This window comes from Ipomoea nil, unplaced genomic scaffold (assembly GCF_001879475.1).
Source record: "Ipomoea nil cultivar Tokyo-kokei standard unplaced genomic scaffold, Asagao_1.1 scaffold1719, whole genome shotgun sequence".
Lineage (NCBI taxonomy): Eukaryota > Viridiplantae > Streptophyta > Magnoliopsida > Solanales > Convolvulaceae > Ipomoea > Ipomoea nil.
The window spans coordinates 298,828-443,006 of NW_017618147.1; the positions used below are offsets into that span (position 1 = coordinate 298,828).

Sequence of the window (144,179 nt, forward strand, 5' to 3'; positions counted from 1 at the left end):
TTAGGAAATTTTAGTGTAAAATTTAAATCTTATCAATCTTTTAATCAATCTGAGCCATTCATTTGATTAAAATCTGTGACCGCCATTTTTTCTACCCATTATAGGCCTAACTCTCTTGGACTCTTATTAGTATATATATAGTAGATAGATTATTAGTAAAAATCAATAATTGATTAATTAATTATTTGCGCTAGAACACTATGAAATGTTGGGAATTGAGGTTCCTAAATCGAATCGAACCAAAATCGAAAAAAATTAAAAAAAATCGAATCGAATACCGAAACACCAACCCCTAATAAAAATTATTTCACGAGAAACAGTCCTACCTTTTTCTTTGAAACACATTATTTACAAGGTAGTATAAGATGTCATCATACTATATAGTAGTTGGCCAAATTAAGCCGGCCTCTGATCTTTCAAAAACTCAAAACATTTGAAAATTTCATACAGTAATACACTTAAAAATAAAAATAAGAGGGTAAAATTAGTACAGAAGTTCTATGATGCTTTAGTATATTTATTAGATATGTTTATTATTTGTGAATCATAACATTGCACTGTACATAAAATATTTATAAAAATTAAATTCTAAGACAAATAAAAGTTCATGTGAATGAAAGTATATATTGGAAAGAGGGGGGAAAATCCATGATATAAGTTGAGATACACATGAAGAGTCAAGTTTCATGCCACCTTTTTTGAAATGAGCATAGGTTATACGCAATTGTTAGAATGTAGAATCTGCCAGAATACATACACCTATCGATGTTCTATATCTAATTAGCTAAATGGGCATAGCTTATACAGGATTATTGGTATGCATTTGTTTAAAAACTTATTTTATGACGACTTAAATTATTAGCTAATAGAAATTAAATTATTTAATAATTCAAAGTAGTATAAATAAATTATATATACATTTGTATTAACTTTCAAATATACAAAAAGTTGAAATTATTATCAATTTTATTAGAAATAGTAAAACTGTTATATATGGGTTAGGAGGCATGTAATGTATACAATAATATTAATATACAATATGATGAGCGAAGTATTGATGATGTTGATTACAAAAATAGTATTTCATTCTGAAAGAATTGATTACGTGAGTAAAATATAATTATCATATCAAAATTTTAAACGTTTGATTTTGTATATATATCTTAAGATTGACGAATGTTGTTTGACTCGATGCATACATCCATTTCGCTGGAGAATGTCATGACTTATCTTCCACTTCGTGCAACTTTTAATAAAAACTAAACACAAAAATTAAAGATACGCATCACAAACACTAATTTAACCCACCAAGTCCAGCCTCCCTCAGTCATTCGCCATTTCAGCGAAGTGTTAGTAACATGAATTTGAACCAATTGTTATGCCTTGGAAATGTGTCGACCTTGCCGCAAGATACACGCGATTCTATGTTCATAATTACTGAACTATATATTTATAATTAAAAAATTCTATGTTCATAATTTTTGAACTTCATATTCACAATTATTGAACTCTATATTCACAATTACAGAACTCTATGATCATAATTACTGAACTTTACGTTCATAATTTTTGAACTTCATATTCACAATTATTAAATTCTATATTCACAATTACATAGCTCTAGGTTCATAATTATAAAACTCTATTACTCATAATTTTTGAACTTTATATTCACAATTATGAGAGTTTTGGAACTGTGCCCACCTTGCAAGCTGGACACGGTTCCACGGCATAATTTGCCAATTTGAAGAGGTTATTAGTGTACTTCTTTCTTTCCCATTTTATATATTGACATTAGTTAATTTAATGAGATTATTATTTTTAATTTTTTTATTATTACTGATGGATTATATAAACCCGGGGTGGTTCGGATTATACAATTCGAATAAGAACACAAATAGTAAATAGATAGAAACGATATTTACTATTCGTGTTCTTATCCGGGTTTAGTAATTCGGACCACCCCGGATTAATTAAATCCATCAATTACTTATTTGAATAATGTGGATCAACTTTGAAAAAAAAGTAAGTCTCTCTAAAACTTTAAAAATAAAAATAAGAAAACTTCAAAACGATATATTTTATGATATTATTTTCCAAATTCATGTTATATTTGGTAAGAATTAGGTTCAAATTTAAACTTCTGTTAACATGTGAATTTGTGTACTCACCAAAAGAAAACATGTGAACCTATGTACCATTGCATCGTTGATCTTGTTTGGTCTTGTAGATTATAATGATTTTTGACTTGGTCAATATAAATCATTGCACCACATCATTGTACCATTGCACTACTGTACAACTGCACTGGATACACCACACTTCTCAGTCTCGACCATCCAATCTCACACGAATTTTATTATTAATTAGTATTAAATTTTGTAGTAGAAGTATTACATTTCTATATTGATCCGACTCGACCCGTTTCACGATAAGGATTCGTGAGACGGTGTTGTGTCCTTTACTAATTAGTATTTTAGCGAGGAATGCGAAATGTATAAAACATGATATGTTAAATGATGTGACAAATTATACGTTGAGTTATAATATATAGTATTTTCAGAATTTATGCACACTATATTCACCAACCCACATCAGGCGTATAGGGGGCCGGCATCTTGGAAAATACGAGCTATAATGTTAGTTTTTGTTAGAGGATAGACATTGACTTTTATGAAATGTAATGGTCCCAGACACAATGTCATCAACGAACCGCCCCGGAGAACCCCTCATTTTCTAAAACAAAGTCCTCCATATATAGAGAGAAGTAATATAATAAATCTATATGTGGGAGGAGTAATAAATCTATATTTGTTCACTCGATCGTGACCACCACAGTTTGGGCGGTTAATGAAACAAACATGAATGAGGGAACATTATTCGTGTTTTTTTGTTAAGATTCTTGTAGTGTTTGTGTTTGTTTGTTAATGTTTTTTAAAATCGCGTTCGTATTTCTTTATTAAACGTATATTAGTGTTCGTTAATGTTCGCAAACGTATTCAGTAATTAACGCTAATGAACACAGAACACATTCACGAACATATAAAGTTTATGAAAGTCATCTAATTTGACAATAAGTTAGGATAATAATAGAGTTAGAAATGATGAGTAGGGAGGGCCCAGTTATGAGACAAAATTCAAATTGCTCCGTCGTCGTCTACTCCTTGCGCCTTTATTTGAAGACCATATATAGGATTGTGTTAAAACATTTATGATGGGATGAATAATAATGCATTGCATGTATGTTTAAATGTTTAATAATATTCTCTGGAACTGGAAGCTAGCTGGGGGAGGTTAGTATGTATAATGTATGATTGGCACCTTTGATGGCCAAAACTCTTTAGGAGCCCAGCCTTCCTGTACTAAGTCGTACCTTGTGCGCTATTCACCAATCACCATCTCTTTTTATACTTATATCCCCCCCACAAACACTATGTTCCGTACCACCAATATTAGGTGATGTGAACTGCTTCATTCTTTCTTCGCCATTCAATCTCTCACACAAAAGATTAGGTGAAATCATGCGTGCCGTTGAAGGATCTCATCTTAGATTCAACTTTCTTCTTTTTCTTCTCATCTGTTTTGATAGGGAGAGAATCAGAGCTCACAACTATTATACATTCGTTGCCACTAGAAAGATCTTGTGTGACTGACTCTGTGTATTCTCGTAAGAGTATCATAATCTATCACTCGACCACCCCTCTCGGGATAAGATTCAATTTATTTTATTTGATATAACCTATTTAGAAACAATATCAAATTAAAGAATATGTTTGATGAATTACATATTTATTATTTTATATTTATATGCTAGGATTTAAGCTAAAACTAGATATTGAAATTTTAAAAGGGTTGACTATATTGGGTGAGTCGTCCTGTTAAAGGACCGCAACTAGCTATGAATGTATGATTCGATATCGAAAAACGTTGACCAAACTAATGTTACATAATAATATAATATATAATACGTTTAAAAAAAAAAATCTCAAACGACTTTTATGTTAATGTATTCTCTAAAAATTAAAAAGAAAAAAAAAAGGTGATGTATTTTGGTCATCCCCTGGTAGTTGGGAGAAGAAAGGAAACAAAGAGTTGCATATGGGCATGTGAGAAAAATCTCTCATTATTATTATTTTTTAAATATTTTGTTTGACAAAAAAAAAAAAATGGGGGTAATAAGGAAATGGAGGCATTCTTAAATTTTATACCGTTGCTTATATTTACTTGGCATTAAATCTCATTATTTGTTGATTTATTAATTTTTGTTGAGTCATGTGTTTCTATTTTATTCTAAAAATTACCTATTAATATTCACTCATAAGGTAACATTACCATGCAATTTTTTTATTTTTTTTTGTTTGTATTTGATTATTTTGTGACCTCTTTTGTATAGAAATACTGTCTAACTCATTATATGATTAGTTAATTAATAACTTTGATTTACGAAAAAAATTCATCATCACTATTCGTAGATACAATTTGAATAAAGACTATCAGTACCTTGTGACCCTAAATCGACAAAGAACCAAGAAGGTAAATATGTTTAGATTATCCATAACTGACATGCTTAAACTGAGAATGTCAATATACAACTTCAAAAGGGAGTAATAAGAAAGCTAATTAATAACTAATAAATATCAAAAATGAAAATAAAAAGTAAATTTAATACAAAGTGGAATAATGTTTTTTCTAATAAATACAAAAACAAAAAAAAAATAAAAAAAAAATAAACATATAATGATTAAATGTTAAGGACCTTGTAGTCTAATGGTAGGAAGTTGCTACTTCCTTTATAAGGGAGGTTGTGAAATCGATCCTCAGTAAAAGTAATATTGATTCTTTGTGAGATACTGTATTGTAATAGAGTTAGTAGTATCCAAAAATAAAAACAAAAATTGTCAAACATATTGATGGCAATATTGTGCCTTTTTCATGGTCAAAGTAGGCATTAAAACCCAAGAGTCAATATCCTTAAATAGAATAATTAGAAATGAAGACCCATGCATTAATTAATTATAAACCCAAAGTTTTACGTTTTTTAGCTACCTCGTGATGAATACTTTTCTTGATAAAATACATGGACCGCAAATGTGCTCATCATTTTGCTTTTATTTTCGTGTAGACATCGAAAAAATATGTTATGCGTCAATTTTGCTTTGTGATCCTAACTGATAAATAGTTATAATGAGGTAAATCAATTTAAATTGTTTATAGTTGACGGGCTCAATCAAGAAAGTCAATAAACAATTTCATGAAGAGTCAAATTTAGAATCTTATAATTAAATTGATTGGTTACCAAACTAACTACTTGACTAATTCGGTTGAAAATTGTCCTTATGAAATCATAATTTTCATACTTAAGTGTCACAAGATCGACTTCTGTCAACAATTTCTTAGTTAATTCTGTCACGCGATAAAAGTAGAATTTATATAATAATAGTTGCAAAATTTTCTCGTCACTAAAAAAAAAAAATTGCGAGGGAAAGACCACATTTACGTACTGTGATATACGTTAGGTGAGTAGCTTTGCAGAAAACTTTGGAGAATATATATACGTTCATAAGAATGTTTAGTCAGAACATATTGGAGTATATTACATTTATTTATTTATTTTATATTTTTAAATTATTTTATTAACAAACCAGTCAACCAATTACTTCATCTTCCAAATCATTTGTCTGACAAAACTTTGACGGAATAATATTGTGTTTAAATTAAAAAAAGACTTCACTTCCTAAGAAGTTACGTTTATTCTTCATTCCTGGCCGTTCTTCTCCGAAAATTAGTGAATTGCACCAATTATACAACATATATTTAATTATAATGGACTAGTATTACACGTGAGTTGCATGCAATAGATTTGTTATAGTATTTAAGAATATTTAGATCGATATACAATTATATCATATAAATTATAACAACGAATATTATATAGTGTAATTGATGAAACTGATGTTTTCTGAGGTTATCATTGCTTGAATTCGAGCAAATAATTGCCCAATTATTCGTGTGATGCACAAATAATATTTTTTATTATATATTTAGATAATAAAATTAAAGATGAAATTATAAACAATTTTAATATTTGAAAGTGTACATTTATTTGATTATAAGATTACTGCAAAAGTATCACTCAATTAATTGAATAATATATGACTCGTTTGTATGTAATTATTTTAAAAATTTGATATGTAATATGATTTATGTAATTATATTATTACTAAAATAAATATGAGAAATAAATTAATTGCAATCTATGTTGTTCTCGGAGATTCTACAGAACATGGAAGTCGGCGTGACCTTTCGCCACTCAGAACAAGTAATATTTGAACTAATAATGTCAAGAATTTTGATTGATCTGTGATTCTAACCAATGGTAAGGGGTTCGGATCAAGAATATTTGTGTAACATGGTAGTGTACAAGTGCTTGTTGGGAAGGTCGTGGGTTGTTTCTCTCTCGACTTTGGATATTAGCATTCAAAAAGTATGTCAGAAGATTATCGAGGCGGGTAAAGCATATTTACTGATAGTATAACAGAGTAACTGATTTTCTTACTAAAATAGTTATTATCCAATAAGATTGCTATTGGTGGTGGGTTGTTGAGTAGCTCAATTTCATACACAAATAACAAAAACAGTCATTTTAAATTAAAATTAATTTAAACTTCAAAATAAATTATTGATAATTAAAGGAAAAAAAAGGTATGATCTTAGATGAAAAGTCCTTGATTCCTTTGCCGCTGCTCAATCATCTTAAATTCCACAGGAAAAAACAAGCATCATCGTCGCCATCACTATCAAGCACGTACCAGCGTTTCGGCAATGGCGTTTCTTATTCCCCTTGCGTACCGTACGGAAGAATGGAAGAAAAACTTTGAAAAATATAAATCGGGTCCGTAGCGTTTGGTACAAATTTCTGCACAATGTACGGACAAGTTTGTCATGAAATGAGGAGACTCCACTTTCGTCTTTCTCGCTGTCATAAGTATGAACATAACGTTAAGTAATTGTATTTAAAATTAATTAAAAAAAAAAAAGAGTGAATTATGATGGGCACATAATGAATACGGCGAGTATCATGATGCTGTTGTTATGTAATTGGTGAGGTCAACCGTACAATGGAATTGTTTAGTGGGTTCACATGCGAGGTTCGTGGCTAGGTAGGCAGGCATGTACGTAATTATTGATTTGAATTGAAAGAGTGCTAATTGTTTGGATTATTAAGCTTACTTAAATTAAATACGCAGACAACGGCAGGATTAGTGGGTGTATATATATTATAGTGAGTAGTCACGCATATATGGTTGCGGTTGCACATGCCAGAAGGCAGGAGGCATGTGAGCATTTCACTAACAAAACCCACTCTGCAATTTTAAAGGGGACAGATACATAAATATTTCACAATGCAGGATTGGAATTGCCATTTGTTTGGCTTAGGCTTGCTGGAAGCATCTCAATAATGCAATTCCTTCAACTTTTCCTCCATCAAATCATTTTTTTTTTATATTAAAAATGCAATAATTCACTTATTTTTGCATTGTATTTTATTTCTACTTTCATTTGGGGCATCGAATTTTCAATCCGATATTGGAATTAAATATTAAAAGAAAAACCTGGAATGCATAAACAACTCAATATGAAATTATGTGCCTTGAGCTGTGAATAAAAATTGATAATTTGGTTTCTGGGCCTTCAAACTCTTACAAAAGGTATCTGAATCTGGTTCTTCCAACATCATCTTAAAATCTCTAGCAGACATAGAGGCAATTAGGCAAATCCAATCCATTCTCAGCTTGCTTTTTATTCCTAAATGGAAAGAGAGAAATAACCAATCCCAAAAAAAAGGAGAGTAATACTGCAGGAAAAATTGGATGACAAGGTAAACAAATGCAGACATCAAAATTCGAAAATCAAGATTGAAGCATAATACAAATCAGCATTCAGTAAGCAAAGAAAATCCCCACATTCTCTACCCGTAGCTGAACTCAAACACACAAGTTAGCAACTTTAGCCAGTCCCACAACACCAAGAATAATCAATCAACAAACTACTGCATGCTCCATCTATTTTGCTCTACTTTTTATGTACCTCTGATACATATCAGGCAGCTTATTCTTGTATGGTAACACGTAATCCCCCATAAACTTTGGTTCACTCAACACTATGGCTGTAAAGAGAGAGCACGCTCTCAGCTTATTTTCTTCAAGAGTTTTCAACACTTGACTCCTAGGGATGCTCTTCTTCTCCAAACTATATGTTAGAATGATAGGCCGAAAAGCCAGGTAATAGGATTCATACCCAAGTTCCTTCATAAAAAAATTCAGTACCTTTTTCAACCTAGCCTCTGATAGAGTTAAAGAATGGGGTAGTTTTTGCACCATGGTAGAAATTTCTGAATTAGACCACCCATAGCTCCTGAAAATTTCAAGTTTCTTGTCCACTGTTGACTTATTCAGTGCAGTTGCAACAAGTAATCCGCAGTAAAACATTGGGGAGTTTCGAGAAATCCCAAACTCCATTTCCACTCTTTTCAAAATATTGCCAATCCAAGTAGGCTTATTTGTTATATAACGTGGCCTTGCCATGACAAACTGTTGGATTTTATCATCTGAAAAACCAGCTTCTTGCAGCAACAGTATATTAGCTTCCATAGTTTTGCAACTACTGTAGGAAAGCAAACGACCAGATCTCTTTAGAGCTTTCACAGCATTCTTATTGCTACCAGCAGCTCGTCTGATTAAATGTAAGGCAGGTCTCAGATGAGTGTCTAATCCTCTAGCAAGAACGAAGGGATATTTTGCAATGAAATTGAAAAGATCTGACCCAGATAGCCCGAATTCTTCCAGGCACTGAATTTTGGGGTGAAGCTTTTTGTCAGGGTCATAGAGTAGCAATTTTGGAAACTTGGACACAGCAGCATTGATATGGGCCTGATCCATGCCTATCCGTTCCAGATAATCAACAACTAAGACAGCATTTGCTTGAGACTTATGTGGGCGTAAGCTGCTTAACTTAGCGACTGCAGAGATAGCATCATCTCTGGAGAAGCTGAGAGAGTCTGTGCTACAGTCCACTAATAAATGGTTCCCAGTCCGATTGGCTGCAGTTTCCCCTGCTTCCACTTTAGCAGTAATGGAGTAGTTAAACCCTGTAGAAGACCTCAAGTTACATTTATCGTTAGAGAAAAAGATGAAAAGCTGCCTGTGTCTGGAGCCATCGACTTTGCCACCAGGTACTCCAAGTATCTGAGCAAAAGAAAATCCCGCTGTTCTGATCATCACAACTATTAAAAAAAGATGTTTTTATCTGTTCTGTTTATCAATGTACAGAGCAGCAGGGCAGAAGCATCTGCTGGTTCTGGTAGGAGCCTTTTGTCGAACACTTTGCATGCAAGTACTTCCTTGTTTCCAACAGCCTTGGACTACTTTATGGAGAGTTTGAATTGAATCAGAAGGGTGGATATCAACACCAAATGCTTAATAGTATATGAAAATGAGAGAAGAGACGCCGGCCGCCGCTGCAGAAATGAGTACGATAAATCAAAAGATAGGAAGAGTGGAAATGAGGAAAACTATGGGATGTAAACAAGGGACGAGATAATCCTAAATCGTAACAAAATTTGCTCACCTCTCAACCGGAAGCAAAAAACTTGCTGATTTGATACTCAAAACGGGTAATTCTTCCCAACAGGGAAAGGATTCCTGGCTCTGAAATCAACCTCATCAACTAATAACGCTGGTCGACTACCGGTGCCAACGAGTGGTTTTAGGCAGAGTTAAATACGCATTACACCCAGGATAAACTGCAAGGGTTTATCAAATCCAGATTCTAACGTGAAAATTTATGGGTTACTTATGTTTAAGTCAAGACAAGAGAATTTCATTATCTTGCATTTGCTGTTTACATGGAATGATAAGCTTGTTAGAAAGTAATTGGTGGGAACTATTCCTTGTAAGTTGAAAATGAGACCTAGTAGATGGAAATATTAGTTCAAAGGTGTTTTTAATTGCCTTGAAATGCTGTGTGACTCTTGAATTTTTTTTTTTTTCAGTTAAATTTAATAATCAATTTAAAAGTGAAATTTCTTCCTCTCTAAAATTTCATGTCTTGATCCGATAAGATAGTGGAAAGATAAATTAAGACGATTTAAATGCACATTTAGTTGTCTAGTGCTCACCACAAATTGGTTCTGGTGTTTTTAATTGTCTTGAAATGTGGTGTGATTCTTGATTTTTTTTTTCAGTTAAATTTAATGATTAATTGAATTTTAAAAGCGAAATTTCTTCATCTCCAAAATTTCATGTTTTGATTCGACATGACAGTGAGAAGATAAATTATAATGATCCAAGTGCACATTAAGCCGTCTAGTGCTTATCACAAATTGAGCGTAACTCGTATTCTACGAAAAACTAATTGAGCCGCCCGTATAGTACTTTGCAGTATACTTAGTATCTAATACAACACATGTTATGCTTTATGTTAAATCATAGACAAAGAATACTGGGCTTTTTGACAAGGAAATTGATAGTCGCATAGTCAAATGACAAGCTAAACAAATGTAGCCATCAACATTTAACTGCATTTGAAATCTCTTCATTCTTGACCAGATCACAAACATGTCACAGAAATCAAAGACACAAGTAAATATAGAAAAAAGCAGAATGCAAGCTCAATCTATTTTGCTGTAGTTTTTATGTATCTCTGATACATATCAGGCAGTTTATTCTTGTAGGGTAGCACATAATCCCCCAAAAACTTTGATTCACTCATCACTATGGCTGTAAAGAGCGAGCAAGCTCTCAGCTCATTTTCTTCAAGGATTTTCAACACTCCACTCCTAGGGATGATCTTCTTCTCCAAACTATATATTAGAATGACAGGGCGAAAAGCCAGGTATTGGGATCCATACCCAAGCTCCTTCATTAAAAAATTCAGTACCTTTTTCAACCTCACCTCTGATAGAGTTAAAGGTTGAGGTAGTTTTTGCAGCATTGTAGAAATTTCAGAATTAGACCACCCATAGCTCCTGAAGATTTCCAGTTTCTTGTCCACCGTTGACTTATTCAGTGCAGCTGCAACAAGTAATCCACAGTAAAACATTGGGGAGCTTCGAGAAATCCCAAACTCCATTTCCACTCTTTTCAAAATATTGTCAATCCAAGTAGGATTACTTCTTAAAGAACTTGGTCTTGCCATTACAAAGCGTTGGATTTGATCATCTGATAAACCCGCTTCTGTTCGCAGCAGCAGTATATTGTTTTCAATAGTTTTGCAACTGCTGTATGAAAGCAAACGACCAGATCTCTTTAGAGCTTTCACGGCATTCTGATTGCTACCGGCGGCTTGTCTGATTAGATGTAAGGCAGGTCGCAGATGAGTCTCTAACCCTCTAGCAAGGAAAAAGGGATATCTTGCAATGAAATCCACAAGATCTGACCCGGATAGCCCGAATTCTTCAAGGCACTGAATTTTAGGGCTAAGGTTTTTGTTAGGGTGATAGAGTAGCAATTTAGGAAACTTAGAAACAGCAGCTTTGATATGGATCTGCTCCATGCCTATGCGTTTCAGATAATCAACAACAATGGCGGCATTTGCTGGAGATTTATATGGGCTTAACTTAGCGACTGCTGAGAGAGCTTCATCTCTGGAGAAGTTGAGACAGTCCGTGAAATAGTCCACCAATAAATGGCTCCCCGGCCCCGAGGTCCGATTGCCTGCAGTTTCCGCTGCTTCCACTTTAGCAGTCGCGGAGTAGCTAAACCCAGTAGAAGACCTCAATTTACAGTTAGGGGGCGTTTGGTTCAGGTTATATAAGATAATCAAGGGAATGTGACAATCCAAAGTTCACGTGTTTGGTTCATATTATCTCAGGGAATCTAACATTCCACAGGAATGTCACATTCCCTCCACATAGGATTTTGAAGGGAATGTGATTCCCTTCAAAATCTTAGGTAATCTAAGATAACCTTGGTTATGTTAGTTATATATATATATATATATATATATATATATATATATATATATTTGTAATTATATATATATATATATATATTTTTATTATGTTATGTTAGTTTATAAAATAATTTTGTTTCTCAAGTTCAAGATTTTAGTTAATATTTTAAAATCATGTGATTATATATGATACCGTTATCTTATTTATTTATTTTAATTTTTAAATTTATTAAAATATATGAAAATATGTTAAGGATATTATAGTGTGTATAAAAGATAACCCTAAACCAAACATCATTATATTACATACCCCAATTTTAACCAAACACAGGAATCTAACATTCCCAGTAATCTAACATTCCCAGCAATCTAACATTCCCTAAGGTAATCTTACATTCCGTGAACCAAACGACCCCTTATAGTTAGAGAAGAAGAAGAAAAGCTGCCTGTGTCTGGCGCCATTGTCTTTGCTACCAGCTATTCCAAGTATCTGAGCGGAAGAAAACCCCGCAGTTCCGATCATTACAACTCATAAAAACAGATGTTTTTTGTTTCTTCTTCTTCTTCTTATCAATGCACCGAGCATCTCCGGATTTTGGATAAGCCTTTTGTCGAGCACCTTACATGCAAGATTGCAAGAGAAGCACTTCCCTGTTTCCCACTTCTTTTTATGGAGAGTACGTTTGGATTGAATTAGAAGGGCGGATATCAACGTCAAAACACAAATAAGGCATATTACCATTGTATATTGTATAAATAAATACATATATTCTGGGTATTAGCTATGTCCACTACACAGTACACAATTTATTATTGTCCCTAAAATATAAAATTTTAGTTGTTTTTTAAAGAAAAATAATGTTATCTCGTCTAATAGAACACACACATGTTCTTTTGTTTATAGCATATATATGGCACAGTTTATGTTAAAGCACAGAAAAAGATAATTGATTGAGAACGAAACAAGTCAAATGCAGCCATCAAAATTCAAATTAATCAAGATTTAAGCATAATGCAAATCAGCATTCACTCAGTGAGCAAAGTAAGTCAACAATTGCAATTAAAATCCCAGAATCATATCCCAAACACGTATGTCACAGAAATGAAAGACACAAGCTAATTAGTGAGCAACATCAGTCATATATCCCCACAACACTAAGATCGAACAATTAATATAGAAAAAAACTACGTACTACTGCATGCTCGATCGATCTATTTAGCTGTACTTGTTGTGTATTTCTGATACATATCAGGCAGCTTATTCTTGTAGGGTAGCACATATTCCCCAAAAAACTTGGATTCACTCATCACTATGGCTGTAAAGAGCGAGCACGCTCTCAGCTCATTTTCTTCAAGAATTTTCAACACTTGACTCCTAGGGATGATCTTCTTCTCCAAACTATATTTTAGAAGAACAGGGCGAAAAGCCAGGTAATGGGATTCATACCCAAGTTCCTTCATTAAAAAATTCAGTACCTTTTTCAACCTAGCCTCTGATAGAGTTAAAGGTTGAGGTAGTTTTTGCAGCATTGTAGAAATTTCTGAATTAGACCACCCATAGCTCCTGAAGATTTCCAGTTTCTTGTCCACTGTTGACTTATTCAATGCAGCTGCAACAAGTAATCCACCGTAAAACACTGGGGAGCTTCGAGAAATGCCAAACTCCATTTCCACTCTCGTCAAAATATTGCGAATCCAAGTAGGCTTACTTGTTAAATAACATGGTCTTTCCACTATGAACCGTTGTATTTGATCATCTGATAAACCCGCTTCTCTTTGCAGCAGCAGTATATTGTTTTCAATGGTTTTGCAACTGCTGTATGAAAGCAAACGACCAAATCTCTTCAGAGCTTTCGCGGCATTCTGATTGCTACCAGCCGCTTGCCTGATTAAATGCAAGGTAGGTCTCAGATGAGTCTCTAATCCTCTAGCAAGAAAGAAGGGATGTCTTGCAACGAAATCCACAAGATCTCGCCCAGATACCCCAAATTCTTCAAGGCACTGAATTTTGGGGTGTAGGTTTTTGTCAGGGTGATAGAGTAGCAATTTAGGAAACTTGGAAACAGCAGCATTGATATGGGTCTGCTCCATGCCTATCCGTTTCAGATAATCGACAACAATGGCGGCATTTGCTTGAGATTTATATGGGCTTAACTTAGCGACTGCTGAGATAGCTTCATCTCTGGAGAAGTTGAGAGTGTGTGTGAAATAGTCCACCGATAAATGATTCCCAGTCCGATTGCCTGCAGTTTCCGCTGCTTCCACTTCCACTTTAGCAGCAGTGTAGCAGAAAAGCTTTCTCTGTCTGGAGCCATAGTTCTTGCTACCAGGTACAAGTATCTGAGCTAAAGAAAACCATGTAGTTCCGAGCATTACAACAGACGTTTCTGTTTGATCTTTTTATCAGTGTATCGAGCAGCAGAGCACAAGCATCTGCATGCGGGTTTAGTTTAGGTGTCTTAAACCTTTTGTCGAACACCTTGCATGCAAGTACTTCCGTGTTTTCCACAGCCTTTATGGAGAGTTTTGTTTGGAATGACTTTTTTAAGGGTAGGCAATTTTGTCAAATAAATTTATTGCAAGACTATGGAGCACCTTTTGTCTCATAGGGAGAGGGAAAAAAAAAATGAATTTTCATATTTTAAATCTAGACTAGAAAGAAATTTAATTTATATATAAACCCTTTTCATTTTAATTTTTATTGATTTCCACCCAAATTTATTGGGGCGTAATTAAACATATTACCATATGTAAATACATTCGGGGTATTAAGAATTCTTGATTCTTTATTGTGATCCTTTACCTATATCACAAAGGTCTGTTTCATCTAGAGTTCAGAATGTGATCCATTACCAATTAAGTCACAATCACAAAGAGGTGCTTCATCCATCCAAAGTGTACCACAAAGTTTTCAGCCACCACGCAATTTATTATCACTAAATATCAATTTTAAGATATTTAGTTATTTCAATTAAAAATGTTACCTCCTATTTTCTACCCTAATTTCAACAAGGAGTATACTTCCATGCTAAATTAACTCACGACAAATCAGTTTGGGCGTATAACTCAAACTGCATTATAGCATCGTCTCCCCCAACTACGAGCACTATCACTAATAGTGCTACTGGTTTTTATTACACACTTCTATTAGCTACTTGTATTACAGAATGCATAAAATGCCCGCACAGATTTAGCTTACTAGTTCAGTAAAAAATATTTAGGAGAAAAGACCAAGGTTCGACAACAGCAGTGAAGGGATTTTGTCTTGTGCACACCAGCATTTGACCCGATCAACTAAGCCATTGAGTGCTGTGCTCGGAAGAACCTGCACGCGAGCCCCCACCGATGCAAGCCAAAACAATAGGTACAAAAGAAAACCAAATTCCAACTAAGAGCACACCGCATCTCATCGCACCATTGAGTGAAAGCCCTCGCTCGAAGTCCTCAGGACTTCAACCACCCGATGCTTACCGGAGTGTGGAGACCCTTGGTGTTGGAGATCCAACCTTTTAGGGGAAGAATGCACAAAAACTGGTACTGCAGTGTACCCACCTTCTATCAATTAATAAAGCCAGTTGAATGCGAAGCAGCAGCTGCTGGCAAACTTGGGCATTGCAACCCGCATACAGCACAGCAGTTAAACACTGGATTTCAATTTGGACAGCTTAATGCCAATACTACTAAAATGCCAGTGGAAACAAAGAGCAACTTGAAACTAGTTGAATGATAAAAACATAACGCAATCAACTTTCTGGTTGCCATTGGTACTAAAATACCATGAGCATACACATATTACAAACATTTCTCAACACACAAATCTTATGAGGATGCCAGGAAAACATCAATTTTCAGCAGAAAAGCAACCAAATAGAAATATATATTCTGCAGAGCAATTCAAGTCATTCAAGTAGGATGTATGACGAAAGAACAACATTTAAGGGAAAAATAAACTGCATTAATTCTAACAACAAAATTCATTGAAAATCAAAAATAACAAGCGACATAGAATCCTCAAAACATCTTTTTCTTCAAATTATAAAAGCCATAATATAACTTCTGAAACGAGTCGAAGCACCAACTATCTGTATCATCTATGATCACAGATCTTGCACGCTCAAACCTACAAATAAGATATGTTTTCAATATATCAGATGCAGATTACCAGCTAGCAATGCATAAACTCTAATGCTACGATTTACTCTTAAAAAAAAAAAAACATAAATGAAACACTGTACCAGGAGGAAGGGATTGCTTGAGCTTGTCGGCCTTCTCGAAGTCGGAGACGCAGAGGGTGTAGAGGTATTTGGAGCATCGGACCTTGAACTTGACGGAGTCCTTGTTTTTCTTTATCTTCACCGACCTGGCATCTTTCCTCCTCGCTGTTAGGAGAAAGTCCTTTATCTCATGTATTTGCTTCGGCATCTTCACTGCAACTTTTTTCTCCGAGCGGCTGCAACTGCTGTGATACAGATATGGAGGTGGTGCCGTGGGTGCAGACTGCGCTCTATATATGACATATAAAACCCTAATCCCATATATTTTCAATGTGACTCTTTTGCCCCTCTTTCCTAGTCTCTTTTTAAACTTTTTTTTATTTTTTATTTAACTTGCAAATGTAATATACTCCATATATATATTAACGAGATGAAAGTCAATTGTTAATGTATATTTAACTTTTCTAGTGTCTCACCCGTGTGTATATTTAACTTTTGAGCAAATACTAATTTTGGTTCCACGAGTATTAGTAAAATGATAATTTTAATGCACATGTTTAATTTCTACCAATTTTCATTCACGACTATTGTTTTAGTACCAATTCTCATCCACGACTATTGTTTTAGTGCCAAAATTCATTACGCCGGTCACCTATTTGTTTAAGACATGTCGAAATACGAAATTATTAAGAGTATTTTCGTCTTTTACAAATTAAGATCTCAATTTGAGCTTGAATAAAGGGATTTAAGCCCCAATATCTATCTCAATTCGCAGTTCTTCTTCTCGAATTAAGGTTGGATGAGGAGAAGAATTGTGATCGATCTTAGGTCTTAAATCCCTTTATTCATGCTCAAATTGGAATCTTCAGTTGAAAAAGACGAAAATGCCCTTAAAATTTTTAGGTTTTGGCATGTCTTAAATGGAAGGGTGACTGGCGTGATAAATTTTGTTACTAAAATAATAGTTGTGGATGAAAATTGGTACTAAAACAATAGTCGTGGATGAAAATTGGTAGGAATAAAACATGTGAACCAAAACTGTCATTTTGCTAATACTCGTGGGACCAAAATTGGTATTTGCTCTTTAACTTTTCTAATGTCTAATGTGTATTTTTAAATGAGAAAATGGTCAAATAGGTTCCTAAATTTTATCCAAAAGTCAATTAGGCCCATAAACTTTAAAAATATACAATTAAACCCTCAAACATGTCACATTGGGTCAATGAAAAAAAATCGGTAAATGACATGTTATTATAGGTCATTTCAATTCCAACGACCAGCGACGAATTCTGGTGACTGGCAACAAATTTTGTCGTCGTCGGTCACCTTCTATTGCAGAAGGCGACCAACTAGTCACCTTCACAAATAGTAGGTAATCGGCAAACTGTCGCAGGAATTGAAATGACCTGTAATAACAGGTCATTTATTGATTTTTGGGCTTCAATGATCCAATTTGACATATTTGAGGGTTTAATTGCACTTTTTAACAGTTTAGGGACCTAATTGACTTTTGGGGTAAAACTTAGGGGCCTATTTGACTCTTTTCTATTTTTAAATTAGTGTTTCAACATTTATCAAAGTATCATTCAGTATCGTGATGCATATCAATGCAACTAGCATTTTGTACGCGCGATGTGCAAAAACTTATGCCCAATATTAAAATATTTGTAAGTAACAAAATTTAAAAAATTAGTTAAAATTATGTTTTGCAATTTCTTAAAGTGATGATACTTTTGAATTATCATATATTTGAATAATATAGTCATCAAAACAAAACAAAAAAATTATATTGTTATATAATAATAATTTACATATATGATATATTGATATGGATACACAAATAATATACATACATATTATATATATATATATATATATATATATATATATACACACACACACACACACACACACACGATACACATATATAATTTAACATTCATATAAATATTTAATTAAAATATAATTTATAATTAAATTAATTGTTATATGATACTTTTAATAAAATGATAATTAAAAATAGGAAAAAGATATGATAGATGTAGGTGTATGGTAAGATTGATAGATATATTAACTAACGGTGTTATAACGGTGTAAGGGTGATTTTGTCCAATGTAAATGAATGTACAACAATTAAAGCAAAATGTATATATTTATTAGCATATAAAAAAAGGACAAAAATCAAGGACATAACTTGTATTGACACTTATTATGTTTTTAGATAGATTAGATATTATCAAGTCTTTCATAAAAATAAATATTTCAATAATGCATAACTATGACATGTGCCATAATTTTTCATAAAATTAATTGTGCAAAGAAGTTGTAGAGAGAAACACCCTCATTGGATAGTACATAAGCGTAACTTTTGCAACATAAACCCTATTAATTGACGTGATCCGTGTTTCCTCTGGTTGCCACTTCTGCCATAAATGAATTTTTTATTTAATCTAGTTACATGTGTGCTTCACTGCAATTTAGTGTCTTGACGCATTGCACCTTCAAAAACATATCTAAATCCTCCTTCCTCAAAATGACAATGATAATATCTATAGTTTCTCATATGTTTTAAATATATACTGTAAATTAAGTGTACCATTTATCAATGTCCATGCGTAATTCTAATTAATTGACCAAAATTAATGTTAACTTTTATAGTAGGTTGCCCACTAGCTAATAGTGATGATGGTATTATATAGAGTAAATACCCAAAATGGTCCCTCGACTATAGCTAAATTCACAAATTGGTCCTTGACTTTCAATTTTAACCAATTAAGTCTTTAACTTTACAATTTTAACACGATTTGGTCCTCCGTCTATTTGACCGTTTGTTGACTGTGATTTTGAGGATATATATGTAATTTCATGGTCCATCGTCGTTTTTTTAAGGTTCCGGTTTCATTTCCAGACCTCACTGTTACATTTGAATCCACTGCCGAAAGCAATCTGCCAAATCTGTCGCCTTTCTTCATACTCCCTTTGCATTCAAAGTAGTTGAGTTCGTACCAGGGCAAAGAAGACGACGTGTTTCCAAACCGGTGCAGCGTCATCCTGGAGGCCTCCACGTGCTCCAACGAGAACTGCAGGTTCTTCTGGAGATCGTCGATGACAGCGCGGTCGCCGGCGTTGATGCATAAGTGTTTGAAGGCTTGTTTGAATTCGGGAATGTACGGTTTCCATTTGGGATTTAATATTTTCCGGTCGATTAGGGTGAAGAGGAAGAAGAGCTGCTCCGACGGCGGGAGAACGAACGGGCCGTTATGTTTGATTTGAGGGCTTCGCCGGCGATCACCATTAGGTATTTTGAGAGGTTGATTATGACTTTCCATTGCGGATCTTCCTGCCCGTAAACGCAGCGGTAGGCTTTATCGGCGGCGCGCTTGTGCGTGTGGACCACGGGCATGAGCGGTACTTGACCCGACCCGAAGCGCGCTTCTTGTTGGACCAAATCGTGTTAAAATTGCAAAGTTAAGGACTTAATTGGTTAAAATTGAAAGTCGAAGACCAATTTGTGAATTTAGCTATAGTTGAGGGACCATTTTGAGTATTTACTCTATTATATATTACCCACTACCCAGTCCAAGTCACATTGGGGACTTGGATTGGATCTTTTCCGCGGATCAGTTCTTAGCTATCTCATTTCATTTGTGTTGTTGCACGATAGTCCAGTTTGACATCTATATTTTCATTTCAAGATACCAAGTCCAACTTGATTTAGCCCAAAAAAGAAATGGGGGATTGTGTGGTTTTGCTATCATATGATTCATTGGCAAAACTCTTCGACAATAACCATTTTATTTTTTGGTACAAGGAAGATTATATCATTAAAGCCTTGCCTTGCTCAGTGTTTCTTTTTGGGACCACTGGACGTTATTATATTTCTCAAGAGTTGCTTAAATATTGAGCTTCCTGTGGACGTTTCCAGCGGCAATTCGGAGTGGTTGGTTGTGTTGGAAATGACCTTATTCCTCATGATCATATGTTGATCCTACTCCTTGCATCGCCTTTGCTTTGCCTTTTGGCTATGTTTTTCAGTATTATATGCAACTAGTATTTTCACCCGTGCGATGCACGGAATGGAATTGTTGTAATATATTAAGAATATTTAAATCGATATATAATTATTTAAGAGTTAATTTCATCAGAGGTCGTTTATTTTTCCTGATAATTTCAAATTTAATCCTAGACTATAGTTAGTAATTATTACAATTTATTCTATGTTACAACTCTTACGTTAATATTCTTATTATTATTATTAACACTTAATTACTTTTAGATATTATTATTACCACTTATATTATTATTATTATATTATTATTATTATTAGTTTCTTTTCAAGTACTGTTAGTATATAATGGTCGTGAGGCACAATAATAATATAACCATAATTAAATATTCTTGTATTGTATTCCGAAGTTAATGTCATTTTTGGTCCTAGACTTATTGAGGCATTGACACTTTTCATCCTCCATAATAAAAATTGACGCTCCCCAAAAATCGCATTGTCTGAGGTGTTGGAATGGCCGGTGTTGACTTCCTGGCTGCTGTAGCTTCATTCCCCAACCCGGATGATAAAATTCGGAGCACCAGCTTTGAGGTTCAAGGAGGTGGTAACACTCGCAATGCTTTGATAAAACCCGGATGATAAAATTCGTCTTGGTCTTAATCCAAGGATCATATCTAAGGTTGCTGATGACTCGCATGGCGAAAGAATACTTGCTGAGCTTGAAAGGGATGGTGTTGATACATCTTTTATGGTGGTGTCCAAAGGAGGAAACTCACCATTCACATATGTCATTGTTGACAATCAAAAAAAAAAAAAAAAAACTCGCATGCGCATTTTCACTCCAGGATATCCAGCCATGATATCTGAGGGTCTACATACCCAAATCAAAATTGTCTTCAGCGCTTGGAGTAAATATTGTCTACTTAGATGGAAGGCTGCATGAGACTGCTTTTGATTGTAGTGCAGGAGGCAAAGAGTAGGGGCATACCTATTATAGTTGATGTAGAAAGGTTAAGGGAGGGGTTGGGTGATATTCCTGACTTTGCTAGTTATGTTGTATGCTCGACAAAATTTCCACAGGCATGGACTAACGCCCTTTCTATTCCAACTGCACTTGTTTCCATTATCTTGAGATTGATGTCAAATGTAAAATTCGTGATTGTTAGTTGGGTGAAGATGGTTTCTTAATGTTAGAAAGGACTGAAGCGGATAACCTCGGTTTGAAGAAATGGATGTAGCAGTGACCAATGGATGGAGAAATACAAGGATTAGAACATAAAAAGACAGAAAAACCCTTCTAATTCACGGTCAACAAACGTCGTCATTGATGCAGGATCAAAACTGTCCAACGATCAATAACAGTGGCTACTAAATGACAATTTTTATTATGAAGGATGAAAAGTGTCAATGGCCCAATAAATCTTTGACCAAAAATGGCATTAACTCTTGTATTCCGTGAGTCACAATAATAATATAACAATAATTAAATATTGTTAAATTCTATATTCTTCTAGGATTTCTATTACCATCATTAATTATTCCCAAATTTACCATAATTAAATAATTTGACCAATTATAAAGAAAGATTATTAAATAATGCACGGGACAATTGTTTAATTAAAAATTTTAAAAATTCATTAATAAAACATAAGGTTCTCATAGTTTTTTCTTAGAAACTATTTAATAAAGTATTTTTTTTTATAAATTGGTGGGCCAAACCGCCTACGGCAGTTTGCGATGGATAGATCTCGAAAAAATACGTGATTTTAAAAAAACATTTGTCCAAAACAGACAACGGAGTCAAAAGTTATGCCTTGCCGAACTTTTGACACTTTACAACTTAAAAAAAATAAATAAAAATTAAAGGCCGGTTCAGCCGGCGAGGCGGCCGCTGAGGAGGCCGATTCCGGCCTTTCTCGCCGCGACCAGCGACACGATTTTTGCAACACTGATATATAAAATAGATATAGATTAGAATAAGAATAGTATTACACAATTTTATAATATTACAATAAAATTTTAACCCAGAATTATTGTAGAAATCAATATATTTTATTAGGAAGAGAGATTTTTTAGGAATTGGACGGGAAGTTAAAATTTAATCAGGATTTTGTTTTTATATATAGTATAGAATATAGATAGTATAGATTGTATTACACTATTTTCTAATATTAGAATAGAATTTTAACGCAGAATTATTGTACCAATGGGGAAGTAGAAATCAATATATTTTATTAGGAAGAGAGATTTTTTAGGAATTGAGCGGGAAGTTAAAATTTCAGAATTTTGTTTTTATATATAGTATAGATATAGATTTATATACAAACTCGTAGTTAGAGTTGCTTTACGAATTTTTCACTTTGGATCGGGAAATGTCGTGTGTATTTGTAAATTTGTAGGTACACACATATATAAAAATTAATAAGTGTAAATAAAGGTTATATTCTTTATTTATATCCATTTTTTCGTTACATTTTTCTTATACATTATGCTACAAGAGTTGTACTATACAATAATATTTTGGTGAAAAATATTCATACCGTTATAACTTCCGTTATCTTTTCCAATTATTGTTGTCATGTACATGCATCCACCATATATTTTTCTTATCTTCTTCAATAATAATAATATATGGACACTATATATTGAAGTACTATATAAGTTATTTCCTAAAATATAACCGAACCATGTATATGGGTCGAAGGTTAAGAACCCATACAACTGTACTATAGGAGATTAAGTGATCAAAGGGATGGTTTCTAAAGGGAAAAATGCACCATATTTATATTATTGAAGAATTTACGAATGATTGACAAACGTACGACATTGGACAATCTTCATTATTGGCCACAATGGTGTCCCTCTACTACTTTGCTTCTAGTGCACTTCCCATGTATAAGTGAGGTTCTTGCCCTTTAGTTCACAAGATCTTGAGTTGCTTGGATGGTTAACCCAGAAGTCATATGTTTGAATCTTGTTATTTACACTTGTTTTTTTAATATTTTACTCCATGCTTCATTCTTTCTTTAGCAATTTCTTTAATATTTTACTCCATGCTTCATTCTTTCATTGACAATAAAAATGGACGCCCCATTGAGCTAAGACCTATGTAGTAAAATGAGTCTCCGGGATCTCATATTCTCAACAATTATTATACAAAATAATATAAATATAAATAATATTAATATTGGACATCAATTTTTGCACCTTGCGCATAGAAAATAGTACTCCGTAGTATATATTATAACATTTGTCAACAATTTTGAATTAGGCAATGAACCAACTCTGTGGGCTGTTAATGCTTCTCGATCCAACAATGGGCTTCGGTCGCCGATTTTGATTTTTGACCAAAGAAATGTCAATACGCAATATATTATAGCATTTGTCAAAATTTTGGATCAGTATTCTCCTTCTGTCAATAGTGAAACACAAATAAACTTACTAATTATATCCTGAATATAAATTAATTATCATAAATTTAGACTTCAAATATATAGTATTCATGGCGATATATTTTTGATTATTTAACAATTAACTCTAATTAAAATAGTTGTCAATCGAAATTCTACGTATGAAACGTGATTTATTAGTATTTGTAGATTTGCGTGTAGTTATTGGGAAATTCGGGACTTCTAAGGTCTCACGTGACACTATATACGGTAATGGTATTGGTAAGACAAAGACAACTATGCTTCTGCTGACAAGGCCTTACCACTGATCTCTTCTCTTCATCTTCAAGCTTTAGCAATCGCCGTCGACACACCCATCTGCCACCGCTACCGCTACCGCTACCGCTACCGCCACCGTTACTGCCCAACTAGCTCATCTTCTTCAGAACATTAATTTGATTTTAGATCAGTTCGTGATTAGAGGAAGAAGCCATGGCATATGTAGATCACGCCTTCTCCATTTCCGACGACGACATCATGATGGAGACCTCTTACAACGTCAACAACCGGCCGCCGATAAAGGAGATCGCCCTAGCCGTTTCTCTCCTCGTCTTCGGTGTCCTCGCCATCGTCCTCGGTTCTTTCATGGCCGTCAACCAGGTCGGCGGCGACCGAGCTCACGGTACTCTTTTTTTCAATTTCCTTATTTTACTCTTTACTTTGCCTGCTTTCCATTTAATTCTCACCCTGCGTACTATTTTCCGGAAATAGATTTGTATTTGCTAATTGCTAGCCTAGGGTTTTGATATCCTCACTAATCTGGGGAAATATATGATTTTCGGTTGAAGAAAAGAATAGTAACTTTATCTTACAGATATTGCATACCGAGTAAATAATGATATTGGGGGTAAATCAGTGAATAATGCTAGTGAGCTGAAATTTGAACTACACCTCTAATGGTGTTTCTTTTTTAACAATTGGATTATACTACAAAGGAAAAATGATACTGCTTTTTATCTTTGTGAAAGTAAGGGATAAGTTTCATCATATTAGTGTTTATAGTTCTGCTTAATATTATGAAATGTAGCTATGCTTCTTTATTTTTTATTTTTTTAAAAAATAGAGCATCCACTTAGACAGTTTTTCAATAGTATATTGTGTCTAGAATATGCTTAAAAATTTCTAGAGCATAACCACATTTCAATAAAATAGAAAATTACCTTACTTGCCTAGAATAAAATAAAATGCCTTGATTCAATCTGCCAGGGAAATTACCATGCTGGCTTGCATGATGAGAAGAAATCAATATTTGGACAATGAATTGAGTTTTGCATAGTACTTTCATGTTTGGTAATCGGTATGACTTGAACACCAGTCTATTTGTAGCAAATTATTACTGCAAGGAAATAGAAAACAACACAAATCCCTTGTTTCTCTTGTTAGGACATGATAGTTTCTTATCACTACCAAATACATTTCTTCTTAAAAGAAACAGGAAGCAACACAGCTCCTCTGGCTTCTTTTAGGTAGTGTAGCTAGTATCTTCTTACTGTCAATTATACTTCTTGATGGTATTGTTGTTACTCTTATGGATTAATAAAAAAAACAAAAAAGGAAATATAGTTATCAATCCATGCCCTTGCGTGCTTAGGGTAGTGCTTAAAAATAGAGGATACAACATGTCAACATGTTTCAGTAAAATAGAGAAGCATGGGTCTGCAACATGTTTCAGTAAAATAGAGAAGCATGGGTCTGCTGTCCCCCTCTCTCCCTTCTTCTGTCTTCTTTGTTCATTTGCAGAGGAAAGTAACAACAAAAAAGTATTGCATTATTATTTGTTTGGATTAAAGAAAAATTAATAGTATTTGACCCATTTCAATATCTTACTATTAAAGAAAACTTTTCATATTACTTGTAGTCAAAGTTAAATAAAGGGGCATGCATTCATTACATTGGAAGTAAAGATTCTTTAAATGTTGGGAGATATTTAGAATTTTAGAAGTGTCAATGTGTCATTAGTTATCTCTAAATTTTCCATATTTATTATTAAAAAGGGAAAAGAGATCAATTGAAAAACTATTAAAAAAGAGTGCATTTGATAAGCCTCAATTTGAAGCTTCTGGCTTACAAGAGGTTTTCCTTCTTATCTAGTCTGAGGATCTTTTGTTAATGATTAATATTTGGCTGAAATTATAGCTTTTAGATTAGAAAAGCTTCAAATAAGTTGAGCTAAACATGTAAGAAGTGGGAAACTATAATTGAACCTCAACTTAGGAACCTTTCTTATGGGTTTCAGTGTATCTGGGTATAAACTGAATTTACATTGCACAAGACAAATACAGTCAACAGTACCTAAACCCAAATCATCAAATTAAAAGTAAGGCTATAAATCAGGATCCATTCCAGCTTCACTTATAAACTTACTTTGGCTGTAAATCAGGATGCAAACCATCCAACTAAATAATCAATAATGCATTGCTAAGTTGAATAGTGATTTGAAAAACTTTCACCCATTCTGAGCTCAATGTGACCTGGTCTGCTAAATGGCCTTGTAGTGACAGCATCTGCTTGCGGGGCTGAGCTAAGAGAGAAAAAGTTCTCTTTTAGGGCATACTAAGTACTAACATTCATTTTATCTGCATACAAACATTTTTACCATCTGTAGTTGTGCTTTTCTCTATTTGGATTATATTAGATAAATTTTTATGCTAATGCAACATGCAACTATTTCTGATTTCTGTTTTATGTATATATGTGGGTGTATAGGATATGTACCTACAAATATGGAGAAAATTTTTGTTTGGATTCTGGTTCCCACTGTAAAAAGATAATATGCCTTAACATACATCATTTCATAATTGATATGAAGTAATGTTTGTTTCTCTTTGACTTTGGGTTGTGTTTATAGGGCTGTTTTTTGCTATACTGGGAGGAGTTCTGTTTCTTCCAGGGTTTTACTATACACGGATTGCATATTACGCATACAAGGGTTACAAAGGTTTCTCATTCTCCAACATACCTCCCGTGTAGAATCAATCAGCCAGCCAGCAACACTTGTACCAGGTTCACTGTACAGATAGTCTCATTGTCTGCATGTTGCTCCTCTTCACACTGGGTCATGGTTGTGTTTCTTTCTGTTTAGCAGAGCTGTCTGTGTCAAAATATGATGATGTGATGTAAATAATGAAGTGAATCCCTCCGACAATAGACTACCCTTGTAGTAGCAAAAGCAAACTGTTGATCAGTCATCTTTCTGTTGAAATCTTGATCCTATTAATGCTTAATGTGCATCCCATAGCACTATAGGAGATTAGTCCAGGATGTGTCAAACTTGAAACTTGAAACTTGAAACTTGAGGGGTGTTTTTCCCCCCAGCCTGTGCTGTGCTAGTTAGAATTACTATTCCTCGTATAGACACTGTAGTGTGCATGATAAAGAGTTGTTTGATAGATATACATATACGCCAAAATATTGATTCGATCAAGTCTTGAAAGGGATCCATCCAATATTCAAATTGGGTTTGCCTGAAATCCAAGGATCAAGTCTGCCCACATTCACTCCAACTTACGACGTGTTATTATTATTATTATTTTTTAATTATTATTCCAGTTGTCTTGCTTGATGTTCATCTTAGTGTATTTTCATTGGTTTGATCTTGACGGGTATAATATCTACGATGAGTATGAACTGTGATAAATGGGATTAAAAGTAACTATTGTCTCTTTTCAATCAATTGTTATATCATGGACCATGGTTCACAGTGCATTGTGTAGTGTGTACCCTGATCCAATACACAGAATTTGATTTTATTAGGTACAAAAATCATGCTCATAATGCACATACACATCAACACAATATAATTAACATGAATTTTGTGCATTATGAACATAAATTTTGTGTATTATGTTAAATGTTTATGTGTCATCAGCTATATAATTCTGTACATTATAAACATGAATATTGTACTCTGTTTATTGAACACTATGGATCCCACGATATAAATTGCCTATATAAATGATTTGATTTTAATATTAGATCCATTAGTAACTTTTACGTATGTTATAATTTTTCAATGCTTAACTTTTTATTTTATCAAAAAAAATCACTTCAAATCTTGCCATATTGAAAATACGATGGAGGGAGTAAAATTTAATTCCAAAACATAATAATATATGTATAGTTTAATTATTTTTCAACTGATAAATTAATACAGTAAATTATACCCTCCTTAGTCCTTAACCAATGTGACCGAGTACGAAGTACGACCATCACGTCCAAAAGACCCAAACATTTCACCCCGTGCGTGCCTGCCTGCCACAATCCATTTTACGATTCACGACACGAATCCGATCTAAAAATGGGTTATTCTCACGGATCGGTTAACCCACGGATCCGTATCTTTGTCTGTGTTTGACCAACCCAACCAGGGCTTGTGTACACAGTTTCCAGAATTCCAAGTCATAGGGCTTGTGCTCTTTACTATCTGACTGAATTTATGAAGGGGTTTTTCAAGCATTTCACTGTAAGTATCCTGATTATTGTATTTTGACGCTTCTATTGCTAAAAAAATTTGAAATTTTGCTGATATGATCACCCATTTTGAAGCTTGGTGGGGTGAGGGGGTTCGCTGTGGGGCGTGGTACAGCACCCAATACCCAAAACCTTAAGATTGAAGGAATTAAAGACATCATAGCGGTTGCTTCAGGCAAAGGTGGTGTTGGCAAGTCCACCACTTCTGGTATTTCTGCATCCTATACACTTTGTTATGTTTCTTGGTTACAAATGATGTATTTTGTACTTCAATTGTTCCCACTTAAGATAATCTGAAGTTTAGTTAGCTAAATTGCAATTGTGCAGATTTTATTGCTAAAATTATACCTGAGTATTTGCGAATTCAGCTTTTGTACGTTAATTATATCTATCTTAGCAATGCTTCCGTGAACATATTGGTTTTGCAGTTAATTTGGCTGTTTCACTTGCCAATAAGTGTCAACTTAGAGTCGGGTTGCTGGATGCTGATATCTATGGGCCTTCAATTCCTATGATGATGAGACTCCATGGAAAGCCTGAAGTGAGTCAAGGTGAGGCTTTAAAAGCTCCCCCACCATTTTTTTTTTTTCTATCAAATTCATTATACCACTTAGTTATATGAGGTGAACTAAGAGTTAGTTCAAGATGAACAGCAAATTTGTATTTATTTAATCAGATATGTTTTAGGGAATTTAATTAAATCTACATTTAAGGCACTTTGAAACAGTGGTGAGATAGTAAGAGAGAGAGTAAGAATTCTTGCTGGTAGCAATGGCATAATAATCAATATTTCAACTAATGGAGGAGTACAAAATTCAGCTACTTTGTTTATTGTTTATGTGTTTCCCTTGCTATCTGTTATGAGCTTTCTCCTTCTGGTGAATTGTTATCATAGTTTGCATATTGTGCTTCTTCGATTCTCATGTTTTCACCCGCAGATAGGAAGATGATTCCAATTGAAAGTTATGGCGTTAAATGTATTTCAATGGGATCTCTTGTGGAGGAAGGTGCAGCAATCGTATGGAGGGGACCTATGGTATGCTTCTGCCCTCTACTTTAAGTAGGTATGATTAATACTTCTAAAGTTTGTGCGAGGTAGATTAGCTGTTGGCTGATGGTGATTGACCTGAATAGGGATAGTCATGAATTTTGATTTCTTAATCCATTCAGACCATTTCCCTTGCAGGTCATGAAAGCTCTTGAGCAGATGACTAGAGGAGTTGATTGGGGAATCCTAGATATTCTTGTGGTGGATATGCCCCCAGGTACTGGAGATGCTCAGATATCTATTTCCCAGAGGCTTCAGTTATCAGGTACTGGCTACTGAGTCTGACAGAATATATTAGAAATGCTGATGTACCTAAAAGATGTTGCAAGTTAGAGGATTAGCATGGGACACGCAGCCTCATTTTTTACACAAAATTTACAAGAGTTATAATAACATTATCCAATTGTCTATGTTCTATAAAGGGTTCTTCTTTCCTTTTGTTGTATAAAGATAATGTTTGCCTCAATAATTATAACAATTCCTACTCCATTGTCTTCTGCATTGAAGCTTTACATCATGTCACCCCTTCAGTTAAAGAATAATACCTTTTGGAATGTGTTAGGCTGCATTATTGATAAGTTTAGCCAGGTTATTTTCACTGCAAGTAATGTTTTCCTCTTTTTGATAGATATTTTATACAATTTCCAACTTTATTTTGAAATAGCTTTAGTCTGTATTTGTGTTGGTTAAAATTAGGCTATAATTGCCAAATTTTATGATAGGTCTACGAGTCTACACCAATATGTTGAGTTTCTTTAATATACTCTGCCGTGTATGTTTTGAAATAATCTAAAGCTGTTTGCTATTCCTGTCAGGAGGATTGATTGTTTCAACTCCTCAGGATGTTGCATTAATGGATGCTCGCAGAGGTGCTAAAATGTTTTCCAAAGTTAATGTTCCGGTATGATCTTTTGGTTAAGCTTGTATATGAGGTGGACGTGTGCCAGAATTTATATGTTTTTTTTGGAGAGGGAAAATTGTTTTAACTTATTCCAAATCTCACATTTACATGATACGCTGACAGATTCTAGGAATCTTGGAAAACATGAGCTACTTTAAATGCCCAAATTGCAATGAACCCTCATATATCTTTGGCAAAGGAGGGGCTCGTAAAACAGCTGACGAAATGGGCATGAAGTTTCTTGGTGAGGTATGCTTGAATTCAATGATGGGACTTAGATACCTTGACTCTCCATATATGTTTCAATTCATACGACCATATACATCAGACTTTTATTCAATCGACCCGTCATAAAATAAAATAGCTTAATTAGGTGTGAGGTGGGAGAAAATTGGTGATATGGCAGGGTTGTAATTTGGTTTCCTCTCCTCTCTGTCTTTATCTGGTTTGCCTGCCTCCCCATAAGTCAGTCTTGTGTGGGTATGCCGACATAAACATGAATTTTAATGCTCTGTAAACATGTGTGGATTACTCTAGTGTTTATAGTCAGTCAACTTACTATAGGATTACTATCTATACTGTTTTAGTAATAATGTCCACTTACTGTACCAGGTACCACTAGAAGTAGGGATCAGAAGTGGTTCTGATGAAGGTCTCCCAATTGTAGTATCAGAACCTGATTGTGTAGTATCCCAAGTGTATGGTGAGATTGCTGAGAAAGTTGTGAAAGGACTTGAAGAATTGGAGCAGGAGCAACATTTCCGACCAGAGATAAGTTTGTGATGTGATAGACACCAAGTGCAGACGTGAGGTTACGTGACTAATAATATTATTATGTCAAATCTCTAATTGGAAGAGGGTATGATGCTTCAAGCACCCGTATCTGATTGAAATGAACTCCCAGCTCTCTTCCCTTCTCAGATGCGAAGAAATGGAGCAATGTCAGCAGAAGTGGGAATATATTTTTGGTTTCCAGAGCGCAGGATTTTGTTTTAATTGACTGACATGACATCTAGAGTGTAGGAGGTTTTGGTTTGGTGCTTTACAGAGAGAAAAAGCATACTCCGTAGATGTTAAGACTTTAAAAAATTTCATTACTATTTGGAGAGCTACAAGTAGTTGAAATTTGAAGAGGAGGAGGGGATTTGATTTACTTGTCGTCTAATAAGCTGCCCAGCCGAAACTGAAATACATTAGCTGAAAGTGAAATAGAAAGCCGAAAAGAATGTTTCTTGCTCTATAAATTATGCATCAAATGAAATGAAGATTCGGTATTTGTAAACGTGGTCAGACCAAAGCTAGCTTGATTTCAACTATATAAATTTCAAATTTAAAAATTCGTACAATAGAAACAACTCCTTAATTAAAATGATAATTTGATTCATCCAAAAAATTAAAAATAAAAAGGTGATTCGAGAGTTTTTACTTGATAATAATAATCCATATATCATTTTTTCTTAAAAATATATATATATGTTTTGCGCCAAGTTTGTTGCGGAAGTTTCCCCATCCCCATATAATATAAGAAGAAGAAGAAGGCATTTTGACGCTCCATATCGATCGTCTGATAGATACCGGCGGCCAAAACTCCGAGGAGAAGTTTTGAGTTTGGTTGGAAAATGGCGGCGAGCAGTGGTGGCGAAGACATCAAGTTCAGCGTGGTGGTGAGCATGTTCCAGTGGATACACAAGAGCAAATCCAAGCCGCTAAAACAGTCCAAGTTCCGAAAGTTTCTGGACACTTTCTGCCGGAAGCCTCATGACTACTTCGCTGCAATGCGGCTCATCCTCCCTGGCCTCGACCGCGATCGCGGCTCCTATGGTCTAAAAGAGCACGTGCTTGCCACCTGCATCATCGACGCCCTCGGCATATCCCGCGACTCCGACGACGCCCACCGCCTCCTCAACTGGCGCAAGGCTGGCCCTAGAGCTGGCCTCAATGCTGGAAATTTCTCCCTTGTAGCCGCTGAGGTACGCTACCATTCCTTTCTTTTTCCAATTACCCGCCCTATCCTTTATCCTTTAAGTTTATATAAGGATGATAAATAAATTCGATTGATTTTTGGCTTTTATATGAGCTGCTGATGATGATGATGATGATTTTTCTTTCATTGATTATACCCGTTATCCAAGTTCAGGCATGCTACTCAACTCTTATTTGCCATGTGAGACAGACCATATACACAATATTACAAGTGGCCCGACTGATGTTCATGTTGTTCGCTTTTTGTTTTGGACCAACATATCCTCCTACCTATTCTAACTCTTCTCTCCATTTTTCACTTCTCTTTTCTGATTCTCTTTTTGCCTTTTCTTATTCTGTTGACTCCAAAAATCTGCAACTCCCACTTGTTTCACATATAAAATACTGCACTGCTTTTTTACTAAGTTTCGCAAGTCTTCTACATTTTTTAAATTGCTTTGCTCTTGTATTTAGTCTTTAGAAATTTCTGCTCCATAATCTCTTCCCGCAATTTTGTAAAATTCTCTTTCCAGTGAAGAATTTGTATAGCACTTTCTCCAGGGAACAATGAAAATTTTAATTCCTGTTTCTTCCCCACCGTTTGTTTACTTCAAAGTTTTTGCAAGATTTTCTCTGTCATTCTTTTGGAGCGAGTATGGAAAGGATGATCATGAGTTCGCGCACAAACTGAATCCTCTTTTTCAAAACATCTGTTTTTTAATTTTATAATTTCTTTCATTAATAATACTTGTTCTCAATTCATGAATAGGTCCTACAGCGCAGGCAGGGAGTGTCTTCTGGTGGGCTAACAATAAAAGAATTAAACGATTTGCTTGATGCCTTAGCTTCAAGTGTGAACAGGTAAGTCAGTGTAATTGCATGGCCTTTTATCCTATGTATGGTGTAAACTTAGAGACTCTTTGAATGATAATAAATGGCTTGTATACACACACTACTTGAAAATTGTGTGTTCTTGCACACATCATAAGATCCTTGCATAACTATTTCATTGATGTGCTTGTGTAATTTCTGAAAAAAATGTTTGCTTTTGCCATAATCTGCAGCATTTTTCTATTTTTGTTTTCAACTAAAATTTAAACATTACAGTCTTTTTTGTAACATTCTCTTATTTTCTGAAAACATTTCCAGAACTTTTTTTTTTTTTTTTCTTTGGAGGGGGGTGGGGGAAAGGTTATTATTTTTATTGTTTTCAAATTAGCAGTTATTCTCATTTTACTCATCATTTACCTAATGCTATACTCCAACCACCAATTCCCTCTTACCCCACCTCTTATGACTTATTCCACACACACCTTCCCAGTGTAACTGACCCCTACATTGATTCTGACCACATCCGCCTCAATTTTGATCCTACATAACATTGATTAACTACCTTACCTGACCTGGTGTACCTTGGCTGCCTACCCCATCCTTCTCATTTAACCACACAACCTATTGTTGATCCACTTCAATATCTCCTTGACATCAGCTAACAGCCACACTTACCACCCTGCACCGTCAACTTACTTTAGATCCATTGAACCTCAACCTCCGGTTCTCCACCCTACCTTTCATCCTATCCCATCTTCACCAATCCAACCACCACTTGTGAACAAAGCATCATACTAAAAATAAGGAAAATGACACTTTTAGTTTCTTAGTTGTAACCATGGTGTAAATTTAGTCTCTCAATTATTCATAGTGTATATGTAATCCCTAAGTTTTTGGCAAAGTGGAAGACTTGGCCTTGCATTAGGGTTTCATTAAAAACCCTAGGGACCAAATTTGCCATTTTACTAAGAACTTAAGGATTAAATCTATACCATGGTCCCAATTGAGGAACTAAAAGTGCAATTTTCTCACAAAATTTTTTATGTTGTTATTATTATTATTACTATTATTACTATTATTTGACCAAAAACAAAAATGTTAGGAAAATGCCCCTTTATTTGTTGTACTCCACCTTGTTTCTGATCTTAAACAGTAAACTCATAGAAAAAGTAGAAGTTTATTCCTTAAAGTTTGTGTTCTTTTATTATATTGACACAAGTAGTGCTGTAGCGATATGAATTAACAAAAAGATCTGTCTGAGTTTCTGGACTATCTGTATATACTTTATCTCCAAACATAATAATCTGGCAGAGTGATGGCACAAATTTATATTTGTTGTGTCCTCTAAAACTCTGTTTGAGGCATTCAGATATGGATGCTTCACATATTTCCTTTTGTTTTTTATGCCTTTTCATGTTGGCTGCTACATTATGTATGAAGGCGTAAAAGACTTCGGGGAGTTATTTAGTATACCATCTGGCCAATTCATGCTTCACAGGTTAATATAGCTACACCTTTGCAACAGATCTGAGAAGACTACTGTTCTTTCTGACCTCATTAGGAGAACAAATGCTCAGGAAATGAAGTGGATTGTTATGATAATTCTCAAAGGTTTGCTGATTCTGATAACAATTCAACGACTTAATAATTGTGTTTAGAACTCGTATCGTATATTATTGTTCATCTATTAACTTTTCCCAATTTTTTTCTCCAGATCTTAAGTTGGGAATTAGTGAAAAAAGCATCTTTCATGAATTCCATCCAGATGCAGAAGACTTGTTCAACGTTACTTGCGACTTAAAACTTGTCTGTGAAAAGTTAAGAGATAGAAATCAACGGCATAAGCGCCAGGTTGGTTTAGGATTTAGGATTCAATTATTATGCAATCTTTACTAATATATGCTATACTATTGGTTCAACCACCATGGCACCATGTCATCTTATATTATGTGCCATGGCATGCCAAATTGCCAATCTGTGTTTTTAAATATAAACAATCTGTGCAAATTATAGTTTCTTTATTGTAAATTCTGATATATTACTCTTTTCTTTTGTTGAAGTAACGGTATATCGGATATAGTTTAAAATGTAGGATAAACTCATCAATTGATGTGGGCATACAAGTGAATTTAATGTGCATTTTACCCTTCTAAACTCCATCAAAATGGACTACGTAATAGAATAATTTTGATCATGGTATTGCAGAACTATTTGTTTATATTTAAGCTAATGTTATCATTTCAACTATATGATTGTTCAGTTGTATAATTAGGTGACCAATGATTGGTAGATAAGCTCAACTACCTCACCATCACTCAACTAGGTATTGCTTTTGTATAAGTTGGAGTACAATTGATTACATTTGTAACAACTTGGGCATGATCAATATTGTATGCTTCAACTTAAGGGGAAATGTTGAACATGTGAGGGAGTACCAAGTGGGTTGCTACAGTAATTCAAGGGACATTTACTTGTATAATTGTGTGTATAAGTAGATTAGATCTACACGCCTCAGTTGGATTATGAAAAATACAATACATTATAGTATTATACTCTATTTTCTATCCCAAATAGCATTTGGTGGACTTATAACTTATAACGATGGTGATCTATATAAACTAGTCAATCTTTGTTTTCACCACCTTTTTGTTCTTGCCTTTAATGTGTATTTTACAACCAAATAATTAATGGCCATAGGCTAACAGTATATTCCACCTTTGCAGGATATTGAAGTTGGAAAAGCGGTGCGCCCTCAACTAGCTCTTAGGGTCAGCAATGCAGCTGCTGCATGGAAGAAGGTCCTTTTAATTAGCTTTTTTTTTTTCCTAGCCTTCCCCATATAATTTTTCTAGTTCTCTTTGTTTAGTGTGTTTTTTTTTCTGTGGTTATCTAAGTAAGTATCATCTGCTGCATGGAAGAAGGTCCTTTTAATTAGCTTTTTTTTTTTTTTTTTTTCCTAGCCTTTCCCATATAATTTTTCTAGTTCTCTTTGTTTAGTTTTTTTTTTCTGTGGTTATCTAAGTATCATCTGCTAAACACCTTTGCCCTACAAATGAGCAGCTCCATGGAAAGGAAGTAGTTGTTGAGTGCAAATTTGATGGGGATCGCATCCAGATTCATAAAAACAAAGCAGAGATGCACTTCTTCTCTAGGTGAACTTCCATTGCATTACATATCTTACTATAATTTTTATTTTTTAATCCATCTCTCTTGTTCTGTAGAAGTACCAATTTATCTTTGATGATGCTTCTGCAAATTTTGGTAGAAACTGCATCCATGTAAAGTTTTTTGATCTTAGTTAATGAACACATTGTTTATTTCTGGTACTATTATGCAGAAACTTTTTTGATCATCAAGAGTATGCACATGCAATGTCAGATATCATTGCACAGAATATTCTTGTGGAGAAGTAAGTAATTGGATATTCTGATGTCAAAACCTCTGTGCTCTCTGCCTTCTTTCTAGCTTTTCTGAATCATATTATGATCTAATTGGTATTCCCTCTGTCTTGTTTAATATATCTCATTTCACTTCTTGAGGGACAACCCAACTTAACTCTTACTAACTGTTTAAGATATATTTCTTTAAAATTTTTAGGCTTTGTTTCCTCAGTCAAGTAGTATTTATCACGCTGTTTTCTAATATCTAATTTTATTTCCAATGGTGAATTTATTAGTGACTGTTAGCTGTTATACATATATATTTGGTATGCATGTAGCATGATTTTAGGCTTAGGTAAACTTAAGTCGATATTTAGTCAAATTGGCCAGGAAAATAGTTAACACAAGACATAAATTGGGACAGAGTTATCATCTTTGGTTTGTTATTTTACATCAATTAATTACCATTGAAATGACAATTAGGTTGCTTTTTTTCCTACCTTTGCAACATGGATAAGGACACACATACTGTGTTAGACATTGACACAGATACTAGGACATGCTATCCCCAAAAAGTTTGATGTTATTACCTTTGTTCATATTCTTTGTATCAGATGTATACTTGATGGTGAAATGTTAGTCTGGGACACATCTGCAAATCGTTTTGCAGAGTTCGGTTCAAATCAAGAAATAGGTACATTATCTTTTGCATTTCATTTGTTCTGATAACATTCTTCTGTATTCTTGCTTTCTTTATTAAATTTCTACCTATGCAACAGCAAAGGCTGCAAGGGAAGGACTTGATAGTGACAGGCAGGTTTGTCTTGTAACTATTAATGCATGCTGTATCAGTCTGTAGAAAGTTTTCCAATGCATCTGATTTTTTGTTCTGATTGTGCAGTTATGCTGTATCCTTTTCTATGTTATGTGTTGGCAAGGTTGGTCAAATCAGTCAGCTTTTTCTGCTGGTAGGTTGATGAAAATTTCTTGGTTAGACAGTGTGCTTGTATTTTTGTACTCAACTGCATAGCTGGTCTTTTTGGTGGGTGTTTTCCTTACTAAAAGATGTGAGTAGATGTTGCCTTTGATGTTCTTTATGTTGGAGATACCAGTGTTATTCACCAAAGTTTGAAAGAACGACATGAGCTTCTACGTAAGGTTGTGAAGCCTATTAAAGGTAGCTTGGAGATTTTGGTTCCTAATGGTGGCCTTAATGCTCATCGTGCTCCTGGTAAGCAATTGACTTTGAAGCCAATAGTCTGAAGTTAAAGTCTTATTATTCATTTCACTAGAACTCAAAGATGAACTTATGGAGTATCGTATATTGTACTTGAAGGATGGATGGTGTTTCTAAAAGAAAGATGACAATGATTATTTACATGCATGTATGTTAATATAAAAAAGTAAAAATTATGAATATGCACATAATGTTACTTTTTATATGCTTGCGCACACACACATATGTGTGTGTGTGTGTGTGTGTATATATATATATATATAAATGAATTGAATTTATATTTTCCATTACAAAGAAAACCTGTAAATACTCCTAGAGTATCATGAAATTTGTTGAAATTGAGGGATTGAAAGGCCTGGCGGGTGGAGAATAACAACCACCCGCCAGTTAGGCGGAAGCAAAATATGTGAGAAACCAAAGAAAAAGAGAATAGAAAGAATATATTATAATGAAAGATTACAATAGATTCTCTCTGTGTACTCTATACTTCTATGTATATTAAACTATATACGGATCCTATATTTATAGGAACACAAGGACTAGACCAACCCTAATAGGAATAGGAAACTAAGACCACTCCTACTAGGAATGAGACAAAGGTTTCCTAATATTCAACACAATTAACAAATTAAGTGGAACATGTACGTTAATTGTTAAGCAATAAAAAACGCACCGTCTCACTATGTTTGTCTCCTTTTCTATTTTGTGATGTCCCCGTGAATTTTTTCTTCTTTTAAGCTCACCATTTTAGTATATACATTTTCCTATTTAGCCCTCTATCATGTAGAAGTGACAAAATGACAAATGCACTAGTGCCCCACTTTTCCTCTCAAAGAGTCAAAGGATAAGGGTACGTCACTGATTATCCTTCAAAAACCCTTATTTCCCTAAAATTTCACATAAAAAATGATGACATAAAATTTTTGGAAGGAAGGAGTAGTAAAAGTTGTTTGGATTTGGTATATGAATTAACCAATATCTGAGTGGAGACTTGTCAAACCAAACCATACTTGCTTTTCAAATGGTTTGATTTCCTTAATAGCACCTGTATTTGGTGGATGTCCATAAATATCCAAATTGACCTAGGACTAGTATACAGATTGCATATATGGTATAATAGAAGCCATTATTGAAGATTTCTCGTTGTTATGTACAGATCAAGGATCAATTATTTTAACAACTGATGATTTTAAATATTTATTAGGGATACAAACATTTATGGTATAATAAATATGATCTTTTAATTTCATAGAGGTTAAAATGAAGGCTTTGCCAATGTAATACATTTTTTTTTTTTTTTTTTTCAGTTTCTAAAGAGTTTTTGAGGCTCTATACTGGTAAAATTGCTGCTATTATTTTTCATTGGATAATGCGGTTAAGCTTTGATGTGCCTTAGTATAATAGTTTAATTGATTGATCATGTTTATGAATTAAGATCTCACTTTTGATAGGTTTTGGTTATTGAGAGATTTTTTCTATTGTCGTAAAGTTATACTGTTGAGGTTGCATATGAGTCTTTTTGGTCATTATTCCTTAATCAAAGGTGGGTGCTTATTCTGCGACTTTTGTATGATCAAACAGGAGAGCTATGCTGGTCAGTCGTTGGTCATGGTGTAGATGATGTTGAGAAGTTTTTTAAAGCAACTGTTGAAAACAGGTCTGTTATTCTTTTCCTTAACTTTGATCATGTTTAATGAGTATATTCTTATTGGGTCTCAATATAATGTGTAATGTTGCATTTCAGAAGAGCTTCTGAACATTTGAAGGTCAAAATTCTAGATGTATATTCATTTTTCATTTTTAATCTGATTTGAAGGTGGTGCAAGGCCTGATACAGCTAATATAGTGTGCTTTGTGACTATTAATATGGATTTACATTGTTTAAAATGATCAAGTATTGTGTGAAAAGTCAAAATCTTGTTTGACTTTGATGAAAGACTGTTTTTTCCAATGCATAGAGATGAAGGAATTGTTCTAAAAGACCTTAATTCAAAATGGGAGCCTAGTGACCGGAGTGGAAAGTGGCTAAAGTTGAAACCTGAGTATATTCGGGCTGGCTCTGATTTGGATGTTCTTATCATTGGTGTGAGCTGTATCCACTTTGATCTTTTCTATCAAATCAGTTATTCATAATGCAAGGGTTATATTTAAAATTTTAAATGTACTGTTGGCAGGAGGTTATTATGGATCTGGACGTCATGGTGGGAAGGTATTTGTTCTACCTTCCCTTTGTATTATATCCTATTCATTTTCATTGAAGTTTTCTATGTACTGCTAGGTGGCACAATTTTTGGTGGGTATTTCGGAGCGTCCATCTCCTGGCACATATCCAAGAAGGTAATTGTTTTCATGTATCTTCTGCCATTGAATAGAGTAGTTTTATGCTCCACTTTAATAAAATTGTTTACTGTTGCTGTAACTGGTTTTAGGTCACCATTTACTCCACTTTCATGTATCAGTGGCTAAAGTTGAAACCTGAGCTTTATACTCCACTTTCATGTATCATTGGTTCTGATTTGCAAAGCTTACCATTTCCACCACATGTCCTCTTTGAGTCTGGTGGTATGCGTTGGCCTTGGACTAGGATTGGACATTGAGATAAATGAAATAAAATTAGGAACTATATTTTGTGCATGTTATAGAAAATTTATTCAAAATGTGTTTTGCAAATACTTAAGGTGGTTTGAGGTACTGATGAGGAATAAACTAAGCATTTTATAATAAGGGATGATGTAGATCAAATAAGCCCAATTTGGTTAAAATTCTTTTATTGACAGGATGGATTTTTATTGGTCTATGTTAAGAGTCCCACATTGAAAAAATAAGGGAAAACATATGGGTTTATAAGACCATGTGTTAGACTGGCTAATTGATTGGATCATTGGTCGGTTGAGACCGAATGCCTAATGTGCTCGCCGAACCTACACACTAAGGTGAGTTGACTGAATGCCTAATGTGCTCGCCTCGCCTAAGTGCAGAATACAACCCAACAGGGTTATCTAGGCGACGCCTAGGCGTCCGGTCGGTGAAGACCGAACGCCTAATATGCTCGCCTCGCCTAAGTGTAGAATACAACCCAAAACTCCACAAAACATACATGGGCAGAACCTACACACTAAGGCGAGTTGACCGGTGTAATTTTCAGCCGGAGAGGTCGCCGGAATCTGCCTCACGCGCCGGCGCGTGGTGTCGGAGCAGCGGCACAGCGGCGGCGCGTGGTGGCTCTGATGGCGGCGCGGTTCAAGCTCCGGCGTCGTCCTCCTGTTCCGAGCAAAACCTACTCCCTCACTCTGGCATGTTATCAATATATACTAGACTTCTCACCACCTTAGGAAAAACTATTCATCTTCTCAAGACAGCTTTAAGTAAATAGGGTTGTGAAAAGGCTGCCCAAGACAAGATATTTTCAATATACAATAAATACTAGACTTTTCACTATTCTAGGAAAAACTATTCATCTACTTGAAGTAAATATGCCAGCAAAAAGGCTGCCCAAGACAAGATATTTTCAATATATATATACTTTTTATTTATTTAATACTCATCGCCTAGTCATCGCCTAGGCGGTCGCCTAGTCGACTAGTCGACTAGGCAGTCGGTTGCATCTCGCCTAGAAAGTCCGCCTTGATAACCTTGCAACCCAAAACTCCACAAAACATACATGGGCAGAACCTACACACTAAGGTGAGTTGACCGAACACCTAATGTGCTCGCCTTGCCCAAGTGCATAATACAACCCAAAACTCCACAAAACATAAATGGGCAGAACCTACACACTAAGGCGAGTTGACCGGTGTAATTTCCAGCCTGAGAAGTCGCCAGAATCTGCCTCGCGCTGGCGTGTCGAGTCGGAGCAGCGGTGCGTGGAGGCTCCGATGGCGGCGTAGTTCGAGCTCTGGCGTTGTCCTTCTGTTGCCAGCCTGAGAAGTCGCCAGAATCTGCCTCACGCGCCGGTGCGTGGAGGCTCCGATGGCGGCGCAGTTCAAGCTCCGGCGTCGTCCTTTTGTTGCGAGGATATATATACAACCATATATATATATATAGGCATAAAGAAAAGCTTTTGAAAGGGCAAAATAAATGCTGAAAGTCCGCCTTGATAAGCTTGGATTGGATTCAATCTTTTAGTGTGGTTTGACCAATGTGCATTATAGCCCAATTGAGTGACCTTGGCCCAATCTTAGATTGTAACAGTCTAAGAATTAATTATTGGGCAAAGGGGGTGATTCCTTTTTGTGGTCAAGTTCACTAGGTGGATTTGTATCAAGGGGAGACAAGAATAATGCTCTCTTTAGCAGATTTCTTGGATAGACTGAAACTTGTATAGATTTTTTCTCATGGTAATGCTGTATAGTGGCATGATTCTGATGTTTTATGTGTTAAAGTGTAATTTCTTTGATTTTATCACTTTTGCAGATTCATTTCTTTCTGCAGAGTGGGCACGGGACTCTCTGATGAAGAGCTTGATGCTGTTGTGACTAGATTAAAACCATATTTCAGGTCATGCTTTATCAATGTCACTCCAACTTTTAGATACAGAGTGCTGTTGCTTCCACAGTTTTCCCATAAAAATTGTTTCCAAGTGGATCTGTGGTTTTGCACCAAATTTAATTTCCATTTTCGAAACCATGTTGATTGATGAGCTTCACTAGTTTTATTTTCTTATACAGAGTACCTATTATTACAAGTTATTCCTAGTGTGGTGACAATAAACTCATACCTGGTTCTTGGTTTACATTGATAGCATTAAAATTGAGAATTTAATAGTTTGTTTTTATTTTCTTGTTTGCACCTTGTGTCTTTATTTTCCATAAGGCTTCTGCAACTATTTTTTACAGGAAATATGAATACCCAAAGCAGACACCACCTAGCTTCTATCAAGTAACAAACAGTTCAAAAGAAAGACCAGATGTCTGGGTGGAGAGCCCAGAAAAGTACATCACTAGCTCTTCTAGAATATCCGACGTTTGCTCTACTGTTAAATGAAAATATTACTTATTTGGTTTCTTTCAACTACTTGCAGATCAATAATTGTTTCTATCACCAGTGATATTCGAACAATAAGATCTGAGGTATGTTTTTTTAGGATACTTCACCTTCTTTCACTTTTCAGGTTGCATTTCAGTTGTTACTTGCGTTCAATGTCTGATTTACTTCAGGCATATTGTGAACATAGTTCCTTATCTCTTCTCTTAGTTGGCTGAGACAGAAGCATGCAGTATTTGTATTTGCCAATCTCATCCGGTAAAAGCTAATGGGATGTTTGCTCAATCATACTGTTTCATTTATTAAAAACATAATCTTGCAGGTGTTTGCTGCACCATACAGCTTGAGATTTCCACGTATTGACCGGGTTAGATATGACAAGCCTTGGCATGAGTGTCTTGATGTGCAAAGTTAGTATCATATTTCATGTTTCTTGTTCTAATAGTTTGTTTCCTGTGATTCTTCTGCCTTTCCCTAGAGAATAAAGTTTGCTGTAGATTTTCTACTTGGTGCTTGTTTGGCCCGGCTTCTGTTTTTGTAGTAGATATAAGCCGCACAAAGAGCTTGGCTAAACTAGCGCTTAGTAGTTAATAATGTGCATTTGTTTCATTGTTTGCTGAACTCCATTTTCGAGATGAACTATCCTTCTGTCACAGCTTTTGTTGAATTGGTACATTCAAGCAATGGTACCACTCAAAGAGGGGCATACTCCGGAAGGGTGAAGGATCATGAACCAAAGCATATCAAGTCTAAGAGCCGTGAGAGGAAGAATGCATTAGTTGTTCCTTCTCATTTCATACAGACAGATGTCTCTCATATTAAGGGTGAAACATCAATATTTTCAAACATGGTATTTTGTATCCAAAGACTACCATTCCAGGTGTACAATTCAATTTTCTTAATAAAAACTAAACTTAAATCAGGTACTGACTAGTGTGAAATTTTATTCTCATAAATTTCTGGTGGGATTAATTGACCAACCAGGTTTTTTAATTTCTTCTCTTTTTATTAAGATGTGATCTCAACAATATTGTTGGGGTCAATTGGTGAGAATACCCCTCACACGTGTCCCCTGTTTTTATATAAATGTCCCTCACTGTTATAATTATCTTACATTTGAGTTACTCAAATATGGGTATGCATTGTTTAGTATAGCATTTCTCTGCTGTTCTTAGTTTATTCTCTCTCACCTAACTGGTGGCTGAAGAACACCCATCAGATCATATTACTTTGTAGGTTGCTAAGTGAGAGCTAATAATTGCAGGACATTGCGATGAGACGATTATGTGCTTGTACATTTTTGTTAAATATCTACAGTTTACGAAACCAAAAATAAATAGTGTATATTTGAACCCACTACACTGAATTTCTTGCTTCACCATTGTGTTCAACTCCTAATTTTTGCGTGCAGTTTGTCATTTCCATCTCCTTCCTGTTTGTTCTCAAGTGAATTTGTAGAACAATTTCACATGCTATGAAGTGTCTTTTTTCAGAAAAGGTAGTAAATGTAGATTGATGTGCTGATTGTTATTTCAGTTCTGATCTTAATTATGAAACTTGAATTATCAGTTTATCCTTGACATATATAGACTTTGCTAATGTGCCTTCATCACATACTCTGGATTCCTTGCACAAAATGGTTGTTGAACATGGGGGCACTTTCTCAATGAATTTGAATAATTCAGTCACTCATTGCATTGCAGCTGAAAGTAGAGGTCAGACTCTCTCACAATCTCCCTCATCTAAGTGCATTTCAGTGATTCCTATTGAGAGATTGATGGAAAGAAGTTTCCTTGCAGGGATCAAGTTTCAGGCTGCAAAGCTTCGGGGAGATGTTGTTAATTGCTCTTGGCTCTTTGACTGTTGTTCACAAAAAAGGCTCCTTCCTCTACATCCAAAGTTAGTTTGCTTTGCTTTATCAATGTTTTTCTCCCCATGCCCCATGCCGCCTTCTCTCTTCCCAGGGTGTCTTGTGTGTGTGTGTGTGTGCGTGTGTTTTTTTTTTTTTTTTTTTCCTTTGGTTCTAGCCTGTCCTCTTTCTTTTTTTATTTTTTTATTTTTTTTATTTTTTTATTATTATTTTAAATAAATAAATATTGTGCTCCCATACATAGTTTAACATTCTTTAACTTCCATTTTACTTTTGCCTGAAGGTACTTCCTTTTCCTTTCTGACGCAACAAAGAAAAAGTTACAAGAAGAAGTTGATGAGTTCTCTGATTCTTACTACAGTAACCTCAATATTGATGATTTTAAACAGGTAGCCTTGAGTAACAGCTAATTCAGTTAGGTTTTCTAAAGAGGAGAAATAAATGAAGCATAAATGTCTAGTAGCATTAAGTGGAAATGTTCCAAGTTACACTTGGACTCTTCATTGGTTTTTGATCATCAAAGTACTTCTATTTCAAGCTTGGATACTGATTCCTCTGGTATTTTCTGATCTCTTCCATCTTCCTTTCTTCTGACAGCTCTTGAGCAGCATATGTCGATCTGAAAAGTCTAAAACTGTTGAATACTATAAGAAGAAATATTGTCCAAAGGATAAATGGTGTTGTTTTCATTATTGCAGCATTCACTTTTTCCTTCATATGCACTCTTCGTAAGGAGCACTCTCTTTTTTTGAATCAGCTTGTTTGGATTAGGTTTCTCTTGATAGAGATGTGATATTTCTTTTATATGTTTTAGAAAAAGTTTGGATCAGAAGGTTTTATTGGAGCTTGCAATGAGGAGATTGAAGCTTGAAGTTTCCATGGGAGGTGGCAAAGTTTCCGATGATCTTTTCCATGCTACCCATCTGGTTATCATTTCCCTTCCAGAATTCTGTGTGGACTTTGACACATTGTTGAGGAGGTGAGCAACAAATATGAATTAAATGTACTGATGTAATAATTCAATCTGTCTTATACTAATGTAATCATCTTCATGTGCTGCTTACTAAGGACACACATGAAGTATATCTATCATGATTCTGTTTTGGACTTCTAAGGTTTGCCTTTGTCTGCTTTGTGCATTTAATATTTGCTGGATGAAAATTTTCATATATCTAAAATAGAGAGTTCACAAGCATTCTGAGTAAAATGGGTAACCTTTCCTTTATGTTAATAAATAATGAGTTGGATAGTCCTCAACACTAAGAAGAAATCTATATGCATTAAGCACCTAATAGAATAATAGGAGAGAGAAGAAACATGACTAGATAGATTGCATGATAACTTGGTTAACTTCATTTGATAGTTTGCATATATTATAGGCTATGAAATACATAATTGAGTCACAGGCCATTCTACAAACTGCGATAGGTGTGAGAGTAGGACTCTTCAAGAAACGCTTTAGTAAGATATGTTCATAATTATGCAATTTTTTCAGCTTTTCTGTATCAGAGGGGCGTGTTATGTGCAGTAACAAACTGCATGTAGTGGGGTCACAATGGTTAGAAGATTGTTTTGAGAAAAACCAGAAGTTGCCTGAGGGTAGTTATAGTCTGAAGCCCAAGAATTTTGAAGCATCTGCCATTAAAGAGAGGTAATTGTAGTTAAAATGTTATCATTCATTACTTTTTACTTGATATTTGGCTTCTGTGATGAACCAGAATGCTAAAAAATGGGTCATTGTTCCTACTTCCTATACCAAAATTTTCATTTTGCTTTTCAAATACAATTTTTTTTTTTTTCCTTCTGTAAGCTTGGTGATCATGTATGTGAAGAGTTAAGTCATAGTGTTGCAGTCTTTAGGTTTATTTACGCACCTTGCCTCGTCTTTCTTTATTTACCAATACATGATTTATTGTGTTATCTCCTAATACATTGCTTGAAATTTATGCAATTTTTCCTGTTGCTATCTGCATATATAGTTTGTTGGAATTAGCATTGTCTTCTTGTCTCTCCTGTAGTGAAAGTGAGTCCATGGTTGAAGACCATATGGGCAAGCATGTTATACCATCTTCCACAGCTAAAAATGTGGGAACGGAAAAAGAAGTGGCTTTGGAGGAGTCGACTGTGAACATGTTGCCTAAGAGGGATGGCAAAAGAAAACGGAGAGCTAGTGGTAGAAGCACAACTAGAGGTAGAGGGAAAGCAAGCATCATCAAACAGCCACGAAGAACAAAGTTTGGAAGCAAACCAGCTAGGATAGATGAGAATGAATCAAGTGAAAGTGATGGTTCACGGGGAATTAGGCAAAATAAATTTGGGGGGAGTGATAATGAAGAAAACTTTGAATTCAAGAGATGGAATGGTGAAAATATAAGCAATCATGATCCAGAAATCCCAGTGGAATATGTAATTGAAGATTCAAAGCCGCTGACGGAAGGCAAAGAAATTGTTGAAGAGTGTATAGACAAGAATGGTGTTGGAGGAGAATGGAATGCTAGCAAAACCTTATCTCAAAACCCTCTCGATCCAGTCCAATCAATTTTATTGAATATGATACCAAGCCTTGAGAAGACATCCAGCAGCACCAGCACCAGCATGGATATGGGTCTTGAGCAAGAAAAGCCGCCACCACCTTTAGATCTCACACCAAATCCAATAAAGAAGAAGAAAGTGAGCTACAAGGATGCAGTAGCTGCATTGCTCAAGGATTAGTGAATGTCAGTGCTCTGACTTGTTGACCTCATGTCTTATTATGCTTTTAACAAATGCCATGGATATAATTTCCTTCCTGTTGTAACTATATGTTAATGTATATATACACACATTAGCCATGATATTACTAGTTTGGACTGTTGAGAGTAGTGTTGAAATTTGTATTCTCTTTATTATTATTATTTTTAATTTTTTATTTTTTTTTTTTGATATGTAGGTTCTTTTGTTGGCTGGCAATGATAATAGTGTTGTGGGTTGTGATAGGTTGGAGTTAATAAAAGTTGATAAGTCGCATGTTACGTCCTTGCATCCTTAAAATAAGGTCTCTTTAGCCAACTATGCTAAGAGTTTTGGGTTGGTTCAATTTTAATTGAGTTATTATTGTTGTCTATTAAGTTGATTCAAAATGCATTTAGGGACATTTAATAACAGGAGAAATGAATCAAAGGACAATACTTGAAACTGGTAAACTTTCATTCATTTGAATACGGTGCATATCACACTAAGCTACAAACTAACACCAGAAAATTATATATAAACATAAAAGTAGAGAGAGAGAGAGATAGAACCGTTATTTTTTGATTTTGATTAAAAAAAGAAAAGAAAAGAAAATAATTATTCTAGAATCTAGAACCCCATTGGACTATCCGGATCGTTGAGAGTTGCAATGGCAGTTTCAATCCTAATTTTCAAGAGATCCTTCTCTTCCTCTTCAGCCTGCAAACGAATTAAAAACCCCTACTATTATATTGATTTAACAACTCAACGCAACGCATCTTTTGATTTTAAAGAAAAATGAAAAAAGTAAGAAAACTTGTAACTTTTTTATATCTCACACTGGATTCTACACCTGTAATAATTGCCCATAAAATATGGGAAAAAAACATATTCTGAGTGCATGATTATCTTTATTTATAAGGTGGGACCCCCAGCCCGTAGTAGTAGTGCACCTGTCATCATTTCTTTATATCTAACCCATCCAAAAATCTCTCAAGTCTCAACCGCAAAATTAAATACAATCCAATACTCTATATATATATATATATTCACTATTTGATGTAACATTAATTAGAAAAGAAATTCTTTTATTGGTACAGGTAAATAGGACGAATTCATCACGAGTTAGCAACTAATTTTATTTAATAGTTAAATATAAAATTTATTTTTTTAAAAAAAATTTACTTTTTTAAATGACAAAGGAAATTCGTAGTCAATATATCATGCATTAAGTAAATCCGACAAAAGATCACAAAGAGAAAAGTCAGTTTAAGTTGTCAATAATTGATTGTTATTACGTATTAGTAGGACAAACTTGGGTGGTGTTGCTTTGAAAAAAAAAAAAAAGAAAAAGAAAATTATGAGGTGTTGGGTTGTTGTATGTGTTTGTGTGGATGGATGCATCCTTGATTTCCATCCACAAACAGCCAAAATATTCCACCCTGTGAAGCGGAGCGTTAGGAACACGCTCCACCTCCCAATCTCCCATCCTAATTTGTGAATTAATTATTCGAAAAAGAAAAAGGAAAGAAAGAAAGAATGAATTAGGGATTAGACGACCTCAATAAAAACAGTCTTGAGAAGCCTCCCAGAGAAAGCAGTGATGTTTGCACTTATGATTTTGATATCCAAAGACTCAAAAATCTCGCACAGCTTCATCATAGTGTCCGTTCTTTTGCTGCATGTCAGGCTCACCACTACTGTTTTCTTCCCCATTGACGACACTCTCAGCTGCGCGCCAATTAATTCATTCATTTAATTTCCCAATATAATTATATTTTTAGTTAGAAATATAAATAAATGGAGTAATATATATATATATATATATATATATATATATATATATATATATATATATATATATATATATATTAATATATATATTAATATAGAAAGGCAAATAAAATAAAAGCAATTAAGGAGGTGCCGGGGCGGGCTGACCTCAAGAACATCAACCGGAGATGTTGATCCGGGAGGAGGGGATTCATCATATCCCCCAGCCCCAGGGGCAGGAAGCTGGTCATCAACAAGTCTTGTCCTCTTTGGCTTTGAGTTAGAGCTGATTCCTTCTTGATCAAATTCAAATATCCCATTATTATTCTTGGATCTGGCGCCACCGTTACCCGATTCCAGCTCCCATATTTCTGCTTGAATTATTCGCTCTTGTTCCCTCAATTCTTGGATGTACTCTATTGCGTCTTTGATTATGGAAGCTTTGTCCATCTGTTTTCATTTTCATTTTAATTAATCACATCATATCAGAGTAGCTACAATAAATAAATAAATTAATTAATTAAATTTGAGAGTACATACATATAAGCATAACTCTTATATAATATATATAGATATACAAATAATATAGTTGAACCGTACCACTATTTTTTATAAATAAATAAATTATTACTCCCTGTCAGGCTGTCCCTCCCTCCCAACTAACCCTTCTCTACTCAACCAACCAACCTTGCTAATCTTGGGAACCACTGCCCTGAGTGCAAACAGTCTCTCGTTGAGCTTCTTCCTCCTATTCCTCTCGGAAACTATGTTCTTGGATGCCGCCGATGATTGAGACCCATCCGGCGAGCTCGAATCGTAATACGCCGAAATCGCCTCCTCGAAGTAGCTGCGGATCGGACACCCAGGCCAGCCACACACAATTAATTAATTAATTAAACAAATTAAATCAAGTTGAAAGGAAGCTAGGAAGATAATTATACCTGTCGAGTTCCTCGGATTGAAGGAAGGTTTGAGTTTCCCAGTAGTGTTTGTACTCATCGCCAATGTTTTCCATTATATTGATTTGGAATTTGTAAGCTAGCTAGCTAGCTAGCTAAGTGGTGAAGGTGAAGTGAGAAGGAAGTGGATTATATATATTTGATCTCACTTCAACTCTGAGCGATCGATCAAGGCAGGGGAGAATGAACTGGGGAAGAGGGGATTATATATATATATATATTCTTTTCTTAGAGGACACACTCAGATCACACACTAACTAATGTTAATACATTATACATATATCAATGGCCTTATTTATATTGCCCCCACCCCTTCCCTTCATCTCCACTCTCTATTTCCATTCTATTACTTTTAGCGCCCCTGCCCACTGCCCACTGCCCACTGCCCGCTGCCCGCCTTATTTCTTTATTAATCACTCTTTCACTATTATAATACCAACCAACTTTTGCGATACTCTCTCTCTCTCTCCCCCCCCTCTCTCTCTCTATATATATATATAATATTCAATTTTAGGATATGTTTAGAAATTCGAAAAATAATTTTTGAAAATTATTTTTTGAATTTTTCGTGTTTGGATGTACATGAAAAATCCATGAAAAATATTTTTCATTGACTAAAGAAAATAAGGTATTTTTGTGAAAAATGACTTTCAACAAAATTTGACGAAAAATGACTAAGGTCACAACAAATAAACCAATCATATGGGACAAAAGTATGCTACAAACAAATTTGGAAACTAGTATATATGTAAATTAGCTGTTATTATTCCATGCATGATGATTAGTGTTTATATATTTAGTAATTCTAATATATACTACCAAATAATAAGTGTACAAGTTTAATTTAAGCTTTGTGAGCAAATGTGTCAAGTAATTTGAGATTTTTTATTTTTTTTAGTCATGCAAGGTATTTCGGAGCTCAAAAGAGGGTATAGTATTTCTACATATAATAAGGAAATTTAATGATTTTAGCTAAGTCAATACAAACTAAATGCATGAAAATGATAGCTAATATCTATTGATTTTTAGTTGTTGATCATGTTTAGATGGATGTACCAGATGATTCCTCATCACGTCTTCACCTAGGAAGCTTGTCATATATATATATATATATATATATATATATATATATATATATATATATCCTGTGCAAAGAAGGCCACATGTGCAAAAGTAAGGAGAAATTTGAGCCTTTGATGATCTGCCAAAATCAACGGCTCTAAATAAAGAAAGCTTCTAATCTACAAGATATATACTCGTCATATTCTCCAATAAACCATCTCTGACGGTCTTTGCATTTTGTTCAAATCATGGAAGACACAAAATTGTCTTTTGGAAGGTCCAACAATGTACACGAGAAAGCACAACAATGTGCTCTAGAAGGATCAACAATATATACTTTAAGGCAAAACAATATATATGATATTCGAAGACACAACAATGTGCTTTGGAAGGCTCAACAATGTGTTCTAGAAGACTCATCAATGTGTTCGATTTGAAAGGCACATCAGTGTGCTGTGTGCTCTGAAAACACAACATTGTGCTCTGCAAGAAGGAAAAAAATGTTCTAAAAGGACAAAAAAAAAAAAAACTTATTATTTACACAAAATTACCATAATCCAATGCATTTTTGTTTTAAATAGTTTCATTCTAGATCCATGATTTGGCATGAATTAATGGATGAGATTAAACTCTAATTTTCATCCGTTATAAGGTAATGATTTTTTTCTTAATTTAATATGTTGTAATTTGTCGTTGCCATCAGCTCAGAATTGAGAATACTGTATAGTACTATATGTCTATGTCCCAATTCAAGCCATCATATCTCGTTGCCATTCGCTAGTATTTCTCTAATCTCTAAGACCTGCTAATGTGAAACATGACATCCACTCATCCAACCACGTTCCAAACTATTCTGAATTCTGATGTTGTAACTTTTTTTTTTTGAATGTTACTAGCTCTATTACATTGTAGTATCTGTTCATATACTTTCTCAACCTACATTGTAGCTCTATTTTGATGTTGTAACTTGTAAGCACTGTACTGTACGTAGAAGTTATCTTTCCTAAATGGCATACTTCTTTTCCCATAGGTCATAATACCCTGGCCTTATGGAAATATGGAATGCGTCTTTAGATTAATCCTGTTTTTAATTATTATAGTCAAGAGTTAGTCACATCTGCATTGGATTAAGGCTCTGTTTGGTAAAATGGCTGTTAGCTGATTCTGTTAATTAGAGTGTATAAATAGTTGATAACATTAGTTGATTGTAGAAAAGTGTTTGGTAAATTAGCTGTTAGCTGATAGCTGTTTGGTGTAATTCTTTTCTCAAAAAGCTAATTGAAAAAGTTGCTTGGAGTAGCCTTTTGAATTTTAGCCTTTTGGAGTTGCAAAAAGCTAATTAACCAAACATTTATATTGATATTTTAACTAAATCAAACAATTAATAGTGGTCAAATAAACCAAAATTGACTTATAAGCCAATTTTTTACCAAACAGGGCCTAAGTATTTTTATGTGAACATGATTAACTCAGATGTGTAGTCTTACTTGACTAATCGAAAAAACATGTAATCAAACAAATATAAATATATATATCTATGTCACTGCTTCACTATATATGCACATATATACTCTGCATATGTTATTTTTATATGTTTTGTTCAGGTAAATATTAACTTTACTCTTTCTTTGTATATATTGATGTACCTTGTAATTATTGTAATTAGTTAGAAAATATAGTTTTCATCTGGTATCATAAGTCAGTTTTCATGGTGCTCAGTCTTCAGCCAATGATGACTCTATTGGACTCTTTCTTTGTATATATTTCTGTCCCCTGTAACTATTATAATTATTCAAAAATTATAGTTCTCATAACTATTAAGGATTATTATTAGCACTTTTGTGTTTGGAAATGTTTCTTTTTAAAAATCTACATAAAATTTAGAAAACTTTTTCGCAATCTGAAAGCAATTATGCAAACTAAAATAACAAATGGACAGATCAAACCTGAAATTTTTCATATTTGCCTTTTTGGTCTAGACGAATAGTGAAGGAGGGGCAAATTAGATTAGGTTTTTCGTTCTAAAAAGGAAAAAGAAAAAAAGAAAAAATTCAACTCCAAATGAAATCATTTTACTTTTATGGCATGTTTGGTTCATGGAATAGGTCAGGAATAAAATAACTTTTCTTGAAATAGACATATTCTATCGTTTGGTTGAATCATTTTGTCTTGGGAATAACATTCTTAGGAATGAGCTATTAGGCTGTCCTTATCCCAGCCAAGAAAGGATTTGCAATGTGACATGTAAAATACAAATATAATTTTCACTTTTCTTTTATTGCCAAGTGGCTTGCAAATTTGCATAATATGCAAATTTGCAAGCCACAGCTTTTTTGCTTAAAGCTGCCAAGGCAGCTTGCTTCTCTGCCAAAAGCTGCGCAGCAACTTGCTTTTTCTTTTTAAATTTTTTTTTTTATTATTTTATGAATATATTTATAATATAATATGTGAGTGGGACCTATTTTTAAAGAGAGATAAATTTGCAGGGATGTAAAACAAATAGTAGAGAATTTGCAAATTTAATGATATGGAAGTGGGACCCATTTTAGCAAATGGGAGAGATTGGCTGGGATAAGGACAGCCTTAGTTTTGCAAGGGGAATAGCCATTCCTAGGGGACTTTGGTATTAACTATTCTCATGTCCTTGGGAATAGCTTTTATATCACAAATATAAAAAATACCCTTTGCACATTATTTAATATTTATATTTATTTAATAAATATAATGTATTATATAAATATATATATATTTAATTAATTATAATTTTTTATCTATCAATCTACCAATAAATATATATTTAAATAAATTATATGTATAGACATATATATATATATATATATATATATATATATATATATATATATATATATATATATATATATATATATATATATATATATAGGGACGGAGCCAAAGGGGGCATTGCCCCCCCCCCCCCTCACCCCACCCCCGTCCATATATAATTTTTGTATGTATATATGTATATATAGTACATGTGTTAGTATTAGTAAAATAAAACTATTAAATGTTAAAAAGAATTGATCTAGATGAGTTGGTTGAGCATGTGTTAGCATATGTTCAATAGTTTTTTCTTTTACTCATTCCCTATGGCTTCAACAGTTTTTTAATAGTTTTTTAATATTTAATACAAACACATATATATAACATTCTTTTATATTAATAATGAGATGCGTTTATTTTTTTATATTATGTCTTTTGTTTTAATGTTTCGCCTACTTCTTCGCCCCCCTCAACAGAATTTCTGGCTCCGTATATATACACACACACACACACACACACACACATTTTGCAGCGTTTGCAATTGACATTTTTTGAGAAAAGAAAAGTATTTTCTCAAAAAAAAATTAAATGTATAAGACTCCTTAATTACTATTCCTTTAACCAATCAAACACTGGAATACAATTACTAAAGTCTATTCTTCCAGCGAACCAAACAATAGAATACAATTTCTATTCTATTCCTTATCTATTCCATTCCCTGTGGAATATCATTCCTATTCCCTCCAAATTTATTCTGTGAACCAAACGTGCTGTTAAAACTTTTTGAGTACTACTGATTCTGTTACAATGTAGTATCTATTCATAATTACTTTATCAATCTACTGAAGTATAAAGAGTCAATACTGTTCTGGCCCTATTGGAGCTCAAATTAAAGTCTCAAACCTATAACCTCCCATTTTGAGAGTAAACTTGAAAACAGGTGGTACATACATATTTTCAAAAATAAAGTTAATTTACGCGTAATAATAAATAATCAAAGTACGTACATAGGTTATCAAAAAAAAAAGATTACGTACATAGTGGGGGAAAAGGAGTAGCAATTATTACGGAGTACGTATTATATTGGTGGACCAAATTAAGCATACGATACACAAATATATCATAATAGTCGTATATATTGTAGCATTTATAATAATAATTAATGACAAATAAAAGGATATTATTATGGTAGCTAGCTTGGTGGGCCAAAAAAAAATTAATAATAGCATAGTATGTATAACATATATAATAGCAAACAATAGTTATTGCGTGGATCATGGTCCACACATACGGTTAAAAAATAATGTCATTTTGTTTAATTTTATTTTTTGTGCGTCCAAATGTAATATATATTTTTATAATTCATAATATACATTATTCTAACACATAATTTATATTATTTTAAAATATAATGTATATTATTTTAATACATAATAAATATTATTCTAATAGTAATGTATATATTATTTTTACACATAATATATATTATTTTTATTCATAATATTTACGACGATATTTTAAACGGTGATTCACATAGCAGTGTTTGCCTATAGTAGGCGTTACCTAGCTTCGAGATATGCGATGAGACATGCAGTGGATATATGCATGGGATGAAAGTGATGACTTAAAATCAAATTTCACGTGGCAAACACAAATAAATTGTAAATAAAAATGAATTTAATTTGAAAGCAGCCAGCCACATCATATCATATCATTCAACAGATATGATAGATGGAGTATTTTGTCAAATTTTTGTGTCATCACTCATCATATATCATATTCATATGTGTTGAATCCAACGTGTTTGGTAGGTGCAGTGCAATGCAATGTTCTCCACTCATATACTCCATCTAATAATAATAATAATAATAATAATAATAATAATAATAATAATAATAATAATAATAATAATAATAATAATAATAATAATAAAATTTACTCCGTTCATTAAATTAAATGTGCCAGATTTCATGAATAAATCAAATAATTTACATTGTATATATAAATAATTACTCTGTATTTTATTAACGAACTCTGATAAATAAATAAATAAATAAATAAATAAATAAATAAATAAATAAATATATATATATATATATATATATATATATATATATATATATATATATATATACACACACACACACACATGCACACACACACACACACCTTATGCTGTGTTGTACTTTACAATTTTTTTTTTTTACAAACATACCCTACCGTTATAACTTCCGTTATCTTTTTCACTATTATTACTATGCACATGCATCCACCATATATTTTCTTATCTTCTTGTTCAACAACAACAACAACAACAACAACAACAACAACAACAACAACAACAACAATAATAATAATAATAATAATAATAATAATAATAATAATATAAACATTATATATTGGAGTTATATGTTAATTATTTCCTAAAATATAAATATAAATTTATAAAAATGTGTTACATTATTTTTTTATATTATTATTATTATTATTATTATTATTATTATTATTATTATTATTTACAATAATTTAAATATCTAAAATCTAAATAAATTTAAAATTTTAATTTAAAGTACTAATATTGGGTACCTATTTTTTGCACATCGTGCATAAAAAATACTAGTATATATATATATATATATATATATATATATATATATATATATATATATATATATATATATATATATATATATATATATATATATGTATGTATGTATGTATGTATGTATGTATGTATGTATGTATGTATGTATGTATGTATGTATGTAAAATTTAGTATAGTAGAAATTGAAAGAATGTATAGTAGAAATTGAAAGAATGTATAGTATAATAACATAACATAAGTATAATGTATAGTATCATAACATAACATAACATAAGTATAAAATAATGAGAAAATTGCATATTTGATTTCCGAGTTATACCTTAGTTTCGACTTAGTCTCTCAATTATGACCGTATTCATTTTTTTACCTCTCAATTATGAACAAATTAAAGTGGCGATTTTGGTCATCAACATTAGGTTTCCGTCTAGACTTAGCTTGACAGAAAATCCAAATCTCCCACTTTATTGGAGAGCTAAAGTAGAAAATTCACATCTTATTATCCTTATATTGAAACCACTTCCGCAACATTATTTTCCGCTTCTCATCCTCCAATTTCAAGGTTCTTCGACTTTAAAGCATTTCAATAACTCTCATATGATGACTTGTTAGAAACATAGGTCTCGTACAAGGAACCTGAAACTCAATACGAACAAGGGAACACTTGATCACTGTCTTCAGGCTTGTGAAACACACTATCCTAAAAGTTTCTGATTTCTCTTACTAAGTAACAAGGGTAATCAAATCAGAACTTTTGAGATATAATAAGATGTCAAATTTCTCAGGTTGTTTTTACGAGAAATTCATCAAGCGAGTAACTTGGGATTTTTTTTTTTTTTTTTTTTTTGAAAGAGAAAGATTAATTCATTGAATCGGAACCAAGAATGTCAACTTGGGATTTTTAGTATATAAAAATTATTTTGTAAAATCTATAGTAACTTTGTCAAGAATCATATATTCTAATAATATATGGAACGTTGATTATATGTTTCATAATGTAGTGTTATCTTTTGTAAAGCGATCTGCGAATCGTGCAGCCCACCTTGTTGCGCGGGAAGCCGTTTCTGAGTCAGGTTGCGCGGAATAGGTTGATACCCCGCCCCTATTTCTTGTTGACTGTTTGTCCGTTGATTCTATGAATTAAGTTTTACCTTTCAAAAAATTCTTTTGTAAAATCTATAGTAACTTTGTCAAGAATCATAAAACTAAATAATAAATGAAGAACCTAAGACTCGCTTATAAAAATTCTACATATTTTATAACTTTCATATGTGGGTCTCATATTCTTTATACAAGATCAAGTTTAAATTGAGGGAGCGAGTCCTCAATATGGGTACAATTAACCTAGGATCAAATATGCTATTTTCTCTAAAATAAATAACAAAGTGGAGGTGAGAAGATAAATTATATTATTAGAAATTTAGAATGCGGTTCATATGTGGGTCTCATATTCTTTATACAAGATCAAGTTTAAATTGAGGGAGCGAGTCCTCAATATGGGTGCAATTAACCTAGGATCAAATATGCTATTTTCCCTAAAATAAATAGCAAAGTGGAGGTGAGAAGATAAATTATATTATTAGAAATTTAGAATGCGGTCAGTGGTCAACATAACTTGACATCACATACAGATCGAACCCATTCATTGCATGTTAGCTGCGGATTATTGCTAGCTCGTGAGTTGAGACCAAATTTCCATGCTCTGCCACTCCTTTATGATTATTGAACATTGATGCTTGACTTTGGTACGTCAAAACAAAAATATTCATAAATTGTTGACTGCCCATCTTTATGGTGCATCCGTGCATGGTACGATAAGTTGTTATACCAAGGACCCGAATTCATCTTGTAAGATGGATCCGAATTCAAAATATACAATTTATATACTGAATGTTCAGAATTTATATATATACAATTTAAGTATTTAATGTTCACAATTTATATATTAAATATTCACAATTTACATTTTACAAAATTGTAAACTTTCAGTATGTAAATTGTGAATATTTAGTATTTAAATGATGTACTTTAAATTCGGGTCCATAGAATAATTTGCTGGTACGCATCGGATGCCGGATGGGCAGAATTGGAAATAACACCATATATCCAACTGATAATAATCATTCATATCATATTGCTTGCACCTCCAAATTTCCATAAATGTGTGCGACTAACAAATCCAAATGTATCTATCAATTAAGGATTCACAATCTACATACGTTCAAATAACATTTAATATAATGTATATCTTTTATATAATTATTATAGACCATTGAGTTTATGATATCATTTAGTAGTAAGTTATGATCTTTTTAAAATAATAATAAACTTAAGTTTGAATTTCATTTGCTTTTATTTCTCATCAAATGTTAATAAAACACACACACATATCTATATATTCGAACATTCGAACAATATAATACAATTATTACAATCATTAAACATCAACTAGTGTTTATCTAATTTTACTTTTTTTTTTTTTTTTTTTTTTTTTTTGACGAGTTGAAGTACAAGTTAGAAGAAACACAAAAAGAAACTAGAAAGTACACAAAATATGGTCACGCCACTCTAATGTTGTTAAACGTAGCACGTTCTATGGAATTGAAAGACCTTGTGCAACAGGCTCAACTGATAGAATCGTTTGAATTGGCAATAATTAAACTCATGATTTTCTTGTACAGGAATCATGTTTAATTCACTTGGTCACCCTTTTTGAGATTGTATGAATCTTTAAAAAAAAAAAAATTATTTGTGGGTCATTATTGATATTACATTGTGTGACCCTTATATATATTTAGGCGCACACACAACTTGGTTCACAAGATTATATTGATTGGATCAAGTTAGCTATGCATGCATGGGAGAATCACTAATGTCACACTATTATATTTTACCATTATACCACTAAAGTAAACATTAGAGCATTATATTATTGCATCCTAAATTGACATTATATATGTCACACTATTTTACCATTATACCACTAATTATTCAATAATAAATTCTCATTACTCACATCATTATTTCCTCATTAAAGCTCCAACCTTTATATATCTCATTATATATAATCATGAATGTCTTATCATTAAAATTTCGTCGTCCTTCACTATAAAAGACTCCACATAACCAATAATGAAGGGGACGAGGTCAAACTTGAGAATAATACATGCATCCACAAACTCAATCATTGCACTCTATTGTATCAAATTATATTAGCTTGAACTTTACATTGTACATGTGCCAATACACCAAAAACATAGCAAAATTTGCGTACGTTAACTTAACACAAAAAAGGGTTTATGGGTTTTTTTTAAAGATTTGATTTCTACAATGAATCTTGTTTATTTTTCTACAATTACATATTATAAAAATCTCAATCCCTGATTGAAGTATACTTATAAAAACTCGGTAAATATTAAACAATGAGAGCACGCAGTTGGAATTGCTGCCGTGCCTAATCAACACATGCAGGGTAAATTAAAAATCTTTCTATATGACGTCAGCATTATCATTGATTATTACAACAGCGTAATGACGTCAGTTATTCTACGCAGGCTTGTATTCAAAGTTTATTTGGATGGAAAAAGATAGGATAGTGGAACATAGACCAAAGAACAGGGTGGAACAAAGTAAAGAGCAATAATGTTCGTTGTTCTAATGAAATCACTACTTTTTTCTTCTTCTTTGACTCCACAATCTTCTTCTTTCTTTAATCTTTTAATTTAATTTAATTTCCCTTTCCTTTCTTGTATTTGCTGGAATTTAAGAGTCTAGTTATGGTGTATGTGTGTGTTAAAAAGGCTATTTTATTTGTTGAATGTGAACACTCAATTCAACCATGTTAGTATATGTTATTATTATTATTATCTTGTTATATATTTTATAATAATGTTGTAAGTGGTTAAGTCTCCTGTGGCTAGCCTGATAGTTAGGAATGCTTTACGTTACCTAGTTTCCTATACTATTGTAATCATCTATTCTGTTACGGTTTGAATACAGATCAATTATCTCATCAATCAAATACATAGTTTATAGAGTAGAGTGAACAATTGATTCAAATTAAATGAGTAAAAGTATATTTTTTCTATTGTTTATTATTATAAAAGTTCAATTCGATCTTTGAAAATCAATGTAATAATAACAACATATCAATTGTAATAAAAATTAGATATATAGGTGAATCTTAACTAGTTATACGAAGGTATTTTTTTATTTTTTTTTTGGTTTAGGACTAAAATACAAACAATATTTATTTATTTATTATATATGTTAAATATAAATGTTTTAATTTCCTCTTTCAATTTATTAGTAGTTTTACCTTTCAGTTTCCAATTCATGGTCAGTAAAAGTTGGTCAATCTTATTCGTATCTAAGTCTTCTATGATTTAATGCGGTGTCAACCCACTCACACGGTCACGTCTTTATTGCTTTTAATTTAGCATGTTTAAATTAAATATCTGTTATATGGTTTAAGTTGGTCAAATGCTCATTTGACGAATTGAAGTTGGACTGCTCATATAGCAGGCTAGCAACAATCAATTAAATTTATAATAATAAAATAATGGTGGTACCCACAATGGCACAACAAATTTCAAAGAGGCAGTTGCTTTCATAAACAAGTATAGTGAAAGGTGAGAGTTATTGGTTGACCAACTGCACAATGCGTCATTGGTATGCATTTTGAATGGAGCCAGCTGCCAGCCAACCAGTAGCTGCCATGTCCACCCCACTTGGGAGTTGAGATATTATTATTATTATTATTATTATTATTATTATTATTATTATTATTATTATTATTATTGTTGTTGTTGTTGTTGTTGTTGTTGTTGTTGTTGTTGTTGTTGTTGTTGTTGTTGTGGTAAGTTAGTATTTTCACCCGTGCGTTGCACGAAATAGATTTGTTATAATATTTTAAAAATATTTTGATCGATATATAATTGAATGAATTATAACATCGAATATTATATAGTGCAATTGAAGAATTGAGTTTGATCGATTATGTTTTCTGATATTATCATTGCTTGAATTCGAGCAAATAATTATTTAATTAATAGCTAACGTGTAGATATACGCATCCGGTGCTGAAACTTTAGAGAGTTTATATATCAGTTTTTAAGATTTGTATTAATTGGGCTAATTGTTATTATTATGGTAAATTAGAAGGGTGAAAAAACTTCAATTTTTAGATACACAATAAAGCCGGGACCTTCTTTTTTTTTTTTTTTTTTTTTTTTTTTTTTTTTTTTTTTTTTTTTTTAGAGCGGTTCTCTCTCAAGGTAGTGCTTAGAGAGTATCTCCATAGCTTTCTAGGGTTTCCTTCCCCACTATGGCGGTTTCTACCCCTCTATGGCATTTTTCTTCTCTCCATGACGCTGATTTCCTCGCATGTTCATGCATTCTATAAGTGTGTGCCCTCATATATATTCCGATGGCGTACGATCCCACCTATTATTACCTTACATGCGCTCCTACCTATAATCCTCTTACGTACGACCTATTTTCGCGTTTGTTCATCTGCGCCTGATTGGCGTGCGATCTCCTTTACGATCACTGTATTGAACCCTGTCAGTCAGCGATGGATACCAGTGCGATCGAGGAAGGATGTGTCGTGATGTCTTTGGCGGAGGAAGAGATGGGAGGATTGGACGCCCGCGAGATCCATGCCTATCCCGCGACGAGCTCTCATCATGAGCTGGTTGGCCGTTTCTTGACGGATCGAATGATCAAGTTTGATCACATGCAGCAGGTCTTGGCGTCAGTTTGACGTCCGATGATGGGGATGCGTGCCCTGCCCCTTGCCGACAACCTGTTTCTGTTTCAATTCCCGCACTTGAAGGATCTAAACCGGGTATTGGATGACGGCCCTTGGTCATTCGAGAACCAGACCCTTGTGTGTGGCAAAGTCCCGATTGGCGTTACAATAGAGGAGGTGGATCTCAACGACGTCTCCTTCTGGGTGCAAATCCACGATCTCCCCTCAATCTACGCATCGTCTGAATTCATCCATTGCATCGGTGACTACGTAGGCACCTTTCTAGCAGCTGATCCGAACAACTTTGGTGGTGCATGGAGGAGTTTCTTTAGAATCAGAGTACGAGTGGATGTGTACACCCCATTGAAAAGGCGGATGAAGCTCTGTCGCAAGGATGGCTCGGTGCAGTGGGTAAGCTTCAAATATGAGCGTCTAGGTACCTTTTGTTTCTGCTGCGGGGTACTTGGGCATTCCGAGAAATTTTGCAAGAGGGTTTATAAATAGGGTGTTGAACTAGAGGCTTTCCCCTACGGGTCTTGGATGCGGGCGGGGGCGCGTCGTCAGGTTCGGACAGTGGGGGCAAAATGGTTGTTGACAGAACTTCTACAACCCGGGACGGTGGTACAGGCTTCAGGTTCGGGGGATAAGTCTGGGAACCTGGAGGCGATCGAAGAGAGTAGTGGCCTGCAAGGTGATCTGAAGAGACGTCGCGAAGGTAGTGCGGAGGGTATTGATGTGGTTATGGTTGAGAACCCAAAAAACTTATCCACGGCGGGGTTGGTGGTCCAGTCTCGCCATACAAATGAGTACAATGAACTGGAATTGCCGGGGTTTGGGAAGCGACCGGACAGTTCAAGAATTACTGGGCTTAGTTCCAGAAAGCATCCTAGTTTTATTTTTCTTTTGGAAACGAAAGCTGTAACGAGTCAGGTTGAATGAATAAGATTGAAGTTGGGTTATGAAGGTATGTTGTGTGTTGATCGCATAGGTATGAGTGGTGGTCATGTACTTTTCTAGAGGGATTTGGGGATGGCTACCTTACTAAGCTATTCCACGAACCATATTGATGTTATTGTCTCTTTACCCTGGAAATTAGAGTGGCGACTAATATGCTTTTATGGGAATCCCGACAGAAAAAAGAGGCATACGTCCTGGAATCTACTCCGCGAGCTCAAGGGTCGGTCAGACCTCCCTTGGGTCGTCCTTGGCGATTTCAACGATGTTGCTTGTCAATCAGAGAAATGAGGTTTGCACCCGCAGTCTACGTTTCTAATTGAAGGTTTCAATGACGCTTTGAACGACTGCCAACTTCTTGACTTAGGCATGTCTGGCAGTCAGTTTACTTGGGAACGGGGGCGAGGTACGGAAGCATGGGTAGAAGAGAGGTCGAAAATCTGGTAACAATATCTTCGGATCACACTACCATATCCCTGAATCTGGAAACACAACCTGTCCATGTCACCAAGAGGACTTTCAAATTCGAATAAGCTTGGTTGCATGACGAAGGTTGCAACAAGGTAGTCGAGCAGCTGTGGAGGCAGTTTGCTGGGATGGACTTTCAGCAACGCATTGTTGAGTGTGGTCGGATGTTGGGACGTTGCGGAAAAGAGCACTTCAGACGCTTTGGTACACAGATACAAAAACTTCGCAGTAGATTGGATATCCTTAGGGATTCCCGGGAACAACAGGCAGTAAACGATTACATGGCGATGAAGACGAGTTGATGTCCCTATTACGGTAAGAAGAATTGTTTTGGAAGCAACGCTTGAAACAACTGTGGTTACAACACGGCGACCTCAATACTAAGTACTTCCATAAGGCGGCATCCTCGCGACGGCGACGAAACCTGTTGCAGCGACTAAAGAACATCGAAGGTGATTGGGTGGAAGGTGCGGGTATGTCCACAGAAATTCTGAGATATTATAATGATATCTTCTAATCAACAGGCACTACTTCAGATATCTTGAACAGGGTGGCGAGCCGCGTAACGGAGGAAATGAATGCTTCTTTGTTACTCCCTTTCACTATGGCCGAATTCAAATCTGCTCTCTTTTTGATGGCCCCGGAAAAGGTGCCGGGCCCTGATGGTATGTCACCTGCTTTCTATCAACACCACTGGCCCATCCTCGGGCATGATTTTTCTATGTTCATTCTTCACTGTATTGTCAGCTGTAGGCTACCACAGGGACTCAACGACTCCAATATCGTCTTGATTCCGAAAAAAAGGTCCCGAATGGAGTTGCTGATCTACGCCCGATTGCCCTCTACAACGTGGCATATAAGGTTCTCGCAAAAATGTTGGCCAATTGTCTAAAAGATGTGATTTAGAGTGTTGTTTCAGTTTCTCAAAGTGCATTTGTACCCGACAGACTATTAACGGGCAACATCATCGTTGCCGGGGAAGTGGGTCACTATCTGAGAAGAAAATTAAACAGGACGATGGGATGGACCGCCTTGAAACTCGATATGGCCAAGGCGTACGACTGGATGGAATGGGGCTTCCTGGAAGGAATGTTAGTGGCGTTGGGGTTTGATCATGGTTGGATTAGATTACTGATGATGTGTGTTACGATTGTGGTTTACAATATTCAGATTAATGGAGACAGCGCGGGCACAATACACCCCACATGTGGCATTCAGCAAGGGGACCCGCTGTCCCCATATCTGTTCATCCTCTGTGCTAAAGGCCTGTCTATATTTCTTCGACAAGCCGAGGCCCGAGGGGACATCCATGGAGTTAGAATAGCGAGGGGTGCCCCATCGGTATCCCACCTGTTCTTTGCCGACGACAGCTTACTATTTTTTAGAGCCAACAAAGTGGAAGCACAAAAGATCAAAGATTGCTTAGAGGTTTACAGTGCGGCATTGGTACAGGTAATTAATTATGAGAAGTCTAACTCCATGTTTAGCTCGAACACTGATTCGAGTATAAGAACGGCTGTGACGGAATGCGTGGGAGTTCGGGAAACAACTGATTTGGGCCGCTACTTGGGATTGCCGTCGGTTTTGGGCCGTAATAAATTGGATACCTTTCAGTTTATTGAACAGAAGGTGTGAGAGAGGATTGGAGGGTGGCAACAGAAGCTGCTATCTCGGGCAGGCAAAGAGGTGTTACTCTAAAGTATAGCACAAGCTTTACCCATTTTTACCATGTCTGTTTTCCTTCTGCCTGATCGTGTTTGTTCCACTATTGAAAAGTTTTTCAACCGATATTGGTGGGGAGGCGGTGGATCAGGCATTAGGGGTATTCATTGGCTAAGCTGGCTCGTCTGTGTGCCCCGAAGGAGTACGGAGGTATGGGATTTAAACGTCTACACGAATTCAATGTGGCCCTGTTGGCAAAGCAGGGATGGCGTTTATTGATCTACCCGGATTCTTTGGTGAGCAAACTTCTGAAAGAAAAGTACTACCCACTGTGTAATTTTCTTGAGGCTCAATTAGGAGGCAACCCAAGCTATCTTTGGCAAAGTATCATGGCGGGGCAATCTCTTTTACAACTAGGTGTTGCCCGACATATCGGAAATGGTGTGGACTCCAAGATTTGGGGATGGCCATGGCTTTCTGATGTGGACTCCCCTTCACTTCGCACTCCATGCATTGAGGAACTAAAGGAGGCAAAGGTGGATGTATTGCTAAATACGCAAGGCTGCTGGGATGAGGATGTTCTGCACGACTTATTCCTCGACTCCTAGAGATGGAAAGGCGATCCTCGAGGTATGTACACGGTACGACATGGATACCAGCTGCTTACTGGTTCCCTCACATCTTACGGCTGTGCTGGTGTTTTCACAGCTTGGAATAGGCTGTGGGGACTACCTATGCCACCCAAAGTAAAGAACCTGTTGTGGAGGTGTGCTCGGTGCATCCGCCGGTTAAGGAGATCTTGAAGCTACGCCGAGTATGGATTGGGGGAGGATGCCCTTTCTGTGACTACCCGACAGAGACGATGGAACATCTGTTCTGTGAGTGTTCTATCGCGAGGCAGATTTCGGAGGATGACGATGTTCTGAGAGGACGGAGGTTACAAGGATACATGGAGGCGACGCTCGGTAATTCACGTGTGGATGAAGCAGTACGTCTGGTTGCTACATTATGGGTCTTATGGAATGCAAGGAACGAACGAGTGTGGAAAGAGGAAATGCAGTCATCAGCAAGCATGGTGAACCAAGTTCGAGCTTTGTAGTCTCTCTGGAAGTCTGTATACAGTTCGCCTGGAAATAAGGGGCCAGTAACCTCGATCAACACTACTTGGTCCCCTCCGCCACATACATGGGTGAAATGCAATGTGGACGCTGCGCTTTTTGACGATGGTGCGGGTTACAACGCTGTGGTTCGCAATCACGATGGTCTTTTCATCGCAACTCATAGCGGAAGAATGGGGGTTGTGCGCGATCCTCTGTTGGTAGAGGGGTTTGCGGTTGAAAGAGCGTTATCGTGGCTAAAGAGTTTTGGTCTAAATAATGTAATCATAGAAACAGATTGTCTAAATTTTTCTATTGCTTTTAAGTCCCGTTGTGTAGATTTCTCTTATGTTGGGTCGTTAGTGAAGCAATGTCATCAGATTGCTCATGACATAGGGACAGTGAAGGATCACCATGTCAAGAGGTTAGCGAATCACGTGGCTCATGTGCTCGCACGGACGACTGGTTCCTCGTCTATCCTAGGGTCGTTGTTTAATACACCACCCTCGTGTATTTCTGCTCTTTTGAGATTTTAATGATACGTTTTCCCTTTTCGAAAAAATAAAGGTGGGACAATGACTGAAATGGAAAATTTTCAATAGACAATGACAAAATTATGAAACTTTTTAAAAGTATATAATATTGAAAAAAACTCATTTGGGACATGCGTATGTGACGGCCAATGCAAATGATATTTGCGTTAAAATATTATACGAGACATGCATCTATCACATGCCTTTCTGATCATGCCTGGCGACCGCCACGACGACGACGTTCCATTCCTGCCACTGTTGGAGGCAACAACTTATACGGTGATGTTGGCCAGTATTCTTCGGATAAAAGAGGCATGATAGTCCTGGTAGCTTAAAAGATGATTTTGCAAAGAGAACTTTTCCAAAACTATGCTATTAGGTACTGCACCAACGTAATGACACGTTGCATGTGCATGTATGCATAGCAAGCCATCAACACCCCATTGAGCACAATTACAAAATCGTTGGTTGATGTCGATCCCAACAAATTTTAGTTTCTCGGAAGCGTTTAATACATCATTAATCACAGTCGAATAAACACCTTGAACATCAATTACATCATCATGTCGTTTAACTTTTGCCTGGTACTTGTGGCTTTCCCTTTTTAACATCTCATCAACAATATTTCGTGGAGATTTCAGACTAGTAATCATCCACGGATACTGCTCAAGATATAAACATGTTGCCTTTTAGTATTTTCCTTTCTTTGTGACAGTCTTGAATTGTTTATGTTTAGCAAGATTGTGGTATGTCAGGAATTCTTTAACTGTGTGTAATTCTTGAACATCATTTGACTTTGGAGGGGCGAATTTACGGAATGAAAATCTTCGCTGCCATCTTCAACGTCATCATACCAGGAAGCTATATCCGAGGTGAGCGGATGACGGGGCATGCAATTGCGTATTTGTCGAAGCACGTCGGTCACATGGGATGTAATCGTCAGAATCATCCTACGAAAACCAATAATCCATTAATCCAATCCATCTCTGGTTTTGTTGGTATCAGTACTTTCGTCTTAATCGCCATAACCAACGTTGTAGTCATCATCTTCGATTTGTTCCACCACGGTAGTATGGTGTACATGTGTATCAATAATGCGGTGAGAAGGACCACCAGTTTTACCAACTGAAAAACTCCATTGTTGTTGATATGTTAGGGGTGTGCGGTCAACGCTCATACGACCTTGAACAATGTTTAAATTTAAGTTCAGATTGTATGTGTTTTGTTTGTTGGGGAAAAACTACTAAGGGCCCGAATGTTGACATCACCCCTACAAGAAACGACCACGTTTGATTGTTAGTGATTGAAAATGGAAAAACTGTATCACCTTGTTGCGATGGGTTTTCCTGAAATTTCCCCCACAACAAAATTTCACTATCTTGGCCAAGATGAAGTGCATTTTTTATCTCATTGGAGGAATTGCATGAAATTGGTTAGTTTAGAGATTCAATGGTAGGTTTTTTAGGTTCAGGGGCGTAATTGTATTGTGTTGATAGCCTATTTGACCCTTATTCCTAATCTTTTAACAAACCCCATGACTTCAAATATATTAACAAAGAGATATATGCATGTCTATCCAATGACTTAACAATTTGTTTCATATTTGGAAAAAGTGGCTCTCTTATGAATCTATAAATATTAGACTGTCAGAGTTATTGGTGTAGTTAGTGGTTAGTGTGGGTTGTTAACTATTTTCTAGCTAGACTTCCTGTATAAATGCTCTTGTAACTCTTCTTGAATAATCACGTACATCATCTAGTATCATATTCTAAACACGATCCTATGGCCAGTGATAACAATGCATCTCTCCCACCTGCCGCTGCTGTTGCCATCTCCGAACCCCGTTCGACCTCCATGTTGCAGCAGGCTCATCATTACGTCTCACTGAAGCTATCGTCCTCCAACTATCTATTTTGGAAGGCACAATTAGTCCCTTTCTTACGCGGGCAAAATTTATACGGGTACGTTGATGGTACCCTTGCTTGCCCGCCGGAGTTTCTATCTGCTTCTTCATCATCTGCTACGTCGATCGCCAACCCCAACTACCACATATGGGTCCAACAAGACCAATCAATATTAAGTATGCTCATATCCTCCATGTCCGAGGAGGTGCTCTACCTCGCGATAGGCCATTCCACATCACGTGCTGTCTGGTCGGCGATTGAAACGGCACTGGGTTCGTCTTCCAGTGCTCGTTCCCTAAGTTTACTTACGCAACTACAAAGTCTTCAGCAAGGTGACTCCACACCGGCAGTTTACCTGGGCAAGGTGCAGATTCTGGTAGAGCAACTCACACAAGCTGGCCGGCCGGTGAGTCTCGATGAACAAAATCTACATGTTTTTCGCGGACTCCGACCGGAATATCGCAGTCTGGCTGCGTTTCTCACGACAAAGTCACAACGGCTGACAATCCTGGAGGTAGCCGACCTCTTGGAAACCACCACTACTCCGGTTGCGTTACTGTCGGCTAAAGCATCCCCTAAAGTATGACATAACCGTCTCGGGCACCCTTATGTTCGAGTTCTGCGTTAGGTTCGTTCCAGTTGTCCTGTTAGTAGTTCGTTACATTCGATAAATCATTTATGTACTGCGTGTCAGATGGGCAAGTCTACACGCTTCCCACTCGTGCGAGTTGATCAATCGAGCCAGTCTGTATTGGATTTAATATTCACGGACATTTGAGGACCATCCCCGGTTCCATCTGTAGATGGCTTTAGATATTTTGTTCTTTTTGTTGATGACTTTTCACGATTTATCTGGTATTACCCGATGAAATTTAAGTCAGACATATACTCTATATTTGCTAATTTCCGTGCCTTTGTAGAAAATTCATTTTCGACTACTATTAAATGTGTCTAGTCTGATATGGGCGGTGAATACCGTAAACTACATTCGGTTTTCACTGCCGCAGGCATTGCACATCGGATGTCGTCTCCGCACACCCACGAACAAAATGGTCGTGTGGAACGACAACATCGTCACGTGGTCGAAACTGGACTTACTTTGCTAGCCCAAAGTCGTGTTCCCCAACAATATTGGTCATATGCCTTTGAGTCTGCTGTCCACCTAATTAATCGCCTCTCGTCCACTGTTTCCCATAATGTCAGTCCCTATTCCCGACTGTTTCGAAAATCTCCCAATTACGGGTAATTGCGTGTGTTTGGTGTGAATGCTTTCCATGCTTACGCCCGTATAACAAGCACAAAATGGATTTCCGTTCTGCCTCTTGTGTTTTTCTGCGATATCCAGATGCATGTCTGGGTTACAGGTGCTTAGACAGGGGAACGGGTCGCGTCTATATTGCGCGGCATGTGCGGTTCAATGAGGAAGTTTTTCCATTCACCAACGAGGGGCAAACCGCTACACCCCCAACGTCAGCTGGCAATCCAATCCTACCTTGGGCTAGTGCTCAAGTTTACCAGGCTCCGCCGTTACAACCGTCAACCGCCCACCCGCCGCAAACAACAACTTCCACCACTGCAAATAACACATCATCCGACGCAAGTAGGACTTACATTTTCAAAAAATTGATCTTTAAGAGACGCAAGTAGAACTTGCGTCTAATGAGAGACGCAAATGCCACTTGCATATCTCGTGACCGGCGACGATGAAAAACCTAGGCAAGTGACAATTGCGTCTTTTGTACTATACGAGAAACGCAATTGCCACTTGCGTTTCTCCTTCGTATCTATACGACTGAGAGGCACAAGTGACACTTGCGTCTCTCTTATAATACAAGAGACACAAGTCCTACTTGCGTTTGACGTATTTTTAAGAAGAAAAAAAATCTTTAAAATTTTTTCTAAACCTCATTTGGGACATGCATTTCTGTGTCAGAAATGCATGTCCCAAATGAGTTTTTCCCAATATTAACACTTTTAAAAAGCTTCAAATTTTTGTCATTATCTATTGAAAATTGCTCATTTCAATCATTTGGCCCAGTAAAGCCCCGGTTATTAAACTGTGAACTATGGTCCACGTAGCTGTGTGAACCATGGTCCCAAAACGGCATCGTTTTTTAAAGTAAAGAAACGGCAGCCCTTACGTTTTAACAAATCTCGTATTTTTTGTATATTCATAACAAAATAAAGTACAGTGCATCTAAAATGAAATTGTCTCGCATGTTGTGTTTATATTATCAAATGAAATTGTAATTGAATTGAAATGATACTTTAGTGTTTTGAGATGAAACTATAATATGTATAACATAAAGCTGAATAACATGTCTTACATATTGAGTGTATATTGTCATATAGAACTGTAGTTGAATAGAAATGATACTTTAATTTTGCTGAAATGAAACTACAGTATGTATAAAAAGAAATTGTATAACATGTCTCACATATTGTGTATATTATCAAATGAAACTGTAATTATATCAAAAGATACTGTAGTTGTGTTTTAATGAAATTACAATGTGAATAACAGTTTCACATATTTGAGTGTCTATTGTCCAATGAAACCGTAGTTGAATTAGAATTATAATTTAGTGGTGTTGTAATAAAACTACGGTGTGCATAAAATAAAATTCAATAACATGTCTCACTGTAATAAGACTATTGTACGTATAATGTCGAATGAAAATGTAATTGAAACAAAGTAAAACAGTAATTTGTTAAAATGGAACTACAATGTATATAAAATGAAACTGAATATGTTATACAAACAGAACAAATTACGCGAAACGGGTCCCATTTCTTTTCATTAAAAGAAACAACACTGTTTTGGACCATGATCCACCGTAAAACTTGCCAGCCCTGCCCTGCGTGGTAAGATTCAAAACAGAATTTGATGTGATTGGGTTGTTAGTGAGTTGAATCAAAACCTCCGTCACGTCCGCGTCGCGACCTGCAGATAACGATTCATACATTACAAACACAATTTCACTTTCTTATGCGAATGCTATTCTGTCCTATCATTATGTATGCCGCGTGAAGTATAGATGAAGGAAGCACAATTAGTCACGTCGTCAAAATTTTCACACTAATTTGGCTCCTCCAAAACCGCAGCAACAGCAGCATCCTTTCTCAATTCATCTCTACAGAATACGGATCATCATTAAAAATTAAAATAATAAACTTCAAAATTAATAACTACTCGGAGCTAAGTTTGGTGTGGAGTGTGGACTCTTAAGAAAGTTGGTCATTCTTTTTTAGCTTTCAGTGCAAGAGATTGTAACTTGCAATTACATTGTAGATATGATAATGATCATATAATCTCAGTATCAGATCAAGATTACAACTTATAATTCAACTGCATGCATGTAACAACAACAGAAAGCTATTAGAAATTAAAATCCAGTTGGAGCTTTCAAGCATAGAGAAGGAATTAGAACCCACAAATGTAATAATTCAGATCAGAATAAAAAGACATAATCAGCAGGAAAAAGCAAGCAGTACGACCCCAAAAAAATGTCAGTTGCAATCTACACTACTGCTACTGCTTCTGTTTCAACTGTGTTCTAAAACTCAACACAATAGTTGCTTGTTTCAAGAGGGTTAGGGAAAACTAGCTAACATCAAAGAAAATATTGCCAAATACACTGTTACCAACATTGAGAAGTGGGGAGGAGACAGGCAGCCTAATATACAACGAATGGGGACTTTCACATTGTCTACTCTACAATGGTACACCTAAGGTTTCCTTGTTGACACATTTACAAAGAGGGTGGGTCGGTATAGTAGGATGCAATCAATCTCCAAGGTGTTTGTATAAAATATTATTGGGGAGGAACTCAAAATATTATAAAATGAATCTCGTACCATGAGAATCTTACGGTATTCTCATAGATGTAGCTTGTAAAATCAACAGCTCATTCGATATCTAGCAAGGGCTTTATTCTTCTCTCGACCTCAACACTTTGGAAATTAATCTCTTCAAGTATCATAGACAATGCAGATTTGCAGGATTCTTCATCGCGAAAAGCCAGAGTCCACCTCCCATCCACTAGAGCCTTCACCTTAACTTTTGAGGGTGAAGGATACTTGCCAGTATCCAAATAAGGAAAAGAGGAAGGACGTATCCGGAGGTGTAACCATCTTGAATGTTTGTCATCAATTCTGGGCTGAAGCAGAGAAGAAAAAGGAAAAGAAAAGATTATTAACACTTCAGGGCCTACTTTTATTTTATTACCCTGAAAAAAAAAAAGTGGATTACATTAAATGGTACATTAGGTAGCAAATATTTTGGAATAATAGGGACTAGGGAGTACAATTTTTTCACACTCATCCAATTTGGTGAGCTCATAGCACCTACTGCAAAATTTGAGCTACAAGCATCTAGAGTATAATGCATCAAGCAGTGTATACCAAAAAAAAAAAGTGCATCTAGAGTATAATGCATCAAGCAGTGTATACCAAAAAAAAAAAGTGAAGTTAGAAAGGCTTACATTGCAACCAGCTAAAGGTGCAATAACTCGAACCAAACCAAAACGTGGTTTCTGAGGTAATTCTTCTGCAAGGACAAGCCAACCAGATATTCCAGCAGTGATGGCTAAAAAGCAAAAATGACGCTCTTTGCCCCTCTCAAATGCAATTCTACAAGGCACTGCATCCACTGAAAAGCAAATCCAGCAGAGTAACAAAATTCAAAACCTCAGGTTACACCATTTTCAATTCAGTAATTTCCCATCACCAATAAATTGATACACTATGTGATGCATCTCAATTTGTCTATATGTTCAGAAAAGTGGGTTGTACACTATAAAAGATTAGTAGAGGATTGGAGATAGCACAAGCACCAGCAAGTGCACCAAGCAGTACAGTGAGGTACAGGGTAAGCCACCTTCCTCTTTGGCATTAAATTTCTTCCTAATGAAAAAGATTTTGAGGATAAAACATAGGAAAATGGAGAACATTTTACACAAAGAATCTATCAAATACAACCAAAAGTTTTCAAGATTAAAGAGAAAAGTAAAAAACGAACCAAGATTTACTTCACTGTTTGGTTTTGGACTCAAACCAATCATGCCAGCATTTTTTGCACGCAAGCTTTCTAGAGAATCAGCTGGAGGCTGTATCAGAGGTTGATCAGGCAAAGCTTTACCAATTGAGAAAGAACGGAGTTGATGAACTAGTACAAACACCTATACAGTAGCGAGTGAAGATTAGCAGAGAGGGCATACTACAATATATTACATTCACACAGAAAGTATCATGGTTGAGCCTATCTCAATTGACTTAAGTTCTTTTCTGTTAGGATGGCTTCATGTGAAGTTACTTTGGCAAGGTTAAGCATACAGAAAATAAGATGATAAGCCCAAGCAAGCAAATGGTGTTGGTATAGCTTTTCATAATAAACTAACAGACTTATCCCTGGAACACCTCCCAACCTGTCCACCCCAAAAAAGAAACCAAAACTAAGTACAACCTTCACTATCTCGCACATTCTTTCACCAGCAGCAAAAGATGAATCACCCGAAAACATATCTGGCACACAAAACAATTCAACAAATTATTTCCAAAATTTTTGCAATTACACATTTGCATGCAAAATTCATTTTGATGTCATTCATTCAGAAGGCAATGGAATAGAAGATGTGTACCTTCAGAAGCAGACTTTTTTTGTGGCAAAAGCATGGATTTAGGATCTTTCTGAGGTGATGAAGCTTCAATTGCTGCAAGTACTCTTCTCCTTTTAAACTAGACAGACTTAAATACATAATAAAGCTCTAGACTAGAGCGGTACCTCTTTTACATTTTCTCCACTCATCACTGAGAACCACAATCAATAGATCAGGCCAAGTTCCTCTTGTCTCCTCAAGAATATGCTGGGTACAGCTACAGTACGAACCCTTCAGAGACAAGATTTCAGCGGTGACAAAAAATCAAGGTCAAGTAATTTTTTGACAAATAGAGTCTCTTAAAGGGTGCCAAGGGATACTTCCCAGAGTACAAAAAGCTTTACACATTTGGAAACAAAAGCAAAAAAAAATAAAAATCATCTATAATCAAGGTATAAAAATTACAATATCAAAAAGCAAAATGTAATTAACAGATTAAAACTTCAAAACACAAAGGTTTAACAATAATCATCAATACAAGCTCAACAAATAAAAGACATAAAGCCACACATTTAAGCACATTAAATTTTTTTATTTTTTTTTGAATGCCAACAAAGCAGAGAATAATATTAATGAATAAGGTGCTGAATACACGTAGGAGGACCGGAATTCCAAAACTGAACCACCACTATCAGAATCAACCGCAGTGACCAGTTCATGAGCCAAACGGTTTGCTGACCTCTTAATGAAACTGACCGAACAGGACTCAACGGAATTTAAAAGGTTTAGACAATCACTCAAAACAAAGCCAAAGTACGAATGGGGCACTGAATTATTAGACAAGGCTCAAACAAAATTCTGGCAATCAATTCCAATATGGATGCTTCGGAGACCCTTCTCAAAATTTTTCTTTGTTTAATATTTGGTAAAACTTAAAAGCAAGTCAAGGAATTCAGAAACCGTGGATCACTGTGGTATAACTGAAATACTAAACTCAACTAAGTCTTAGGCCTAATCAAGGTACTCCTGCTTTGCTTTCAATGTATATTAGATTCAATTAATACAGAGCTTTACACCAAGTAAGCAACTTGATGTACGCTTTCTTTGTGAAAATAACTTACTTCAAGCAGTTCGCGATGATTACTGTTAAAATTTGCATCACTGTGAGGAAGCAGCTGACGCAAAAGCCAACCACCATGCCATAGTGTTTCTGCAGAGATATTTGACCTGCAGAAAAGACTGACCAATGCATCGAGTACCTAACAACAAATTATTCATTTTGATAGTGTGTTTAAACTTTAAAGCAAGATCACATTGGTCGTATTAACAAAAGTGGAAGAAGAAAGCATAAGAAAGTTAAAACTGCACAGAATTGAGTTTCTACAAAGTAATACATACTTGAAATCGATGTACCCGAGGGCTTGTTCCAATATCTTTGTATGAGCATGCAACTCCATAATGATCCTGCTCAGCAAATCAAATTAGAGAGAGTCCATATAGGAACATATTAGAGATTAACACTAAAAATAAGGTTTATGTTTTTTTTTTGTTTTTTTTGTTTTTTTTTTTTTTGTGGGTTCACTACTTTTGGAGGCTTCAATTGGAATTGTTGAAATTGAGGGATTGAAAGGCCTGGTGGTGGAGAACCAAAGAGAAGATAATAGAAAGAGTATGTTATTATGAAAGATTACAATAGATTAATCTCCCTATCTGTCTCCTCTATACTTCTATGGACCTCTATATATACTAAACTATATACTAAATTAGCCCTAATAGGAATAGAAACTACTAATAAGAATAGGAAACTAAGACAACTTCTACTAGGAATGAGACAAAGGTTTCCTAATATTCAACACTCCCCCTCAAGCTGGAACATCTCGAAGTTCCAAGCTTGGATTAAAACAAGCACTCTACCTCACTCAAAATTACAAATGAAAATTAAATGCAACTAGAGGATAACAGTGTTGGATGGCTTCGGAGGGACAATGCTATACACAACCCTTGGGAATGAAGGCACCAGGGGCGAAGCTTGTCATGAACAACCTTGTGAATGAAGGCACCAAGGGTGAAGATTAACACGAACACCATCACAGCAACATAAGCACTCTAGGATGGATGACTTCAAAAGAGATTGCGCTATGCCTGACCCTTCCTTGGGAATGAAGACGAATGCACCAAGAATGGAGCTGAACACAATCCTCGGGAATAAAGATGAACACACCAAGGACGGAGTTGAACACGATCTTGGGAATGAACACACCGAGGATGAAGTTGAACATGATCCTCGGGAATGAAGATGAATGCACCAAGGATAGAGTTGAACATTAACAACCTCCAGATAACACAACATAAACACTCTAGGACATGCCAACAAAGCCTTCATCGAGAGCGGTAGAGGTGAAAAGGGAACAAAGAATAGCAAAGGATGCAGTAGAGCCCATAGTAATAAAGATAAACCCGAAGCAACACAATGAAAACAAAGTAAAATAAGTAAAACAGAACACCTTTTGATTGTAGATAGTCACACTCCCCCTTACTTGAAACATGGGAAATAACAATAATCAAAGGCCTTTATAGTAGTGCTGAAACCTGGACACCCATGGGATAAGGCATACCGGAGATAAAGAAACAAACACGGTTATACCAAAACACAAACACCTTGGGGAGAAGTTTGGCAACAAACCCAAAACAAAGCCTTCAAATTTCACCAAAAAGTCAAAAGGGCAAAACCACAATCTGAAAAATCTTCACTGGAAAAATACATCAAAGGCACATAGATGGAGTCGCGAAGGACTGACGGAGAGATCTGGAAAAGCTCGCCGGAGGTAGCCTCACGCGCCGACGCGTGAGGAAGGTTGCCGGCGCGTGGCGACGTTGGCAGTGGAGGAAGGAGACCAAATTTTCCAGTTAAGGTCGTAAAGAGGAGAGGAATCCAACGGTGTAGGAGGTGAGACCAGAGAAGAGGTCTGACCGGAAAAATGAAAGCTAGTCAGTCGGCGGTGGTGGCGCGTGCGGCGGCGGATGGTGATGAGTTTCAAGCGAATGCTCGCGACGAGGTTCCAAGGAGTCCAGTGGTGAAAGATTGGAAGAACAACCACTAGGCACGTCGGAACGAGGAAAGACAGTTGCGGCAATGGTGACAGCGGGCGGTGGCAGCGGAAGAAAAAGGGTTTTTATTTATGGTTTAGGCTGTGATGCCATGTTGAAATTGAGGGATTGAAAGGCCTAGCGGGTGGAGAATAACCACCACCCGCCAGTTAGGCAGAAGCAAAATATGTGAACCAAAGAGGAGATAATAGAAAGAGTATATTATTATGAAAGATTACAATAGATTAATCTCCCTGTCTGTTTCCTCTATACTTCTATGGACCTCTATATATACTAAACTATATACTAAATTAGCCTTAATAGGAATAGGAAACTACTAATAAGAACAGGAAACTAAGACAACTTCTACTAGGAATGAGACAAAGGTTTCCTAATATTCAACAGGAATCAAAAGTCATAGTAGTCTTTGTTTTTTAATTTTTAATAGAAAAACCAATTACCTATCCTCAGTCCACTCCAATTTCCTTCTTATGTTACTTTCATTTGTGCCATTCTCTACCCCTCACACAAATGTCATGCTTTTCCTACTGTCCTACATTAGTTTAACTTTTGTGGAACTCATTGTAGGAAACAAGAGATGTAATTTTTTTTTGTATTTTTTTTTTAAACTTTAATTCTGATTCCATGATTGTACATATCCAAACAACAAATCTAATAATGATTGAAGTCTGGAAAGTTAGGGTACTTTTACTGAATCTCATTCTCATTAGTTATTCCAGTTACCTAGTATTTGATTCTGTTTCCCATGTTTGAACCAAACACCCCCTCCATGCATATAACTTGATATCAGGCCAGGCCATATGTGCTTAGTGATAACTACCAATAAAAAACTGTGAACTTAGGGTGATAAACTAAATCTACAATTAAGAAAAATTTGACATCATTAACCTAATTATTTATGGTAATAAACTCAATCAGTCGGATAGCCCTGCAAAAATTCAGTAAGACTTCTATTCATGTATTGAATAGTGGACAATTATTTGATTAATAATTTGTGTTTACACTGTATTATGCCATTTGACATGTTAGAATATGTCTACATTTTGGTTTTGGATAAGATTTCTAAAAAATATACATTATTAAATGAGCGTACAAGTCCAGTAGTCCACTCAACAGATGGAGCACTAAATTTTTATAGCTTCTACTATGCTCTATTGTTAGCCAGATAATTGTCCAAATATAATATAATACAAATTACAAAACACAATATTCTTTCTGAAGAAAGGAAGGAAAGAGATTAGATGGTCCAAACTATCTCCAACAAATAGCATTGCTAGAAATTAGTGCCAACAAGTGTCCAGAAAGAAGAGTAATGCAGCATTAGTACCTTTAGCTTTTCCAGGTAGCTATCAAGCTCACCACTGAAGCAATCTTTTGTTACATTACTTTCAGAGCAAAAAAGTTGCTCCTCACCAGATTCTTCACCAACCAAAGCTTGCTGCAGTTACCCAAGCACACACACACACAAAAACATATCATTCAACTATTGAATAAATAGGTGGCAAGATTTGCAAAAGCATATGCAGAATCTTGAATTAGATCATTACCAATTTGAATATAATAATTAATAACTGCAAACTTGAATAGGTTTTAGTTACAAATAATACAGTTGAGATGCCTCTCATCTTCAGATTACAAGGTAGTCAACTCTACAATTCATGATCCAACTATAACTACAGATGCACAGTGGCCCTCTTCCCTTATAGGCATCATTAAGTGGTTAAATTACCTAATTTTACCACTTAGGTTTCTTGGCAGTTAAATTGCTAATTAACTTAAACATTGCATTCATTTTATGAAGTAGAGATAAATAAGTCAATGGGGCTAAACCTAAAACAAATTGACTATTCCCATCAGATTTGGCTTCAGTACCTTTGCTTTCTGTTTTGGGCATAACTTGAAGCCTAAAAGTCCAAATGGAGTGATTCAAGTTGGACCGGAAGGCAAACTTCCAGGCCTACAACTTTTGTGAAAGCCCAAACCAGAGCCTAGGAGAGTCAAAAACAACCAATAAGCCATGGCGTCTGCTGCAGGTGTATGCAGAATTACTTAACTGTTAATGATTTGCAAAGCTAGGGGGCGATTAGTTGAGTATTCAACCCTTTCTCCTATTTCCTGAACTAGGTTGGAGAAAGAATTGGAAGTCAGTTTCTTAATTGTGCTCACCCTATGAAAGAAAAATGGAAATTAATTTCACATCTTGATTTAGGTAATTGCTGGAGGTTTTCATATGGTGTTGAAGAAAACGAATCTAGTTTCCAATGTAATTGGAATATAACTAGTTACATCGTTTGGTTTCACAATTTGCTTAATACAGAATAATAAATTGGCACAAGTCATCTTGGCTGCAATTTATTCTTATTATGTTACTCTGTACTTGTATACTATAATTCTATTATTGGTTTCATTGGTTCCTACTTTGTGTACAATTCACTCTAATCTTAAGTCTTAATGCATGCTTTTGATGGGCCACTAATTGCGTAGCTCTAATATTTCTTATCAATACCTGGAAAAGATTGTCTGGGGATAGACTCTTGATTGAATAATACATGCTCATAAGTGATAGGAATAGTGAATGTGCAATTGTTAGGAATTAGGACTCGCCTGACACTGGATGTGTGAATTTAATGAGCTCTTTTGATATTGATTGGTGTAGGAATATAGCACATCAGGTCAATTGAATACAATCCTTAATATGTGGAAACAATTAGGAAATACATTAGAACATTCAACTGGCACAAGTAGCTGTTACGAAACCAAAAAGAATTGGCTAGTACATAATATTGCCATATGTGAAGTTAGATGCCCTAGATCCACCTTCCTATAGTTACCAAATCACTAATTTCCATACCCTTATTCATCTCCTCATTGGTTCTTTTGATGCTTGAAAGATTTAATTCTCTTACAAAATGCATGACAACTACAGTAAGGAGGATGATCTTATTAGAAAAGAATAGGATGAAGATTGACTCAAACTAAATTGCACACATTTCAACTGGTGAGATGATGGTTCATAGGAGAACCTACTAGCACTAGAACCAAAATCTTTTAAATATTCTTAGCCATTTCAGTAAACACACACACACACACACACACACATATATATATATAGGGGGGCGCTCAGGTGAGAACGGGTGCCAAGGAAAGAACTAAGAACCAATCGCTGCCATCCATGTGTCCAGATTTAACGAGATGTAATTTTAAAAAACGAGGCGGTGGCATTTTCATAAATAACTCGAAGTTTGGTTCAAGTAAAATATGTTAAAAGTGCAAGTAACTAGTGCAAGTTTGCAAGTAAAAAGTGCAAGTAAAATCACTTACAAGTGCAACCATTTTCACTAAATAGTGCAAGTAATTTACCTTGTTAACATTGGTGCACCTAATGATAACGTCTTTCACATTGGTACACTTAATGATAACGTTTGGTGCAACTAATGATAGCGTTAGGTGCACTTAATATTGATGCTCAATGTACATTATTTGTTGCAATTTTAATACATTTTACTTGCACTTAGGTGCACTATATGAAACTGTTACTTGCACTTCAATGTCCAATTATTTACGAAAATGCCACCGCGTTTTTTTAAAAAAATCAGTGGTTTCTGATCCGTTAGATCTGGACACGTGGACGGCTGTGAGTAGTTCTTAGTTCTCTCCCGGGCAACCCGTTCTCACCTGAATAGCCTCCTATATATATATATATATATATATATATATATATATAAAGGTAGAGATTTATACATTAAGTGGTCCATTTCAATCTTGGATATTGCTTTCAAAGGTGATTAAAGCAGGCCACATACCAGCAAGAGTTTCTTCTGCTGTTTCCGCTGTGGAAGAATTCCAAGAGCATCTAGCATCGCTTCATCCAGTTCTGGTGAAAAGGGTTTTTTTTTTTTTTAAATATTAAAGAACAAGTAGAAGAGATGCAGAAGAAAGCACAATAAGTTCAGTGATACAACCTTTAGTTTGCAATAGAGTGGCCAGCACACTTAAGGAACCTGAAACCTGTACATCATTGCCACAGGTAATATAAGAAAGCAACGCTTCCCTGCATAACAGAATATCAGGCAACTCTAAGAAATTTTGTCAGATGCCACATGGTTACAAGGAAAGGAAACAATAAATCAGAAGTTTGAGCATAGAAAATAAAAGCAATGTTGCTGAATCTTTCAGATAAAAACATAAGCTTGAAGCACACATTGTAAATTGATGTTAGTGTGTGTGAAGGAGAAAGAGGGACAAATAACCCACACAGAAGCACCAAGATTGGATTTAAAATATAAAATAAAACAACACTGGAGAATGTGAGATGGCACCAAACACCTTAGTGCAAAATGAGAACCACTGCAGTCCTGCTGCAACGTGCATTCCAATTGATTTTGTGAACAAGATAATTTTGGTACAGAAACCCGTAAAAGTCCTGCATCAGGTTTCAGCTTTAAGTCACCATTGTCAGATTCTTCACATTCTTTTGTCAAGCCATCACTTGCCACATAACCATTGATTTTGGCTTCAGATCTAGGCCTGAAAGTTTCTATACGACATAGAAGCGCGGCAGCAATAGTATTTGCTAGATCTTTGATCTTAACAATATGTAAAATGCAACAAAGTAAATATAAAGAAGTTGCAGCTCCAATTTCTGTATCCTGCATTAGCAAGAAATAAATGTTAAGCTTTAGTATACAACATAATAACTACAGGTAAAGGAGAAAAAGGCTGAACTCAGTTCTTTACATCAACAACTTCCATCCTTAAAGAAGGAAGAATCAACGGAAATATCAAAAACTTCAATATGTTGTCTGTAATCAACCTCCCAACATCTGGAATTCCTGCTGAAATAACATCACTGATGTAGTACAGATTGTCTTCAATCTCATCAATGGATGAAATAGCAGAAGAAATTGCATCTGCACCCAAATTCCTGTGTCAAAAATTATGAGAAGACCTTAGCTAATAAGTAAATGATAATTTTCAAAACAAAGCACATGATCAGCACTTACTTTGAGGCATTTGAAACCAATCTATTTAAACTGATGCATTGCTCTCGGAAAAATTTGATCAAACTTATGAAATAATCCGCATGAGGTGCACTGACTACATATCTGTTAACAGCTTCATCACCAACTGTGAATAAAGTACAAGGTTGTAGTTTGTGAAAGAAAAAGGGTAATTACATTGAGTAATCAGCTTATGTTAAGAAAGAAAGAGTAATAACAGAAGGCAAGTCACCATGATAAACATTCAGTGTTAAAGCACGGACTGCAGTTCGAATCATCCCTTCTTCATGAAATGCAAACCGTATTGCCTCAACATAAAGCGGAAATGAAATTACTTCATCCTGAGAGAACATAGAAGAAAAACCAAAGGATAAATAGCAAGTACAATAAAATAGAGAAAAATAACTAAACATCTCACTATTAGAACTAAAACACAAGAGACAAGAAATAAAATATCATTCACCAATACTTCTTTCTCACTGATCAAATAACCAAATACTATTTCAACTATTTCCCAGTGAGTCAATGACATTGAAAGCAATGTTGTCCATATTGATAAAACTTTTCTTCAGAGAAGATAAATTTCTTGATTGCCAAAGGCAATAGATTCAGATCATGATCTAAAGTGCATCAGTTAATTACTTAATTTTGCAAGATTTGAAGTTGCTGAATATGAACCTTAAGTCTCTATTGATGCATATCCAGGCATTGAGCTCAGGTAAGAAAAAAATACATAATTGTTTGGGCAATATTTTTACTTTTTAAGGACTTATTTGCAATTATTTTAAAGAAAATTACACTTTTGATCCCTTAATTATTGTGCTTGTTGAGATGTGGTCCCTTAATTATAAAATAAACAAATTTGATCCCCTAATTATCTATCAGTTGTAAATAAGGTCCCTTAATTAAAAAGTGAACACATTTGGTCCCTTAATTATCTCATCAGTTGTAGTATAGTCGGTTGTAGATATAGTCATTCCACTTATAACACAATATCCACAAATAAATCTCAGTTTCAACTAGAAGGCAAGAAATTTTGTTGCTCTATTGTTAGCCAAACGATAATAAATGAAGAAAGAGTGTTATGCAGAATTACCAAAACATCACTCCTTAAAGTTGGTTTAAACAAAGATTTATTTGCTTCACAAGTGGAAGGACCATATCTACAACTGAGAAGATAATTAAGGGACTAAATGTGTTCACCTTATAATTAAAAGGAACCACATTTCAACACCCAAAAATAATTAAGGGACCAAAAGTGCAATTTCAATGTCTTGTATTTCTTCATTTAGTTGCATACGCTTGCAGACAAGTTATTCAGTTTCACATAAGAATTTTGAGAGACAAACCATAGACATCTAGGTTTTTCTAAACACTGTAAAACTTTCCGTTTTCAAGGGAAATTCCTTGTTTCGTGAACTTTTGTCCCCCCTAGTTCTCGTGGCAGGTCTTATGTGGATTCAGAATCCTTCAAATGTTGATTTTAGAAGTTTCTTGGGGATATCTCAACTTGTAACAAGAGTTTTCACAGTAAGTCTGTGGATCCACATCATTTATGCTCATTTATCCTTAAACTAAGGACAAACCAGGGAAAAGAATGGAAGTCTAGGATGCCTTCTTAGGTGTCTAGTAGGAGAAAAACTGAAAATTGTGACCACATTATTCTTGCAGTTAAATGTGCTTCAAATGGTTCAGTAAATAGGTGCACAAGTTCAAGATGGTTTATTGCTTGGAAAGCAAAGAGACTTGGTTCCTCTGCCTACAGAAGCTTGGCATGTGTGAGGTTGATGATTTTGCAATACAATTGTGATTATCATAAAAGGTGTAGGACTTGGGAGACCTAATTCTAGGGCTTAACTCTTTTCAGTCTTTCATTATAAATTCAAGTTTATTGGAATCTTCAGTTTCAAGACACTTTGGTAATGCTTCAGAACTCCTGAACATAGCAGAAAATATTGGTTGTGGGACAATACTAGTTTACTCTGAGTTTGAGTAGTGTTTTAGTAATTTTAGTCTATGGAGACATGGATTTGAGTTTCTAAATAGCTTTTGGAATAATTTGTGGGTTACAAAAAGATTTACCTTGTAGCTCTCTTATTCCAATGTTCCACAGTGTTCATAGTCAGTTGAACAGATTTCTAGTGTTATTTTCTCTAGAGTTGTGTGGTGCCAGTCTATTCAGGAGTTGGTGGTCATGAAATCATATGAAGACTATATGAGCGACTCTAAAACTTAATCTCTTTTCCTTCATAATTTTACTCCATACTAATCACAACTAACTGTTCATAGCCCTGAAATCAGTACCAGACTCTTGCACCCCAGAAGTGGACAATTTATTACCCTTTGAAGCAATTTGAAAATCAGCCTTAATTGCAACAGTCAGTCTATCCTAAATCACTGAGGGGAAGTGGGTGAGAAAGCAGAGCTGCAGATCAATTTGAGAAGTAATAATAATTTGCATGCACCCACATGTATCTACTGCATATGCATGCTAAAAAACATGAGGTTCTTTCGGAAATAGTACATGTGCTTTTTGAATACAAGTAATATATAGTACATTTGCATTAGCTTATAAAGTCCAAGCAATCAGAAAGCTTACCATGCACAATTAACCATGCCATATTTTTAACAGTTGGCCCCATCTACTTGTTTTCCCTTCCTAACTTTTTGAGGGAGTATATTTGAGCATTACCTAAGAATCTACACAAATTCCTCATGCACATTCAGAAATTCACAGCACATTTTGAGTATAAACATAGTTTGGGAGAGTATTCTACTCTATCTTATAAATATCATATTATCATAACCAAATTTCATACTTTTAACTATCTTATAAATTCGTAAATTATAGAACTAACACATTCTGTAAAGAAAAAAGAAACCAAGAAACATTTCTAAGAAAATCTCCTTCAAAGTTTAGATCTTACTGAATTCCTTGGTTTAAGCACCAAAAGGCTGACATAAAATCAAGAGAACAAAAGGTACTTCACTATATTTTGAAAAACAACTATCCAGTTCTCCCACATGAAGAACTATCCCTTGATCTAAAAGTGCCACTTTTCTAGCATAAAAGCTTACCATGGAGTACAAAGTGATCAATTTCTTCAGATAAAAGGTTTTAAAAAAAAAAAAAAAAAAAACATAATGGCTATAAATCTATAGGCCCTATATAGATATTTATGTAAGAAGTTGAAAGCTAGTAACTTACACTTTGCGTCTTGACAAGAAGAGAAATAGTGTTCTTGTTCAACTTTCCACTTATTGCTCTTGACAATTGACAAATGAATAAGAATTGCATAAGTAAAAAAGTGTTATTACATAGAATTGTAGAAAGAAGACAATTCACATAATAGTATAATCCAGTATTTTGAAAAACAATAATGCATTAAACAATTGAGTTATCGGGTAACAAACCTTAGAAAGGATATGTAGTAAGACAAAAGCTCTTCATTGCGAAAGTCAAAGGAGTAAGTTATGAGGTAGTTAATGTGTTCATTACAAAATATATAATCTGTGATAATAAAAAATAATTGACATCAGATGAAAACAAAGAGGAAAAAAAGATATGCTCTCTAAGGAAGGGGTATGCTTTATGAAGAAGGGTGTGAAAAAGTTACTCACATATAGACTGTTCTCTTCTTAAGTTTTGGATCATAATACTCATTGTCTGCAGCAACTGTAGTGAAACAATAACAGTTCTACTAATTTTTAAAATCCGTACAAACTCCCCCATGACCTGCTTCTCCATGAAAAACCTAAAAAAGAAACCCCAAAAACATATCAATGCAGAACTGCCAAGCTTCTATGTTATACTTAAGTGAATAAATGAATCAGAACTCAGAAGAAAGTATTAAGCTCGCACTCAAAAAAAGCTCCATCATGTTGATCACCATATGTTATCAACTCAGCAATTGATCGTAGTGCCTCAATTACAAAATCCTTCAAAAAGCAAAACGCAAAGAACAGATTGGATGGTTAAATAAGAATACTACCCAATGCATAAGTGGCATATCAAATGTTAGACATAGAAGCATAAGAAATGGAATAAAATGAAAGAAAAAAAGGTAGCCACCTTATTGACTTCATTAACAACTTGAACTTTCATCAATTGATCAGTAAGATATCTGCATATGAGAAGGAAAACATTGCATGAGATCTAGAGTCCAGACAGTAAAAAAGTTTGTAAAACACATTGATTGGTCAGTTAACATTCAGCAAATATAATAAATTAATTTTGCCTAACTGTAGATATAAAGAACATCTCATAGCTCAGGAAAATTTGCATAGACTCATCCAGAGACACCTTGATTCCAACTCAAATCTATTTTACCAAAACAATGCTGTCAATAAATCAAATTATTTGTAGATTGGATTTCACCTTGCTGTTTAAGGTTTCATTTTCTGTGCTCGGTATATAAGTAGGCCAACACTGACCCAGCAAGATTGTAAGTGTAACAAAATGTACCCTTGCATATGGTTCTTCATCTTTCCTGTTAGCGTGAGGATCAAACAGCATATTTCAAGATTGTTATCCTTGTTTGTGCACTTGAAAATATCTTCATTATTTTGAGAATGAAGAAACTTTTTGTTTGTATAGAGAAGACACCAGTATTGGTGAAAAGGAGGATCTAAATTCCTAGGTTCCATCAGATGTTGACCTTCTATAGATCCTTTGCATGTATCACCTTGTTGCCTTTTTATGAATAGGTTATCTTGTTCAGATATGTAATATTTGGAAACTAGCTCTCACCATTATCACAGTAACAAATGATGAATGTTCTAAATTTGTTTGTAAATATTCCATGCCACTTTCTTTGCTCTTATTTTGTTTTAGACTAAATGAATTGTTAAGTGAATCATATACACAAATCTTAACAATTTGATCAAACCATAACTTGGCAACTATCCATACAAGTAAGATAAGCCAAACTCCCCTGCAATATATCTCTTCACCATAATGATGATGAAGCCAGAAAACTGCTAAAGATCAGAAAACTTAATTGTAGGATGATCAAGAAGAGATAAGCAATACTTTTATTTGTAGATTGAAATTTCATCAAGCAAGAAGAAGAGTACAGCATGGATTTTATGTAACAAATAAGGATGGCCACTGAGGCAAGTAGTCAATTGAATTTTAAAAATAATAAAACCCAGTGGGGTGAGAACTCACAGCAAAAGGGTTTATTTATCACCATGTAATTCGGTCTGGGAAATGCAAACAACCTTCACCACCTGTATCTGTTTCCCAAATATACAGTGTACATATGCAAGTTCAAAAAATTCAAACCAAGGAGCAGGAAAAAAAAAAAAAGGTTTGACGGGGGATGATCTAACTGGCCCTTCCCTTCCATTCCCGTTCCTACTAACAAATGAATTTTGGAAGACTACTAAATGAGAAACTAATTACGTGGAAACTAGACTCCTCTAGTATAAACCCAGTTCAACCATTGTGCCATCACAACCTTAATTTTCCCTGAAGGTCGATAACTTCATCATTATAATTCAACCCACAAAATTCGTATCGAATTGCTACAGATAGTATCAAGAATCAGAGTTTCGAAAATCACAGAGAGGTAAACAAGGAAACTACAATTGAAATTGAAGAGTACCTGAGTTCGTCCAAAGAGAAACGATTTCTGGATCTCCAGAAGGAGGACCACATGGCTTTCTGAGCAGATAGCTCTCCTTCTCAGGCGATCGGAGCTTCATTCATTCTCTCCCACTACTCACAGTGATCGAGAACGATCGGTTCTGCTTTCCACTCCAATTCCCCTGCTCATTCAGTCCCCTCACCCAGGTGAATATTACTCACAGACAGGAGTCGCAAAAGTTTCTACGATTTCAAGATGTCAGTGCGAAAGCAAGACAGATCAGCAGAGGAGACGCCGGAGGAAATTCATAAGCTTTGTCCTCCAGGTGTTACGTGACGTCGATGTGCAGTGTCTTCAGGCGTGATACGGTATGATGATGAAGCATTCAGTTACAGAGATGCAGAGAAAGTGCCTCCAAATTGCTGCATTACTCTTTCCGTATTCGGCCCGGGTTTTACCCACGAAAATAATCGAACTCAAAATGTTAAAACCGGTATTTTCAACAAAAAAAAAAATGTTAAAACCGGTTGAAGTTTAAAATAATACAGTATTATGTAATAATAATAATAATAATAATAATAATAATAATAATAATCTATACTATATATAAAAACAAAATTCTGAAATTTTAATTTCCCGCCCACTTCTTAAAAAATCTCTCTTCCTAATAAAATATATTAATTTCTACTTTCCCATTCGTACAATAATTCTGCGTTCAAATTCTATTCTAATATTATAAAATAGTGTAATACAATCTATATCTACTATCTACTTCTACTATATATATATATATATATATATATATATATATATATATATATATATATATATATATATATATATATACTAATAAGAGCCCAAGAGAGTTAGGCCTATAATGGGTAGAAAAAATGGCGGTCACAGATTTTAATCAAATGAATGGCTCAGATTAATTAAAAGATTGATCAGATTTAAATTTTACACTAAAATTTCCTAAAACATCCACACACCGTTACTAATTCCGTTAAAATTTTAAGAATTGTCGTTAGTTCACCGTTAACTTACTCATTGATTTCAATAAAAAAAAGGTCTTAGGTTCGAACCTCATCCCAATCAAAGTTGGCATAATTAGTACTCTATTTTACTCTTATTAAATTATATAAATAATAATTTAGTAGTTACAACAAAAAATAATACATATGCATTTCTTTAATTTAGAATTATGTGTCCACAATGCCTTTATTAAAAAAAAAAATTATTCATTATCAATCAATTAAATAAGAGAAACAATTTTATTAGTTATATTGTCTTTATTTTTCTTCAATATAAAAATTCTTTATATTCAAATTTATTAATTGATTATATTCGCTACATTATCCTTACAATGTCTTTATTCAGTGAAAAAAAAATTATTAATTATCAATAAATTAATTAAAAGAAATATTTTCATTAGTTATATTGTCTTATTTTTCTCAAATGTAAAAATTTTTACATTCAAATTCATCAATTGATTATATTCACTACATTATCTATTATTTTTTTTTGTGCACTATTTTTCTAATTAAATATCAAAGTTATAATGCAAAATAATGCTATATATTTATTTACCAAGTATTTTATTAATACCATGAAAAAATTAAAAAAATATAATTAATAAAGTCAACCATATTAACTACTTGAGAGATTTTGTGACAACGAGAGTATTCAAATCACACAACAAATTGAAGTGAGAACTACCTCGCAATAATGTCCTTGTTTGACAATCAGCAGTTAGCGAATTATACTAGCGGATTTGACCAGCGAATTTATTTAATTATTAACATTGGGTAGAAAAAATGACCGTCAAATTATTAAATCAAATGAATGGTTCATATTGTTCAGGTTTTAATTTTTTCTTTTAAGATTTTCTAATTTATCCTTAATTATATGATTATCCATTTAACTTTTCCGTTAATTCACCGTTAGTCTAATTTTAATATTAAAGTTTAATATAGAATTATAACTACACCATTAATCTAATTCTAATATTAAAGTCTTAATAGAACTTAACCACAAATCCTAATGTCGGAATCTCCTCAAACAATATTAGTATATATTTAATATTTTATGTCATAATTTTTATTTGTTCTCCCTTATGTCCCGTATTTGGTTTCAACGATACATATACAATTATTTTATTGACAATTATAATCAATCTTGACTATATTATCTTGCATTTGTAAACTTAGAATTACCTATTTAACCCACACGGGCTTAGCTCAATGGTTTAGTGGGTAGTATTTGGGAGAAGAGACGAAGGTTTGAACCTCGGCGGCGGCAGTGCGGGAATTATGTTCAAAGTGGGCAGATTCCTTGTGCGTATCAGCATTTCGCCCTGTCTGCTGAACCATTGAGTCACCGTGATTTACAACTTCCCACAATGCTCTGTCGGGTCGGAGTGTGGGGGCCCTTGGGGTTGGGGACTCAACCTTTGGGAGAAGAATTACCTATTTAAATACGCAAATTCAACCTTCAATTATCTATGCATGAACAATTTCAATATAATCCTGTCTTAATATACTTTAAAGTACTTATTTTAAAAAAAAAAGCATTTGGCATTATCTCAATCGCGCAATGCGCGTAAAAAACTAGTACTATATATAAAAACAAAATCCTGGAATTTTAACTTTCCGCCCAATTCCTAAAAAATCTCTATTCCTAATAAAATATATTAATTTTTACTTTCTCATTCGTACAATAATTCTGCGTTAAAATTCTATTCTAATATTATAAAATAGTGTAATACAATCTATATCTATACTATATATAAAAACAAAATCCTGTAATTTTAACTTCCTGCCCAATTCCTAAAAAATCTCCCTTCCTAATAAAATATATTAATTTCTACTTTCCCATCCGTACAATAATTCTGCGTTAAAATTCTATTCTAATATTATAAAATAGTGTAATACAATCTATACTATATATAAAAACAAAATCCTGTAATTTTAACTTCCCGCCCAATTCCTAAAAATCTCTCTTCCTAATAAAATATATTAATTTCTACTTTCCCATTCGTACAATGCCGGCGAGGAAGGCCGGAATCGGCCTCCTCAGTGGCCGCCTCGCCGGCTGAACCAGCCTTTAATTTTTAAATTTTATTTTTTAATTTGTAAAGTGTCAAAAGTTCGACAATGCATAACTTTTGACTCCGTTGTTCGTTTTGGACAAATGTTTTTTTGAAATTGCGTATTTTTTCTAGATCTATCCACCGCAAACTGTCGTAGGCGGTTTGGCCCACCAATTTCTAAAAAAAATACTTTATTAAAGAGTTTCTAAGAAAAAACTATGAGAACCTTATGTTTTATTAATGAATTTTTAAAATTTTTAATTAAACAATTGTCCCGTGCATTATTTAATAATCTTTCTTTATAATTGGTCAATTGTCCCGTGCATTATTTAATAATCTTTCTTTATAATTGGTCAAATTATTTATTTTTTTTTTGAATGTTACTGGCCCTATTACATTGTAGTATCTGTTCATATACTTTCTCAACCTACTGAAACACAAAGAACCAATAACGCCTCCACTGAGGCTCGAACTCGTAATAACCTTCCAAATGGAAGTCCAACCCGGGTACCATTAGACCACATAGTCTTGGTCAAATTATTTAATTATGGTAAATTTGGAAATAATTAATGATGGTAATAGAAATCATAGAAGAATATAGAATTGAACAATATTTAATTATTGTTATATTATTATTGTGACTCACGGAATACAAGAGTTAATGCCATTTTTTGTTCTAGACTTATTGGGGCATTGACACTTTTCATCGTCCATAATAAAAATTGCCACTTAGTAACCACTGTTATTGATCGTTGGACAGTTTTGATCCTCCGTCAATGACGCCGTTTGTTGACCGTGAATTAGCAGGGTTTTTCTGTCTTTTTATGTTCTAATCCTTGTATTTCACCATCCATTGGTCACTGCTACATCCATTTCTTCAAACTGAGGTTATCCGCTTCAGTCCTTTCTAACATTAAGAAACCATCTTCACCCAACTAACAATCACGAATTTTACATTTGACATCAATCTCAAGATAATGGAAACAAGTGCAATTGGAATAGAAAGGGCGTTAGTCCATGCCTGTGGAAATTTTGTCGAGCATACAACATAACTAGCAAAGTCAGGAATATCACCCAACCCCTCCCCTAACCTTTCTGCATCAACTATAATAGGTATGCCCCTACTCTTTGCCTCCTGCACTACAATCAAACCAGTCTCATGCAGCCTTCCATCTAAGTAGACAATATTTACTCCAAGCGCTGAAGACAATTTTGATTTGGGTATGTAGACCCTCAGATATCATGGGTGGATATCTTGGAGAGAAAATGCACGTGCGAGTTTTTTTTTTTTTTTTTTTTGGTTGTCAACAATGACATATGTGAATGGTGAGTTTCCTCCTTTGGACACCACCATAAAAGATGTATCAACACCATCCCTTTCAAGCTCATCAAGTATTCTTTCGCCATGTGAGTCATCAGCAACCTTAGATATGATCCTTGGATTAAGACCAAGACGAATTTTATCATTCGGGTTTTATCAAATTAAAGCATTGCCAGTGTTACCACCTCCTTGAACCTCAAAGCTGGTGCTCCGAATTCTATCATCCGGGTTGGGGAATGAAGCTACAGCAGCCAGGAAGTCAACACCGGCCATTCCAACACCTCAGACAATGCGATTTTTGGGGAGCGACGGATTCCACATTTTCAGCTTGAAACTTCAATGAATTTCAGGTAGAATAACAGAGTTTTTGAGGTTGTGCACCAAGTAGTTGTGGTCAGAGAGAGAGAGAGAGAGAGAGAGATGGGAATGATATTTGTGGTCAATATGGAAGGGAGGATTTACAGGTGCAAATTCTACATCACGCCATCTACAACTACAACTGCTATTTACCATAGGAGGGTTCGCCGACCTGCTGCCCTCTCTGCTTCGCCGGAACCAAAAACCACCGGTGAAGGCCCCAACCTCGCCGGATCTGTTGCTGCACCGCCAGATCTGCCTTACTGGTCCGTCGCCGGAAGGAGTTACTGCCTCGTATGCTCGCCGTCGTACCCACAACTCGCCGGAGAAGAACCTCGCTGCTACTCACTACTGACGGTTACTACTTAGCCGCCAAGTCTCGCCTCACAGGAGTCACAGCAGCGCTGGTCTAAACAAGATTAGAAGAATAAGACATAAAAAGACAGAAAAGCCCTTCTAATTCACGGTCAACAAACGGCTTCATTGATGGAGGATCAAAACTGTCCAACGACCAATAACAGTGTCTACTAAGTGGCAATTTTTATTATGGAGGATGAAAAGTGTCAATGCCTCAATAAGTCTAGGACCAAAAATGGCATTAACTCCGGAATACAATACAAGAATATTTAATTATGATTATATTATTATTGTGTCTCACGACCATTATATACTAACAGTACTTGAAAAGAAACTAATAATAATAATAATAATAATAATAATAATAATAATAATAATAATAATAATAATAATAATAATAATAATAATAATAATAATATAATAATAATAATAATAATAATAATAATAATAATAATAATAATAATAATATAAGTGGTAATAATAATATCTAAAAGTAATTAAGTGTTAATAATAATAGTAAGAATATTAACGTAAGAGTTGTAACATAGAATAAATTGAATAATTAATAACTATAGTGTAGGATTAAATTTGGAATTGTCAGGAAAGATAAACGACCTCTGGTGAAATTAACTCTTAAATAATTATAAATCGATTTAAATATTCTTAATATATTACAAAAATTCCATTCCGTGCATCGCACGGGTGAAAATACTAGTCTAATTAAAAAAACAAACATAAGTCTCAATCAAAGTTATATCCCTAATTTATGTTCATATTTTTAATGCTAATCATTTTGAACATTGTGCTTTTGAGTTGTACTATATAAATTTTTTTTACAGATGTACTCCTACTGTTATAACTTTCGTTATTTTTTCATTATTATTACCATGTATATGCATCATACATATATTTTCTTATATTCTTTAATAATAATAATATTTGTAGACATTATATATTAGATTAATATAATAAATATTTTTTTTGAATGTATAATAAATATATTTGATTTCATATAAATTTTAAAAATATAAATGTTGGGCATATGTTTGTGCAACGCGCATAGAAAAGACTAATAATAATAATAATAATAATAATAATAATAATAATAATAATAATAATAATAATAATAATAATAATAACAATAATAATAATAATAATAATAATAATAATAATAATAATAATAATAATAATAATGGTTATGTTGTTGTAAAATATATAGACCATTTCTATATTTTCTATTATATACCATTTTCTCAATGTTGTGTGTGTATATATATATATATATATATATATATATATATATATATATATATATATACTAGTAATTGTCTCGTGCGATGCACATGTTATTATTAATTTAACAAGTTTACCAATTAAATTTTTGACATATAATTGAGGTTTAAATGAATATATACACAAATTATATTAAATATAAAACTTTACCAATAAATGTGAACACATAAATGCATTCATATTCCTAATGCATTTATATTCTTAATGCATTCATATTCCTAATGTGAACACATAATTTTTTTTTTCATGCCAAACTTGCACATTTTCCAATCAATTGAAAACATTTGATTTTCTTTTCCAACATAATAAAAATTCTTATGGAAGAACACCAATCACAAAAATGGGTAGGGTCCTTTATACTTAGGCCCTAGTGAACAGCATCACGTTGAACACTCCTCAAAATTCCATTGCCAATCACATAAATGGGCAGGGTCCTTTATATTTAGGCCCTAGTGAACAGTACCACAACTGAACACTCCACAAATCCCATTTCCAGTGGAATCTGGACCTAAACCTTAAGTGTGCACACCCTCGAATGAGGATTCCAAACCTCACCGAGAAGTTCTAAGCCCAAGTAGCTAGGATACATTTCTACTGACTACACCGTAAAACAGGATTCATAGACCTTAGTGGTAGGAACAACCTAACCACTTCACAACCAACAGGACAATAAATGTCCTAGTACACGGAGTATGTTCCCGCCGAGTACTCCACAAAATAGGGCATACCCGAAACATCATCATATTCTTCCATACAATTCTTTTGCTGACATAATCTTCCTCATCTGTCCATGAACCTACTTCACCGAAGGAGATCCAGCCGCGTCACCGACAGTCCAGTTCGTCAGGAAGGATGATCGTGGTCCACTGCTCGCCGATCAACGTCGGAATGAGAGAGGAGTCCTAATGTGAGTCTAATTGTGCATATTTCTAGTATTAGTTTGAGTGTATTTGTTAGGCTTAAGTTTATGAATTTGGTAATTTAATTGCATAATCCTTTGTTTTATCATTAAGATATGGTTTTACACTTGATTTGAATGTTTTACGTTGTAAGTGTTTTGGAACCATTATAGGTCAAGTGCAAAAGCAAGGGAAATTCTATGACGAGTTTGTAACCAAAACAAAGTCAAGGTGAAGCTAAGGAGGTAGCTAAAATGCTTGAAAGAGAGCCAAAGAGTGGTGCTTTCAATGGATTTGATCACAAGAACCAAACAAGGGAAAAGTGGAGCAAAAGAGCAAAGAGTTGTTATTCATGCGGAATTCGACGACAGCTTATTATTTTGATCATATCTCATGCTAGGAATGTCCAATTAAGGTGATTCTTGCGCCATTAGAAAGAAGGCTCGAAGGGATACAATCTGGTATGTAGCATTAAACTCGACGCGTAGAAAATTTCAAGTGAAGTTTCATCAATAAAAGTTCTTGCACAGATTGGTGACAGTTAGGTTTTTGGACCATATCTCAGCCTAAGAATTTCCAAATGAGGTGATTCCTATGCCATTGGAAAGAAGACTCAAAGGGCTACAACTCTTATCAAGACATCAAAGTCCAAATCAGACGGGAAAATGGTCAAAACAAGCCTGAAAATCGGACCTATGTCTTGGGCGAGAATTTAAGTTGCGGAAACTTTCTATTTTATCCCTATTGGGCTCCCACTATAAAAAGCCCATCTTCCCTCAACCCCAGGGGAATTCCTATTCTCTCCAGGTTTGGTTCCAACTATAAAATCCCCCCTTCTTCAAACCTAATATTCATTCAGAGATCTGTGGAGACAAAAAGGAGAGAAATCAAGAGCCACAAGTTATTTGGGAATCAAGAAGAAGACTAGGGAGATTTGAGAAAATTGTCTGGTTCAATCTTGTACTCTCTTTGATAATTTGTGACTGTCCTGACTCCTGAAAATCAACCAATATCTATCTATCTGACTTAATTATGTGCAAGTAAAATCATAAAGCAACACTAACAAAGACAAAAACTATCTACCCCGCCACACTGAACACACACCACACCACTACCATGCCTACCCACCCGCAAAAACAACCTAAAAACTAAAAATCATCATAAAACTATGAACAAGTACGCAATTGAGTAGAAAGTACCTTGAACAACCGCGGAGGAAGTACCACGCTGACACATGACCGCCTGGTGGAGGAGCCGTCCATGGAGAATCAAAAGTACCGACGACGAGCGAGAGAGAAAGAGATGACTGTCGGATGTTTCTCGAATGCAATGCTACCGAGGATACCGCAATGACTAGAAATAAGCCCCTTGCTTAAGGAAAATAGCCCCGCCGAATCAACTTCAAATGGCAAGAATTTAATGCATAAGGCAAATTACATGCGTATCCCTGGTTATATTACACGGCATTCCATTTAACTAAAAACACCCTACAAATCAGAACCATTAAAAAATAAGAATGGATGCTCAGGATCGAATCTCACGATTTCACATAACTACTATGACCTCACCGGATCCAAAATCTATATATATATATATATATATATATATATATATATATATATATATATATATATATATATATATATATATATATATATATATATATATATATATATATATATATATATATATATATATATATATATAAAGTAGTGGTTAATACCAGCTGAGGTTCTTCGAGTAAAGTGGCATGCACATTTACGTTTAGTCATAAACTTTCAATTTAACCGCTCGTGGTCTTACAACTTTTAAATTTAACCATACATAATCCTTCAACTTTCAAGTTAATCATCCATGATCCTTCAACTTTCAAATTTAGTTAGTTGTGATCCTTTTGTTAGTTTAAGGAATGACAAATTTGGGACTAGGGTTGGTTAAACATTTGAATGTTGAAGGACTATGGGTGGTTAACTTGAAAGTTGAAGGACCATGGGATAATTTTAAAAGTTGAAGGACCACATGTGATTAAATTGAAAGTTTAAGACTAAATATGATGGTATCACTAGTATTAACTCTATAACAGCACGTTTGGTTCACGGAATGAATTTTGAGGTAATAGGAATGCTATTCCATAAGGAACGGAATATGCAAGGAATAGAATATGAATTGTATTCTATTGTTTGGTTGATTTAAGGAATAGAAATGAAATAAGTTTTAAAAGACATAAATACCCTTATAAAAATATGTGATGGTGGTGGTGGTGGTGGCGGCAGTGGCGTTGGTGGCGGCAGTGGTGGTGGTGGCGGCGTGGGTGGTGGTGATGGCGGTGGCGGTGGTGGGGTGGTGGTGGCGGTGGTGCTAGGGTGGCGGTGCTAAGGTGATAGCAGCGACGGTGGTGAAATAGGAAATAAATTTAATTGGGGGGTAAAATAGGAAATAGAAACTTTAGACTATTCTCGAGAATTCAGGAATAGCCTAATACCAAGGGCCCTAAGAATCTCTATTCCCCTTGCAAGGGGAATAGGTCATTCCCAGGAATAATGTTTCTGGAAATACAAGTGGTTACCAAATAGATGAATAGACCTATTACTGGAAATGTTATGTCATTCCAGATCTATTCCGCGAATAGTTATGAATGAAATGGGCGCAAGGACAGTTCTTGCATATTGCTTTCTAGTTCTCTCTTCCTTTTACTCCCCTCTCTACTCTCAATTGCAAATCGACCATTTTAACTCAATCTTCTGGGATGATTTCAACGTAATTGTACACAGGAATAGTGATAAAATAAATGGAAGAGAGAATTGAAGAGGAATATGCACGAACTGTCCTTGCCCATTTCATTCATAATTGCTTTATATATAAAACATTGAGAAAACTGTATATAATAGAGAATATGATAATGGTAATTATATAAATATACAACACTCTCTCTTGGTCCATTATCTAATTGTAATCATGTCTTGTTAAAAACCTCGTTAGAAAAATCTAGTCGAAGAAAAGAATACACTATGTATGTAAAACTATGCGTTACACCGGTTGTCTCATTAAAAACCTTAGTCTAAGAAAAATTCAATGGGAAAAACCTAGCTAAGAGAAAAAGATCGTACAACTATAAGCCTTCAGAGCATGATATACAGGATTTCAATCCTTACGGGCATGCATAATCTTTAGGATCTCAAGGGTCTACTTCAAGACTATCCATTAAAGTACATCTAGAGGTTGTCGCTCCCCTAAAGACAACAACCTTCCAAGTATACACATCTCAATTTTATGAACATATTTCTCAAATGTAGATGTAGGCAAGACTTAGTGACTTAGTGAACAAATCTCCTAGATTGTCACTAGATGGAAAATTTCATATAATAAAATCATATTAAATGAAAATTAATAGAGATTAATTTTGAAAAAGTTATTAGAACTAATGCAATTCTAAAATAATACACCTCAAAATTTGTGACCGATAAATCTATTCTTCCCGGTAAAGCACCGAACAGTACACCAAGACACTGGATAGTGCAACAAAACATCGGAATGTGCTTGATGAATAAAGCACTGTAAAGTACTTTATAGGGTTTCTGTTTAGGAAATACAGATTATGTATTCCTTCGTGTTCCATGCATGAGCTACATCTTAAAGAAACTCAAGGTAGTAGATGCATGGGTCACTTTGAAAAACTCTTGAAATGTTGAAAGACAACTCTTATTGGCCCAAATTGAAATGTGATGTGCAGAGTCTATGATAGATGTGTTACATGCAAACAAACTAAGTCCATAGCACAACCTCGTGATTTGTATAACCTTTTGCCTATAGTACCGCGTCCATGGGAAGATCTTCCTATGAACTGTGTTGGGATTGTCAAGAATTAATCGGGGACAGAACTCTATTTTTGTTTTTGTTGACAGATTCTCGAAGATGGCACAATTCATTTTTTGCCATGAGACTGATGATAGTATAATATGGCAAATTATATTGTTCTTTAAGGAAGTTGTTAGGCTTTATAGAATGCATAAGACTATTGTGTGTCGCCAGGAATGTAAAAATTTAAAGTTATTTTTAGAAGACTATATGGGGTAAATTGAGCACTAATTTTTTTTTTACTACTTGTCATCCACAAACGGATGGGCAAACTAAAGTGGTGAATCATACTTTAGTCACTTTGCTTAAGTGTTTTTGTAAAGAAAAAACTTAAGTCTTGGGAATTGAAGATAATATTCTACATGTTGAATTTGCATATAAAAGACATATCCATAGCACTATTGGTTTTTCACCATTTGAGAGAGTGTATGGATTTAATCCTATTACCCCTTTAGACTTCATGCCTTTTTCTGTTTCAAATTTCAAAAGCATGGATGCAACAAAGAAGGCAAAATGGGTGAAAGATATCCATAAGCAAGTGAGCCAAAATATAGCCATGAGGAAAGAACAAGTGGCTCAACAAGTAAATAAAGGGCATACGGAAGTTGTGTTCAAACTCGGAGACTAAGTTCGGGTGCATAAGTTGGTCTTGCCAAGTGAGTATGGTGTAAGTGTTATAAAAATAAGCTAGGGTAATTCAAAAAAATTGAATGCAACTAATTAGCTAGTCTAACACATATTTTCTCTTAACACTCCCCTCAAGCCCCTCAAGTGGTTAGTCTAACACATATATTTTCTCTTAACACTCCCCTCAAGCCCCTCAAGTGGTCAACCGGTTTTTGAATCTAACTGGGGGTCCCAACTAAGATGGGGCTATGGTCACTCAACTTGGTTATAATTCACATGGGTCAAACCATACTAAAAGATTTAATCCAACCAATTAGCTAGTCTAACCAATGGTCTTATAAGCCCATATATTCTCTCTCTCTCTATCTCTCTCTCTCTCTCTCTCTCTTCAATGTGGGACTATTAACAAGTACTTCTTTTAATGTTTCTGACCTTTCTCCATTTAATGTAGACAATGCAGTTCATGGACGAATCCTTCAATGGAGGGGGGAGATGTTGAGGACAACGAGGCACCAACGATGCAAGATCTGTTACAAGTTCTAGATGATTCGGCGATAAGGGCAAGGGCTAAACGATTACAAGATACTATTGGTGGGTTGATTGGCGCTCGATTGGATATGGATAATTTAATGAGGACAAGGAGCGGATGATTAATTTTATTAGAGTCCAATTGGAAGACAATTAAATTAATTGGGATGTGTTGATAAAATGAATAATAAATGGGGGTGAATATGACTCAAAGCAACCATTATACAAGTTTATTTTAAGGGAAAATGACACTTTTTTCCCCTGAGTTATATACCTATAGCATTTTTTCCCCCTAAATTACTGAAGTGGCTGTTTTCCCCCCTGAAATGTTAAATGGACATATTTACCCTAAACTAAATATTTAATTTATTTTTTTTTCAACAAATTATGACCATAATTTGGTTCAAACTAAACAAACACTATAGCAACCAAACCGAAATATGCCAATTACAATTTAGAATCGAAATTCGATATTTAGAGTTTATTAAAATCGTGAACCGGAACGGACAGTTCATGTTCCGAACTGAAAAAATAAAATACATTTATTGTTGAATTTAGACTATTTTAAAATAAAAAATAAAATTTTAAAATAAAGACGGTTCAAAATCGCGAATCAAATCCGGAACCGCCGGTTCACGGTTCAAGATTCAATTTTGTTGATACATAATTTTAATAAATTGACATTTAAATATTGGATTCTAGATCTGAATTATAACCGTAAACTATTAATTCGATTGCTTTAGTATCCGGTTCAATTCAAACCGAACCGTGGTCATCCCTACGTATACGCAATAATTTGTTGGAGTAATAAAATAAATAAAATGTTTACTTTAAGGGTATAAATGTCAATTTAATATATTAGGGGGAAAAGGCACTACTTTTAGAATAATTGAGAGGGCTAATGTGCTTACCTAAATAATTGAGGGGGAAAAAGTGCTATAAGTATATAACTCAGGGGTAAAAAGTGTCATTTTCCCTTATTTTAATTAGTTCTTCATGTAATAAGTTAGCCTAGAATTGTTTTCAAAAAAAAAAAAAAAGAAAAAAGTTAGCCTAGAATTATTTCTTTATTTTCTAGTTAGACTATAGTTTGAGTTTAAATTCAAATTGTTTTTGTCGTAGTTTCTAGGCAAGAACTGTGCAAGGGAGTTATATAACACCTATATAGCAATCCTTTTTGCTTTGTAACAGAGATAAATTATTCAGATTGAGATTAGAGCAATAAAAAACATATCTTGTATTTTTGCTTTCTTCATGAGTTCTTCAATACTTTAGACTTATCAACGACTATTTATTCCTTGTGGCGTCTTCATTCTCTTATCACTTTCAAGCCAGGTGTGAGCGAGTCCTTACCTTAAAAAACAACATAGTCAACCCCACATCACACCCCAAATCTTCCAACAAAACCCCAAACACAAACTAAACCCATTTGTTCAGTCTAGATTAACTAAGACATGAAAGAGTTAGAGGATTGTCTTTGACCCGAGACTTGCAGATATTCACGCATATGCTATACTAGATCAACATCCTTTCATGTATGCAAGTTATGCAAGTTTTCCAGAAGATTTGTCAGACATGTTTGCTATAACCAATAGAGGTTTATATACTTATATTATATGCTAGTTATTATAATTATTAATATATAAATACTTAATCACTTTTACAAATATTTAATATAATAATAATTAATATTAATTTATATTATTTTTTGAGAGGTTGAATTGGTAATAAAAGTTTTTACAAACTTCTCCATGTTTAAGTGTAATATAAATATCACAATCATTACCTATTTTCGAAACTTGTGTTTGAGTATAAATACAAAAATTTTTCAAAATATTTTTCTAACATTTTTTCCCTTGTTAAATTATCTTGTTACAACTTTGAATAATTTCTCAACTTCTTGTATCTCATAAGTTTTATCCAAAATTCAAATTGCTCAAATAAGATAGTTAAAAAATTACTCCATCTATCCCATTTTATTTGTCTAATTTGGTTAATGATGCTTGACTGAAGTTATTTTTAATTCAATTTTTCATAATATTAAGTTTAATATATATTAGTATATAAAATTTATATATTTAGAAGTTACATAAAATACTATTAAATATAACAAATAATTAAATTTAATAAAAAAAAACAATGAAAAAAAGTTGTTTTTTTTTTTTTTTTTTTTTTGCTTAGTAGTGTAGTTTTTTTTTTTTTTTTTTTTTTTGTGATTTTTGAGGAATTTTTGTAAGTGTAATTAGGAAAGAGATAAAAAATGTGGGAGAAAAAAAAAAGAAAAAAGAAAACAAATTCTGACAACTTAAAAAAAAAAAAAGTAGAAAGTGCTTTCTCGTTCAGAGTGGCCGCCCGCTGGCAGCCACCCTCAACGCCCCATCACCACGCGCCTGTTGGGGTGGGCAGTGAGCGCCAAGCGCGCCTGCTCTGTTTTTTTTTTTTTTTTCTTTTTTTAATAGTTGACAAAATTTATTGTTTGGCAGGAATAAATAATTGCCTAAAAATAGCTTCCACATCACTAAAACATCAACTCCAAGTTTTTTTTTTTTTTTTTTTTTTAAACAAAAACCACATATAAATTACATTGATATGGATGGCCTGAGAAAATACAGGCAAATTATGCCGTGCAACCGTGTGCACCATGCATGGTGCACACGGAATTAGATCCATAATTTTTATACTATAGATTCATAATTTCTATATTATAAATTTATAATTATTGAACTCTATATTCACAATTACAAAACTCTATGTTCATAATTTTCAATGTTCATATTTTCAATTATTGAACTCTGTATTCACAAATCACTGAATTATATGTTCATAATTTGATAACTATACAGTTTAGAAATTATGAATCTATAGTATAGAAATTATGAATTTATAATATAGAAATTATGGATCCAATTCCGTGTGCACCTTACATGGTGCGTCCGGTTGCACAGCATAACGCTCCGAAAATACATCACTTGAAGCTCTTGATTCATTTGTTTCCATATGTTCTCTTCGCCCCAAGTTAAAATTTCCTAACAATGTTTTCAGCAGAATCAATTTTCACAAGTCATTAATAGCAAACGTGTTGGTCAATGTTACAAACCAAGTCACAATTACATTACATGTCCGTAAATGAAATGGCTTTAAACAACACCCATAGCTCTCAACTAGTAGGCTACGCAGTAGCAATTGCTTATCTTTCTACGCAAAGCTTGCATGGATTTTACTTACACTGTATGTAGCCTCACATATATCCAAAGTAAGAGGCAAATGAAAATAGAACCGTAAACTTGATAATAGCTAGCAAGTCAATTGCATGTTCAAAGAGATGCTAACAAGCAAAAATCCAGAGAAATTTGAGAACAGCAGTCAGATGAGAATATATAGAACTCGTGTATTGTACATCAGGAATTAATGACATAGTTGCAGTAATGCCATTTAGCTTGTGTACCGTTGGTTCACCCTGAATTGAAGCACATAAAAGATAGGATGTTAGCATATATGCACTCTTCAGCTTTTCAAAAGAAATCCCTATTGTTTTCAAGCAACAACATAACAGTAATCAATAGATACCCCTTGCATTCCTCCGCAGATGGAAATGTTTGCCTAAGATTTCACCAAATGGTGTCTTTGGAACTGGTATAAGCTTCCCAACTATGGCAAGAGGCCAGCTGTTTTAATCAAAATGCCAACAAACCCAAGAATCGTACATTAACAACATTGTACAAACGTACACCATAATTGGGAAAGGGTATGTACTATGTACTATGTAGGCAACCGAAAAGTGTAAATCAAACCACACTCGTAAAGCATGTTCTTAATACAAAAAGCTAAAACCAAACACCAACCTGATAAAGCCAATAGCAACAGACACAAGCCATAACTTCCAGCTAAGTCTAACAGTTGAAGTGAATTTCCCAAGAAACATGATTATAATAACCTGAGAAAGATAAAAGATTTGTATTAATGATATGGATATGAATGACTAAATTTCAAAAGGTAAAAAGCAAATAGCAGAATCACCTGAAGCACCAAAGTCAGGGCAACTATAGACACAAATAAACGGTTTCTGTGTACTCCTTCAAAAATATTGATCTCCTCAGGTTTTCGAGCATTAAATTCATTAAACACCTGTAAAAGGATCGTGCATAACTAAGTAAAACTTGGTTGCAATGATGCATCAAAATTAGGCAGAGACAGCTATGCATGCATATGAAATATTAAAATCTGAGGCAATAGCCTGAAGCTTCATCAGCTATGTGCAACATGGCATGAGCACGAAGTTTAGTGTGCATTGCATCCTCCATTGCTATATTAAGGACAGTCTTAGCAGCTCTCTTTGTTCCTACTAGAGACCCTCAAAGAGAAAATAGAAACTACAAACACAAGAAATGACTTTACCCCATGTAGCACAACAAAATACTCCATACTACCCTACCTAATTTGATTGCAGTGCTGATCAAGACACAAACATATAGCACACAACAGGACAAAGAAGCAACTCTGTATTAGGCGATGGTCACATCTATTATTCAAAGGACTTACTTGGCAAAGGACAAAGGAGTTGAAAATCAATGTATTCTTCACTTTGACAGCATGGTCACTGTTGTCATGCTCCAAACGCAGAATACTTTTACCTTGGAAGTTGAGAACTAGAAGAACAGTCACTTGATACAGAGCCTGCAGTTGTCAATCACCAAGATATAGCTCTCATAGAAGAAAACAATGAATGATTAAACAAGTATGAAAACTGAGAATTAAGTTTCAGATGAGGCACACCTGTATTATAAGGTTTCTCCACATGATATTTGTTATAAGTGGTTCCCTGAAATAACACAGAACTAATTTGATTCATGGTATTCCAAACCACCATAATACAACTGAACAAATAATTAACCACAATCCAACTAGAAGACAACTGATTGAAGCAGTCTACTTGAGCACAATCACATGGATTCTGACTCCATTCAGTCCTAATAAGTGGAAAACAAACAGTTTACCTTTGAGTTGTTATATAAAGTATAGCTTAATAAATTCAATAAAAACAAGTTCCAGCCTGATTTATACAGTTTAGAACAGAAATTACATGAATTCCTCAAAATAAAATACCCTTCAACCGCAAATTTAATCAGCCCAGCGAGTGCACGCACACACACATATGTATGTATGTATATATGTATATATGTATATGTATATATGTATATGTATATATGTATATATATATATATATATATATATATATATATATATATATATATATATATATATATATATATATATATATATATATATATATAACGCGTGTATTATGGATCAACCAATTAGATTGAGCATGAAATGAATAGCCAGTAAATTGCAAGTAGCTATAAAATCGCATATAGCACTGAGCCCAAGTCATTCCAATTCAACCAACAAGTGTAACCTTTGCCCAACTGGAGGCCTGCACATTAGCTGATCAGTTGGTGGCTCTGTGGCCAGAGCAAGGGCTCCTAAAGTGTCCATGATGAGATTTACCCAAAGAAGCTGCTTGGAGAAATGAAAAAGAAAGAATTGAAATATCAAACTAACACACAAGTCAAATAAGCACAAAAATAGAGTTATTAGTACACACCTGCACAGCATTCAATGGAACATCACCAGCAGAAACTGCAGCCACCACATTAATTATAAGAGCTGCAACATTTACAGTAAGCTGAAACTGTATGAATTTTTGGATATTAGCATACACAGATCTGCCCCATCGAACAACCTACATTTCATGACAAAGGCAAACATTAGTGTCAACATACTATTTTTATTCCTGGAAAGCTTTCATTGTTCCACTAGAAAAAAAAATAAAAATTAAACAAATAGTTTGTATGTGAGTTAACATCATTGATGGCATGAAGTCTTGGGATGGAAAACTCAGAAACTGATCAAAAGGAACCCAAGCTTTAGTTAGACTTCTACAATTGATACAATACATAACTAATGTATGTTTAAACGATGCCACCCTCTCAGTATCTTTCTGAATACAATGCAAACTTCCATTCAAAAAGTAAAGTAAAATAAAATAAAATAAACAAATAAATGCCACATTGACATTCTCAAACTTCTTGGTTTAGTTTTAACCACAGTTAAAAAAATTTCATACATCATATCCTGAACTTATCTATAGAAAAGAATCAGGTTTCATGGTTTCCAATTGAAGATCTGAGAACTTGCTTAGGAATGTGTATACAACCTTTACAACTGAAGCAAAATTGTCATCCAATATGATTATGTCAGAGCTCTCTTTAGCAACCTCAGTTCCTTGAATACCCATAGCAAGACCAATATCAGCCTATCGCAAGAAGTAACAGTACAACAAACTTTGTGAGGGAGCGATTCCAAAAACTTGAGAGGAGAACAGAAAGAGAAGAAATAATGCAGAGGAAATAAGAAAGAATTAAGACTTGGCTAAAACTGTTGAAAAGCGCGCACACACACACACACAAAAAAAAACAAAAGAAAACTGGAAATGTCCTTCCACCTATGTTTTCACAATTTAATGATGGATGTTAAAGCTACCTATGTGTCTAACAAAAATTTATAGATAATCTGAAATCCCCATTGTTCATGGGTCTACTCCTATATTTAGTGTATCATTCAGGGAAAAAAAAAATAAATTCAAATGGTGGACCACTCAACCACAAACGATTCTAAGAACAAAGAGAACATGATGCAATATGCAAGGGTCTATGCTCACCTCATGCAGAGCAGGAGCGTCATTAGTGCCATCTCCAGTTACAGCTACAACATGTCTATTTTTCCTCAATGCTTTGACAAGCAGGAGTTTGTCATTAGGAGATGACCTTCCCATGACCTGTAGATATCGATTGACAAAATAAGGCTATATCCCAGCTAAAGATGGTTTTAACAATCCAACCTCCACAACATACTGATATCTTCTCTGCAATCTCTTCCCTTTCAGACTCAGATAAGGCACGGAATCTTTTTCCTTCTATCAAGTTTGGTTCAGTAGCATCAGCATCGGATGCAAGTATCCCACACTCCAGAGCTATAGCTCTTGCAGTCTGAAGATTGTCACCAGTCACCATCCTTACCTATTATATTAGAAGAGGAAACAAAACAAAAAATAAACTTTAACAAACTAAAAATATCAGCACACAAGAAAAAGAAAATTAACCCCAATCATTATCACTAATGCAGTTGTACATTAAATATGAATGACTGAATACAAACACTGCATATCGTAAAACTTGCATTTAAATCTTCATAGATTCCATTAAAAATGTATATGTTACACTACATCAGGGTTAGGAGTTCCCTCTTATGGTATGAGGAAGTCGAAAGTTACACTATAACTGTTGAACAAGAAGGAGAAGTTATCTAAGTTCATGGTAATGAACAAATGAATGCTTATACATGTATGTATAGAGATGAAAACAACCTCTAGGTTATTCAATCTAGCTAGATGAGAACATACTAAAAGGATGTTTGGATAGTAACTGTCCAACCCTTAGTCCACCTTAACATATCACCTCTCCACTGGATTATGTATATCATAACCTCCAAGCTTGTTACAAATTTATTTAATCCTAGGCTACCTAAGAGATTTAGTGAATATATTTGCAAACTGGTAACTCAAGCTAACAATTGAGGTAACTATTTCTCCTGAAATAGCATTCACTTGAACAGAATAAGAGTCAATTTAATGTGTTTTCTTCTAATGGAAGATTGGGTTTGATAAAATATGTAATGTTAGATGAATAAGGGGTTGTTAGAGTGTAGTTAGAATTTCTCTCTATGCCTTGTCTTTGTTCTGTGGCTAGTAGCTTAATAGCTTATGTATAAATAGGGCTTCTTCCTGTACAGCAAGATACGAATATACACACTATTCTTCTATCTTCAGCACTTAACATGGTATCAGAGTGGGTCATTGACTTAGGGGCTTCTAAGCATATGACAGGTAACTCCAATATTTTTTCTACATATCTACACATCACTTCTGGCCATACCGTTACTCTAGCAGATGGGTCTGTAGCCACTGTTTTGGGTAAAGGTAGTGCCACTGCAACATCCTTGCTACCCCTTACTTCTGTGTTATATCTTCCAAAGTTTCCCTTCAATTTGCTCTCTATTAGTCAAATAACTCGTGACTTGAATTGTTCTGTTATGTTTTTCCCTGGCTACTATCTGTTCCAGGATCTTTTGACGAGGAGGATTATTGGTAAGGGGGAGGAGGTTGGTGGTCTGTATGTCTTTGAGCAGTCATCACTCGAGAACAAATCTACAGGTTTGGTGAGCAATGTTTCCCCCTTTCAGTTGCACTGTTGGTTTGGCCCGTCCATCTTTATCAACGCTAAAGAAGATGTGTCCTGGTTTAGAGTCTTTGACTATTTTGCAGTGTGACTCATGTGAGTTTGCAAAACATCATCATGTTCCCTATATTTCTCGGGTAAATAATGGAGTAGACTCCTTGTTTGAGTTAATTCATTCTTATGATTGGGATCCATGTCGGGTTACGTCCAAATATAGTTTTCGATATTTTGTAACCTTTGTTGATGACTTCTCTAGATGTACTTGGTTGTATCTCATGAAATCTAGGGATGAATTGTTTGATGTCTTTCGAAATTTTTGTGCTAAAACTAAAACTCAATTTAATAAGACTATACAGTGTTTGAGAAGTGATAATGCTCAAGAATATTTCATTTCAAGTCTTTTTCCAGCTTTATGAGTCAAAATGGTATCATACATCAAACTTTCTGTGGTTACACCCCCCAACAGAATGGTGTTGCAGAAAGAAAGAACCGCCATTTGTTGAAAATTGCCCGTGCCCTTTTGTTCTAGATGAAAGCACCTAAAGGCCCTGTTCGGTAACATAGTTAGCTTATCATCCAATTTTGGCTTATTTGACCACTATTAGATGTTTGACTTGGTTAAACAACCAATATTAGTGTTTGATTAATTAGGTTTTTGTAACAGCTTATTGCTCCAAAATGCTAAAATTCAAAAAGCTGCTCAAAGTAGCTTTTTCGATTGATTTTTTGAGAAAGTCATTTTGCATGTGATCACTATAACAAGTTGGGCATAAAAAACCGGGTAGATTACTTATGTAACAAGTTGGGCATGATCAATATCTATGCTCCAACTTGAGAGGCAGTGTTAGACATTATACATGGTAGGCATATATTTAGTCATTAGTCTATCATGATCTTAGGTATTGATTTCCAATCCCTACCATAGATAGTATCAATTTATTGTATATATATGTGATTAAGTGTATCCTTTTGTCTTAGTGTGAAATATACAGATTCTTCTCTTAGATTCTAACAATACCTATAACTACATCCCACTGAGTCTCAAACGGAGACATTTAAGAACTAACTAGCAACACTCATTGCAAATAACATATTAGGACAGGTCACTATCATGTAGAGCAGTTTCCCAAAATCTTTTTTATATCAAGTAGATCTTTGAATCTTTGATGCATCATTTTATTTATTTATTTATTTTTTTTAATATTTTGGTACATGCGGGGAGGGGCAGGGGAGGTTCCACAATTGTTGTGGGAATTGTAAATGAGGAACTCTGACTGTGCATGATTTACCTTAACACCAGCATTGGTACATAACTGCACAGCATCTTTTACACCTGGTCTGCAAGGATCCTGCATTGTACAATTGACAATTAGTCATAAACCGAAGAATCAAATATATGATGATGATAATGATTATAATAACAATAACAATAAGGAACTGGCATTAGATTTGAATCTTGGTACAACCAAACATCCAACAAGGACAAAATAAGTTGAAGTAAAACCACGAGGAAGTTTAATATAACACTAGAGTAAAACAAAGTAAATTTGTTTATGAAGAGCTGCCATATTTTTATATTATTATTTTGTGTAAGTATAGCACTGCCTTATTAATTTTAGAATAATTAGCATGGAAATAAGAAATGGGAAAACGAAACTAGGAAATGCTGGATACTAACTGAGAGGGAAACATACAAATATAATAAATATAAAAGTGTATTTGCAAATATTTTTTCTTTAAATATGCATAAATATTAATTGTTCACTAGTTTGTTTTTAGGAAGGGCATTTTGATTTTTTTTTTTTAAATTTATAAATTAGGGAAATGATCCTAAAACATGTTATGGAGTTTCTATAAGTTTTGTTGAGGAAGGAAACCTTTTCAAAATGTGAAAACACTCACCCTTAAAAGTTTCCATGCATCATAGAAGTTAGATAATCAGTTTATTCCAAAAGACATTTCTTTGGACATTATCAAGGATAGGGAGATAAAGAATGCAGAGAGCCTAAACAGTTCAAAATACTCAACTTTTAAAATTTCCAAACTAGAAAACTTAAATGATAGTAATACATGTGCAAAAGAATACCTTGAGCCCTAGGATAGCAAGTAAAATCAGGTCCCTCTCTGGTAAGTCCCACTGGTTAAGTTCCTCTTCGCTGGCAGGAAGTTTACCCACATCATAAGACCTGTAGGCAATAGCCACACAACGCAAACTATCTGCAGCCATATCTTCAATTGCCTTCTTGAAGGACATAATCTGCTGACCAAATTTGGCGAAATGGTCAGTGATAGAAAAATTATATAAGCTAACGGTAAAAAAAATAAAAAATAAAAAAATGCAACTACAGTCTACAGCATATATTTTCCTTTCTCCCTATAGTTTGGACATTTAACATATATATAGATTTGAAAGTCTATTGGAATACACAATTGAAACAGAAGATTATCCTTAGTTGTGTATTATCTTTCCATTCTTTATATATATGCTTAAACTACAATGTAAAAGTGCAAATGAAAAGCAAGGGTAAATGGGTAGTTGAGCACCAGGAAAAAAAAATGCAACTCCTTAGTTTCAATGCAAAAACCAACAAATTCTCAAACCTTATTTTCATCCATAGGCACCACCATTTCATTTGCATCAATATAACTAGTACAGCAAGATAGCACAATCTCGGCAGCACCTTTCCAGTGTATGTGAACTTCAGAATCTCGCTGCCAGAAAACTAAGATATAAGAGTGCAAAAAATAGATCTAGAAAGACTTAGATATCTATAATGTCTTCAGTGATGAATTCCCAATGCATAAGAAAATTAGAAAATACCACCCTAGGGTAACAAATTATAAATGAAAGCTAAAATTACAAAATTGAGTAAAATACAAACTAGAAATAAACAAATTTACAAGTAAATAGCTGACTAGCTGAGATTACCACTTTTACTGCAACACCACCTCGCTTTTTCTCCGAGTTGAATGGGAAAGCATGGATAATTGATGATCCAGATCGAACAGCATCAAATTTCAATCCAAGCTATATAAGCAAATATTTATTAATATACATATATCTCTCATGTACAGAAGTTATCAACTAACACCAAAAAGAGAAGTTACATCAATCCCAAACTGGAGAATGGCCTTTTCTGTTGGTGATCCAGAGATCTCAGCTACTAGACCACCCTGTCAAAGACAAGCTCAATAAACGCGAGTAGGTAAAAGTTCTTTCCTCAAGCAAAATGTTAGAACTAATAAAAATGCATTGCAATATACTAATGTGGTAGGAGGACAATTGCCGTGGATGGAAGAAGATACTCAAAAAATAATTGCATATGCTATATCACATAAATAATGAGAAATATATCATGATTTAAACACTTGATTACTGTTAAGTGTTGAAAGCTAGAAAGAACAGTGTGTATATTCGTATATTGCTGTACAGGAAGGAACCCTATTTATACATAAGCTAATAAGCTACTAGCCACAGAATTCAAAATAAACATAAGGCATAGAGAGAAACCTAACTACACTCTAACTACCCCTTATTCATCTACCAATTACTTTGTTTCTCATTTCAAGTATAATGAAGACACTGAATTGAACTGAACTAACCCTTAATACTAATCTAGTTAGACAGGCTAACATGTATTCTATTTCTCCACGATGAAAATCTTGTTCAAACAATATAATTTAACTTAGTTTAGAATGATGGAAAGATGAATCAAATGTAAAACTTTGTTAATATCTTAATCCTAATAGGAGAAACTTATCATTGTGATCATCACTGATTAATTTTTTCAACAATCAGGGGCCACTCTGCATTCTCTTTAACTATATTGAAATAAAATGAGGAAAGGAGCTCAAACTATACAATTAATTATGAGAAAACTCAGACTAAACTCTCAGTTCCTGAGGACTGTAAAATTATCAAAAACAAATCTAAGTTAAACTTCAGAATGCAATGAGATCAAAACCACAGTTATGAAAAACAAGTATGAGAAAATTTTCATTCAAATGCTAAGCATAGTGTAACTTGGATTATTTTATCCAAATCAACAAAGATCAAATTATTGTTAAATCAAGCCACAACTTCAATTGAATTTCCTCGAGTTTCTAAGATTCTTAATTTAATTAACACAAGTTTCTGAGGTTCTCTTCCTTTGTCAAATTAACCAAGGGTTGACAAAATATCCAAGTTTCCTTCGCCAACCTTCAGTCAAATTAACCAAGGGTGACTGAATAAAACAGGAAGAATGCAGCCATTATTGGGATCACTGATGAGTGCAATTTGTTGCCCTATACTTTAAAAAGAAAGAACAATTAAAAGATGCTGTCAACTAATAATGACCCCTTCCCATGTGAATATCAGTGTCCTAATATAAATCTACAAAAAGAAAATAAGGAATCAAGTTTTTTTTAAAAAAAAAAAAAAAAAAAAGAACATATAGAAAAATAAACACAGTCAACCTAAAGAGTACTCTAGGTCTCTAGCCTTTATCAGCCTAAATCCAACACACACTGTCAATAGTATTAAACTATTAATGCAATGCCTTCAAGGAGAAGAAACAATAACTTTTGGAGGATAATAAAGGTGTCATCAACTAAGATTGATCCATTCCCTCATGAATATCAGTTGCATAGTAGGAGTCTCAAGTACAAAATTTAAAACATAGACTGATGATGAACTCACTCAACCAAAAGACAACTCTAAACTTTATTAGTCTACCTCGGGCAAGAAAACACTGCCAGTTGTATTCAGTGCAATGCCTTCAAGGAGAAGAGACATGGTATTTGGAGGCAATCTTGATTTAGCATCAGCTAAGTCAACTCTTTCACCACAGATGTGAGCCTCAACCACAGTCATCTGAAAAGAAGAAAATGTTAAATACAAAGGGTGAAAGATAGTCGCCAACCTTCTCTTCTACTCCACTCGGAACCACCCCCCCACACACACACCCCAAAGCAAAAAAAAAAAGTGCTTGCTGACCTGATTCAATGTTAAGGTTCCAGTTTTGTCACTGCAAATGGTAGTTGCAGAACCCATGGTTTCACAAGCAGATAGTCTTCTAACCTGCATTTGTAATTGTTTTCTCACCACATGCAACCACAAAGTGCCTATATAAAATGTTATAGAATATTCTGTGTGATTGAGTATCCTATATTTTAGGAAACTAGAATATTAGCATACCATATCAGTCTAGATCAAGCTAGTATTTAAGGGGAGGTTGACTAACCCTAAAGACATACAGAAAGAGGGAGAACTCTCAAGAGGTATTCTTTTTCTCTCCTAGTACTGTAACATGGTATCTGAGCCTACACGATAAAGGGATTTTTTTTTTTCGCTCCGCTGCCGTCACCACCCAGACAGAAAGGTTCGCCGGCGACCGGCGACCATAGCTGCAGATTTCGGCGTCGATCTAGGCAGCGCGTGAGGCTCACGCGCCGCGGCAACCAGCCGCCACGCGCCCCACGCGCCGGCGCGTGCGGGCATTCCGGCCACCGGAAAATTTTTCCGTCGCATGTTCCTGGGTCGCCTAAGTCCCTTCTCCTCGGTTCTGGACTTAGTTTGGACCTTCGCCGCTCCGGTTCTAAGGTTAGGTTGTTTCGTACCCCTCCAGGCTCACTTTTAGGCATAAATTCTGGTCTGTTTGGGCTCAAATATTTGTGGGTATGGCTGAGAATAAGTCTGTGGTTGTTACTGATATAGTTCCTGTTAGTTCTAAAATCACGGATTGTAAGCTTAATGACTCTAATTACTTGGAATGGATTCATGTCGTTAAACTTTATCTTACTAGTATGGATAAGAGTGACCACTTGTCCAAACCTTTGGCTGACCAAGATGCTTCTTGGGTTCGAGATGATGCCCGTTTGTTCCTATAAATCCGTAATTCTATTGATGAGGGTGTTGTTGGGTTCATTAGTCATTGTGCCTCTGTTAAGGAGTTAATGGAGTATTTGGAATACTTGTATGCTGGAAAGGGGAATGTCACTCGAGTTTATGATGTTTGCAAGTCTTTTTTCCGTACTGAAAAACGTGATTTGTCTCTCCCTGCATACTTTATGGAATTTAAGAAGACTTTTGAGGCACTTAATCAGCTTATGCCATTCACTGCTGACATTAAAGAGCAGCAAAACCAACATGAACAGTTGGGTGTTCTGAGTTTTTTGGCAGGTCTCCCTTCTGAGTATGACACGGCGAGGTCTGCAATTCTTAGTAGCTCTGCAATCCCTTCTCTTGCTGATGTTTTCCCACGTCTAAGTCGATCGGTGCAATCGCAACCAAATGTGCTTGAGGCTACTATCCCGTCAAACAATGCTCTTGTTGGCCGTCATCCTCGCAGTGGGAATGGTAAAAATTCTCAGGGATACACTTCTGGTGGTATTGTGTGTCATTATTGCCATAAGCCTGGCCACATAAAAAGGGATTGTCGGAGATGGTTGAGGGAACGAGGAAATCCGACTGCTAATGTTGCATCCACCGCTGAGGCGTCTTCCAAGACGGTCACTGTCTCTGTTGATGAGTTTGCTGAGTTCTCTCAGTATCGAGAATCTTTAAAGCGTTCATCCTCCTCTTCAGTCACTGCTATTGCTGACTCAGGTAATGCAACTACGTGCCTTCTCTCATCCTCCTCCAAGTGGGTTATAGACTCGGGTGCCACGGATCATATGACAGGTAACTCTAGTTTGTTTTCCACACTTTCTTCTCGCCCACATAGTTCCCCCGTCACCTTAGCAGATGGTTCTACCTCCCATGTTCTTGGGTCCGGTACCATTACGCCCATCCCCTCGCTCCCCTTGTCTTCTGTCTTGCATCTACCTAACTTTTCGTTCAACTTAATTTCAGTCAGCCAGCTTACCCGTACTTTAAACTGTTCTGTTACGTTTTTCCCTGATTATTGTCTGTTTCAGGATCTTTTGACGAAGAGGGTTATTGGTAAGGGGCGCGAGTCTGGGGGCCTCTACGTTCTTGACACCACGAGGCGAGGGCTTATTGCTTGTTCAGGTGCTGTCACTCCAGTCGAAGCTCATTGTCGTTTGGGGCATCCGTCCCTTCCCTTGTTGAAGAAATTGTGTCCGCAGTTTTCTAGTTTGTCTTCTTTACATTGTGAGTCGTGTCAGTTGTCCAAGCACCATCGTGTGCCTTTGAGTCCTAGAGTTTACAAACGAGCGTCTGCTCCTTTTGAGTTAGTACATTCTGATATTTGGGGTCCGTGTTCTGTGACCTCTAAACTTGGTTTTAAGTATTTTGTTACGTTTGTTGATGATTTTTCCCGAATAACATGGTTATATCTAATGAAGTCTCGTTCTGAACTTTTTGAGGTGTTTTGTGGATTCTGTGTTGAAATTGAGACTCAATTTGGTGTTCCTGTCAAAGTTTTACGTAGTGACAATGCAAAAGAATATTTTTCTTTTCCCTTTGTCTCTTATATGCGTAAGAAGGGTATGTTACATCAGTCCTCTTGTGTTGATACACCTTCCCAAAATGGGGTCGCTGAACGCAAAAATCGACATCTGCTTGAAACTGCAAGGGCCTTGATGTTTCAAATGGGGGTTCCCAAGCAGTTTTGGAGTGATGCCGTTTCCACAGCCTGTTTCTTGATTAATCGGATGCCCTCTGCGGTCTTGGGTGGGAAAACACCTTTCCATACTCTGTATCCTTCAAAGCCTATGTTCCATGTTGACCCGCGTATATTTGGCTGCGTGTGCTTTGTTCGAGATGTCCGTCCCCATGTCACCAAGTTAGATCCCAAGTCTTTGAAGTGTGTGTTTCTTGGATATTCCCGTGTGCAGAAAGGGTATCGGTGTTACTCTCCTGAGCTTGGTAGGTACCTTGTTTCCATTGATGTTGCCTTTCATGAGGACGTCCCTTTCTTTCCTTCATCCCCAGATGCTGTTCGTAAGGGGGAGGAGGATGATATATTGATGTATACGGTAACGTCGTCTGTTCCTTCCCCTGTTCCTACCCCTCCTGTCTTGCAAGTGTATTCTCGTCGACCTCGACCTGACACACTCGTACCGGCACCGCCTCCCATTCCAGACTCGGTACAGACTCCGTGCCCTGACACCACCTCTATGTCATCAGATCCAGTCTTAATTGATGACCGTCCGATTGCCACCCGGAAAGGTAAACGTACCTGTACTTATCCTATATCCTCTGTTGCATCATATGATAGGCTGTCACATGCCTCGTGTTCTTTTATTGCTTCCCTTGAGTCTATTTCCATTCCTAAGACTGTTAGGGATGCCTTGTCCCATCCTGGGTGGCGAAATGCCATGATTGAGGAGATGAACGCTTTGGATCACAATGGTACTTGGGAGTTGGTCACTATGCCTGCGGGTAAAAGATCTATTGGTTGTAAATGGGTGTTTACTGTCAAAGTTAATTCTGATGGATCTGTGGCTCGATTGAAGGCTCGTCTTGTGGCTAAGGGATATGCCCAAACTTATGGAGTTGATTATTCTGACACTTTTTCTCCTGTGGCTAAGCTTACTTCTGTCAGGTTACTCATTTCAATGGCTGCCATTCATGATTGGCCTTTGCATCAGCTTGATATCAAGAACGCCTTTTTGCATGGGGATCTTCATGAAGAGGTGTACATGGAGCAACCTCCTAAGTTTGTTGCTCAGGGGGAGTCTGGGAAAGTATGTCGTCTTCGGCGATCGTTGTACGGGCTGAAACAAAGTCCACGTGCATGGTTTGGAAAATTTAGTCAAGTTGTTGAGAAGTTTGGGATGGTGAAAGGCAAATCGGATCATTCCATGTTCTACAAGTGGTCCAAAACAGGTATCATCTGGTTGGTGGTTTACGTAGATGACATTGTCATTATAGGGAGCGACACCGAAGGGATTTTGTCTCTCAAGTCATTTCTTCACAGTCAATTCCAAACGAAAGATTTGGGACCACTAAAGTATTTCCTGGGTATTGAAGTTATGAGGAACAAAACAGGTATATTACTCTCCCAACGAAAATATGTTATTGACTTACTCTCTGAAACAGGAAAACTAGGTACTAAACCATGCAATACTCCCATGATACCGAACTTGCAATTGTCAAAGGAAGGGGAATTGTTTGAAAATCCTGAGAGGTATAGGAGATTGGTTGGGAAGCTAAACTACTTGACCGTAACCCGTCCAGATATTGCATACCCAGTTAGCGTTTTGAGTCAGTACATGTCATCTCCAACTATTGATCACTGGGCAGCTGTAGAGCACATCTTGAGTTACTTAAAGGGAGCTCCGGGACACGGAATTTTGTATAAGAATCACGGTCACACTCGGATTGAGTGTTTTACTGATGCGGATTGGACAGGTTCCAAAGAGGATCGTAGATCAAGAACTGGATATTGTGTTTTCTTTGGAGGTAATCTGGTTTCCTGGAAGAGTAAGAAGCAGAATGTAGTCTCTCGTTCGAGTGCAGAGTCTGAATATAGAGCGATGGCACAATCAACGAGTGAAGTAATGTGGATACACAACCTTTTGTATGAGTCTGGTTTCAAAGCTCCAATTCCTGCAAAGTTATGGTGTGATAACCAAGGTGCTCTTCATATTGCATCAAACCCGGTGTTCCATGAACGAACTAAGCACATAGAGATTGACTGTCATTTTGTACGTGAGAAGATACAACAAGGGTTAATCTCCACAGGATTTGTGAAGACAGGAGAACAACTTGGGGACTTATTCACGAAGGCCCTTACTGGAACCCGAGTCAGTTATTTGTGTAACAAGTTGGGCATGATCAATGTCTTTGCTCCAACTTGAGGGGGAGTGTTATAGAATATTCTGTGTGATTGAGTATCCTATATTTTAGGAAACTAGAATATTAGCATACCATATCAGTCTAGATCAAGCTAGTATTTAAGGGGAGGTTGACTAACCCTAAAGACATACAGAAAGAGGGAGAACTCTCAAGAGGTATTCTTTTTCTCTCCTAGTACTGTAACATAAAATATGCAATATAAAATGCACATGAAAGAAAAATTAGTAATATAAATATTCATACCAAAGCCTTATCTGCCATCATTTTTCTCATTGAATAAGCAAGCCTACAATACAATATTCAGGGAGTATGTTACAGTGTTGCTGAGAGTAACTAACAAGTGCATGGTAGGAAAAATAGTACCTGTAATTCATGTAATAAAAAAAAAACACAAAAAGAAATAGAAATGGGAAGAGGTCAGAGAATTAGATGAAGAGATTCATGCATTGAGAGTCCAATTATTTTTAACGCCCAACTCTTGAGACAGCTGAAACAAGATCACTGATTGCATCACATTGGAAATGATCAATGAAAAAGTTCAACCAAAGCTTCTGTACAGTTTATTAACTTAGTTTTAATAGAATGGATAAAATGGTAGAGGACTATAATTGGGGTGAACTTACGTCAGAGTGACAGCTAAGGGAAGACCTTCTGGTACAGCCACAACTACAATGGTAACCTAGAGATTTATGTTATGTTAGTAGAACGTTTAAACTGATTGTACTGAAAACAAAACAAAGTGTACATCCAAACTTACAGCAACAGTAAAGATTTTTATAGCCCCATCTACAGCATCACCAACTCTAGTCCTCCCAGCTTTAAATTGTACAGTACCATCTGGATTTTTGGTGTGCCCAGTGAAAAATCTGTAAATTAAACGCTCAGAATCATGAGTAGTGGAACACTAATGTGGACATCACAATGAGTATGTTGAACTGCATTCAAGGCATACCTGACCATAAGGACAACCAGAACAACTAAAGCTATCATGAGCCCAGCAATCCCAATAAATGTTGCAACTCCATTTAAACGGACCTGGCAACATACATAGAATTATGGATGTTTATATTGAAACATTATTAGTATTCATAGACCTAAAGATTAGTTTCAACCTGAAGAGGTGTTTCTTCTCCATTATCCTCTGAAATGCTAGCCATCAGCAATCCCCATTCTGTATTTCTCCCAACACTTATTACCTGTAAGAAGACATTAAAACATACATAAATTAGAAAAGTTCACCAGTTAAGGGTCAAAACTGTTGAAGATGCCAGACAGTATAATGTTGTAAGTAGGACTACAAGCTTTGTCTCAATAAAGTTGCAACAGAATTAAATTAAAATTGCCATAAGAATTTTGGTAACCCTATAAAAGATCAGATCAACAGCAGAGGAACACTAATTTTCTATTGCATATTTGCATTTGAAGCCACCAGAATGGTAAGATATGACCAAATAAGTACAGACATACAAAACTCCAAGCACAAGTAGACCTAGCCAAAAACAATTTATAGACTCTTTCCCAAATTTCATTATAAAACTTTATTTTCCAACATGCAATTAACCAACTTTGAAGAATCATATCTGTGAATATTTTATAGATATGGACATAATATATATCCACAGAAATCCATTTAAGTATACTTTCTAAAGAAAAAAAAAAAAAAAAAAACAGTTGACAGTTTGGAGGTCACTGCAGGGAGTTACAACTTAGTAGAGATTGTCAATTTTAACATGATTGATAAAAGTATTGTTGCCTTCCTGCATCATATCCATGTCCCCAGCCTGCATCAGAATCCTACTTTCTATATTTCAACAGAACAATTAGAGAACAATAAATTAGACAAAATTACTATGCACATTGACTGACTTCGTATTCGTACCATGTTTGTACCTCAAAGTATCACTTCTTTCACCACGTTTCATGAGTTAGACAATCAAGATTAACTAAAAGAAGTTAGACAATGACAATTTCATGAAGGTAATCTGAAGAATAAAGTAACACAAAGTGCAACTAATGTCCATCCACCATGAAATCGAAAGAAACATTATAAAAACTTTTACCAGCATGGTCCCATAGCCATCTGCTACTTTACATCCAGACATCAGAAATGGTGTTTTTGAATCTTTATGTATCTGGTAGAACAAAAAAATTCCAGTTAAATAAGAAGCTAGAGATGATAATTGAAAGATCTTCAAATAGAACTCCCACGAATACTCACAATCTTGCTTTCTCCAGTCATGCTTGATTCATCAAGTGCCAGAGAGTGTCCAGAGATTACAAGTCCATCAGCAGGTACCTGAAATAAATATTCTGAGCAAGGAAGTGCAGAGGTGTAGATAAGATCCATGAGTCAAGAGTCTTACTAGGGGAAGAAAAAGATTCAGTTCACCTGATCACCAATTTTTAGAGGTACAACATCACCGACAACAATCTCAAATATTGAGATTGGAACTCTTCGTCCATTTCGAATCACCTGTGCATTTTGGACCAAGAACTGTAAGCAGAAGGAAAAGGACAGCAAATGAAGAAAACATGACAATTTAAGAGATACCTCTATTTGTATATTTTGCTTCTCTTTATTCAGACTTTGGAACTGAAGTGATTGCTTGTAGTCACTAACAGCTGCATAATGAGTACAGGGAATCAAAACAAAAAAAAAAAAAAAAAAAAAATCAAAAAATAATAATAACAATATTATTATCATTATTATTATTATTATTATTATTATTATTATTATTATTATTATTATTATTATTATTATTATTGTTATTATTATTGTTATTATTGTTATTATTATTATTGTTTTGTTCTTGTTCTAATCATCATTATCTTTATCATTGTGGTGTCGTCATTATTGCAAAAAGATATAGATATTCATTTCAGATCACATATGACAAGACAAAAGGTCCTTCCACCACTTCTTCCGTGGATATGTGTTTATAAAATTGAACATAAGGTATTCTCATAAAACCAAGAACAGAAACAGCCTACAAATTCAATTGAGAAACAAAAGATTCATACAGAAAGTTGTGTGCCAACTGCCAATATGTGTTCAACAAATGATTTCAAGGTATTCACAGAAGAAACAATAATGAAAAGGCCTCCCTAGTCCAATAGTATATAAATTCCAATGAACAATTACTCCACAATTTTATAAAAGCATCTTTACTAAATAAAAAAAAAAAAAAAAATATTGAAATAATGACATAGTCTAGAAATGAATAAAATAGGTAAAATAGTGCTTTAAGCCAAATCATAAAACTGACCACACTCTAAACCACTGAGCAAGCACAAGCAAATGAAATCTTTGGAATTGCCCACAAGGGCTAAGATCAACCTAAAGAAGAGTAAAGAGATAAAGCTTCATGTGAATCCTATACCTGTTACAATTATGACAATGATGACTGCTAAAGCAATGCTCCCACCATCATACCATCCTTCTTTTAGACCCTTAAAGACATAAGATAAGATAATAGTAAGTAATATATTACTAAATACACACACAGAATCAACTGTCTGACAATGCACAAATACTTTGACGAAGTGCCTTGAACTACCTCTGTCTTTATGCCTAGAGCCAAAGAGGCAGCTGCAGCTAACATCAAAATTACCAAAGTCTTATCCTGACAAGCATCCCAAAGAAACATCTGCAATTGCAGTAAAGAAAATAGCTTCATAATGATATTAAGAGAGTAGATTTGCTTCAACCCATTATATAAAACTATCAAAAAATAAAAATAAAAAAAATCATTGTTAAATCTTTGGATCAATACATACCCAAAAATTCCGTCCCTTCTTCCGAGGATATGTGTTGGATCCATATCTGTTCTTTCGCTCTAACAAATCTGCTTCGTCACCATGTATTCCTTTTTCTAAATTTGATTTCAACTTTTCTGCCACGCCTACAACCTAATGCAAGACCACCACAACATAGAGAGAGAAGAAACACTATGATTAGCATAAATGCCTAATATTGATATATGGTTGGAAAAGAAAAAAAATGAACTCTTATCACAATCAACTTGCCCCTCCATATTGCTGAAGAGCAGAGAAATCGAGTTCTCTGGACATTGATGCCAACTCCCCTGCACTGACATCAAGTTTAGTGTCTAGAGGTTGATCTGTTGGCAACCGTTCAATGGCTCCTGGTCCCAATATGAAAATACATAAGAACCAAAGCAGCCTTTATAGCAACCCATAAAGCAAGAAATCTTCATTTATGATACTTGCTCAGTATTTCAATTACATACTGCTAAGCTTGTCAAAATATGTGATTCCATTTAATATGGAGTACTTAGATGTGATCAAAATACAGTCGTTTTGCTGTGCGTAGTTCATCAAATTGCTTTCACAGTTTCACTGCTCAAGAAGGATTGACAATAACATAACATATAACAGGAAAAAATAGAGAATACCTTGCTGAAAAAGTACAATTGCCTGATAAAGCAAAGGAGACTATCACATCAGTAAAGTGAACAGAACAAATACCCAAACCACTGGAATTGAGAACAAAAGTTTACCCGTTGGACTTCAATATCTTCTCTAATCCTGTCTAGCAATTTCTTCTTTGCTTCTTCTTTTTTCAAGTCTAAAGTATACCGAAACCTTCGAGAAGCATTTAAGACAAGTGCAACTTGCTGAAAAGAAGTAACGAATTTTAATTCTAGGTTAGGCACCCTCCTCAATTAAATAATCAAGAAGACTGTGATTGGAGTAAAAAGATGTATTCCTTTTTAAAATCTTCAGGTGATAAGTGAATATAGCAACAGAATTATCTTGCTAGGCAAATTCCAACTTAGAAGACTAGCAAACATAAGCCAGTAAGACATTTATTAGGAAATTACATAAGCCTGGAAGACATTTGTTAGGAAATTAGGACAGCTAGTATAAAAGGAAATGTCTAACCAAATAGTATGGTTTGACTTCTTCCAGCCTTTTGGTAACTGCATCCTACTTTTGAAAGGGTAACCATCATTTTTAATTACTTTGTCTATACTCCATAATAAGTAATAAATAACTTGCAGTGTCAATATATCCAAATTAATCAATACACACTATAAATAATTCCAGGGCTATTATCAAGCTCAACAATGGAAATCTGCTGCCTTAGATGATTAATATCAACACTTTGCATTAGGAAATTCCATTCTGTGAAGTGCGAACACTGCCTCTTCTGAGACAGGTATCCTAAAGTGGATGTTCACATTAACCACCATCCTAGTCAATAAGTCACATTGCAGGGAAAGAACCCCTTCATCTTCTGAGCTAGAAAATGACATGTTTGGTCACAAAATGAAAAGAGATCAAACATGAAAATAAATAAATAAATATAAATATATTAAAATTATTTCATTTATTTGTTAAAACTTCCATATATATATATGTGTGCGTGTGTGTGCAGCATCAGGTGCGAACTTTGAAGTGCACCACAATGCATTTTATGATACTTACAAGTATCACTCAAAAGTAAACTTCAAAAATAATAAACTGCATAACAAAAACTTTAAATATGCAAAATATAATCAATAATCAAAAGCGCAACACAGAACTTCTAAAAGTGCACAATATAATCATTATAAGTACACATGTTAACACATTCGCACCACGGCACCTATATATATATATATATATATATATATATATATATATATATATATATACTTAATGGTCATTTACCATCCCACCGGTCTCCCAAGGGAGCACTAAAGAATGGAAAAGAAATACTGTAGATAGTAATAGACCAAAACACTCATACAGTCGTACTACCACTAACACAGAGAGTTGCTTAACCGTTCTATAATACCTTCCCCTTCAAACTGCCCCTCCTCCTCCCAACTAATAAAAATAAAAATAAAAATACTCCGTAGTAGTAGTAGTAATAATAATAATAATAATAATAATAATAATAATAATAATAATAATAATAATAATAATAATAATAATAATAATAATAAGAGGAAAAGGAAAACCTAAGTGGATCGAAAGACATATTTAGAAGTGCAATTTAAAATAATAATAAAAAAATCATAAAAATATCTGATGAAATTTTCAAATAACAAATTGGCAAAATTAATAGCAACTGAAGTTCAAAGTGAAAAGAGGCGCCAAAAAGAAACCAACAAAATACAAACATATAACACTGTTACACAGGCTTTTGAGTTCCATTTTAACAGCTAAATGCAAGCTAAGAAGCAAAATATAAAATGAAACAGTGTACGAATGACAGCTGAAATAGAAGCATAAACATAGGGAGAGAAAGAGAGAGGGGATAAAAAAACTGACCCTCCATCGTTTCAAACTGTCTATCGTGGCGCTCTTAGTACGGACAATATCAAACGGGCGACAAATGCAGATATCAAGTGGGCCACCGCCGCCGTGGTCGTCGGAATGGCCGCGAGTGTTTCCCGACTCCAAATCGTCGTTGCTGTGGCGGCGATAGGGCGAGCCTTTGAACTCATCCATGTCGCTGCCTCTACTCATCTTCGGCTCTCAGAAGCAGGAGAAATGACACAACTAATACACAAACTCTGTATGATCTCTAAGTAGAATAAGGAATAAAGTTGAAAAGTGAAAGTTAACAGCGAAAAATGTAGTAGTAAATGTGAAAAGCAATAAAGTGTTGCTTGAAGAGATGGACGAAAGAGGCAGTGCCAGAGAGAAAGGGATCAGGCGCTCAGCTGCTGAGCTGACTGTTAATTTCTTTCAATGTACGTACGAGAATCTCCAGGAGGGGTGTTTGAGTTTCTCTCTCCCTCCCCGCGCTTCTTTTGGTTTTCAGATGTTTTCCGTTGCACTAACGTCGCAGTAGCAGGGCGGATTGTGCGACTTCCTTTCCACTTAAGATATTCTTCGTGCAGTGAGCAAATTAGGTGCTTACTTGAAAGTTAAGACATATTTTCCATTAAAAAATCTTGTAAATATTTTGTCCAATTCTTTTTTAAAGAAAAATGTAAATTTTAGTCCTTAATTATTATTATTATACTATATATGACCAGTCCATATCCACTTTTAAATTTATTTGAAAGTTATTGACTCTGTTACATTGTAGTATCTATTCATTCATACTTTCTAAATCTGTTGAAGCACAAAAAGTCAACACCACCTCCATTGAAGCTCGATCTCATGATCTCCCATATAGGAGAGTCACTACATGTCATCTGAGCACAAGGTACTTGACACTTTTAAATTAATTATTTTATAGTGACAATTTTAATATCACTATTCAACTTATAATTCAATATTTTATCAATTTTAACTAATCTCTTGTCATTATATTGAGCATTTAATGATTTTTTATTTATGAATTAAGAAAGAAAAAAGATTTAGGTGGCATTTAGTTGATGACTTTTGTACTTGATGTGGTAAATACGGTAATATTCACGAATATGTATGAATATTAGGATCGGATGTAAGAAGATCCTAAATTTATTTGTTTGTTGGTCTTAATCCCAGGCTCCACAAGGTTAGAGAGTCCCGAACTAGTAATAACACAAGGTTAGAGAGTCCCGAACTAGTAATAACATAAGGTTAGAGAGTCCCGAACTAGTAATAACACAAGGTTAGAGAGTCCCGAACTAGTAATAACATAAGGTTAGAGAGTCCCGAACTATAATGTAATAGGCGAAAGTGGCCAAGAAGGTCCCCCGTTAACATGCAATCAGGTAGCCCTGCTCGGGATAGTCGTCCTGATACTGCAATCTTTAGCTAGCCCAGCCCGAGATACCAGCCCCAAGCCCAGACAGTGGATTAGGAATAATATTGCAACTACTGGGAGTCGAACCCAGGTGTTTGGAACCAGCATGGACCCCCCCCCCCCCCCCCCCCTGTAACACCCTACTTTTCTAAATTTTAATCCCAAATACTTAACTTAAACAAGATAGATAAGTAATATTAAATAACTTAAAATCAACCAATCCAACAAATACGGGTGTCATCGCCACAGTCACCACTCACGGTGACTGCACAGGCTACAAAAGGATAACTAACTAGAGTCAAGCTCATCAAAACAACATTAATAACTTGGGGAACAAACCCCGGTGTCCTCGCACCAACAAAAGGAACAGTCAACAACATCTAATCATCAAACATCTAAAGTAGAATCTAATCTAGAATCTACCACCTCATACTATGCACTAATCTATCTCGTGCGCTCTAAAAAACTAGGCCCACCTGAAAGGGGTTATAAAAACAAGTAGGAAAATAAACCAGTTAGCAAATTAATGCTAAGTATAAAACCACTTAACCCTGTAAAGTACCATAGATATAGATTTGGAAAACGTTTGACAATCACACGTAATCTCAAGTACTTTGCAACATTTAAACAACAATCTCACTAGATGCTCATAAACAACTCTATATGCTTGCAACCTATACTTCATATAAACATGTTTTCTCAAGTACTCAACTTAAACACATTCTCATGCTTTGAACAAATATCTCTAATCATAGCTCATCATGCCATACTCATGCTCAAACTGATAGATAAAGAGATACTTAAAATTCAACAAGCAACTCATGCTATCATGCCAACTCATAAGCAACAACAAAGTACTATACTTCTCATCAAACTCTAAATGCAAATCATGCAATGCAAGTCATACAAAGGAAATGTCAAGATGCTATAAGTATATACATATATATACTCTCTCTTATGTAAAAAGAAATACTTTTTCTGTGGAGGTTTCTGTTGAGTCACACAAACTCGCTTTTCTCTTCTTTATCTTGAGTTTCTTGACTCGCTTTTCTCTTATTTACTTTCTTGCTTTCTTTCTGTACTCGTGGGCGAAGTAGGAACTTCACGAATCGTGAACGAACCTATCCGGCTCGGCATCTAGCCGGCCTAATACTCATCTCGCCCACATAACCACTCTTTTGGTTCTTATCTCAATCTCTGTGGAATCAGGTATCGTACTTGTCAGTGTGCACACCCCCTAACTAGGATTCCAAAGGCGGGTAGTATCCAACCTAGCAACTCAGGAATATTGAACAAGTTACTTCATAAAATATGTCGGTCCTCTGTGACCATATCTTTCCTTTCTCAAACTTTCTTTCTTTTTATTTTCTTCCGAAAGGACATAGTTCTAACGGGCCTCCAAAACTCTATTTTCCTCATAATAGATAGCATATAGATATATCTCATACAACTTCTTTCTCATGCAACAAACTCTAACTTATGCAAGCTTTGCTATGCACATAATTCTCAACAACTTATCTTTCTCACATTTTGGAACATGCAATCTTCTCAATGCAAATAGATAGTGATTTTCCAAAATAGATATAGGTTTTTGAAATAGATCTTAGGCTTTACTTAAAGCCATTTATGCACTTTAAATCAATGAATTAAGCTAGCATGCTCTTTACTATGAAAATGCTCTAAATCTCATTCACTATGAAACAAGGAAATAATGCACTGCTCATAGCAAACTCTCAATAACTTAGCAAAACTTCTCAATAAATACCATCAAGTATTTAGACATGCTTCTCAATCACATAGCAATACTCAAATGCTACAAATTCATTTACTGATATAGTTCACAGACAACAACAACAGAGCATTCATCTTCATACTTCCTAACTATAAATCATGCTTCCTAACTCCAAATCAAACGAAACTAACTTCTACTAGTGCGTCGTAACGAGCCCGAGTGTCCGAGCCTCAAGGGACCACGAGTCCCAGTCCGAACAACGCGTAGCTGAGCCACAGAGGGTCCGGCCAGAACCATCTTTGGCCTGGCGGAGCTTGACGGGGCTTAGGAAGCTCCGCCAAGCAACGGTGCAGGGCAACGGATCCAACTGGGATCCGTTGCCTTGGTCCGCTTCTCTACGGATCTAGCCAATGGATCACGCCTAGATCCGTTGGTTAGGTCTGTTGGGTTTACTGGTGCACCATCTGTGTGCACCATACCCCTTCTTCTTCACCTGTTAGACAAAGCAGATACAATCCAACACTCCCAAACCTTAATAAATTAATCATAGATCATCAACAACACACAAATAGCTCAACAACAAATATTTTCTAACATTTTTAATCATCTATTTCTCATTCTAACATTTCACAGAGTCAAAATATAGTTTGGGAGTCCATGGTTTATACCTTAGCTTCTTCTTCTTCTTGTGTGGATCCCTTCTTCCTCTCTACTCAACTTCCACCACCTTCACTTCTTAAACTCCCCAAACAAACCACACAAACAACACATAAGGAAGGAACCTCAGAGATTGAAGGCAAAAGATGAGAGATCATAAGGAATAAAAGGGAATGGATGGATGAGAATGAAACTTGAAAAACCGTACTGTGTTTTGTTTCTTCTTCCAACAGAGAGCTTGGAGAGGCAAAGAATGGGATCAAGAGACATAAATGAAATAGTTAAGCTTTTATAGGGTACAAAACCCTAGGTTGATCACCAATGATTGGTTGAGGGCAAAGGGGTAATTTGGTTGTTTCTAAAAGATCAGACAAGCTTGTAGAAAGTTCATGGTTTACCTTGTATCATGGACCAAAGTCTCAAAAGTGATTTTGGATAACTTGGGGTCAAAAATAGATTTTCTAAAAATAGTTTCTAGTTAAAACACTTGATTCAGGTTTCACAAGTTCCTTTCCGGTTTCACTTAGATTGACTTTTTGGGTCAAAACTTGGTACATAAATGTACCAAAAATTTGGGATTTTCAAAATAGTATAAATCTTGGTGTCGAATTTATTTAAAAACTCAATTTAAAATATTTAATTCAAACACCATTTTCGAAATAAATTTTTTTGAAAGAGTGAAAATAACTATTTTGGAATTTATAAAATAGAATTTAGAAAAATTATTTTTGGGTTGTTACACCCCCCTCTTATAGTATTCAAGAACCTCCCACATTTTGCCAAGTGGACGATCATTGTAACACCCCCTTTTTCTAAACTCTAGAGCCCATAAATAAACATCCAAAATAGGATTATAGTAAGATAAACTAGGGTAAAATGTCCAAACCCAAAAACTGAGGGGAATGTCACCGCCATAGTTACCCACTCACGAGTAACTGCACAGGCTAAACAAAACTACTAAATACTGGAGTCAAAGCTCATCAAAACATCATAAAGGGGAAACAATCCCCGGTGTCTATGTACCATCACAAAAACTGTAGTCTAGCTACAACCATAGACAACAAAGTCTAAGCGAATGGGAAAACTAGTCTAGTCTCAACATGGATACTAGAGCTACACACTACTATAAAAATGCATGCTCTCATCATGCACTGGGTCCACCTGAAAGGGGTTATAAAAACACATAGGAAAAATAAACTCGTTAGCATATACTGCTAAGTATAAAGCCACTCAACCCTGTAACATACTATAGATATAGGTTGGAAAACGTTTTGCATTCATACACATTCTCAAGTATGAATATAAGCAATCAAGATACTCAATCAATAGATCTCAAATAAGAATACTTTATATACTTCTATATGCTCAACAACCTATACTCATATCAACAGATAATAACTCATAAATAATACTCTTGCATATAACATGTACTGGAAACTGTGATACAACTCTTCTATTAAGCTACTATGCACTTCTTGCAATCATGCTAATACTTCCAAGATAGATAATGAACTGGGATTATACTATCAAATAAGATTATGCTTTCATGCTATTACTCAAGACAATGAATGATGTTTTACTTCTCATATACTCAAGATAAGACATATGCTATGCCATGATGTAATTCTACAAATGAAGATATGATACTATATATATATACTTATACTCTCAATCTTTATATAAAAAGAATACTTTTTTTGTGGAGGATCTATGTTGAGTCACTTAGTGATACCCCGAAAAATTATTGATAAACATTATTTATATTGTTATTTCAAATAATTTTTTTTATAATTAATTTGCAATAATTGATTAATTTTTTATCTATTTTTGTTTATTATTGCTATAAGTCATTTTTATTAATATTGTTAATTTTTGGGGTTCTTTTTGTTATTAAATTAAGTTTGTTATTAAAAATCTGTCAGTCCAATAATTACTTGATCTTAATATAAATATAAATATAATAATAATAATTTTAGTTTTAGTAGTACTTAACTTGTTGGTAGGAGTCTGATAAGTGTGGATTGTAATTTATTTATTATTTTCATTGTAATTTATTTAGTAAAAGAATTATTTTGGTCACCCGCTTCGGACGATGTTCTTGGTCTATGGCGATCCGACAGAATAGAGGAAGAGCAGGAGAGCAGTTAGGCTGAAACAATATAAAAAGAGGGCGGTGAGCGATCCGACAGAATAGAGGAAGAGCAGGAGAGCAGTTAGGCTGAAACAATATAAAAAGAGGGCGGTGAGCGATCCGACAGAATAGAGGAAGAGCGGGAGAGCAGTTAGGCTGAAACAATATAAAAAGAGGGCGATGAGCGATCCGACAGAATAGAGGAAGAGCAGGAGAGCAGTTAGGCTGAAACAATATAAAAAGAGGGCGAGTTGTTCCTAAACTTTTATATCATTTTCGTTTAAGTTATTAAATTACAAATTGTCCATCAATTTTTAGCACCATTGCCGGGGATCAAACCCGGGTCACCCGCATGACAGACAAAAATACTCACCACTATACTACAACAAACCCAGGTCCTTTAAACCGAATTAATTATCCAATTAATTCCTATTTTGCCCTACAATTTCCTTCCTAATGTTCATTGAGAATAGTTGAGGGACCTAAATTGACTTAGTCCCTTGGCCTTTTAATTTAGTCAATGGGAAGAATTTGTGCTTTGTTCCTTGTACTCCAACCTTTTATTTTTCTCCTAACTAGATTGTGGGAATGGGAGATCATTTTAGCCTTTTCACAATTTTAACTTGGCATCCAATATATTTCTTAAGACCGTCACCTTAGCTTTCCTCACTTAGACAAGAAACACTCTTCCCTCTACCCTTCACTCTACATTTTAGCTTTCTCTCCAAGCTAACCTAAAACCCTCCCAACCTTGCAAAGGAAAACCACCAAGATTCCACATTTCCTCCTCTACAACCTTAAGAAGGGTAAGTCCTAGGCTTTATTAGTGTTATTACTTAGTTCTTCACCTCCTTTATCTAAGATTTGCTTGTTTTGTTGGGGTTTTGGTTTGTGTTTGGAAGATCTTTTGGAAGAAGACCTTCAAGGAGAAGCTTAGGAGATTGAGGAAGTGTTCTATAGGCTAAAGAGGCAACACATGTCCTACAAAATCTATTTTATGCTTCTTATTGATGATTTCTTGACATTCTTGATGCTATGGAGTGATTATGTGCATATTCTTGTGATTATGCATTGATAGAGCTTGTATGTAGGTTCATTTAATGCTATTCTTTGAGCTATTCTATGTGCTCAAGTTCCTTTGTTGATTGATGTGAGTTTGAGGTGTTTTGGGCTTGAACTTGAGCATTTTGACAATTTTTCCCGAAGTGGTTTTTCTCTCTCAGGATCGGTACCCGCCGGCGGGCAGTGTGCCACCCGCCAGTCCACCCACTGGTACAAGGGTGTTTGGTGGCGGGGGGTCCACGGGTGGTAGACCACCCGTGGTACCACCCGCTGGTACAGTGGCGGGTGGTTTGCCACCCACCGTACCGTCCACTGGTACGTTGTATTTTGACCTCCATTTTGTTGATCAATTGTGCACTTGTGTATCTTGAGTGATGTTTTGTAAGTTTAGAACAATTTCTTAAGTACCCGTGATAGGACTTGTGAGTCTTGAATCGTAATTATGATCCAACTTTGTGATTCGTTGGATTGATGTGAAGTCTACGATGTTCGTATGAGCTTTATGATTATCTTGATCGAATTGCATGCTAGCTACATTGCTCGTTGGTACTAGTATGTGCTTTCCTTGTAATGTTCATGCCTATTCTTGATGAGGATTGGTAACTTGTGTTTATCAATCGTTGTGGTCTCCTGAGTTGGAGTATTTCGTTATTGTGGATTACATTGAAATGTCTCCTTCATGTTTCTTCTTGAATTCCTTTGATGGAACCAACCGTTGTGGACTTGTACAAATGTTGTACCTTATTATGATTATTCTGTTGATCGGGCTAATGTTGAGCCTCAATTGTCCATGCCAATGATTATGTGACTATGTGTATAAAAGCTGGCGGATATGAGTTTTGCTCAAATGATTGGCGGTAAATGATCATATTATAAATGATAAAAGCTGGCGGATAAAGCAGGCAGGGAGCATAGTCTCTGGAGGAATAAGGTTGGACTGGTGTACAAGGTGGTCTCGGAGGTACAGGTTGAAACTGATATAAGGATGGAGCGGTGTAAAGGTTAGAACATGGCATAAGGTTGGAACTTTGTCATTGATTGTGATTTCTTGAACTCTCTTGCTTATGAGCATATCTTTAATTATGATCTCTTGATTGATGCTTGATTTCCCTACCGTTGATTATCGTTGAATCTGTATCATTGTCTCTTGTATTGAATCCATTGTTTAACCGTTGTTGGCCGGTATGATTGAGTGAATCTCTTGATGAGTCAAATGATATGTCTATCTCTTATTTTAAAGCTAGTGTTGCTAAGACTATATTTATGTATTCATAAGTCTCAAAAGTGATTTCCTTATAAACTATATTCTATGGTACTTAACGCGTTAGAGTGGGTTACTTAGCATTTTCACTAACGGTTGCTACGCCTTAATGTTTTTCAGGTATAGAGTAGGTTGACTCCGAGCGCATAAGTTGAAGTCTTCGTTAGACTAGCTTTACTTTCCTCTTTTAGCTTAGTTGGTTTGGCCTGTGAGCCGTGATTGTTTTGACATTGAGTACTTTTACTGTTTGAGTTGGATAGTTTGTTAGTAGCCTATGCATCTAAGTTTGTAACTTAAGTGTGGCATAACACCCTAATACTGTTTACTTAGCTTCCGTGTTTCTATAATCTTTATGGTTAGATTGTCTTACTTCTTAAGTTTTAATTGCTTTAAAATATGCTTAAAGTTAGGGGTGTTACTCACTTGACTCACTTTTATCTTCTTTCTTACTTTCTTTCTTGCTTTCTTTCTAAACTCGTGGGGGAGGTAGGAACTTCACGAATCGTGAATGGACCTATCCGAGCTCGGCAATCTGACCGGCCTAATACTCATCTCGCCCACAGAATCAGTACCCGTGGTTCTTAAAACTCTGTGGAATCAGGTATCGTACCTTTAGTGTGCACACCCCTAACTAGGATTCCAATCCTAGTGGGTAGTATCGAACCTATCAACTCGGGATTGTTCTACCAAGTTATTTGTAGAACAAACTGTCGGTCCTCTGTGACTGTTTATTTCCTTTCTCATAACTTCTTTCTTTCTCTTTCCTTCCGAAAGGACATAGTCCTAACGGGAACCTCCAAAAGATAGATTTTCCTCACTTAATATAAATAGCATATATATCACATTCAACTTCTCTTTCTGAACACACACACACACACACACACACACACACACACACACACACACACACACACACACAGATATATATATATATATATATATATATATATATATATATATATATATATATATATATATATATATATATATATATATATATATATATATATATATATATATATATATATATATATATATATATATATCTCTCTCATATAACTTCTCTTTCTCATATTGGAAATTTAATTATCATGCAAGCTTCTCAATGCATATAGATATAGATTTTCCAAAATTGATATAAGGATTTGAAAATAACTTAAGGCTTCACTTTAAGCCTTCTACTGTACATAAATCTTTAAAAGTGGCAAAATAGACTTTTCAATGCAAAGTTTGGAAAATAGGGACTTATGCAAGAAATCTCAATAATCTCATAAATTCTTTTACTCATGAGCTAAACAATGCAATTAGCACATTTAATCAAATAATTCTTGTAAGCAGATGCCAACATAATACTTCATAATTTTGAACTCAACATTCAATCAAATACTTGGGGACTAAATTTCATACTTTGTCTGGATAACATGCTTCTACTCAAAAATCATATAAATACAACTCACACTAGCGTGTTGTTACGAGCCCGAGTGCCCGAGCCTCACGGGCCCACGAATCCCTCTCCGAAACAACACATAGATGAGCCTCAAGGGCCCGGCCTCTCCTGTTTTGACCTGGCGGGGTTTGGTGGCGGGCCTTGAGAGGCCCCGCCAAGCAACGGGCTGGGGCAATTTATAACCTACACCACGGCGCGCGTTGCATTGTGCGCCCAGATGCAAAACGACGTCGTTTCAATTTTTTTTTTTTTTTTTTTTTGAAATTTCCCGCCCCAGTGTTTGGCAGTTAATTTTTCTTTAAAAAAAAATCAATGTTCAAAAATGTACATAATGTTATACATGAATGTACATAATTGTATACATGAATGTACATAATTGTATAACAAAATATACATACTGTTTTTTAAAAGATAATACACATAATCTAACATAATACATAATAAACATAAACTTTTAACATAATACACATCAACTCTTAACATAATACACAAAAATTTCCTGATTCGGATGTACATAATTGTATAAAAAAATGTACATAATTCTATAAAAAATGTACATAATTGTATGAACAAATATACATAATTGTATGAACAAATATACATAATTATATGAGCAAATATACATAATTGTATGAACAAATATACATAATTATATGAACAAATATACATAATCATAGCAACTTCCTACCGCGCCTCCCAAAACGACGTTGTTTTGGGAAGCGTGCGGCACACAGTGCTACGCGCGCCGTGGTGTAGGGTATAACGATTGACGGGCTGGAGTGACAGATCACTCTCAGATCCGTCACTCTGGTCCGTTGGTTCACGGTTCTTGCCAACGGATTTCTCCCAGATCAAGGCCAAACGGGGGACTCTGGCAGTGTGCACCTCTGTGGTGCACTAGATGACTCCATCTCCATTTTCTCAACTCAGACCTTAACAAAACACTTCCAAACAACCATGGATAAATTATCTAACATCATCAACACACAATAAACATATTATCATGCATTCTCATTCATTTCTAAATATCAAATATTCAAATCTCAAGAAATCTATCAACATAGGGCTAAAATAATAGATTTGGGAATTCATGGTTTATACCTTGAGCTATTTTCTTCTTAGCAAGATCCATTCCTAAGCTCTTCTTCTACACCCTTCATCTTCCTTCTCCAAACCAAAGCATAGGAACAATTTCACCATTTCCACTCAAAAACACAACAAATAAACCCACATAAATACATCATCTTAACAGCTTTATCTAGAGATGGAATGGAGAAAGAGAGTAGGAAGCTTACCAAATCTTGAACCCTAAGCTTTGCTAGAAGAATCTCTAAAAATGAAGAAGAAGAAGAAGAGGAAATGAACAAGAGAGAGACACGAGAGATTGAGCGTGTTGGATGCTGAAATGAAGAGAAGTGAATAGTGTATCTACACTAAGGATGCTTAAATAGTAGGGCGCAAAACCCTAGGGGAAAAGTTGATGAAAATTTCGGTCAAGTGAGGGCTAATTTAGTCATTTCGCGATTAAAATATCGGGTTATAATTTTGGGTCAAAAGTTGGGTCGAATTAGGATAAAAATAGGTTTCTAAATTTTTAGGAATAAAATAGATTCATTTGTAAGAATATTCCTAAGCCAAAACACTTGAATCAGTTTCACAGGTTTCTCTCAGATTGACTTTTTGGGTCAAAACTTGATACATAAATATACCAAATACTTAGGACTTTCGAGATAGGCTACTATTTGCTGTTGAATTAATAAAAATCACGATTTAAAATATTTAATTCATACAACTATTTTAGAAAAAGTTTCGAAGGAGTAAAATTAATTATTTTGGAATTTATAAAACAGAATTTAGGAAAATAAATTTTGGGTTGTCATAGTCATGATTTGTCTTCTCTATCCACCCACCACGTGTCCATGCCATGCCCTATATCTTCACCCACATCTCTAGCTTCTCACCTCTCATTCCCCATTTCCCCTTTAGAACATACACCCTCACGCCTAGGGGCGTATGGGGGGGGGGGGGGGGGCGTTGGCCACGCCGTGACCTGGGGAATCCGATGGGCTCACCATGCGCCGGACAACAACGGGCATTCATGACCTCCTCCATGCCACCATCCTCACCCCCTTCTTTTCCCTTCTTTTCGACGTACATATGCCCGCACCCCATTAGCAGGGGCACTAGGGGATGCTCGGCCCTTGCTAGCCACACTACGCCCCGAGAGGTTCGACAAGCTAACCTCATAGGCCATGCAACAGCTGGTAGCTTGATCACCACCCCCTCCATGTCGCTTGTGTATGCACACCCATGCCTTCAACACTGCGCCCCTCCCTCAAGTAGGGGCGTCGTTGCCACTAGGGATGTCAATTTAGCCCTGAACCAATGGGCTAGCCCAATAAGCCCAAGAAATTGCAGGGCTAAAATCCAAAAAGATCAATCCAATAAAAATGTAAGCTCATTGGGTTGGCCCTATTGGGTTATTGGATTGAGTTGGGCCAGCTCATGGATTGTTGAGCTGGCCCGTGTAATATCCAATCATTATTGGATGAATATATGGTACATTTTTAATATAATAAATATACATTATTTGTGTATTGAAGGTACATTATTTAATAGTATATATAAAATTATGCACTTTTATACATACACTACACACACACACAATATATATATATACACACTGTACACACACACACACTATATATATACACACACTGTACAAACACGCTATATATATATATATATATATATATATATATATATATATATATATATATATATATATATATATATATATATATATATATATATATACATACATACATACATACATACAGACACACTATATTTATATATACAAACACACTCTATATATATATATATATATATATATATATATATATATATATACACACAAACACACTGTACACACACACACACACTATATATATATATATATATATATATATATATATATATATATATATATACACACACACACTGTACACACACACACACTATATATATATATACACAGACACACTATATTTATATATACAAACACACTATATATATATATATATATATATATATATATATATATATATATATATATACATACACACACACACACACACTGTATACACAGACACACTATTTATATATACAAACACACTATATATATATATATACACACACACACACACTGTATATATATACACACACACACTATATATATATACACACACACTACACACACACACACTATATATATATATATATATATATATATATATATATATATATATATATATATATATATATATATATATATATATATATATATATAGAGAGTTATGAACCTACTCTATTTGTAATAAAAATTTTGTTTATTGATTTAGCCCGTTGGATTAGCCCAACAACCCGTTGTTTAGGGTTAGGGTCAACCCAACTCAAAAATAAAAAATTAAAAACCATTTAGTCCAAGCCAACTAGTCCACCAACCCTGTAGGGCTAGCCCAAAACCCAGCGGGCTAGCTCATTTGACATCCCTAGTTGCCACGCCAAGGATTGCATTAACCCCGCCGACCATGCCATGGCCAAAGGAGGCTGGCGGGCCTCGCTGGCGGTCGGTTGATAATTCCCGTGGCAACACCTCCTTATTATTTGATTCTTCCCCTCCAACCATGGTACTATTGCGCTACTACCTTCACCAGCCTCGCCGGTGAGGTGCCGGCAGTACGACTGTCCGGCACCAGCCCTGCCGTCGGCATTCTGACGACGTTCTCACCCTTGGTGGCTACTTCTCTCACCTTATTTGTATGGGGTGCCGGTAGTACTACGACGGTTCGGCACCGGCCCCGCTGTCGGCATTCTGACGAGATCCCCTGGTGGCGTTCCCACCCTTGGTGGCTATTTCTCTCTCCTCCTTTGTGTTTTTGGGCCACCATGCCTTTGTCTTCCTGAACTAACAAGACTTAGGTCAACCTCCTTCCTTCACCACCTTTCGAGCCAATACTTTCCCAATAAAATAGGCCCTTGGAGTCCCATGGCAATCATATAAAATGATATATTTATCTCAAATACAGTATCAAATATGGATCAATAAGCCACCAATTATCAATAATTCAAGATAAATAATAATAATAATAATAATAATAATAATAATAATAATAATAATAATAATAATAATAATAATAATAATAATAATAATGCAATGAAATCTAAAGATAAACAATTGTAATTAAAATATGATACAAATAAATCATAGATCATGAAGAACCCAATAATGTGTACTTAAAATAGTTGAATACCTTCAAATTTGTCTTGGGTTGCTTCCCTAAAATATAAGTTAAAATTTCTAAAAATAGAGTTAATAGTAGATTGGTGATTGGCACATCGTTAGACACAGATCAGATCATGCCAATGACATGTTAATGCCTTGTAAAGAATTTTGATTCTACATATAAAAAGAGGTCACTTCCAGTGTCATGTCTCGTGATATGAGACATGTAATCCCATCAAGTATATATTTTCTTCTCCTTTTATTTAATCTCTATTCTATAATAACACGTGAAATTGTCATGAGTATTCAATTTTATTTTTTTTATGAAACATTTAAAAATCAAAGAGTAATCATTTACGTACCCAATGCAAAATTCACTGAAATTAATGAAACACAATTTATAATGCTAATTAACAAAATACATAACGCGCATAATTTGATTATCGTTTTCTCTTTATGAGCTGACGATTTACTCCAAAATTTATTTTCTTTAATTTTATCAAACAAATGGGCCGGGATTGCGTTGATGCCGAACGCAAATATATAATTAAAGCTAATATACATATACTTGCTAACTAGCTAACAATTATATTGTATTAGTAATAAAAATTAAATTATATAAATTCAAATAATATAATTCTATAATAATATTATATTATCAATATCAACACGGATGGGGCAAAAAAAAAATCAACTACCGGTCTAGCTAGCGCGGGAGGTGTTCTGCGTGATCATGGTGGAACTTGGATCGATGGTTTCATTATAAACATTGGCCTGGTCACTCCAACAGCTTTGTGGTCGAGCTTTGGGGGCTTCGCCAGGATCTCGTGCTTGCCAAAGATCTTGGCGTTACAAACTTGATAGCATAAGTCGATTCCTTATCAGTTATGCAAGCTCTAAACAAGAACATTGGGTCTTCTCCAGAAATAGATACTCTTTTATCAGATTGCAAGACCCTCATGAGTCATTTTCATACTTTTGAGCTAGTTCATACCCTTCGAGAAGGAAATCAGTGTGCAGATTTTCTGACTAACTTGGGACAAAATTCTTCGTGGGGGACCTCAGTCTTATCTCAACCGCCTGATGGTCTCGTGCGGCTCCTTAATCGTGATGCAAATAGCATGGCAACTAGAAGAGTTCGTTAATTCCTTGGGGGCTAGCACCCTTCCCTCTACCAAAATAAAAAATAAAAAAAATAAAAAAAATCAAATCAAATCAAACACATCCCCTTTATAGTTAATTTTATTGGATCAGCCTAAATATAAAATCTTTCATTCTTAACATCTTTAAATGTATATATAATTAAAACAATGATTTTTTTTTGAAATAAGGGTCAAATATGCCACTAAACTGTACACCAAGTTGCAATTAGGCCATCGAACTCAAAAAAAGTACAATTGGGTCCCTGAACTACACAAATTCATGCAATTAGGTCTAAAATGACCTGTTTACCTAATACTTTGCTGACGTGGAGGTTACAGATTTTAAAATTATTTTTAAAATAATTTTAAACAAAAAATTAATTTAAAATTAAAAAAAAAAAAAAAAAGAACGGCCGGAGACGAAATCGTCTCCGGCCGTTCCTTCGTCTCCATGGCAGGAGACGAAGGTCTCCAGCCATGGAGACGATCTTCGTCTCCTGCCATGGAGACGAAGACCTTCGTCTCCATGGCCTGGAGACGAGGACCTTCGTCTCCATGGCCAGGAGACGAAGGTCTCTTCGTCTCCCTGGCCGGAGAGACGAAGAGATTCGTCTCTCAGGCCAGGGAGACGAAGAGACCTTCGTCTCCTGCCATGGAGACGAAGGAACGGCCGGAGACGATTTTCGTCTCCGGCCGTTCTGTTTTTTTTTTTTATTATTTTTTTATTTTTTTTTATTTATATTTAATTAATTTTTTGTTTAAATTATTTTAAAAATCTCAACCTACATAGCAGGTAAACAGGTCATTTTAGACCTAATTGCATAAATTTGTGTAGTTCAGGGACCTAATTGCATCTTTTTTGAGTTCGATGGCCTAATTGCAGTTTGATGTGCAGTTCAGTGGCCTATTTGACCCTTATTCCTTTTTTTTTTTTTTTTAAAGAAAAAATCATAACTTTATATCATAGGGAAGAAATGTTGTTAGTTGAATACAAAAGGGAATAGTAGACATCCAAATAGAAGAATCAGCATAAGAATCTACCGCCCTCCGTAAGAGTATGGGATAATACATTCGCTTATTTACAGATAAAACGAAAGGCCATTGTGTTAAAGTGCAGTGCCTAATCAAAGATCGACATCCTGTAATAATGCAACTTGCGTATGGCGGTCAGATGGCGAATTCAAAAGGAGACGCCATTTTTTTAATTTTAAATATTAAAATTTTTGAACAGATACTACAATGTAATAGAGTCAGTAGTATTCAAAAAAAAATATTAAAATTGATAATAAATAATGAATCAGGGGCCAAGCACATTGCGTTCAGATGACATATAGTGACTCTTTCATATGAGAGGTCATGAGATTGAGCTTCCCTGGACCAGGGGCTTTCTTCCCACTCTTGCCGTTTCCTAATGATGTAGTATATCAATTATATGTAATGTAACCATATAATTATTAATCCATCTGTCCCTAATTGATTGTCTCATTTACTTTTTGCATTATTTTTAATACAACATAACAAACGTTACTAACTTTCCAATTTTGCCCCTCAAAAGTAGGTGTTATTTGTACAAAGTACAATTGTACTTACCTCTAGAAATTTGAAAAGTCAAAAGGGTAAATTGGGAAATGTAGAGTGATAGTTATGTTCAATTTTGGAAAGATGACACTATTTGGGGTATGATTAACGAATCTTCCGAAGAAGGTTAAACCTATAATATTTTTAGTATAAAATAAAAATATATTTTTGTTAGAAATTAAATAGATCATTATTATTTCTCAAAGATCTTGTAGTCTAGCAGCATAACTATCTCTCTCACAACACTAGATTATAATAGAGTCAATAGTACTTAGAAAAAAAAAAAAAAAGATCATTATCAGTGCCAATCGTTATGCTATGAAAAAAAAAAAAAAAAGAAGATCATTATCAGTGCCAATCGTTATGCTATGAAATTGTGTCCACCTTGCAAGGTGGACACGGTTCTATGTTCATAATTATAAAATTATATATTCATAATTTTTGAACTCTATATTCACAATTACATGCATAACTCCATGTTCATAATTATAAAACCATATATTTTTAAATTTTGAACTTCATATTCACAATTATTATTTTTTTAGTTGCCCAAAGGTATCCCTCCAACCAAAAGCCAGAAGACTAATCCCTCGTCCCTACTGTGAGCACACTTAGTGGTAGGGGACCAGTGGCGAAGCCACATTCAACTTGCAGGGGCCTTGCCCCCCCAACCAATTTTTTTTTTCTTTTTTATAATTAGTATTTTAGTTTTTTTTTTTTTTTTTTTTTTTTTTTTGCCTCCCTCACTAAATATTTGTTATTTTGTCCCCTCCAAGCAAGCTTCTAGAATAACTTTGTGGATTGCTAATTTGCTATCTAGTTAGTTTTTTTTTTTTTTTTTTTTTTTTTTTTTTTTTTTTTTTTTTTAAATTTGTAAATGAAATACATTGCAGTTTTTTCAAAAAAAAAAAAACATTGCAGTTGTGTTTATTATAATAATAAATTATCATTTTGCTACCAAAATCTTTAAATTTCTGCTACTTTAATCTTTGTCTTTTTAATTTGCAAATGAAATACGTTGCAATTGTGTTTATTATAATAATAAATTGTCATTTTACTACCAAAATCTTTAAATTTCTACTACTTTAACCTTTGTCTTTTTTTAATTTGCAAATGAAATACATTTCAATTGTATTTATTATAATAATAAATTGTCATTTTGCTACCAAAATTTTAAAATTTCTACTACTTTAATCTTTGTCTATTTTATTCTTTCTTTTTTTTTTTTTTTTCAGTTTTAGTTAATTTAGTTGATTTGTAAGAAAAAAATAATAATAATAAAAAAATTAACACTGTAAACATCGGAAGTTTGAGTTGAAATGAAAAAGACACAAATAATTAATGAATTGTGTTTATTACAATAATAAATTGTCATTTTACTACCAAAATTTTTAAATTTCTACTACTTTAACCTTTTTTTTTTTTTTTTTTTTTTAAACTACAAATGAAATACATCGTAATTGTGTTTATTATAGTAATAAATTGTCATTTCGCTACCAAAATCTTTAAATTTCTACTACTTTAATCTTTGTCTATTTATTTATTTTTTTTCAGTTTTAGTTAATTCAATTGATTTGTCAAAAAAAAAAAAAAAAAACACTTTACAAGTATTGAGCCATTGAATTCTGGAAGATATCTCAAATTTTAGTAGATTTGTAAGTATTTTGAAAGATGTTAAATAAATATTAATATGTTTTATTACTCTCTTCAAATTGTGATTGACCCCCCGCACCCCAAAATCCTGGCTCCGCCCCTGTAGGGGACTGACCAAATGGTTTGCTCTATTCACATGGATGGGGATCAAACCCCCAACCTCATGCTTAAAGGACGAGGTGCTAAACCACCACGCCAACCATGTTGGTTCATATTCACAATTATTGAATCTCTATATTCATAATTACAGAACTATATGTTCATAATAATGTTCACAACTCTATGTTCATAATTATAGAACTATATGTTTATAATTTCTGAACTATACATTCATAATTATGAACAGTTTTAGAATCGTGTTCACCTTGCAAGGTGGACACAGTTCCACAGCATAATTTGCATGGACGGCCTTCAACCCAACCTTTTTCTACCTCTTTTGTAACTTTATTTACTTTATTTTTTTGTAACTTTATTCTACCTCTAGATCATTATAGTTCACTTTATTTACTCTTTTTTTTTTTTTCTTCCCCTTAAGTGAATAACTTCAGTTAGAGTTAAGGAATGAATACACAAACTAAGCAAGCTAAGCAAGCTAAGATGTCATATTCGAAAAGCTGGCCTTCAAGTAGAAAATCTTTATTTTCAAAAAAAAAAAAGTAGAAAATCTTTACTTTATCCATTTTGACAAGCATATCAGACCGACAGAATCTACGTCGCCAGGTATGCCACTCCGACATATCTCACCTGTCTTTCCATTTCGACACATCTCTCCGATCTGCCTTTTCCTCCACCGCGATACAACCCACAATCAATTAAGGGCTCGTTTGGTTTGCGGAAAATATTTTAAGGGAAGTGGAATTAGAATTCCATGAAAAAATAATTATTAGGAAGATGAATTTCATTGTTTGGTTGGTGGAAAAAGAATTACTGGGAATACTAATTTTATTGTTTGGTTAGATTTGGAATTGTAAGGAATAATGAGTACAAAGACCTATGTGCCCCTACAAATTAATAAAAGTAATATAATTAAAAAAGAAAGCAAGAGTAAAGTAGGCAATCTATTCACTTTTTCTTCCCATCTTCCATGGAAAACAAAATCCTTAGTCCAACCAAGGATTTTGTTTTCTTAAAATTTGAGGAATTCATTTTCCATTGGAAAATGAATTCCATGAACCAAACACTAGAAAACAACATTTTCCTTCACTTTAAGGAAAATGTTTTCCTTTGGAAAACATTTTCCATGAACCAAACATCCCCTAAGTAATTGATCAAGTTGCATACTTGAACTTGCATTTTTAACTTATAACCAC

The 144,179-nt window shown here is 35.0% G+C and overlaps 10 protein-coding genes and 1 long non-coding RNA gene across 18 annotated transcripts; 5 read left to right on the forward strand and 6 right to left on the reverse strand.

The window, feature by feature from the left end:
• Nucleotides 1-7,880: 7,880 nt before the first annotated feature.
• On the reverse strand, nt 7,881-10,019 carry LOC109191695 (transcription termination factor MTERF4, chloroplastic-like). Of its 2 annotated transcripts, XM_019342334.1 has the most exons (3): nt 9,970-10,019; nt 9,628-9,802; nt 7,881-9,517 (listed from the first exon to the last, which is right to left on the reverse strand). In XM_019342334.1, the coding sequence occupies exon 3, from the start codon at nt 9,276-9,278 to the stop codon at nt 8,064-8,066; it is 1,215 nt and encodes a 404-aa protein (XP_019197879.1). In that variant the 5' UTR covers nt 9,279-9,517; nt 9,628-9,802; nt 9,970-10,019; the 3' UTR covers nt 7,881-8,063. The 2 variants fall into 2 exon arrangements, with proteins under 2 accessions (XP_019197879.1, XP_019197878.1); XM_019342333.1 differs by lacking the exon at nt 9,970-10,019 and having other exon boundaries at nt 9,628-9,940.
• A 522-nt stretch (nt 10,020-10,541) lies between these two features.
• On the reverse strand, nt 10,542-14,537 carry LOC109191693 (transcription termination factor MTERF2, chloroplastic-like). Of its 3 annotated transcripts, XM_019342331.1 has the most exons (3): nt 14,240-14,532; nt 13,450-13,460; nt 10,542-11,792 (listed from the first exon to the last, which is right to left on the reverse strand). In XM_019342331.1, exons 1-3 carry the CDS (start codon nt 14,323-14,325, stop codon nt 10,675-10,677), a joined length of 1,215 nt encoding a protein of 404 aa, XP_019197876.1. In that variant the 5' UTR covers nt 14,326-14,532; the 3' UTR covers nt 10,542-10,674. The 3 variants fall into 3 exon arrangements, with proteins under 3 accessions (XP_019197876.1, XP_019197875.1, XP_019197877.1); XM_019342330.1 differs by lacking the exons at nt 13,450-13,460; nt 14,240-14,532 and adding an exon at nt 12,372-12,738 and having other exon boundaries at nt 10,542-11,788; XM_019342332.1 differs by lacking the exon at nt 10,542-11,792 and adding an exon at nt 12,955-13,121 and having other exon boundaries at nt 13,159-14,537.
• Nucleotides 14,538-23,829: 9,292 nt separating this feature from the next.
• On the forward strand, nt 23,830-27,075 carry LOC109191698 (transmembrane protein 230-like). Its single transcript, XM_019342339.1, has 2 exons — nt 23,830-24,243; nt 26,470-27,075. The coding sequence occupies exons 1-2, from the start codon at nt 24,054-24,056 to the stop codon at nt 26,589-26,591; spliced, it is 312 nt and encodes a 103-aa protein (XP_019197884.1). The 5' UTR covers nt 23,830-24,053; the 3' UTR covers nt 26,592-27,075.
• A 761-nt stretch (nt 27,076-27,836) lies between these two features.
• LOC109191696 (iron-sulfur protein NUBPL) lies at nt 27,837-46,955 on the forward strand. Of its 3 annotated transcripts, XR_002055970.1 has the most exons (9): nt 27,840-28,083; nt 28,167-28,299; nt 28,520-28,642; nt 29,030-29,127; nt 29,278-29,404; nt 29,955-30,040; nt 30,164-30,289; nt 30,653-30,991; nt 46,875-46,955. XR_002055970.1 is itself a non-coding variant. In XM_019342337.1 (8 exons), exons 1-8 carry the CDS (start codon nt 28,057-28,059, stop codon nt 30,821-30,823), a joined length of 864 nt encoding a protein of 287 aa, XP_019197882.1. In that variant the 5' UTR covers nt 27,837-28,056; the 3' UTR covers nt 30,824-31,322. The 3 variants fall into 3 exon arrangements, 2 of the variants coding, with proteins under 2 accessions (XP_019197882.1, XP_019197880.1); XM_019342337.1 differs by lacking the exon at nt 46,875-46,955 and having other exon boundaries at nt 27,837-28,083; nt 28,167-28,272; nt 30,653-31,322; XM_019342335.1 differs by lacking the exon at nt 46,875-46,955 and having other exon boundaries at nt 30,653-31,322.
• On the forward strand, nt 31,617-47,179 carry LOC109191691 (DNA ligase 4). 2 transcript variants are annotated; one of them, XM_019342328.1, is made up of 27 exons: nt 31,617-32,010; nt 32,772-32,863; nt 34,359-34,444; nt 34,548-34,684; nt 35,557-35,631; nt 35,894-35,985; nt 36,171-36,242; nt 36,828-36,907; nt 36,993-37,030; nt 37,115-37,121; nt 37,289-37,444; nt 39,032-39,107; nt 39,409-39,533; nt 39,625-39,659; nt 39,729-39,787; nt 41,864-41,947; nt 42,286-42,381; nt 42,471-42,519; nt 42,756-42,843; nt 43,090-43,290; nt 44,023-44,148; nt 44,233-44,332; nt 44,587-44,692; nt 44,901-45,031; nt 45,118-45,282; nt 45,799-45,954; nt 46,322-47,179. In XM_019342328.1, the coding sequence occupies exons 1-27, from the start codon at nt 31,660-31,662 to the stop codon at nt 47,013-47,015; spliced, it is 3,477 nt and encodes a 1,158-aa protein (XP_019197873.1). In that variant the 5' UTR covers nt 31,617-31,659; the 3' UTR covers nt 47,016-47,179. The 2 variants fall into 2 exon arrangements, with proteins under 2 accessions (XP_019197873.1, XP_019197874.1); XM_019342329.1 differs by lacking the exons at nt 39,409-39,533; nt 39,625-39,659; nt 39,729-39,787.
• A 288-nt stretch (nt 47,180-47,467) lies between these two features.
• Nucleotides 47,468-50,015, reverse strand: LOC109191697 (transcription factor bHLH35-like). The gene is made up of 5 exons (XM_019342338.1): nt 49,727-50,015; nt 49,473-49,632; nt 48,954-49,235; nt 48,573-48,743; nt 47,468-47,732 (listed from the first exon to the last, which is right to left on the reverse strand). The coding sequence occupies exons 1-5, from the start codon at nt 49,798-49,800 to the stop codon at nt 47,643-47,645; spliced, it is 777 nt and encodes a 258-aa protein (XP_019197883.1). The 5' UTR covers nt 49,801-50,015; the 3' UTR covers nt 47,468-47,642.
• Nucleotides 50,016-63,491: 13,476 nt separating this feature from the next.
• On the forward strand, nt 63,492-64,998 carry LOC109191677. Its single transcript, XM_019342312.1, has 5 exons — nt 63,492-63,660; nt 63,888-64,028; nt 64,127-64,224; nt 64,311-64,454; nt 64,534-64,998. Exons 1-5 carry the CDS (start codon nt 63,492-63,494, stop codon nt 64,996-64,998), a joined length of 1,017 nt encoding a protein of 338 aa, XP_019197857.1.
• A 3,439-nt stretch (nt 64,999-68,437) lies between these two features.
• Nucleotides 68,438-69,145, forward strand: LOC109191678. The gene has a single exon (XM_019342313.1). It carries the CDS (start codon nt 68,438-68,440, stop codon nt 69,143-69,145), a length of 708 nt encoding a protein of 235 aa, XP_019197858.1.
• A 2,793-nt stretch (nt 69,146-71,938) lies between these two features.
• On the reverse strand, nt 71,939-88,313 carry LOC109191711. Of its 2 annotated transcripts, XM_019342357.1 has the most exons (21): nt 87,874-88,313; nt 86,337-86,388; nt 86,127-86,203; nt 85,886-86,019; nt 85,679-85,775; nt 85,473-85,530; nt 82,497-82,605; nt 82,268-82,391; nt 82,002-82,188; nt 81,591-81,913; nt 81,227-81,315; nt 81,068-81,138; nt 78,592-78,702; nt 75,555-75,620; nt 75,278-75,415; nt 74,342-74,447; nt 74,199-74,270; nt 74,024-74,082; nt 73,580-73,739; nt 73,044-73,210; nt 71,939-72,719 (listed from the first exon to the last, which is right to left on the reverse strand). In XM_019342357.1, exons 1-21 carry the CDS (start codon nt 87,924-87,926, stop codon nt 72,468-72,470), a joined length of 2,505 nt encoding a protein of 834 aa, XP_019197902.1. In that variant the 5' UTR covers nt 87,927-88,313; the 3' UTR covers nt 71,939-72,467. The 2 variants fall into 2 exon arrangements, with proteins under 2 accessions (XP_019197902.1, XP_019197903.1); XM_019342358.1 differs by lacking the exon at nt 78,592-78,702.
• Nucleotides 87,390-87,843, reverse strand: LOC109191712. Its single transcript, XR_002055971.1, has 2 exons — nt 87,584-87,843; nt 87,390-87,496 (listed from the first exon to the last, which is right to left on the reverse strand). It is a non-coding gene; the product is annotated as an uncharacterized LOC109191712 (long non-coding RNA).
• A 14,910-nt stretch (nt 88,314-103,223) lies between the features above and the next one.
• On the reverse strand, nt 103,224-124,981 carry LOC109191719 (calcium-transporting ATPase 9, plasma membrane-type-like). The gene is made up of 34 exons (XM_019342369.1): nt 124,508-124,981; nt 122,746-122,862; nt 122,641-122,662; nt 122,252-122,370; nt 122,003-122,134; nt 121,783-121,872; nt 121,606-121,675; nt 120,777-120,847; nt 120,615-120,698; nt 120,444-120,521; nt 120,286-120,357; nt 119,338-119,421; nt 119,178-119,260; nt 118,983-119,091; nt 118,849-118,904; nt 118,469-118,511; nt 113,456-113,539; nt 113,195-113,332; nt 111,586-111,651; nt 111,407-111,505; nt 111,079-111,189; nt 110,564-110,734; nt 109,767-109,826; nt 107,095-107,259; nt 106,902-107,018; nt 106,398-106,496; nt 105,786-105,923; nt 105,597-105,697; nt 104,954-104,999; nt 104,720-104,854; nt 104,198-104,305; nt 104,023-104,114; nt 103,748-103,845; nt 103,224-103,637 (listed from the first exon to the last, which is right to left on the reverse strand). The coding sequence occupies exons 1-34, from the start codon at nt 124,703-124,705 to the stop codon at nt 103,633-103,635; spliced, it is 3,261 nt and encodes a 1,086-aa protein (XP_019197914.1). The 5' UTR covers nt 124,706-124,981; the 3' UTR covers nt 103,224-103,632.
• Between the last annotated feature and the right edge of the window lie 19,198 nt (nt 124,982-144,179).

What these genes read in the sequence shown, in the direction of transcription:
- LOC109191697 (XM_019342338.1), bottom strand. Translation starts at nt 49,800, where the DNA reads ATGGAAAACATTGGCGATGAGTACAAACACTACTGGGAAACTCAAACC. An exon ending in TGGTTCCCAAGATTAGCAAG is followed by an intron (nt 49,236 to 49,472) that starts GTTGGTTGGTTG and finishes AAATGAAAACAG; the next exon opens with ATGGACAAAGCTTCCATAAT. An exon ending in TCAAGACTGTTTTTATTGAG is followed by an intron (nt 47,733 to 48,572) that starts GTCGTCTAATCC and finishes ATTCGTTTGCAG; the next exon opens with GCTGAAGAGGAAGAGAAGGA.
- LOC109191677 (XM_019342312.1), top strand. Translation starts at nt 63,492, where the DNA reads ATGGACTTTCAGCAACGCATTGTTGAGTGTGGTCGGATGTTGGGACGT. An exon ending in TTACATGGCGATGAAGACGA is followed by an intron (nt 63,661 to 63,887) that starts GTTGATGTCCCT and finishes TCTAATCAACAG; the next exon opens with GCACTACTTCAGATATCTTG. An exon ending in AAAGGTGCCGGGCCCTGATG is followed by an intron (nt 64,029 to 64,126) that starts GTATGTCACCTG and finishes AGGCTACCACAG; the next exon opens with GGACTCAACGACTCCAATAT.
- LOC109191711 (XM_019342357.1), bottom strand. Translation starts at nt 87,926, where the DNA reads ATGTGGTCCTCCTTCTGGAGATCCAGAAATCGTTTCTCTTTGGACGAA. An exon ending in GAATGTGCGAGATAGTGAAG is followed by an intron (nt 73,740 to 74,023) that starts GTTGTACTTAGT and finishes GCTACTGTATAG; the next exon opens with GTGTTTGTACTAGTTCATCA. An exon ending in AAACAGTGAAGTAAATCTTG is followed by an intron (nt 73,211 to 73,579) that starts GTTCGTTTTTTA and finishes TTTGCTTTTCAG; the next exon opens with TGGATGCAGTGCCTTGTAGA.
- LOC109191678 (XM_019342313.1), top strand. Translation starts at nt 68,438, where the DNA reads ATGGCCAGTGATAACAATGCATCTCTCCCACCTGCCGCTGCTGTTGCC.
- LOC109191719 (XM_019342369.1), bottom strand. Translation starts at nt 124,705, where the DNA reads ATGAGTAGAGGCAGCGACATGGATGAGTTCAAAGGCTCGCCCTATCGC. An exon ending in AGATTGCAGAGAAGATATCA is followed by an intron (nt 107,019 to 107,094) that starts GTATGTTGTGGA and finishes CGATATCTACAG; the next exon opens with GTCATGGGAAGGTCATCTCC. An exon ending in GTTGCTATTGGCTTTATCAG is followed by an intron (nt 103,846 to 104,022) that starts GTTGGTGTTTGG and finishes TGATTAAAACAG; the next exon opens with CTGGCCTCTTGCCATAGTTG.
- LOC109191695 (XM_019342334.1), bottom strand. Translation starts at nt 9,278, where the DNA reads ATGATCAGAACAGCGGGATTTTCTTTTGCTCAGATACTTGGAGTACCT.
- LOC109191691 (XM_019342328.1), top strand. Translation starts at nt 31,660, where the DNA reads ATGGCGGCGAGCAGTGGTGGCGAAGACATCAAGTTCAGCGTGGTGGTG. An exon ending in TGTTATGATAATTCTCAAAG is followed by an intron (nt 34,445 to 34,547) that starts GTTTGCTGATTC and finishes TTTTTTCTCCAG; the next exon opens with ATCTTAAGTTGGGAATTAGT. An exon ending in TTCCTTCATATGCACTCTTC is followed by an intron (nt 45,032 to 45,117) that starts GTAAGGAGCACT and finishes TATATGTTTTAG; the next exon opens with AAAAAGTTTGGATCAGAAGG.
- LOC109191693 (XM_019342330.1), bottom strand. Translation starts at nt 12,475, where the DNA reads ATGATCGGAACTGCGGGGTTTTCTTCCGCTCAGATACTTGGAATAGCT. An exon ending in TTCTTCTTCTTCTCTAACTA is followed by an intron (nt 11,789 to 12,371) that starts TAAGGGGTCGTT and finishes CCAAACGCCCCC; the next exon opens with TAACTGTAAATTGAGGTCTT.
- LOC109191696 (XM_019342335.1), top strand. Translation starts at nt 28,057, where the DNA reads ATGAAGGGGTTTTTCAAGCATTTCACT. An exon ending in GGTTTTTCAAGCATTTCACT is followed by an intron (nt 28,084 to 28,166) that starts GTAAGTATCCTG and finishes CCCATTTTGAAG; the next exon opens with CTTGGTGGGGTGAGGGGGTT. An exon ending in GCATGAAGTTTCTTGGTGAG is followed by an intron (nt 30,290 to 30,652) that starts GTATGCTTGAAT and finishes TTACTGTACCAG; the next exon opens with GTACCACTAGAAGTAGGGAT.
- LOC109191698 (XM_019342339.1), top strand. Translation starts at nt 24,054, where the DNA reads ATGGCATATGTAGATCACGCCTTCTCCATTTCCGACGACGACATCATG. An exon ending in CGGCGGCGACCGAGCTCACG is followed by an intron (nt 24,244 to 26,469) that starts GTACTCTTTTTT and finishes TTGTGTTTATAG; the next exon opens with GGCTGTTTTTTGCTATACTG.